The 144,179-nt window shown below is 44.3% G+C and overlaps 1 protein-coding gene across 3 annotated transcripts; it reads left to right on the top strand.

The window, feature by feature from the left end:
* Window positions 1–62,586: 62,586 nt before the first annotated feature.
* Window positions 62,587–143,814, top strand: SMIM14 (small integral membrane protein 14). 3 transcript variants are annotated; one of them, XM_051842486.3, is made up of 5 exons: window positions 62,587–62,952; window positions 92,810–92,919; window positions 119,887–119,935; window positions 137,935–138,077; window positions 140,725–143,814. In XM_051842486.3, exons 2-5 carry the CDS (start codon window positions 92,845–92,847, stop codon window positions 140,755–140,757), a joined length of 300 nt encoding a protein of 99 aa, XP_051698446.1. In that variant the 5' UTR covers window positions 62,587–62,952; window positions 92,810–92,844; the 3' UTR covers window positions 140,758–143,814. The 3 variants fall into 3 exon arrangements, with proteins under 3 accessions (XP_051698446.1, XP_089181476.1, XP_069924225.1); XM_089325350.1 differs by having other exon boundaries at window positions 62,694–64,201; XM_070068124.2 differs by lacking the exon at window positions 62,587–62,952 and adding an exon at window positions 63,316–63,753.
* The last annotated feature ends 365 nt before the right edge of the window (window positions 143,815–144,179 follow it).

Here is a 144,179-nt window from a genome sequence, read left to right as displayed (position 1 = left end):
TCATGATCTAGTTCTGATTATTTTCATTAACTAATTAGTGTATATTTATTGAATGCCCTGGAGGCATGTCTGAACAAGAGATTAAGAATCCTAGGAATTGTACAACTTACATTCTAACAGGGATAAAGAAAATTAATGTCCAACTATAATCGTAGGCACCTGGGGAATCCCTGAGATGTTTTTAAGGGGGTTATCTGCTATGCCTAAACTATTATAATACTAAGACATTATTTGCCTTTCTTCTGTTTGACATTTGCACCAATGGTGCAAAACCATAGTGGGTAAGACTGTGGTACAATTACTGTTTTAGTAGCAAATTAATTCCATATGCAGTTAAAAATACCTATTTCACTTTAGAATGTCTTTGAAGAAGTAGTAATACTAATTTTATTAAGCCTCAACTTTTGAGTACATGTTGTTAATATTCTGTGTGATAAAATGGGAAGTATACATAAAGCACTCCCACTGCATAACGAAGTAGGTGTGCTGCATAAATACTTCAGCAGTTGGTTCAGCTGCAAACTGAGCTAGCCACTTTACTCCTGGAACACCATATTTACTTGAAATAATGATTGAGGCAAATTGTTTATTCAGACTCAAGTATTTGTCAGATATTTCATCAAAAATAAAGGTAAACCTGTCATTTCTAGAAAAACAACTGATGGAATGTGTTGCCATTGGCAAAATTCAGCTTTCAACTGAAAAATCAGAATTTTAGAAAATGTATCTGCCACCATGACTTAAAGTAATCATTAAATTAACAAATGTGATTGAGAATTGTACAATGAAATGTGTCAGCATTTGAAAGATTTGCATAAATCAGTGAACCAATATTTTTAAAATAACAAATGTGTGATGTTAAATAACCATGCATTGTAAAAATCCATTCAAGGCTCAGGAATGGAATTTTATGTTCAGTGATAAAATGGAGGATTCCAGATTGCAACTAATCTTTAAGAATTACTACTCTACTACTTGTCTAATTTAGTGTAGTACCAAACAATATCCACAATGATCTGAAAAATTATTTAAAATTCCTCTTTTTTTAACTACATATCTGTGTGTAGATTTTCTTCATGTACTTCAATCCACTCAACATATGGAATATGTTGAATGCAAAATAATAGGAAAATTCTGCTGTGTGTATTAAACCAAGCATTAAAGACTTATAGTTTTGAAAAATATAGTTATTTTTCACTAAAGATGTTATTTACATAAGCACGTCATGGATTTATGAGTTATTTATTTATTTTTTAAAGATTTATTTATTTGAAAGGCAGAGTTACAGAGAGGCAGAGGCAGAGGCAGAGAGAGAGAGAGAAGAGAGAGAGAGATCTTCCAACCTCTGATTCACTCCCCAATTGGCCACCAACAGCCAAAGCTGGGCCAATCCGAAGCCAAGACTTCTTCCAGGTCTCCCAGGCAGGTGCAGGGGCCCAAGCACTTGGGCTATCCTCTACTGCTTCCTAGGCCATAGCAGAGAGTTGGATTATAAGTAGAGCAGCCAGGTCTCGAACCAGTGTCCATTTGGGATGCTGGCACTGCAGGCAGCAGCTTTATCCACTATGCCACAGTGCTGGCCCCTATGAGTAATTTATTTATGAATGTTTTAATACTTTCTCAGTTTTAATTTATAATACAGTGTTGACAGGTATAAGCCACCTAAACAAAAGCTATTTGGAATTGTCCACATTTTTGAGGAGTACATTTGAGTATTCTGTGTTAAGACTTGAGGCTTAGGGGCTGGCGCTGTGGCATAGCAGGTAAAGCCACCACCCTCAGTGCCGGCATCCCATATGGGTGCCAGTCCCAGTCCCAGCTGCTCCACTTCCAATCTAGCTGTCTGCTATGGCCTGGGAAAGCAGTAGAAGATGTTCCAAGTGCTTGGGCCCATGCACCTGCGTGGGAGACCCATAAGAAGCTCCTGACTCCTGGCTTCAGTCAGCGCAGCTATGGCCATGCAGTCCTCTGGGGAGTGAACCAATGGATGGAAGACCTCTCTCTCTCTCTCTCTCTCTCTCTCTCTCTCTGCCTCTCTGTAACTCTGCCTTTCAAATAAATAAATACATCTTAAAAAGACTTAGACCTAAAAATCACAAACTTTCAGAATATATAATTTATGGAAATAATGTGAAGCTTGTGAAATTGCTTTTAGGTTGAGCAGAGGAAAGTTTATCAAGTGACTTCAGCTGTTTCTAAATATTCTGATGTATTCATTCAAGTAAAAAAAAATGCAACAAGGCATCGTAGTACTTTGCCATTCTTTAGAATAATAGGCCTAATATATGAAATGCAAGTCTTTCTTTCTGTAGATCCTGCTAGTTACCATTGCTGTTGTTGAGATTCAAATTTTCTTTTCTTCTAAATGTAGATGAATTTTTTACAGCCTTTTTCTGAGCTTGTATCTTGCCAGCTTTTTAAGACTTTTTCTTGTGTTTCTTGCCTGCTGGTTATTCTACCAAAACCTCTCATTTAACTCTCTTTTTGAAATACACAACCCAAATTCTGAGATCATTCCAATTTTTTGTTTTCTCTGAGCTCTGCCCTCCCCATGGTGTTTGTTCAGCTCCTCTCCCCTACCACTGACCTCCCCAGTTAGAATGAGGAGCTTGAGCAGCAAGAGTAGCAAGCAGCATTTAGAGCCACAGTCTAACTTCTAAACTTAGCTCCAAGCCAGTGGGGACCACAGTATCGATTGTAATGCAGTCTCTATTATTTCAAACTTGGAAAATAGATCAGAACCTCCACCACTGTGACTTTCAGAACATCTGCAGCACAGTGTGGAAAGTTGGTGTCTATAATAAAATATGCTTTATGTCTTAAATTATGTAGATCCCTATTAGCCACAGAGGCCCTTTAGGTAGATGCTTTTTTAGAAAGGGGCCTCATATTTCTACTCTCTCTAAGGAAAATACAACTGCAAGTGAGTCAGGACCAGTAGGGCCTTCACACTCCACACTCGAGACATAAGTCATCGTTCCAATAGACTGCCCTCTGCTGACCATCCCAGTTATTGCTGAGTTCTGTACTGTAAACCAGAATCCTTTATTTTAGAGCTTAGAATCGCTGAGGCCCCAATGCAATGACCTTAAACCCACCAGAAACCACTTTTTAAAATCTACTTCTTCTGCTTCTCTCAATGGTCATGACCTGACCAACATGAGAACTTCCTGTTAACTAAAGTCCACACACAGCTAACTTCCACCATTTCAACCTCTCAGGTAGAGTGTGGCCAGTAGGAGGCTCTGACAAAGGTGAAAACAAGGGTTTATGATGTTACTTTTTTTTTTTTTAACCAAAAGCCACAGTTCCTACCCAGTTGCCCTCCCCTTCAGCTTCAGCTACTGCTACTGCTCTAGCTCTTTCTTTCTTTCTTTCTTAAAATTTTTATTTATTTGAGAGGTTGAATTACAGAAAGAGAGGAGGAGAGACAGAAAGGTCTTCCATCTGCTGGTTCACTCCCCAGATGGCTGCAATGGCCAAAGCTGAACTGAACCAGTCCGATGCCAGGACTAGGAGCTTCTACTAGGTTTCCCACACGACTGCAGGGGCCAAAGTACTTGGGCCATCTTCTACTGCTTCCCAGGCCATAGCAGAGAACTGGATCAGAAGAGGAGCAGGCAGGACACAAACCAGTGCCTAAATGAGATGTTGGCGCCACAGGCGGAAGCTTAGCCCCTTACAGCACAGAGCCAGCCCCTCCAACTCTTTTAGGAATCTGTTAATCTTGCTCCCCTTACCTCTTCAAGCCTGGAAACAACATGGGCTCCCTGCTATCATTAGACTTTGTTGTCTTCCTTTAACTTTTGTGAATAGTCAATTCATCAGATTTTTCTCATTTACTCCCTACTTCCTGCTGCCAAAGGACAAGATTACAGCAATTTGGTTTAATTTTAATTAGTTTTACTTTTTATTTTGGGACAAAATAAGTGATCTAATATACAGAGCTGAAGAGGTGGATTTTGTACACTGAAAAAGGCTGAAAAAGCAGAAATGAAAAGCAAATAATGGATTGGTCATTTTAAAGACAATTTTCTTGTAAGGCAGGGACAAGGAGACAGAAAGATAGAAAAACAACTACTCAATTAACATCAGGTTACTTCCTTAGCATTTCTTATGTGTAAGGATTAAGGCATGCTAATTGAAATTGCACTGTTTGAGAAATTTAACTGTCTCTCCAAAACTGATTTCTTACAAGGTCATTTCCCCCCTGAAAACAGCTTAGTTTCAGCTTGGTGATGTGGAAATTTAGTATGAGTGACCCCATTTTGATTTCAGTCTGGTCTGTTGGGGCTTGGCACAGGAGCTTAGTCCAAAACAATGGCCTTCTATAATTTTTATTGACTATTGCTAAGACCCTGTCTAATATACCAAGGTATAACTATAATTTCTGCCTGTCTCGGATGTTACTATTATTGAGGAAAATTGCCACTCTGTCTCTACTGTTCTGCAGGTGCAGCATCAGGATTTCCTAGAGGAGCTCAGTGTTAGACCTTTCCCCCTAGGAGTAAGATGTCATCTGAAGGGCCAAGAGAAAGTGACCACCACAGGTACTGCCCAAGAATACAGACAGATCTGTCTCTTTCTTGGTGCTCAGTGGACAGGGAACTCATACTCACTTTCACCTCTCTATAGCTCAGCCTTCCGCTGTGCCATCTCAGGAATGGCTTCTTTCTAGAGTGAGCAATCCAGCTTTAAGTCCCTCTTCTCAAAAGCTTAAGGGTATAAAATGCAAAAGAATTACCCCTGTGCCCTCTGAAGTTGGCAAGCACATGACTGAGGCGGCATCAGGAGGACTTACACAGACCGGGCTTCTCTGTGTGAGAGAGCTGTAACTACAATCCAATCCAAACGAGCAGGAGACATGCTTGTCATATACACATCACAGGAAGAAACTCTGGGCTAAGAATTTGATATAAATACATTTTATTCTCCTTTTTATGGTTTTTATGTTTTAAAAAGAAGGTGCATACTTACACATCTTAGCCTATTAGCACAATTTTTGTTATATTAACATCAGGAATGATGTTAGCTTTAAAGAAAAATAAAATAACATTTGGTAATCTGTTATTTCACAATTCTGTATGTTTGATTAAGGAAGACACAGTCTCTCAATTTAAAAACATAGGAAAGCACTGAGATGTAACATTTACAGCTTCACATATATTTAGACAAATATGTACAACAAGCAAACTTTGAGCTAAATATATATGTTTTTAAAAACTTCAAGGGGGCCGGTGCTGTGGCGTAGTGGGTAAAGCTGTCACCTGTGGGGAGCAAACCGGACTAGACTGAGTTACTGGAATTAAGACTTATTCTATGCATCTGCTCTCCCACAATATGGCGCTGGGAGAGAAGCAAACAGCTTCCGCACAGCTGCCTCCAGTTCAACCAATAAACTGTAGGACTTGCTACTGATTGGAGGAGAGCAGCGTACTCGGCGTGTGGGCAGCCGAGTTGGGATTGGCGGAGGAGGACTATAAAGGAGGAGAGAGACGGCATGCACCGGGAACATCTAAGGGGAACATCTAGCTGAAGGAACACCTGTGCAGCCCCCGAGAGAACCGGCCGGCGGTGTGCCACTCCCCTGCGGAAGTGGGGAATGTGGCCAGGGGGAACTGCCCTTCCACGGAGGTGGAAGGGACAGTAGCCAACCCGGGAAGAACCAGCAGCAAACCCGGGGAGGGCCGAGCAGACGAAAGAACAGCGCAGGGTCCTGTGTCGTTCCTCCACGAAGAGGGGGAGCGACATGATGGTGCCGTGACTCGGATATGAAGCCTAGGCAGGGCTTAGTGTCGTTCCTCCACGAAGAGGGGGAGCGACATAATGGTGCCGTGACTCGGATAGGAAACCTAGGACGGATATGAAACTTAGGAGGGAAGAAACAGGAAGAACTGGGAAAATATCGGAGAGAGAGACTAGCAAACAGCCTAGGGAAAAGCCGGACGAAAAAGGTGCCGGAAGGAGCTATTGAAAGCCTAGGCATAGACTCGGATACGGACTACGGGGGGAAGCTGGGAGAAATCTCTAAGGTCGAAAGCGAAAGTGAAAGCTAGAACAAACAGACTCGGATGTGGACTGTGGGGAGAGGCCAGGAGAAATGAGGGAGGAGTATTGTTGGAGGAAAGCTTGGGGAAACATACCGGGTAGAGAAAAATGTTAGGGAAATTGAAGCCGCGGGGGGCAGGCCGAGGCGGAAACGAAAGCCACTTTGGGGTTCTCAAGTTAGCCCGGGAATGGGGGGCGAAAAGTTGAAACCAGAAGCGGAAACGTAAGCCTGATTGGGATCCGTCTGATTAGCCCGGGGAGCAAAGGACGGGAAGCCAAATCGTGGGGCGGAGACGTAAGCTGGGTTGAATTCGCCAGGCTAGCCCGGGGAACTTAGATTGAATGCTAGTGGCGGACACGTAAGCTACGCTGTGTGACTCGCGGAGGCTGCCGCGCGCAGACAGAGCGTGCAGGCCTCAAGTACATAGGGAACGCGGGGCTAGCGCGGAGACCGCGGAGTGTGCGCACAAAGCCGAGCCGCGCAGATGAGAGAGGCGCGGGCTGAAGCGGCTCAGAGCCGGCGAGGCGCCGAGAAGCAGCCTCGGGGCGGAGCCCGCTGGCGGGGCGAGGCGCCGGGAAGCTGCAGGGATAAGAGAAATAGAAGTTTAGAAGTAAAGTGAGAGAAATAGGAATGCTGGAAGATAGAAGTAAAATGGGAGAAATAGGAATGCCCGGAGATAGAGAAATAGAGAAATAGAAAGGCCTTCCCTCAACATGGCAATGAGAGAGCTTGGATTCGGTCTGCCTGATTAAGTGAGGCGATGAGCACCTGCGGGCGGCTAGCAGCTTATGCACCGCAGGTCACCGAAGACAGGCACGAATTAACATCAGTAAGGCCTCCCCACAATACAACAATTAGGAGGCTTGGATTCGGTCTGCCTGATTAAGGCGGTAAGCACCAGCAAGCGGCTCGACCAGAGTGTGAGCCGCAGGTCACCGAACACAGGCACGCATCAGCGCCTAAAAACCTCCTCACAACATGGCAAAGAGAGGACCCGGATTCGGTTTGCCTGATTGATAGGACTTGTAAGAACCTGTGGCAACTCTAGCAAGTAGAGCAGAGTGTGTGCCGCGGGACACCGAAGACAGGCGCGTATCAACGCCAAAAATAAAAAGAAAGGGGGATCTGCAGCGACAGTCACCTGCATGCCAGCATCCCATATGGGTGCTGGTTTGAGTCCTGGCTGCTCCATTTTCAATCCAGCTTTCTTGCTATGTCTTGGGAAAGCAGTAGAAGATGGCCCAAGTGCTTGAGCCCCTGGATCCTCATGGGAAACCTGGAAGAAACTCCTGGCTCCAGATTGGCGCAGCTCTGGCCATTGCAGCCATTTGGGGAGTGAACCAGCAGATTTATGATCTCTCTGTCTCTCTCTCTGCCTCTGCCTCTGCATCTCTGTAACTCTGCTTTTCAAATAAATAAATCTTTAAAAAAATTAGTACCCACACTAGACATTTAGATTTTCAGATTTTTGTTTTTAGATACAATTAAGACCAAAACCTTTCTATACGAACTCTCGAGAACCAGACATCCTTTAAATGTTCCACTTTGAGCTTTGTATTTTCAAAAATGATGGTAAAATGTACTCAACATAAAATACACCATTTTGAGTCTTTTTTAAAGATTTATTTATTTATTTGAAAGGCAGAATTACAGAGAAGGAGAGGAAGAGAGAGGGAGAGGGGGATACAGAGAGACAGATCTTCTATCTACTGGTTCATTCCCCCCAAATGGCTGCAACAGCCAGAGCTGATCTGATCTGAAACAGGAGCTTCCTGCAGGTGTCCCACATGGGTGCCGGGGCCCAAGCACCTGGGCCATTTTGCGTTGCTTTCCCAGACACATCAGCAGGGAGCTGGATGGGAAGGGGAGCAGCCAGAACTCCAACCGGCACCCATATGGGATGCCACTGCCACAAGCAGTGGCACTTTACACACTGCACCATAACACTGGCCCCAATTTTGACTATTTTTAGGTGTACAATTCAGTAGCCTTATGTATGTTCACCTTGTTCTACACCTGTCACCACCATCCATTTCCAGAACTCTTTCATCTTCCCAAACTGAAACTATATACCATTAAATAATAACTCGACACTCCTTCCTGCCTTTGTTTTCTGGGAGCCACTTTTCTACTTTCTTTCTATGAATTTGACTTTTCAAGGTACCTCATATAAGTGGAGTCAAACAATATTTATCCTTTTGTGTCTGGCTTATGTATAGTATCTTTAGTGTTCATTGATGTTGCATGCATAAAAATCTTCAAAATTTCATGGAAAATTAGTATTATGAAAAATTTTAATTTCCTTGAATTTTTGATGTACTCTTGTATTAGAATTTCCTGTGGTGAGTGTTGTAGCCCAATCGGTTAAGCTGCCACTTGCATCACCACATCCCATATCAGAGTGCTAGTTCAAGTCCTGTCCTGGTTCCTCTGTTTTCAATCCAGCTTCCTGTTAATGCACGTGAGAAGGCAGTGGATGATGGCCCAAATGCTTGAGTCCCTGCCACCCACATAAGAACACACACGGAATTCCTGGCTACTGCCTGCCACCTGACCCAGCCTTGCCTTTTTGTTGTTGAGGGCATTTGGGAAGTAAACCAGTGGATAGCAATTCTCTCTTTCTCTCTCCCTCCCTCCCTTCTTCCCTCTCTCCCTCTCTCCCTCTTTCTATGTTTCTCTTTCAAATAAATACGTAAATACATTTTCTAAAAAGAATTTCCTTTCTGGGATTGGTGTTCAGCCTAGTGGTTAAGATACCAGCTAGGATACCCACTTCCCATATCAGATTGCCTGGACTCAGTGCCTGGCCCTGGACCCTGATTCTGGCTTCATGCCCACATAGATCCTAGGAGGCATCAGGTGATAGCTCAAATGATTGGCTCCTTGCTAGCTGCATGGAAGACCTGGAATGAGTGTAGTCTCCTGGTTCTGGCCCCTGCCCAGCTCCCACTGCTGCAAGCATTTGGGAAGTGAACTAGCAGATTTGAGCTCTCACTCTTAAGAAAAAAAAAGGGGGGGGGGAATATTGTGACATAGCAGGTTAGGATGCCACTTGGAATGCCACATCCCATATCAGGATGTCAGCTGATCCACTTCCAATCTGGCTCCTTGCTAATTAATGTACCTTGGAAGGCAGCAAAAGATGGCTTAAGTACTCGAACCACTGCCACCCACATAAGAGACCCCATTGGAGTTCCTGGCTCCTGGCTTCTTCCTGGCCCAGCCCCAGTCATTGCAGCCATTTGGGGAATGAGCCAGTGGCTGGATGATCTTTCTCTTGATGTCTCTCACTCTTTCTCTGTCATTCTACCTTTAAAATAAATGAAACTTTTTTAAAAAAAATATTTTATTTATTTGAAAGGTAGAGTTACAGGCCATTGGAGGGTGAACCAACGGCAAAGGAAGACCTTTCTCTCTGTCTCTCTCTCTCACTGTCCACTCTGCCTGTCAAAAAAAAAAAAAAAAAGGTAGAGTTACAGAGAGAGGTAGAGACACAGAGAGAGAGGTCTTCCAGCCATTGGTATACTCCCCAAATGGCCACAATGACTGGGGTTGGGCCAGGTCAAAGCCAGGAGCTTCTTCCAGATATCCCACATGGGTGCAGGAGCCAAAGGACTTGGGCCATCTTCTGCTGTTTCCCAGGTGCATTAGCAGGGAGCTGGATAAGAAGTAGAGCAGCTGGGACTTGAACTGGTGCCCACATGGGATTCAGGCGCTGCAGGCTGAGGTTTAACCCTCTGAGCCACAGCATTGGCCCCAGTAAAGCTTTCTTTTAAAAAAAAATTTATTTATTTGAAAAGCAGAGTTACAAAGAGGCAGAGGAGGCAGAGCAAGAGAGACATCTTCCATCTGCTGGTTCATTCTCCAAATGGCCACAATGGCTGAACTGAACTGAATCGGTCTGAAGTTGGGAGCCAGGGGCCTCTTCCAGGTCTCCCATGCAGGTGCAGGGGTCCAAGAACTTGGGCCGTCTTCTGCTGCTTTCTCAGGCCATAGCAGAGAGCTGGATGGAAAGTGGAGGAGCCGTGTCTCAAACCGGCGCCCATATGGGATGCCAGCACTGCAGGCGGCGGCTTTACCTGTGATGCCACAGTGCCAGCCCCTTTTCTTCCTTCTTAAGGCTGAGCAATATTCCACTAAATAAATAAATATATATATGTGTATATATATACACACATATATATATTTAACTCACATATTCAACTAGTCATGGTACTTGGGTTGTTAATGCTGTTATGAACATTGATATACAAATATGTATTTGAATCTGTGCTTTCAGTTCTTTGGTATCACATCCAGAAGTCCAATTGCTAAATCATTTTGATAACTCTTTTTTTTTTATTTGAAAGAGTTACACAGAGAGAAAAAAGGATAGGTAGAGAGAGAGAGGTCTTCCATCTGCTGGTTCACTCCCCAATTGGTCGCAACTGCTGGGCTGTGCTGATCTGAAGCCAGGAGCCAGGAGCTTCTTCTGGGTCTCCCACACAGGTGCAGGGGCCCAAAGACTTGGGCCATCTTCCACTGCTTTCCCAGGCCACAGCAGAGAGCTGGATCGGAAGTGGAGCAGCCGGGACTAGAACTGGCGCCCATATAGGATGCTGGGACTGCAGATGGTGGCTTTACCCTCTATGCCACAGCGCTGGCCCTGGTAATTCTTTTTAAAAAATTTTTAATTGATAAATTATATATATGTATATATGTACATTTATATATGACATTAAGATGTTTTGTTTCATTATATTTATTTATAAGGCAGAGACAGACCAGCAGACAGACATCTCTAGAAGACAGTTATGAGGACCTGAAGGAGAGTGACAGTAATGCGAATGGAGGAGAACTTATGCTGTGTAGGCAAATTATTCCAGTATGTCTTGCCAACTATGTGGATTTGAAGGGCAAAGGAGATGCTAAACTAAAACTCTCTTTTTTAAAGATTTATTTATTTATTTGAAAGTCAGAGTTACACAGAGAGAGAAGGAGAGGCAGAGATAGAGAGAGACAGGTCTTCTACCCGCTGGTTCACTCCCCAGTTGGTCGCAACAGCCAGAGCTACACCCATCCGAAGCCAGGAGCCAGGAGCTTCTTCTAGGTCCCACACGGGTGCAGAGGCCCACAGACTTGGGTCATCTTCCACTGCTTTCCCAGGCCATTGCAGAGAGCTGGATGGGAAGTGGAGCAGCCAGGACTAGAACCGGCGCTTATATGGGATGCCGGTACTGCAGACGGCAGCTTTACCTGCTACGCCATGGTGCCCGGCCCCTAAACTAAAACTCTTGAGACCAAGGGATCTCTGAAATAAAAGAGTTTATTGAGCCATTACAGATGCTAACCAGAAAAGGACCAGGTGCTGGGACAAGTTCCTACAGCTGTCAGCCACAGGGTTAGATGTCAGTTGGAAATATGTCTACTGGATCACTAAGCCAAGAACATTTTTATAATAAAAACTTGGGGGAAAAGAAAACATAACTTTTTTACATTGAATAAACTATAAATAAGAGGGGCAGGATAGGGACAGATGTAATGGTTCAGGGGGTTAAGCCACTGCTTAAGGTGTGCATGTCCATACCAGAATGCCTAGATTCAAGTGCCAGTGCTGTTTCCAATCCCGCTTCCTGCTAATGAGTACCTTGGAAGGCAGCAGGTTTTGGTCTTGGAAGAGAGCAGGTCTTGGAAGAGAGCAGGTTTTGAGTACCTGCCATCAGTGTGGGTGACCTGGATTGGGTTTCTGGCTCCTGGCTCTGGCCTGGCTCATCCCTTGGCTGCTGTTGTGGGCAATTAGGAGTGAACCAATTGGTGGTAGCATGCTCTCTCTCTTCCTTTCAAATAATATATATTATTAAATATTAATTATATTATATATAATATATATTTTATTATAGATTATACTTAAGTACAACTTGTTGTTTTTGGATTAGTTGAGGTTGTAAGCAGGACTCCATGTTTCCTGGGGGTTAGAATCAAGGTTTTATTTTTTAAAGATTTATTTATTTATTTATTTGAAAGAATTAGAGAGAGAGAGAGAGAGAGGAGAGAGAGATCTTGCATCTGTTGGTTCACTCCTCAGATCTCTGCAACACCAGCCCAGACTGAAGCCAGGAGTTTCACCTGGGTCTCCCACATGGGTTACAGGGATCCAAACACTTGGGCCATCTTCCGCTGCTTTCCCAGGGCATTAGCAGGGAGCTGGATTGGAAGTGAAATAATCAGGACACAATGGCACCCGTGTGGTTTGCAGACATCTTTACCACTAGAGCACAACACTGGCACCTAGAGTTAAGATTTTAGCATACATTCAGGAAGTGGAACTGTCCTTTGTCAATTCCACTTGCAGCTATTAATTGAATAACTTCCCTTATGTTTCCTCCTAGCCATCCTCCAGCCATTAGAACTAAATTTAGACTGGGGCCAGCGCTGAGTCCCAGCTACTCCAGTTCAGATCCAGCTCTCTGCTATGGCCTGGGAAAGCAATAGAAGATGGCCCCACTCCTTGGGCCCCTGCACCCACATGGGAGAAATGAAAGAAGCTCCTGGCTCCTGGCTTCAAATCAGTGCAGTTCCAGCTGTTGAGTCCATCTGGGGAATGAACCAGCAGATGGAAGACCCCTCTCTCTCTGTCTGCCTCTCCTCTCTCTGTGTAACTCTGACTTTCAAATAAATAAATAAATCTTTAAAAAAGTGAACTGAATTTAGGCTATCTTAGAATTTTTATCTCATCAGGAAGGAAGGAAGCAAAGAAAACTCACAGACTTCCTTGGTGTCATTAACAGAAGTAGGAAAAATAGGAAGAAGGGCAGGTAGAGGAGGAAAGAAACCAAGCTCACTGAGTTCAAATTTGTACATTCTAGGGGCCAGCACTGTGGTGCAGCGGGTTGACACCCTGGCCTGAGGCGCCGGCATCCCATATGGGCGCAGGTTCAAGACCCAGCTACTCCTTTTCCAATCCAGCTCTCTGCTGTGGCCTGGGAAAGCAGTAGAGGATGGCCCGAGTCCTTCGTCCCCTGAACCCTAGACCCAGAAGAGGCTCCTGGCTCCTGGCTTTGGATCTGCACAGCTCTGGCCATTGCAGCCAATTGGGGAGTGGACCAGTGGATGGAAGACCTCTCTCTCTGGCTCTCCTTCTCTCTCTGTGTAACTCTGACTTTCAAGTAAATAAATAAACCTTAAAAAAAAAAAAAGTTTGTGCCTTCTGAGCTGATGCATGAAGCAGTCAGTTGCCCACCTAAATCCATTTCTCGCCTACCCCAACCTCCTTTTCAGATCCCCTGTTTGTTCAGATGTTCACTCTCCCCGTGGCCTCCTCCCAACATCCAAAGGTAAATCTTCCTCAGCCTGATTAAGTGGCTTAAGTATTTCTATGGGTGATTATGTTAGGCATGAACATGTGCCATGACATATGTGGTCAACTAATTATTAAATTGTAAGTTCGTAAACGTTATTAGTATGTTATTAAAATGTAAACTAACTCATGAAACCTCAGAATGTTGTTGAAACCCAAAAAAATGGGTCCAGTCACCTGATAGGCAGCAAGCCAATCTCTGACACTTGGGGAGGCAGAACAAAGTCCAAGTTTTATTTGCAAAGTGCAGAATAAAGAATCAGGCAGCTTTGGCTCAATTTCCAAATTTCCCAAAGCATTAAGGGGAGGTGAATGTAATAAAGTTGGGCTTGAGCAGTGAAAGGTCAGTTTTAGTGTGGGGGTCTGGTTTGGTCCACTGCGCTTGCGGACCTCCTATGAGTGGTAATTCTTAGGCCAGTGTATGCTGTGTGATGGCAAAATGGGTTCCAGTCTGTCTAGATCCTCTGGGTAGATTGTGTATTACTTTTTTTTTTTTTTTTTTTTTTTTTTTTTTTTTTGACAGGCAGAGTGGACAGTGAGAGAGAGAGACAGAGAGAAAGGTCTTCCTTTTGCCGTTGGTTCACCCTCCAATGGCCGCCGCGGCCGGCGCGCTGCGGCCGGCACACTGCGCTGATCCGATGGCAGGAGCCAGGAGCCACGTGCATTTCCTGGTCTCCCATGGGGTGCAGGGCCCAAGCACCTGGGCCATCCTCCACTGCACTCCCTGGCCACAGCAGAGAGCTGGCCTGGAAGAGGGGCAACCGGGACAGAATCCGGCGCCCCAACCGGGACTAGAACCCGGTGTGCTGGCGCCGAAAGGCGGAGGATTAGCCTAGTGAGCCGTGGCGCCGGCGTGTGTTACTTTGTTTGATCAGGGCCTGGAATCCCTGTGAAACATTTCAGAGCAGAGGCTAACATTGGGATGTTATCTGTAGAACTGATCATTGAATTCTGAGTGTTTGTGATTCAGGGTTTTTTGTTTTTTGTTTTCCCTAGCCTTACTCTTGTGCCACTCCCTTAATTTATGAGCTAATCTTTAGCAAGGGGTTGACTTGTAGTCTTTCATGATAAAGACAGAGGAGCTGCAAACTGGGGGAGAGAAACGGGAGCCTAATAAAGTTTCCATCAAAAGCATTAGGAGTAGGAGCTCGGTTCCAATAAGAATTTATCTTGGGGCAGGTGCTGTGGTGCAGCAGGTTAAGCCACTGCCTGCAGCGCCACCATCCCATATGGGCACCAGTTCATGTCCTGGATGCCCCACTTCCAATCCAGTTCCCTGATAATGCACCTGGGAAAGCAACTTAAGATGGTTCAAGTGCTTGGGCCCCCACACCCACGTGGGAGACACGGATGAATCTCCTGGCTCCTGGCTTTGACCTGGCTCAGCTCCAGGTGTTGCAGCCATTTGCGGAGTGAACCAGTGGATCAAAGATTCTCTCTCTCTCTCCCTCTCTCTGTAACTGCCTTTGAAATATATAAATATCTCTTTAAAAACAAAACAAAACAAAAGAACTTTGTCTTGCAGGTGAAGAAACTGAAATGAGGCAAGTGGAGTAACTTGTCCATCCCAAAGTTCAACCCTGGGAACTGAAAAGACAGTTCTTTTCACTGAGAGCCTACACCCTGAAGTGTTCTAAATTACAATGACCAGGAACATGGGGACAGAATTATAATTATTTATAGGTGTTATGACTATTCACAGAAGACAGAAAAAAAAAATCACCCAAGAAGGTTTGGAAATATTCAGTTCAGTAAGGTAGCTGACTGTAAGATAATTATGCAAAATCATTTTCCCTTCACAAAAAGCTATTCAATTAGTATGTATAGTAGGTTAAAAAAAAAAAGTCTGGGCCGGCGCCGCGGCTCACTAGGGTAATCCTCCGCCTAGCGGCGCCGGCACACCGGGTTCTAGTCCCGGTCGGGGCGCCGGATTCTGTCCCGGTTGCCCCTCTTCCAGGCCAGCTCTCTGCTGTGGCCAGGGAGTGCAGTGGAGGATGGCCCAGGTGCTTGGGCCCTGCACCCCATGGGAGACCAGGAAAAGCACCTGGCTCCTGGCTCCTGCCATCGGATCAGCGCGGTGCGCCGTCCGCAGCGTGCTGGCCGCGGCGGCCATTGGAGGGTGAACCAACGACAAAAGGAAGACCTTTCTCTCTGTCTCTCTCTCTCACTGTCCACTCTGCCTGTCAAAAAAAAAAAAAAAGTCTATTCACAGTAGCAGTCTGTTCTGTAAAATTTCCCCAAAACCTGGAAATAGAGCAAAAGGATGATTATAAGACCTTTTAATAAACTAGAACATTTAAAAAGTAATGGGTTTTCTTTATAGAGCAGCTTTAGGTTTACATAAAATTGAGCCAATCCTGCAGGGAGTTCCCACACACTGCCTTCCCATGTCCTCCATTCCCTCACCGTTTCTCCTGTTGTTAACATGTCCCTTGAGTGTGACACATTGATTACCATTGAGGAACCAATGTTGGCACACTATTGATAACTGAAGTCCACAGTGCACCTTAGAGTTCACTTTTGATATTTAGTTCTGTGGGTTTGTGACAAATGCATGATGTTGTGTATCCATAACTACAGTAAGGTGTCATATAGAATAATTCCACTGGCCTAAAAAAAATCCCTTGTGCTCATCCTATTCATCCCTCCTTCCCTCCCTTGCATTAACCACGAATTTTTTTTTTACTATCTCCTTTTTTGTACTTTATTATTATATGGGTAGAAGCATACAATATGTAGCCTTTTCAAACTGACCTTTTTCACTGAACAATATGCATTTATTGTTTTTCTTATATTTCTCTCTGACTTGATATCTGTTTTTTTTATTGCTCAATAATATCCCACTATATAGTTATCACAGTGTGTTTATCATTCACCATCTGAAGAATATCTTGATTGGTTCCAGTTTTTGATAATTATGAATAAAACCTTGTAAACATTCATGTACAAGCTTTTGTGTAGATATGTTTTCTTTTTTTTTTTTAACATTTATTTATTTGAGAGACAGAGTTACAGACAGAGAGAGGGAGAGACAGAGAGAGAGGTCTTCCATCTGCTGGTTTACTCCCCAAATGGCTCCAACAGCCAGAGCTTGGCTGATCTGAAGCTAGGAGCTTCTTCTGGGTCTCCCATGTGAGTGCAGAGGCCCAAGCACTTGGACCATCCTCCCCTGCTTTCCCAGGCCAATAGCAGGGAGCTAGATTGGAAGTGGAGCAGCCGGGACTCAACTGGCACCCACATAGGATGACAGTGCCCCAGGCAGAGGCTTAACCTACTATCCCAAAGGGCCAGCCCCGCATTGGTGGTATAGTGGTGAGCATAGCTGCCTTCCAAAGGGCCAGCCCCAAGTAGATTAAAATTTTCAAGTACTTTGGGAAATATGTGGGAGTGAATATTGGTTTGTATGGCAAGACTATATTTTGTCATGTAAGAAAGTCCCAAGCTATTTTTCCAAAATAGCTGTATCATTTTCATTGCCACCAGCAATGAAAAAGAATTCCTGTTGCTCTACATCCTTGCCAGCATTTGATATTTTTGGTGTTTTATGATTTAGATTTTAGCCATTCTAACAAGTGCATTGACATCTTCTTTTAGTATACGATTCCTTAATGACATAGATGTTGAACATCTTACTTATTCCCATTTGCCATCTGGTTTTTTTTTTTTTTTTTTTTTTTTTGGTGAAGCATCTGTTTGGATCTCTAGCCTATTTTTAAAATGGGTTGTTTCTTTTCTTATTTTTGGGTCTTAAGAGTTCTTTGTATGATTTGTGTATCATTGCCGTATCAGATTTTTGCTTTCCAAATATTTTCTCCTAGTTTATGGCTATTCTTTTCATTCCCTTAAGAGTGTCTTCTAGGGGCTGGTGCTGTGGCGTAGTGGATATGGTCACCACCTGCAGTGCCAACATCCCATGTGCACATTAGTTCAAGTCCTGGCTGCTCTACTTCTGATCCAGCTTTCTGTTATGTCCAAGGAAAGGGAAAGCAGTAGAAGATGGCCCAAGCGCTTGGGTCCCTGCACCTGCGTGAGAGACCCAGAAGAAGCTCTTGGCTCCTGGCTTCGGATCGGCACAGCTCTGGCTGTTGCAGCCAATTGGGGAGTGAACCAGTGGGTGGAAGACCTCTGTCTCTCCTCTCTCTGTGTAACTCTGACTTTCAAATAATTTAAAAAAAAAAAAGAAGGAAAAACTCAGAATTGAGTTTTAAAAAAATACAATGATCAAGACAATGTGGATTGGAAGAGGAGCAACCAGGACTCAAACTGGCACCCATATGGGATGCTGGTGCCACAGGTGAAAGCTTAGCTTACTGTGCCACAGCTTTGGCCCTATAGTAAATCATTAAGTTGGCAATTTTCAGTCCTCTGACTTTGTCTTAAATACTGTGTTGATTATTCTAAGCTAGAGCATTTTTAAGAGTATTTTAAAATAAGTCTAACCTAGGATCGATCATCTGACTCTGAAAATGTAATCCTGACCAATAATTGACTAGGAGATAAGGCAGACATTGTGGCTCAGTGGGTTAAGCTGTCAGTTGGAACACCCACATCCTACATCAGAGAGTGAGTCCCAGCTACTCTACTTTTGATCCAGCTTCCTGCTAATGCATCCTGGGAGGCAGCAAATGACAGCTTGAGTGCTTGGACTCCTGCCACTTACTTGTGAGACTTGGGTAGAGTTCCTTTCTGCTGGCTTCAGTCTTGCCCATCTCTGGTTGTTGCAGGCATTTGAGGAATGAAACAGTGGTTGGTAGATTTCTCTCTCTCTCTCTCTGTCACTCTACTTTTCAAGGATATAAAAATAAATAAACATTTTTTGAAAGATTTATTTATTTGAAAGAGTTACAGAGAAAGATTGAGACTGGAAGAGAGAGAGAGAAAGATAGAGAGAGACAGAGTCAGAGAGAGAGACAGCTTCTGTCCTCTGATTCACTCTCCAAATGGCCACAACCACTGGAGTTGAGCTGATCCAAAGCCAGGAAATAGGAGTTTCTTCTGGGTCTCCCACTTGGTTGCAGAGGCCCAAGGATTTAGGCCATCCTCCACTGCTTTCCCAGGCGTATCAGCAGGGAGCTTATCGGAAGTGGATGAGGGGCTGGCACTGCAGGCCGGGGCTTTAACCTGCTGCGCCGTAGTGCAGGACCCAAATATTTTTCAAAAGACAAAATTACAATAAGTGCAGAGTATACCTAATTGACCTTAAAATTGATTAGGAGTCAGGTGTTTTCTAATCCTGAAACAATAGAGTTTAATTTGTAGAAATGAACAGGAATGCAATCATTTTCTTCTTTCTGTTGGTAGTGAGATGATTCTGAAAGTTATGTTTTAGGACACCAACAGCTTTCTGTGTAATTTAGCAATCTTATTTCAGCATTCTTTTACCCACTAATTATATGTTCTTAGTTCCCCTCTCCTAAAGGAGTTCAAACATTTTACTGTTTTTTTCACATTAGTGTATTGTATAACACCTTGGCAAGAATTCACTATCTGTGTGAAATTTTTAAAAATTAAAGAATTATGTTTTCACAAAATAAAACTAACATAATTATCTAGAAATAAACATTATAATTATAGAGTGAATATATTTTATAAAAAACATGAAGCTTTCCTGAGAAGACTTGAGTAAATAAAGACATTTTCTTTATTGGAAGACTCAAAATTTTAAATATTTTCATGTCTCCTCAGACTAATTTATAAATTGAATGCTATTCCAACTAAAATTCCAGATTTCTTTTTTTTTTTTTTTGGCAACTGAACCATGTCATTTTAATCTAAGAATACTTTGTAAAAGCAACACACTATTATATATTGAAGCTGCAAAGAAGCAAGTTATTTCTTGAACAGCCAGGATAGCCAGAAAGGACAGACTCAACACCATTTATAAAGATTAGTATGTGACATTTCAAATTGGTAGAGAAATAATAGATTATTTAATAAGCAGTTTATGTTGGTCTGAGAAAACTAATTTCATTTTCTGCCTCACAACATATACCCTGTAAAACAGTTATATCATTCTTTTATTTTTTAAAAAAAGATTTATTTCATTCATTCAAAAGACAGAGTTACAGAGAGAGGTAGAGACAGAGAACTCCCCAGATGGCTGTGACGGCCAGAGCTGTGCCAATCCGAAGCCAAGAGCCAGGGGCTTTCTCCCAGTCTCCCACATGGGTGCAGGGGCCCAAGGACTTGGGCCATCTTCTGCTGCTTTCCTAGGCCATATCAGAGAGCTGGATAGGAAGAGGAACAGCCAGGACTAGAACCGGCGCCCATAGGGGTGCCTGCACTTCAGGCCAGGGCGTTAACCTGCTGTGCCACAGCGCTGTCATTCTTTTTTACTGCTTCCCAGAGAAGTGATGCTATTTTTATTTTCCAGGCCTTTGCATATGCTGTTCCCTCAGCTGGGAATTCCTTCTCACTTTCATCCAGTTGCTTGAATCTTATTCTTTCAAGATCCAAATCAATAATCTGTAGGGGGGCTGGCGCCGTGGCTCACTAGGCTAATCCTCTGCCTGCTGCCCCAGCATCCCATATGGGCACCGGGTTCTAGTCCCAGCTGCTCCTCTTCCAGTCCATCTCTCTGCTGTGGCCCGGGAAGGCAGTGGAGGATGGCCCAAGTGCTTGGGCGCCTGCACCCGCATGGGAGACCAGGAGAAAGCTCCTGGCTTCGGATTGGTGCAGCACCGGCCGTAGCGGCCATTTGGGGGGTGAACCAACGGAAGGAAGACCTTTGTCTCTGTCTCTCTCTCACACTGTCTAACTCTACCTGTCAAATAAATTAAAAAAAATCTTCTGTGGGAATATCATACCTTCTCCAAACAAACGTACATCTTCTTTTGTGCAAGCTGCTATTTGTGTCACATGTCTCCACTGTCATCCTTAGCATGTTCTATTGTAGGTATTTTCATTTCTGTACCCTTTACTAGACTGTGAGCACCTTTTTTTTTTAACAAAAAAGATTTATTTATTTATTTATTTGAAAAGCAGAGTCACAGAGGGCAAAGGAGAGGCAGAGATTGATCTTCCATCTGCTGGGTCACTCCCCAAATTGCCGAAACAACCAGAGCTGGGCCCTGTGGAAGCCAGGAGCAAAGAGCTTCATTGAAGTCTCCCACCTGGGTGGCAGGGACCTAAGTACTTGAGCCATCTTCTGCTGCTTTCCCAGGCACAATACAAGGAGCTGGATCAGAAGAGGAGCAGCCAAGACTCAAACCAGCACCCATTATGGGATTGCAGGCAGGGGCTTAACTCACTGCATCAAATCACCTGCTCCCATCAATTTCATCTTGATACCTAGTATAAAGGCTTTATAATAGGTGTGCATTCAGTTTTTTTGACTTATTGGATGAAATTAAATGCAATAATACTTTGAGAGTATGAATTGATGAATAAATGATTGGCTGTCATAAACCTGTGTGGTGGTCATGACGTGGGCTGTCACAACAGATTGCCTTATTTTGAATCTCATCTCTCTATTTCCTAGCTGTGTGATTTTTTTTTTTTGACAGGCAGAGTGGACAGTGAGAGAGAGAGACAGAGAGGAAGGGTCTTCCTTTTTGCCGTTGGTTTACCCTCCAATGGCTGCTGCAGCTGGTGTGCTGCGGCCGGCGCACCACGCTGATCCGATGGCAGGAGCCAGGTACTTATCCTGGTCTCCCATGGGGTGCAGGGCCCAAGCACTTGGGCCATCCTCCACTGCACTCCCTGGCCACAGCAGAGAGCTGGCCTGGAAGAGCTGTGTGATCTTAAGCAAATGACTTACCCTCTCTGTACTTCAGCTTCCCCAAATGAACTGGACATACTCCTGGTACCTCACAGAATTGTTATGAGGATTTAAAAAGTTAACTTAGACTTCTGCTTCCAGGAAGAAATGGAATAGATGTACTTTTCCCAATTTCATTCACTAAAAGCAACTAATATCCCTGAAAATTCTGTATCAAACAAAATATAGGGAGCTGGTGCTGTGGTGCAGTGAGTTAAAGCCCCAGCCTGCAGCTCCTGCATCCCATATGGGCACACATTCGAGTCCCAGCTGCTTTACTTCTGATCCAGCTCTCTGGCCTGGGAAAGCAGTGGAAGATGGCCCAACTCTTTGGGCCCCTGCACCATGAAGGAGACCTGGAAGAATCTCCTGGCTTCTGGCTTCTGATTGGCTCAGCTCCGGCTGTTGCAGCCATTTGGGGAGTGAACCAATGGATGGAAGACTACTCTCTCTCTCTGTCTCTGCCTTTTAAATAAATAAATAAATCTTTGGAGGGGAAGGAAGCAAAATATAAGAAGACTCTTAAAAGTTGAGAGGAGAAAGACTAGCGAGAGACCTTGGGACACAAGAAACAACATGGTGGTGAATTCGCTAATTTTTCTTTTTACCACTATATATTCCAGGCTAGATACTGGTAAAGCCACATCTTGGAAAAACCAATGGATACAGACAAAAATGAAACAGAACAAAAACTCATCCTCCCCAAAAGTCTCCTCTCTTTGGTTGAAGGACCAGGAAAAAGAGAGCCTAATAAGACAGAAAACCTTTGGACAATAACTGCTGTACTGTACTTTTTTTTTTTCTATCAAGCATCACAGAGGAAGATAACAAAAAAAAAAGGAAAAGAAATATGAACCAGAAGTATACTGTGAATAGCAAAAAGCTCAGTGGGGAGCCTAGATTCCACTCTTTCCGTGCTGTAATGAGTTGTCCCAACCACCTTGCCAGGGTAGTGTCAGAGAAAGCCACATGGAAAAGCCACATGGAAAGCCTGAACTTTCATGTTTGCCTGGTGATAAAAAAGGATAAGATCCCGTGTGGTGTCAGTGGAGACCACGGGGGGAGCTTGAACTTCCATCCTGACCCGAGGTACCCTTCTTCCTCCTTGCTGAGTAATGTCAGAGGATAAGTGGAGTCAGGATTCTTTCCAGCTCTCAGAGGTAGCAAGCCACACACAGACCCTCATGGCCACAGTGGGGCCACGTAGGGAGCCAGAACTCTGACCTTCCCACTCAGTAGCAGAGCAATGTCCCTTCCTCCACCCAGAGAATGGATACAGGAGAACCTGAACTTCTGCCTGAATCTGGCAATAATGAGGCAGCACCCTTCATCCACCAGAACAGTAAAACACAAGATTTAAATAAGATCTTGAGTCTTGTAATGCCCCAAATTCCCAGATCTTTTTTTTTTTTTAAGATTTATTTTAAAGAGTTACAGAGAAAGAGAGGCAAAGGCAGAGAGAGAGAAAAGAGAGAGAGATGTTCCATCTGCTGGTTCACTCCCCAAATGGCTGCAATGGTCAGGGCTGGACCAGGCAAACCCAGGATTCTGGAGTTCCATCTGGGTCTCCCACATGGGTGCAGGGGCCCAAGGATTTGGCCCATCTTCTACTGCCTTCTCAGGCTCATTAGGAGGGAGCTGGATCGGAGGAAGAACAGCCGGAACTTGAACCAGTACCCATATGGGATACCAGTGTTATAGACTGGCTTTACCCACTATGCAGCAGTGCTGTTCCCTCCCAGGTCTTAATAAAAAAAACCACGTCATATAAAAAAATTGGAATGTCTCAAAGTGAATGAGAAAAAGATAATAGATGCTAACAGCAAGATAACACAGATGTTGGCACTGTTTGACAAAGATTTTATTTTAAAAATTTAGTTATTTATTTGAAAGGCAGAGTTACAGAAAGAGGTAGAGACACACAGAGAGAGACATCTTCCATCCTCTAGTTTACTCCCCAAATGGCCAATCTGAAACCAGGAGCCAGGAGCTTCTTCTGAGTCTCCCACATGGGTGAAGGGGGTTAAGGACTTGGGCTTTTCCAGGCCATAGCAGGGAGCTGGATCAGAAGTAGAGCAACCAGGAGTCGAACTGGCACCCAAATGGGATGCCAGCACTGCAAGTGGTGGCTTTATTCACTACATCACAGTGCCAGCCCCCAAAGATTTTATTTGAAAAAATTCTTAATTTTTTTTATTTGAAAAGCAGAAAAACACACACACACAGAGAAAGAGAGAGATCTGTGTACTGGCTCTCTCTCTAAATGCCTACAACTCAATCCAGGTCTCCCACCTGGGAAGCAGGGACCCAGCTACTTAAGCCATCACCTGCTGCCTCTCAGGGAACATGCTAACAGAAAGCTGGACTGGAAATAGAGCTGGGAATTGAACCCAGGAATTCTGATATGAAATGCATGTATCCCTAGCAGCAAATTAACTGCTGCACCAAATGTTCACCCCACAAGGAGAATTTTTAAGCAAACATCATAAAAATGCTCCAAAAATCACTTATTAGAATTCTTGGGGCCGGCGTTGTGGCATAGCGGGTAAAGCCGCTGCCTGTGGTGCCAGCATTCTGTATGGGTGCCGGTTTGAGACCTGGCTGCCCCACTTCTGATCCAGCTCTCTGCTATAGCCTGGGAAAGCAGTGGAAGATGGCCCAGGTCCTTGGGCCCCTGCACCTGCATGGGAGACCTGGAGGAAGCTCCTGGCTCCTGACCTTGGATGAGCAGAGCTCCGTCTGCTGTGGCCATCTGGGGAGTGAACCAGCAGATGGAAGACCTCACTCTCTCTGCCTTTGCCTCTCTGTAACTCTGCCTTTCAAGTAAATAAATAAACCTTAAAAAATAATTCTTGAAGCAAGTGAAAAATAGAAAATTTCAACAAAGAAATGGAAAATCTTAGGAAAAAATAGAATGTATAAGAGAACCAATTTATTTTTAAAGATTTATTTATTTGAAAGACTTACACCGAGAAAGAAGGAGAGGCAGAGAGAAAGATGTCTTCCATCTGCTGCTTCACTCCCCAGTTAGCTGCAATCACTGGAGCTGCACCAATCCACAGCCAGGAGCTTCCTCTGGGTCTTCCCATGTGGGTGCAGGGGCCCAAGGACTTGGACCATCTTCTGCTGCTTTCCCAGGCCATAACAGAGAGCTGGATCGGAAGTGGAGCAGCCTGAACTCAAACCCATGCCCATATGGGATGCCAGCATTGAAGGCAGCAGCTTTACCTGCTATCCCACAGTGCTGACCCCGAGAACCAATTTTGATATGGGTCATTTCAATAAATTTTCACACCAATAGAATAAAAAAAGAACCAAGTGGAAATTTAGAACTAAAAGTGCAATAAAAAAATTAAAATCTATATTTTATTATTTATTTATTTATTTATTTATTTATTTATTTTGACAGGCAGAGTTAGACAGTGAGAGAGACATAGAGAAAGGTCTTCCTTCTGTTGGTTCACCTCCCAAATGGCCGCTACGGCTGGTGCTGTGCCGATCCGAAGCCAGGAGCCAGGTGCTTCTCCTGGGCTCCCATGCAGGTGCAGGACCCAAGCACTTGGACCATCCTCCACTGCACTCCTGAGCCACAGCAAAGAGCTGGACTGGAAGAGGGGCAACCGGGACAGAACTGGTGCCCCAACCGGGACTAGAACCTGGGGTGCCGGTGCCGCATGCAGAGGATTAGCCTAGTGAGCCGCGGCGCCGGCCAAAAAAATTCTATATTTTTAAAAATATGTATTTATTTATTTATTTTATTTGAAAGGAAGAATTACAGAGGGAGACAGACAGACAGACAGACAAAGAGAAACAGATCTTCCATCTGCTGGTTCACTCCCTAAACGGCCACAACAGCTGGGACTGGGCCTGGCTGAAGCCAGGAACCAGGAGTTCTTCCAGGTCTCCCACGTGAGTTCTTGAGCCATTGTCTACTGCTTTCCTAGGCACATTAGCAGGGAGCTGGATTGGAAGTGGAGCTGCTGGGACTTGAACATATGCAATTCACTCATTGCACGTGATGACTTAACCCTCTATACCACAATGCCGACCCCCAACAAGAAAAATCTTAACTGATGGGTGTGATAGAAGATTGAAGAGGACAAAATAATCGGTGAATTTAAGAAAAAACAGGGGCTGGCGCTGTGGTGTAGTAGGTAAAGCTGCCGCCTGCAGTGCCAGCATCCCATAAGGGTGCCGGTTCAAGTCCCAGCATCTCATATGGGTGCTGGTTCAAGTTCTGGCATCCCAGATGGGTGCTGGTTTGAGTCTCAGCTGCTCCACTTCCAATCCAGCTCTCTGCTATGGCCTGGGAAAGCAGTGGAAGATGGCCCAGGTCCTTTGGCCCCTGTACCCACGTGGGAGACCCGGAAGAAACTCCTGGCTTCAGATGGGTGCAGCTCCGGCCGTTGTTGCAGCCAGTTGGGGAGTGGATAGAAGCCCTTTCTCTCTCTCTCTCTCTCTCTCTCTCTCTCTCTCTCTCTGTGTGTGTGTGTGTGTGACTTTCTGCCTATGCCTCTCTGTAACTCTGTCTTTCAAATAAATAAATAAATCTTAAAAAGAAAAAACAATAGAAATGACCCAATCTGAACAACAAGGAAAAAAGGTGTGTGTGTGTTTAATCAACAGAATCTTAAGGACTTGTGGGCCTATAGCAAAATGTAACATTTACATCAGAAGAATCTCAGAAGGAAAGAGTAAAAGAGCAGGGATAAAAAAGGAATTGAAATAGTAACTGAAATTTTCCGAATTTGGACAAACAATATAAACCTACAGATTAAGGCAACTGAACTGAAAATAATTTAGACACGAAGTCCACACCACAGTGTATCATAAACTTTTGAAAACTAAAGACAAAAATCCTGAAAGCAGTCAGAGAGAAATGAAATTTTACCTCTAGGGAGAAAATAATTGAAGTAACAGCAGATTGTTGATCAGAAACCACAGGAGCCAGAAGCAATGACACATTTTGAAGTGCTAAAGGAAAAGAACTGTGAATCCAGAATTCTATATCCAGCGATGATATTGTCAAGACATTCTCAGTTGAAGGATAACAAAGTTTGTCACTAGTAGATGTACCCCAAGAGAATGACCAAAAGAAGTTTTCTGAAACAGAAAGGAACTCATAGAAGAAAGAACCTTGGACCATCAAAAGAAGGAAGAATACAGAAAGAACAAGAATAGAGGTAAATATTTATAGACTTCCTTCTCTCAGATTTTATTTTGTATTTGGTGTTTCAAGGAAAATTATAACACTGTCTAATGTGGTTCTCAATGTAGTTAGAGAAGGTATTTAAGACCATTATGTCATAAATATAGTGATACACAGAGAAGGGTAGAGAGATGTAAAGGGAGGTAAGGTAAAATATCAATGCCAGTGAATATGACTGTAGCATTGATTACATCAACCTATATATGTGATAAAATGATAGAACTATATATTTACATAGTGCCAATGCCAAATTGCTATTTTTCATACTGTACTATAATTATGTAAGAGGTAACTGTTGGGGGAATGGAATGATGGGTGCACAGGATTCTGCAATATCTGTGCAACTTCCTATGAATCCATAATTATTTCAAAATTAAAAATTGCTGAAAAGTTAACATATATAAGATACTTATAATGCTCCTGTCACACAGTGAATATGATATATGTGTTAGTTATATTGTGAAGCAATATTTGCAATATTATTGATTGAGCATCTTTTTTTTAAAGCAAGTGTTTTTAATCACATCTTTATATATTTGAGAAGCAGAGAGAGAGAGAGATGGAGGAATCTATCCATTTCTTCTAGGTTTCCCAGTTTGTTGGCATGCGGCTCTTTGTAGTAATTTCTCTTTTTTAAAAGATTTATTTATTTATTTGAAAGTCAGAGTTACACAGAGAGAGGAGAGGCAGAGAGAGAGAGAGAGAGAGAGAGAGAGGTCTTCCATACGATGGTTCACTCCCCAGATGGCCGCAACAGTCAGAACTGCGCCGATCTGAAGCCAGAAGCTAGGAGCTTCTTCTCGGTCTCCCACATGGGTGCAGGGGCCCAAAGATTTGGGCCATTTTCCACTGCTTTCCCGAGCCATAGCAGAGAGCTGGATAGGAAGTGGAGCAGCCAGGTCTCGAACTGGCGCCCATATGGGATGCTGGCATTTCAGGCCAGGGCATTAACCCACTGTGTCACAGCACCGGCCCCTGTAGTAATTTCTAATGAATCTTTTTATTTCTGTGGGAAGAGCATGGCACAGGTGCAGTTTGGAGCTCTGTGGGGGACCTTGTACCTACCATCCAAGGTATTGGCTGGCACCGCGGCTCACTAGGCTAATCCTCCGCCTTGCGGCACCGGCACACCGGGTTCTAGTCCCAGTCGGGGCGCCGGATTCTGTCCCGGTTGCCCCTCTTCCAGGCCAGCTCTCTGCTGTGGCCAGGGAGTGCAGTGGAGGATGGCCCAGGTGCTTGGGCTCTGCACCCCATGGGAGACCAGGATAAGTACCTGGCTCCTGCCATCGGATCAGCGCGGTGCGCTGGCCGCGGTGGCCATTGGCGGGTGAACCAACGGCAAAGGAAGACCTTTCTCTCTGTCTCTCTCTCTCACTGTCCACTCTGCCTGTTAAAAAAAAAAATTAGCTTCCAAAAAAAACCAAAAAAACAAAAAAAACACTGTACTATCATCAGCCCTCCTTGTCCACGAAGGTTTGTCAAATACATCTAAAAATTAAGGATATACAGGCCTACACCATTTTCTTGATCTACCACTGTGGTAAGAGTAATAATGAATAATAATGATGACCACTTATTGAGTGTCTAGGCCAACCCTTTTTCATATGTTGTTTTTAATTTAGTTCCTTGGAAAATTTTATGAGGCAGGATTATCATTTTAATTTTTTTGTTGGAGAATTCAAACTCCGTAGAATATACAAGAGTGTAGTCTGGTTGTAGCTAACCACATGTTCATTTTTCTAAATATTTCTGGCTACCTTTTGTTTCACTGACTGGTGGGAAGCAGCAGGACAAGCCTTCTTGGAGAAGCTGTAGAAAGTGATGGCTTCTTGGTTTCTGTAGTTTTTGTCAGGGAGTCTGAGTTGAAGGAGATGAGATAGATCCCCTAGGGAAGGAATTTTTGGGAGTCAAGTTGTTGACATTGATTTTATCAAAGTTTTTAATCCCTGTTATTTAACAGTGCCTTCAAAGTTGGAATTTATGTCGTTGTTGGTTTGTAGTAAAACTGTGAAATTGGTCTCAAGGAAGGCAAAGGGTGTGGCAGAGAAGAGCCTACTTTGGATCAGATGAGAGGCTTGAAGAAGTTGAATGTCCAAGTCTCGCTTTTGTACTTGCCCACAGCTTTCCCTCCCACTATGCTGCAGAGATTGGATCAGGGAGAACAAGAACTCTATCAGAAAGGGGAAAAAAAAAAAAAAAAGAAAAGAAAAGAAAAGCAAAAGCTTCGTTTATGTTAATTTATCTTGGAGCCAGCATTGTGGTGCCGCCTGTAATGCTGGCATCCCATATGAGCTGCCTATTAGAGTCCCCTGGCTATTCCACTTCCAATCTCCCTGCTAATGCACCTGGGAAAGCAGAGGAAGATGGCCCAATGTTGTGAGCCCCTGCCACCCCTGTAGGAGACCTGTGTGAAGCTCCTGGCTCCTGGCTTCAGCCTGGCCCAGCCCTGGCTGGTGTGGTCATTTGGGGAGTGAACTAGCAAATGGAAGATCTTTCTTTCTATCTCTCTCTCTCTCTCTCTCTCTAACTCTACCATTCAAATAAATAAATCTTTTAAAAAAGAGAGATCTTTATCTTTAGCACATTTATGCTGTACCTTTTTTCTTCTTTTTTAACCATTTTTCTAAAGATTCACAAAAAAATTTATCTAATTATCCATCCCAGAACTTTGCCAAGGAAAATATGTGCTCACAAATTCAAGTTTTTCTTTAAGAAAATGAGATGACAGAGCCAACACTGCGGCATAGTAGGCTAAGCCTCTGCCTGCAGTGCTGGCATCCCATATGGGTGCTGGTTCATGTTCCAGCTATTCCTCTTCCAATCCAGCTCTCTGCTATGGCCTGGGATAGCAGCAGAAAATGGCCCAAGTGTTTGGGCCCCTGCACCCACGTGGGAGACCTGGAAGAAGCTCCTGGCTCCTGGTTTCGGATCAGCTCGGTTCTGGCCTTTGTGTCCATTTGGGGAGTGAACCAGCAGATGGAAGACCTTTCTCTCTCTCTGTCTCTCTCTCTGTGTCTCTCTGTAACGCTGCCTCTCAAATTAATAAAACTTAAAAAAAAAAATGGGGATTTTTGTCCATCTCCTGTTCTGGCACCTCTTCTTTTCTCAATAAAGTTACTGCCACATTTCATTTCTTTGACTCAACCAGAGAGTTCAAGCTGTGTTAAGAGATGGATGCTTTCTTAACTCCTCCTCTGCCTCAGACTTAAATTCCCTCTTTACCATATAGGTCATAACCCTTCTAATTTGAGGAAAATTCTCTGTGATGGAAAATGGAAGCAAAGTAGGAGCTGATTAATTCTGCCCTTTTCTCTGTTGTCTGTCATCATTACACCTTGTGTTCCTTGTTCTTCTTGCTCAGAACATCAATTTTCCTGACATTGCTTTTACATATTAGTGCTAGTAAACACTATCATTACAAGTTAGTATTTTTGGACTAACCCATTAAAATACATCACAGACAGTTTGATACAAAACCTTGCTTTTAAAAAGACTTTATTCCAAAGCATTTTTATAGCTGTTCTCTTATGTAACAAGTAATAACTACAATTCACAAAATATCCTATTTACGGTATTTCATCTAAAATATAGAGTTTCAGATGGTAATTCAACTACTTTATTGTTCAAATGGAAGCCTTTTCAAATGGTAGGAACAGAAAGTGTGTTCCATCTCCCAGAAAGTACAAAATGATAATGCAGGAAAAAAGAAGTACTATATTAAAAATAGAAAATTTATTTAGATTTCTTTCCCCTTCCAAGTTACTCAATTTTCTCTGAAGAGATAAACTAGCCTTATGTCTTAATATTTTATTTGAAATTCCTTATATTTTCTGTTTAAAAAATTATATTTGTTTCATTTCATGTTTTACTGAATGGCTATCAAGAAACTCTCTCTAGGCCGGCGCTGCGGTTCAATAGGCTAATCCTCCGCCTTGCGGCGCTGGCACACCAGGTTCTAGTCCCGGTCGGGGTGCCGGATTCTGTTCCCATTGCCCCTCTTCCAGGCCAGCTCTCTGCTGTGGCCCGGGAGTGCAGTGGAGGATGGCCCAAGTGCTTGGGCCCTGCACCCCATGGGAGACCAGGATAAGTACTTGGCTCCTGCCGTCGGATCAGTGCAGTGTGCCGGCCACAGCGGCCATTGGGGGTGAATCAACGGCAAAGGAAGACCTTTCTGTCTCTGTCTCTCTCTCTCACTGTCCACTCTGCCTGTCAAAAAAAAAAAAAAAAAAACCCTCTGTAAATGGGGAAAACCGTGCATACAATGGGTCTTCATAAAGTTCAGAAAGCTCATGGGCAATGCATTTCAGGAGAAAACTATGCATGCATATAAAAATATTTTGAACCAAGATAAACTTATTTTTTAATTCTATTTTCCATGAACTTTTTTTAAAAAATATTTATTTATTTATTTCATAGTCCGAGTTACACACAGAGAGAAGGAAAAGCAGAGAGAGTGAGGTCATCCATCCACTGGTTCACTCCCCAGTTGGCCGCAATGGCCAGAGTTGTGCCAATTTGAAGCTAGGAGCCAGGAGCTTCCTCCGGGTCTCCCCTTGTGGGTGCAGGGGCTCAAGGACTTGGGCCATCTTCTACTGCTTTCCCAGGCCATAGCAGAGAGCTGAATTGGAAGTGGAGCAGCTGGGTCTCGAACTGGTGCCCCTATGGGATGCTGGCACTGCAGGCAGTGGCTTTACCCACTGTGCCACAGCGCCGGCCCCTCCATGAACTTTTAAAAGTACTCTTACAAGTGGTTAGATTCTACATTCATTTGCTTCCTTTATATGACTTCAAACTTCAAAAGCAGTGACTCAGAGCTCTCTGGGTGAACACTTTAGAATTCAGTCACCCTAGAGGTTTTGCCTCACATTTTCAGCATCTCATTTCTTCTCTGCTCTCCCTCATTTCTATTAATGTGGCATGATTTTCAGTTCAGCTCAATAAACTGTTACAGAACAGCCGTCACATACTGGTCCCCGTCCTGTGCATTGGCTTGCAACTGCCAGTCAGTTCCTGACTTTAAGGCATTCACAGCCTAGCTGAGCCATGTTAATAAATAATTGTGTGTGGTGTATAGAAAAGCTGAAGTGTGTACAAGGAGTGAAATGGTGCAGAGGAAGATACTGTCCCTGTGAAGTTCAGGAAAGGGTCACAGAGCACCAGTGAGTCTCGCAGTCACTACAACCAGAGTGGAAAGGATGAATAGGTACATGACAGGAAGCCAAGGTAGAAAGGACATTCCCGGCACCCAAAGCACCATGTGTGCAGGAAAACAAAGAGCTAACATAATGTGTGATGCGCTGGATAGAGTGTGGCATCCAGATGTAAAGGAATTAGAGTTTTGTCCTGCACTGCAGAGAGTTTTGAATGGACAAATGATATGGTCTGAGAAAGATCTTAGTAAGGTTACCTTGTTCATAATACAGAAGGTGATGTGTGGAGGCCTTGATTCCAGCTGGAGTGACCAATTACTGTGTTGGTCTAGACCATGATCTAGACAAGGAGAAAATGCCAGTATTCAATGACTCCATTGCATTAGCAGCACTTGGTGATGGGGAGCTGGTGAGGTGATATAACAGGGTGGGTGTGGGCATAGCAGTGAGACACCACCTGGGACACCTGCATCGCATATTCAAATGGACAGATTTGAGTTTTGGCTCCACTTTTGATTCCATCTTCCTGCTAGTGCACACCTTAGGAGGCAGCAGGTGATGGCTCAAGTAGCTGGACCCCTGCTACTCTTGTGGGAGACCTGGACTGAGTTCTCAGTTCTTGGCTTTGACCTGACCCAGCACAGCTGTTGTGAGCATTTGAGGAATGAACCAGTAGATGGGAGATCTCTGTCTGTCTCTGTCTCTCTCTCTTATTCTGTTTTTCTACCTTTCAAATACATAAATAAGAAATTTTTAAAATATAGTATAATAATTAATTTCATGTGTCAACAAAGGGATGCCGAGATCGCTGGTAAAACCCCATTCCTGAGTGTATCTCTGAGGCCTAAGAAACTGTGAATCAGGAGACTGCATAATGAAGGTCAATTCTAGGAAAAATAGAGGCAACTCAGGAGCCGGAGAACCAAAGAAGACAGATCTCCAAGTCACTCCTCCAAAGGTTTACCTTGAGGGATGGGAAGCTTGAGCAACTCTTTGGTAACACTTCTTCTTCATGATGGTGTCCTCCAGCAGTCAGATTTTGCAATTCTTTATCTTTGACATAAGCTTAGTAGGCTTGGCAATACCATGAGTCATAATTGTGAGAGATTGGTTTTCTCACCAGTTGGTGACTGATGGCAACTGGGTGAGGAACGTTTTAAGCGAAATACAGTTTGGTCTAAGTGCTAATGTCAACCATAACTGAATAAATATTTTATGATTCTGGCTTTTAAAAAAAGACTTATTACTTTATTTATTTGAAAGACCGAGTTACAGGAGAGAGATATTCCATCTGTGAGCCTAGAACTCCATCCAGGTCTCCCACATGGGTGGTAGGGGCTGAAGCACTTGGGCCGTCTTTCGCTGTTTTCCTAGGTGCATTAAGCAGGGAGCTGGATCAGAAGTAGAGCAGCTGGAATTTGAACTGGTGCTCTGATATGGGATGCCCAGAATCACAGCTGGTAGCTCAATATGCTGCGCCATAACACTAGCCCCTGATTCTGACTTTTATATCTAAAACAGGGATAACAATGCTATGCATATATTTAATAAAAATGGTAGAAGAACTGTTAAAAGTATAAACTGTATGGTTTTCTAAAATATTTATTATTTTGCTTTTCAGATGAATGAAAATGGTACAACATAGAATTATTGCATACACTAGAAGGTACTATTTCTCTGCAGAGATGTAAAATGAATGTAACACAAAGTTGTATGACCAATTTCTATTTTTTAAGATTTATTTATTTATTTATTTGATAAGGTAGAGTTACTGAGAGAGAAGAGGGAGAGACAGAGAGAGAGGTGTTACATCCTTCACTCTCCTAAATGGCTGCAACAGCTAGAGCTGGGCCAGGCTGAAACCAGGAGCCAAGAGTTTCATCTGGGTCTCCCACATGGATGCAGAGGCCCAAGCACTTGGGATATCCTCCACTGCTGTCCTAGGTGCATTAGCAGGGAGCTGGATAGGAAGTGGAGCAGCCGGGACTCAAACTAGCACCCATATGGGAAGCCAGTGCTTCAGGTAGAGGCTTAACCTTTTATACCACAGCATCAGCCCCTGACCAATTTCTGTTTTAAGGCACTGAACAAAAATTACAATATGACAAAATTGAAATGCACATTTCTATCATGTACTAAGTAGCATAAAGAAAAAGGAATAGGAGGACTATTGAGATAAAGGATATATTGAAAAATGCAACTCCAGTAAAAAGAAGGGAGAAGCAAAAAAGCTGAAAAAAGCAATAAAGAAGGAAAGGGATAATGAAAATGAGGTCCAAGCAAATTTATTTTATACAATGTAATATATAGGACCTGTTTTCATGTTACATTAAAAATGCCAATTATAGTTAACAAGTAATTTATAAATTTATAATTTAGCTTCGTACCCTACTCTTCTCATCCATCCTGCTCCTCTCAACTGGAGTTACCATGGAAATGCAGAGCAGTTTTATTTTAATTTTTTTAAAGATTTATTTTATTTATTTGAAAGGCAGAATTAGAGAGAGGTCTTCTATCTGCTGAGAGAAAGAGAGAGAGAGAAAAAGGTCTTCTCTCTGCTGGTTCACTCCTCAAATAGGTACAACAACCAGAGCTGGGCCAGACTGAAGCCAGGAACCAGGAGCTTCATCCAGTTGCCCGTGTGAGTGCAGAGACCCAAGGACTGGGGCCATCCTCTGCTGCTTTTCCAGGTACTTTAGCAAGGAGCTGGATTGGAAGTGGAACAGCTGGGACTCCGGCGCCCATATGGGAAGCCCAGCACTGCAGGCAGCAGTTTAACCTGTTACACCACAAGGTCAGCCCCAGAGCAGTTTCTATAGTACTGGCTAGTAGGAAGGAAGAATGACAAATGACCTCCTTAAATGATGAGACTATGACAGTATTGAAGAGTTTCTGAATATGGAGAGCTAGAGTGGATTGGACTATTTGGTTAGTCTTGAAAAAGAAAAAGAAACAACTTTATGGGAGTTTGGTTCCACTGGTGTTCTCTCCCTCCCTCGAGGGATGCCTTCTGCAACTTTTAATTCTTGACGATCAAAGGCTACCAGGGGGAGCCAGAGAGCCAGCTGTTTAGGATTTGATGTAGGTTTGAGGAGGGATCCCCAGGTTGACTTCTACAATTAGTCCATTTTTGTTAATCTGCCTAGAAGAGAAAACAGGACTTGAAAGTCGTAGTTGTGTCCAAATCAAGTGTTGCACATATGGCTTATAGCTGTACTTCAGAATACTGAAAATTTGGTTTGAGATTCTGAGGAAATTTTGCTAACTGCTTTAAAGACAAGGAAATTGAAGTGGCTCATCTAGTGAGCTGAACAGTAGATGGGAGGTTAAAACATCTGGGCCAATTTCTTAATGATCAATCTCCTATTTATCAACTTATGAACTTTGAGAGAATCACATCTTTTATATATTACTCATCCTTCTATCCCTAAGGCATGGCATACAGAAAACATTCAATAATAGTGAACATTTGGCACAGTGGTTAAGACAGTACTTGGCACACCCCACATCCCATATTAATGTGCCAGGGTTCAGGTCCCAGCTCTACTTCCTGCTAATGCACATCCTGGAAAGGCAGTAGATGATGGGCTCAAGTGGTTGGGTCACTGTCACCCATGTGGGAGATCCAGCCTGAATTCGCGGCTCCTGGTTTTGACCTGGTCCATTCCAGGCTATTGGGGCATTTAGGGAGTCAACCAGTAGATGTGAAATCTCTCTCTTTTTGCCCTTCAAATAAAATTAAATAAATAAACTAATTAATTAAAACAAGTGGTCTTTGAGTGAACATGAAAACATTCTACTAGAATTAGGCATTCAAGCTACCAATTTTTTTTTCTGATCTTTTTGAGTCCTTGCTATCATTGGATGAAAAGTATTGGATGAAAAATCACTTTCTCACCTCTTATCAGGAGGAGTGTCTGAGCCCAGAGTGCACAAATGAGGTTGGTGCCAATCTCTGAGTTAGAGGGGGAACATTTACATCCAGTTGATAATTTTGTGTCCTCAAGCTCCTTTGTGGAGTAGGAAAGAAACCACTGGCAATTGATTAACTCACTGGAAAATCTGCATGACAGAGACCATATTTTTCAGTATGAGTAAAGACTCCAGTGTCTTCAAGAAAAATCATTAATGTAAGTCCTCGGGCGACAGAGTTATCTGATATACAAGTATAACCAAGGAACTGGTGGTGTTGCTGCCCAGATGGCAGAAGTTCTGGATGTTACTTGACACCAAACCAACTTGAAATCAGACCATTGCAGGTGGGCATCCTGTTGGCAGAAAATTTCTTGAGGTCAGTTGTGTTATGCAGCAGATTAGTTTTTTTAAAAAAAGATTTATTTATTTAAAAGAGTTACACAGAGAGAGGAGAGGCAGAGAGAGACAGAGAGAGGTCTTCCATCTGCTGGTTTATTCCCCAGCTGGCCGCAAGGGCCAGAGCTGCGCTGATGCGAAGCCAGGAGCTTTTTCCAGGTCTCCCCTGTGGGTGCAGGGGCCCAAGGAGTTGGGCCATCTCTTACTGCTTTCCCAGGCCATAGCAGAGAGCAGGATTGGAAGAGGAGCAGCTGAGTCTTGAACCAGCACCCATATGGGATGCCGGCACTGCAGGTAGCGGCTTTCCCCATTATGCCACAGTGCAAGCCCCAGCTTATGCAGCCAGCAGTAAGCCCTCTTACAGTGATTTGTGCTGACCTCCTTCTCCTGTGGTCTCTGTTTGAAAGCCCAGAGTCTACACCAGGGCAGATCCAAGAAGGACCCAAGAGAAGAAATCTCTTTATATGGAAAGAGCAGAAGTTTTGTTTATTTCCTAGGGAAGGGGTGGACTTACAGAACTGAGTGTCTTGAGCAGAAAGGGTTTGAGCAGGGCAGAAAAATGGACTAGAGTCTACAGTTTCAGGTTAGGAAAACAGGGAGGGTGCAGAGGGGACTCCCTCCTAATGCAGTTTTGGGTGCTATCCCTTCTGGATTGCAAGAGACAGTTCAAGTTAGTTTGTATAAGTTAACTGACCAGCTAGAAAGTTCAAGTTAGCTGGTAGGTTAGCTTCCCTCTTCTCTGACTCTGTTTTGTAAATACAGTCATGTTCAGCATATGACATTTCAGTCAACAGCTGGCCACATATACAGTGGTAGTCTCATAAGATCAAAAGTCCTGACATCTAGTGCTGTAGCCATCATAAAGTCACAGTGCAGTGCAGTATTCACATTTGTGGGGATGCTGGTGTACACAGACTTGTGTTGGCAGTTATGTAACATCGTAACATGTACAATTCAGTACATAATACCAATACCTGACAAGGATAATAAAGGACTATGCTACTGGCTTGTGTGTTTACTACACTATGCTTTTATTTATCATTTTAAAATTTTTAATTTACATTTAATTTAAAAGGCAGAAAGAGAGAGGAGAGAATCTTCCATCTGCTGGTTCACTCCCCAAATGCCGGTACTATCTGGGGTTGGGCCAGTCTGAAGATAGGAGCCTGGAACTCAATCCAGGTCTCCCAAGGGGATGGCAGAGACCCCAATATTTGAGCCATCATCTGCCTCCCACTAGCAGAGGTAGTGGTATAGCGGGAAATTGCCAACCAGGCATTCTTACATGGAATGAAGACAAGCCAAGTGGTGACTTAACCACTGTACCAAAAGCACAGGCCTTTTTGTCATTTTTGGAGTATACTCCTCCTACTTACAAGAAAATCGTTCAATGTAAAACAGTATGTCATGTTATACCAGCAGCTGTCTCAAGTGTCTTGTGTTGATGGATCCCTGGGTTGCATCAGGAGGCCATATTGAATGATTGACCTGTACCATATAGGTTTGTGTAATTACACTTGGTGATGTTTATACAACAATGAAAATGCCTAAGGATGAAAATTTTAGGATGTGTCTCCACATGACTGTAATTATTTTTTTTAAAAAAGATTTATTTATTTTTATTTGAAAGGGAGAGTTACAGAGAGGCAGAGGCAGAGGGAGGGCGAGAGGGCGAGAGAGAGAGAGAGTGAGAGAGAGGGAGAGAGGTCTTCAATCCTCTGGTTCACTCCCCAGATGGCTGCAATGGCTGGAGCTGTGCAGATCTGAAGTCAGGAGCCAGGCGTTTCTTCCAGGTCTCCCACACAGTGCAGGGGCCCAAGGATTTGGGCCGTCTTCTACTGCTTTCCCAGGCCACAGCAGAGAGCTGGATTGGAAGTGGAGCAGCCAGGACTCAAACCGTCACCCGTATGGGATGCTGGCACTACAGGCAATGGCTTTACCTGCTACGCCACAGTGCCAGCCCCAACTGTAAATATTTTCTACTACAGAAGAGTCTGTTATGTTAATCTTGTGGAGACTGAAGAGAGAGGATGGTGAGGAAAGGACTCTTCCAGTCTTTTAAACCACACAATGGAGAATGCTGTGACTGTCGCCAGGGATTCAGTTCCTTGCCACATGGACCTCTTCTGACAGCTGGTGTCCCCAGAATGTATGATCCAAGCAATAAAGAAGCTAGCCTTTCTGACTTGGTCTTGGTCAGGAAGAAAATTGTCCTATTCACCAACCAACCCTGATATAGCATAAAAAAGCAGAAAGAGTGGGCTAAACACTAGGGAATAGAGATCATTAAAGGCGGTCTTGGAATTTGGCAGCCACAGATGAAATGCCTCAATTTATTTGATCACAAACCCCTTTTTGTGCTAATTTCCTGTAACAGCTCAATGGAACACATTTTGGGAAATGCTATTATAGATGATATAAGTCAACTGAGGTTTCCACAGGCTTATGGCATGGATCTAACTATGTCTTGGAAGGTTACTGAGAGAAACAAGTTGGCTGATTGAAAGAAGGAAGAGGAGGGGGGCGGCGCTGTGGCGTAGTGGGTGAAGCCACCACCTGCAGCATCAGCATCCTGTATAGGCACCGGTTTGAGTCCCGGCTTGCTCCTCCTCTGGCTGCTCCGCTTCTGATCCAGCTCTCTGCTATGGCCTGGGAAAGCAGTGGAGGATGCTTTTGACTACAAGCAACAAAATCCCTACTCAAGTTGGCTGAAACATTCAGGAAAATATTTGGTTCAAAAATTGAAACCTGGAGGTAGGGTGGGCTTTAGGGCTGACCTGGAGTGTTTCTGGTTCAATTTCCCAGTAATTCTCTTGGTTCTCCTTTCTTCCCCTCATCAGCTTATTCTTTAGGCCGCTTTTAAGAACATTGAACTAGGCTCCAGTGTTGGGGCACAGTGGGTTAAGCCACCACCTGTGACACTAGCATACCAAAGGAGTGCTGGTTCTATTCCCTAAAGTGCCTGGGAAAGCAGTGGATGCCACCCACATGGGAGACCCAGGTGGAGTTCCTGGCTCCTGGCCTCAGCCTGGCCCAGCCCTGGCCATTGCAGCCTTTTGGGGAATGAACTAGAAGATGAAAGATATCTCTCTTTGTCTCCCTCTCTCTGTAACTTTATCTTTCAGATAAATAAGTCAATCTTTAAACAATAGAAAGGGATTTTGAACTATTCTGGCCTCACACCTGCGTGCGACTATACTAAGAGGTGAGGGAGAAGACACCTCTCCCTATAGATCTTTATCCTGCACTATCAATGCCTAGATTGCATCTCAAGGATGGCACTAAACCAGTCCCTAAGGCCTATCATTTAAACCAATCCCTAGCAAAGATCCATACACCAGAAGTCTACCTCCTAGAATCAGGGTGTAATGGAAATAGAGAGGATAATCACAAAGTCCACCAGAGTGAGCTCAGCAGCTGTTGGAAATGTGATTCCAGAGCAAAAAGAGATACAGATTTGGGAATCATTTGCATTCACATTAATTTGAAAGATTTGGGAGAATTTGAGATTACTTAGCATGACAGTGTATTGTAGAAGAAAAACAGAGCACTTGAAGAACAGTTCCTTTAAAGAGCTAATGTTGAGTGATGGGAGCCAGCCTGAGAGAGTGAGCTGGGCCCAGGGAGGCCATATTTGTGGATCCAGGATAATAACAGCTTTTCTGAGACCGTGGCATGAGTCTTTCAAAATGATTTTTTTTTTTCGTTTTTTTTTTCTTACCTCAGTGTAGTTCTTCATGGGCAAATTCCCTGCCATTTATTTCCTTCTCACTCTCTCTCATGTTGTTCATAGAAGTTTCATTTTTAAAAAACATTTATTTATTTGAGAGGTAGAGTTATAGAGAGATGGAGAAATAGAGAGAAGGATCTTCTATCCACTGGTTCACTCCTCAAATGGTCACAATGGCCAGAGCTGGGCTGATCTGAAGCCAGGAGTCAGGAGCTTCTTCTAGGTCTCCTATGCAAGTGCAGGAGCCCAAGGACTTGGGCCATCTTCTACTATTTTGCCAGGCTATAGCAAAGAGCTGGATCAGAAGTGGAGTAGCCGAGATAGGAACCAGTAACCATACGGGATGCCAGTGCCGCAGGAGGAGGCTTAGCCTACCATACCACAGTGCCAGCCCCCAAAATTTCATTTTTTTTTAACTTTTATTTAATGAATATAAATTTCCAAAGTACGATTTATGGATTACAATGGCTTCCCCCACATACCGTCCCTCCCACCCACAACCCTCCCCTTTCCCACTCCCTCTCCCCTTCCATTCACATCAAGATTCATTTTCGATTATCTTAATATACAGAAGATCAGCTTAGTATACATTAAGTAAGGATTTCAACAGTTTGCTCCCACACAGAAACATAAAGTGAAAAATAATAGATGATTTTTTTTAAATGATGATGAAATCAGATCAGACCTATTGTCATGTTTAATCCCAGTGACAGTCAAGTTGGGAGTTGATAATTTCTTTTTTTTTTTTTTTTTTTTTTTTACAGAGGATCAGTTTAGTATGCATTAAGTAAAGATTTCAACAGTTTTCACCCCCATAGAAACACAAAGTGAAATATATTGTTTGAGTACTCGTTATAGCATTAAATCTCAATGCACAGCACATTAAGGACAGAGATCCTACATGAGGAGTAAGTGCACAGTGACTCCTGTTGTTGACTTTACCAATTGACACTCCTGTCTATGGCATCAGTAATCTCCCTATGCTCCAGTCATGAGTTTCCAAGGCTATGGAAGCCCTCTGAGTTCTCCGATTCTTATCTTGTTTAGACAAGGTCATAGTCAAAGTGGAGGTTCTCTCCTCCCTTCAGAGAAAGGTACCTCCTTCTTTGAAGACCTGTTCTTTCCACTGAGATCTCACTCACAGAGATCTTTTGCCAGAGTGTCTTGGCTTTCCATGCCTGAAATACTCTCATGGGCTTTTCAGCCAGATCCGAATGCCTTTAGGGCTGATTCTGAGGTCAGAGTGCTATTTAGGACATCTGCCATTCTATGAGTCTGCTGAGTATCTCACTTCCCATGTTGGATCACTCTCCCCTTTATTTATTCTATCGGTTAGTGTTAGCAGGTACTAGACTCGTTTATGTGCTCCCTTTGACTCTTAGTCCTTTCATTATGATCAATTGTGAACTGAAATTGATCACTTGGAATAGTGAGATGGCATTGGTACATGCCACCTTGATGTTGAAATTTAACTGAAATGTGATCCCTGTTAAACATAAGAGTAGGAATAAGAGAGGGAAGAGATATATAATTTGGGACATGCTCAAGCTGACTTGTCCCAAATGGTAGAGTTAGAAACATACCAGGGTACTCCAAAATTTCATTTTTTAAAAAATTTATTTGAAAGGCAGGCTGACAGAGAGGGAGAAACAGAGAGAAAGAGAGAGCGCTTTCACCTACTAGTTTATTCCCCAAATTTTTGCAATCGCCAGGTCTGGGCTCTGAAACGCCATCCATATCTCCCATTTGGGTGGCAGGCGCCCAAGTACTTGCGCCATCTTTGCTGACTTTCCAGGTGCATAGCAGGAAGCTAGATCAGAAGCGGAGTGGCTGAGACTCAAACCAGTGCTCTGATATGAGATGTGGGCATCCCAGGCTGCTGCTTAACTCACTGCACCCAACTCTCACCCCCAGAGTTTTTTTTGTAAATGGCAAATGTTCAGTAATTATCTGTTGGTTGATTTTCTGATCAGGGTGGGAAATTTGACCAAGAAAAATACATTGTACAAATGTATAAGGAGAAGTGTCACTGAAAGCAAGAGCACTTGAAGAACTCTGCATCTTAAAGTACTGATATCATATTTAATGCATTTTTTAAAAAAATTTTAGGGCTGGCGCTGTGGCACAGCAGGTTAATGCCCTGGCCTGAAGCTCCAGCATCCCATATGGGTACCGGTTCGAGTCCCAGCTGCTCCTCTTCCGATCCAGCTCTCTGCTATGGCCTGGGAAAGCAGTAGAAGATGGCTCTCGTCTTTGGGCCCCTGCACCCATGAGGGAGACCGAGAAGAACCTCCTGGCTCCTGGCTTCAGATCGGCGCAGCTCTGGCTGTTGCGGCCATTTGTGGAGTGAACCAACAGATGGAAGACCTCTCTCTCTCTCTGCCTTTCCTCTCTCTGTGTAACTCTGACTTTCAAATAAATAAGTAAATCTTTAAAAAAATTTTAGTCATTTGAAAGTTAGATTGACACACACAGAGACAAGAGATCTTCCATCTGCTGGCCCATTCCTCAAATGGCTGCAACAGTCCAGGCTGAGCCAGGCTGAAGCCAGGAGCCAGGATCTCCATCTGAATCTTCCCACCTGGATGGTGTCGCTCCCCCTCTTCGTGGAGGAACGACACAGGACCCTGCGCTGTTCTTTCGTCTGCTCGGCCCTCCCCGGGTTTTCTGCTGGTTCTTCCCGGGTTGGCTACTATCCCTTCCACCTCCGTGGAAGGGCGGTTCCCCCTGGCCGCTTTCCCCACTTCCGCAGGGGAGCGGCACACCGCCGGCCGGCTCTCTCGGGGGCTGCACAGGTGTTCCCCTTAGATGTTCCTGGTGCATGCCGTCTCTCTCCTCCTTTATAGTCCTCCTCTGCCAATCCCAACTCGGCTGCCCACACGCCGAGCACGCTGCTCTCCTCCAATCAGGAGCAAGTCCTACAGTTTATTGGTTGAACTGGAGGCAGCTGTGTAGAAGCTGTTTTCTTCTCTCCCAGCGCCATATTGTGGGAGAGCAGATGCATAGAATAAGTCTTAATTCCAGTAACTTAGTCTAGTCCGAATTGCTCCCCACAGATGGCAAGGACCCAATTACTTGGGCCACCATCCACTGCCTTACCAGGTGCACTAGCAGGAAGCTGGGTCAGAAGCAGAGCATCTGGGACTCAAACCTGCACTGTGACATGGGATGCCAGCATCAGAAGTAGCTGCCTAATCCACTACACCACAATGCCAGCATTGGATTTTTTTTTAAAGATTTATTTGAAAGTTCAAGTTATACAGAGAGAGAGAGAGAGAGAGAGAGAGACAGAGACAGAGACAGAGAAAGACAGATCTTATGTCTTCTGGTTCATTCCCCAGATGGCCACAATGACTAGGGCTGAGCCAGGCCAAAGCCAGGAGCCTGGAGTTTCTTCCAGGTCTCCCATGTGGGCAGCAGGGGCCCAAGCAGTTGGGCCATCTTTCAGTGCTTTTCTAGGCCATTTGCAGGGAGCTGGGTTTGAAGTGGAGCAGCTGGGACACAAACCAGTCCCTGTATGAGATGCTGGCTTCTCAGGTGGTGGTTCTACCTGCTACACCGGTGCTCTGGCCTCTAGCATTGCATTTCTAAGCTAAAAGTTATCTGTGGGCTAGTAAAACTACTGGAAGCATCTCCTGGTGCCTTTAAAAATGCTGTTTGAAGTATATTAAACAATAACAAATAAAATTAAGATGTAAAATTTTGATTTCAAATGTTAGATACCTATCTCTTGCATTTGAAAAAAGTCTACATTACATAATGTCACTTTAGTGATTCTTTTTTTTTTTCTTTTAAATATTTATTTATTTATTTATTTGAGAGGCAAAATTACAGAGAGAGGGAGAGACAGAGGGAAAGGTCTTCAATTCACTGATTCACTCCCCAAACGGCCCCAACTGCCAGAACTGAGCTGATACAAAGCCAGGAGCCAGATGCTTCTTCCAGGTCTTCCACGTGGGTGCGGGGGACTATTTTCCACTGCTTTCCCATGCAATAAGCAAAGAGCTGAATTGGAAGAGGAGTAGCTAGGACTTGAACCAGTGCCCATCTGGGATGCCAGCACCATAGGGAGAGGCTTAACCCACTACGCCACAGCGCCAACCCCTTGTTACTTTTCTAAACAACTCACAATATGGATTTAAATGTATTTTGGGGGTAGGTGTTTGGCACAGAAGATGCTACTTGGGACACTTGCATCCACTGTCAGAGTACTAGGTTTGAGTCTCAACTCCATTTCCAATTCCAGCTTCTTGCTAATGCACATTCTGGGAGGCAGCAGGTGGTATCTAAAGTTCTTAGTCCCCTGCTACCCACATAGGAGACCTGGATGTAGTTCCAGGCTCCTGGCTTCACCTTTTCTAGTCCTGGCTGTAATGGGTATTTGGAAAGTGAACCAGGGGATAGAAGATTCCCTCTCTCTCTGCCTTTCAAATAAATTAAAACAAACATTTTAATGTTTTGAATTTTTTTAAAAGATTTATTTATTTGCAAGAGATAGTCAGAGGGGTGGGGGAGAGAGAGAGAGAGAGAGAGAGAGAGAGAAACAGAGAGAGAGAGGTCTTCCATCCGATGGTTCACTCCCCAGATGGCTGCAACGGCCGGAGCAGTGCCGATCCAAAGCCAGGAGCCAGGAGCTTCTCCCAGGTCTTCCACGCGGGTGCAGGGGCCCAAGGACTTGGGCCATCTTCCACTGCTATCCCAGGTCATAGCAGAGAGCTGGATTGGAAGAGGAGCAGCCGGCGCCCATATGGGATGCCGGCGCTTCAGGTGAGGGCATTAACCTGCTGTGCCACAGTGCCGGCCCCAGTGTTTTTAATTTTTAAAATCAATTTATCTATTTGAATGGCAGAGTTACAGAGAGGCAGAGGCAGAGGCAGAGGGAGAGAGAGAAAAAGAGAGAGAGAGAGAAAGAGAGAGGTCTTCCATCTCTTGGTTCACTCATCCACTCATCAGTGGCCGCAATGGCTGAAGCTGTGTCAGTCAGAAGCCAGGAGCCAGGAGCTTCTTCCGGGTCTCCCACATGGGTACAGGGGTCCAAGAACTTGGGCCATCTTCTATTGCTTTCCCATACCATAGCAAAGAGCTGGATCAGAAGTGGAGCAGTCGGGACTCAAACTGGTGTCGCTATGGGATACTGGCACTGCAAGTGGTGGCTTTACCTGCTACGCTACAGCCCTGTCCCCTAATGTTTTGAATATAAAAAAAAAAAGGCAAAGAATCTGTCACTCTGACTTTCATAATAGGCAGCTTAGTTCCTGTTTAAACATAAATTCTTGCACAATTTTAATCATGCAATGCAACATCTTCTCAAAATTTGTGTAGGGGGACCGTCTTGCTTTATGGAAGGGTATTAAAATACCCAGCACCCCAGGAAGCATAAGGTAAGACTTTGTTGGATTGATTCTTTGATTAAGATTCTAGCATCTGGGGCCAGCGCTGAGGTGTAGCGGGTAAAGCCACCGCCTGCAATGCCAGCATCTTATACAGGCATTGGTTCGAGTCCCAGCTGCTCCACTTCTGATCCAGCTCTCTGCTACGGCCTGAGAAAGCAGCAGAAGATGACCCAAGTACTTGGGCCCCTGCACCCATGTGGGAGAACCAGAAGAAGCTCCTGGCTCCTGGCTGCAGATTGGTGCTGCTGCGGCCATTGCAGCCAACTGGGGAGTGAACCAGTAGGTTGGAAGATATCTCTCTCTCTCTCTGCCTCTTCTTCTCTCTGTGTGTAACTCTGACTTTCAAATAAATAAATAAATCTTAAAAAAAAAAAAAGATTCTAGCACTGAGTTAGCACTGTGCTAAGCTTATGATGAGGAGGAAAATATGGTATAAGAGTGGAAATTTAATTGATGCTTTGGGGGCCAGTGTTGTAGTGTAGCAGGAAAAGCCACCACCTGTGACACTGGCATCCCATGTGGGCACTGGTTCATGTCCCAGTTGCTCCACTTCTGATGCAGCTCCCTGCTAATGGCCTGGGAAGAGCAGCAAAAGATGGCTCCCGCCACCCCTGTGGAAGACCTCGAAGAAGCTGCTGGCTCCTGGCTTTGGCCTGGCCCAGTCTGGACGTTGTGACCATCTGGGGAGTGAAAGAGCAGATGGAAGGTCTCTCTCTCTCTCTTTCCCTCTCTCTGTAACTCTTTCAAATAAATATTTTTTTTAAAAAATGGATGCTATGATTCATATAAATTATGCATAACTTAAAAGAGATATTGTTTATTTTTAATTCTTCATTTGAAGTCATCTATTTTGGTGATTCATGGTCTGCTTTTCTACTTTTCAGAAATTCTTTCTGCATTCCCAACACTAGCCACCCTGCACACATCATCAAACATTGGCCTAGAAAGTCTAGAGTTTTAGAGGACAGTGATTGAAAGCTCTGGCTCAGATCAGAAAGCTTGGGTAACCTTAATGTTCCTCAATTTCCTCATCTGCAAAAAGGTAACGATAATCTTATATACAGAATTTTTAGAAAAATTACATACTACACCTAATGCACGATGTAGGCTTAGCACACCAAAAAGCCTCAACTACTACTGGCTAATGACTATCACATTTCACCTTAGCCTGTCCCTGATGGTCTTCTTTGCTTGCAAGTAAGTGCTGGACAGTCATTCATAATTTAATGGCAGTTGTTGCTTAATGTAATTTATGGTATTTGGGTGGAGAACTACTTATCAAAGCCAAAGATTATGCATTCTGTTTATGTCATATTGATTCAATCACTAAATAACCAGAATGTGTGTCTTTGGCCCTATGTTACTCAGTAGTTGAGTGATTTAATTGTTGGAACTGATATCTGGTCTTAAATTATATTTTTACGTAGGATCAGTCTTCTGGTAGGGAAAGCAGGCCTCCACCCATACAGATCATTCTGCCCAGATACTTTTGTCCTAGATTTTGCCACAAGTTCAAATAAAAATACTTTGGTTTCTATAATCTTGGGATAATATTTCTTTGATTTTTATGCTGTGCTGTTGAAATACTGCCAAATATCCTGTCTTTCCTATTCTTATCTGCTGTATCCAGCTGATCATATGCTCTGCGAACTTTTGCCCTGGCTCTAGTTAGCTTACCCTCAAAGACTGAAAATCTTGCATGGGAGGTTTCTGTTTGCTACTTCTTCCCATTTCAATTCATGTTGGATGCTTCAAAATACTTCACAAAACAAATTGACTTACCCATGAACACCTCCCTTAAATTTTCTTACAGTATCATTTTATATATGAACCACGATGCCTTTAGCTTGGAGTAAGGGGAGATGTGACACAATATATTTAAATATTATAACACCATTTGTTGGGATGTGCCCATGCTCTTAGGCAACCACACCCTGATAGCATAGCAACTGCAAATTTAACTAACTATCTTAATTTCAAATAAATCACTGTGTGTCACAAATGTTTGTAACTAGAATTAGAGCAGCCAGTTTTGGATACCACCCCCCTACTCACTCCCGCTGCGCCCAGTAAGTAGTCGGGTCCTGGAGTTGAAATATCCTGCTTACTATTTTCCTCCCATTTTTCTCCTAAATTATGCCATATTGCATCCTTTTGCCATACTTTACTTCCCTTTCTTACTTTTTTTTTAAAGACTTATTTATTTATTTGGCAGCCAGAGTTACAGAGAAGCAGAGGCAGAGAAAGAGGTCTTCCATCTGCTGGTTCACTCCCCAGATGGCTGCAACAGTTTCCATCCACTGGTTTGCTCCCTACACAAAGTAGAAACAGCCAGATCTGAGCTGACCCGAAACCAGGAGCCAGGAGTTTCTGGGTCTCCCACGTGGGTGCAGGGGCCCAAGTATTTGGGCCATCTTCCACTGTTTTCCCAGGCCATAGCAGAGAGCTGGATTGGAAGGGGAGCGTCCGGGACTCAAACCAGTGCCCATGTGGGATGCCAGCAATGCAAGTGGAGGCTTAACCCACTATGCCACAGCACCAGCTCCTCCTTTACCATTTAAACAGAGCCCCAGATGATAGCCTAACCTATAGCTAATCTCTATACGTGCACTAATGGTAGTAAGAATTTTTTTTGCTAAAGAAGACTCAAAACAACAGTGCTTACGAATCAAGAGTTTATTAAAAGAAAAGGATGTATCAATGTCTTTAGAGTAAGAATATACATCACAGTAAAGATTGCCTCACAGCAAGGGGTCCCCAGAGACTGGGGCAGGCTCCTTTGAGTGCTCAACATAAAGGCTGAGGCTGCATGGAGTTTCTCTTTCAGATCAGGGGCCACTGATGTAGACACAGAGTACCATGGAAGCAGAAAGCCCAGAATGGAGTGTTGGCTGCAGAATATATTTCGCTGGTCACATAGGCATATTCTGCCAAGTAAACAGTCTCAACAGCAAAACTGGAAGGAGATGTAAAACATCAATCTCACAGATACTAATAGTCAGTGTTGAAAAGTGCTACAAACTTCTTGGACCCAGGGTTACAAAGCAATTCTATGATCAAGATGTTTCATGTCTTGACCAGGAGTCAACACCATGCAAGAACTCTAACAAAATAGTTCAGGCCAATTCCCACCAACCTGCTGGAATTCACTGTCACAGTATAATCTACTGCTCTAGGCTGAGATCAAGGCCTTATTATGACAAAACAATTCTCTTTAGTTTGACAGAAGTTACTTGACTTATGTTAGACATGCACACACAGATTCTAAACATTTGCAATAACTGGTGAAGAATGGATATGGATTTAAACAGAAACTGAGTCATTGAACAATACCAGTGTAATTTTTCTCCTGTTTTTACACTGTACAATTTGTTTGCCTCACTGAGATACAGCTATCTGAACTTTGAGGTATACACCTGCTAAATGATTAAGAATCACATTAGGGGCAGGCACTTAGGCTAGCAGTTAAGACACCAGTTGAGACACCTGCATCCTACATCAGAGTGCCTGGTTTCGATTCACTCTGGCTCCTGCTTCCTGCTAATACAGACCCTGGGAAGCAGCAGTATGACTCAAGAAATTGGGTTTCTGCCATCTTGTGGGAGACACAGATTACATTCCCAGATGCTGCCTTTGGCCCCAGCCCAGCCACGACCATTAGCAAGCATTTGGAAAGTGAATCAGAGGATAGGAGTGTTGTCTCTCTCTCTGTCTCCCACAAATTAACAAATCTAAAAGAATTATAATCACTCTATCATTAGCAGAATCTGTATTTTCCTAAGGTAAATTCTCCTCAATAAGGATATTTTCCTGCAAAACAAAAACCAGAAGATAGCCATATTAGCGTTTTTCTATCTATCATAGTTAGAGCTCCCCTTTCCCATTCTTTTTTGAGAATTTTCTTGGCATTCAGCTCACTTTTTGGCTCTTCAAATAAGTAGTTTTGAGTTCTTCTCCCTGCAGATATGAGTGAGTCCAAGCTAAAATATCGCTTTCTTTTTCTAAGCCTCTTTCTGAATCTCACCAAAACTGTTCTATTTTCCCTTTTATAAACCTTTTCATTGACTCCTTTCCCTTCAGCAACAGTTTAACTTGTGTTTCATTAATCATTAATTTTAATTCTAACCTTTCTCCCTGAAGCAGGTCACTCTTCATACAGACTAGCCTGTATGGCTGGGAGTATGATGAGAACATGGCCAGACTTCCCTTCTGGTCAAGTCTCAACTGTAGGGGTCAGATTGTGTAAGGAGAGAAAGTGGGGTTATCCTGTCTACGAGGCAACAAAACATCTGCCAGTTAGGCTCAACTTGGCAAGATGGGGAAAGGGATAGTCAATCTTATCAGTCCCTTCTGGAATTTTGCAATAAGGTTTAAATTAATATACATAGTGTCTTATTTTAGAATGCTATTAAATTAAACCTCTGGAAAACTTAATTATAGACAGTCTAGGAACAGTTGAGTTGACACTGGAAAAAATTTTGGTGAACTAGGGAAGACTTGTATTCAAGTTCCTGTTATCACTCCCTCCCCATTCTCTTTTCCCTACTTCCACTGTATAAACCTAACAATTTATGTACCCAACTTAGACCTTGAATATAATAAGGAAAACCAAACTTTTATCTTACTTTTCTTTCAATACAACACAACACAGAATACTTTTGTGTGGATTTCCCCCAACAAACAATTCTGACACCAGCTGGGTGTTCTATAATTCAATTCAGTTCTCACGCTATCTACTGGAGATAGCATGAGAACCTACAGCTTAAGGACTCAGTCACAGAGGACTACCCTTTCTTCAGATGTCAGTTGCAAGTTCCAGGTTTTGAAGTGTGCTTTCAACATATAGGATAAAAATAGAAGTTCCCATGAGTACTTCTCAGGGTCGATAACTAGCTAAGACAGTTCACAGAACTCAGGAAAACACTTTACTTATATATACTCAGTTATTATAAAGAATATTACAATGCAGGTAAAAGCCAGATGAAGAGGTATGAAGAGGTACATAGAGCAAGACATGTGGAAAGGGGAATAGATATTCTATCCCTTTCTGGGCTCATCTGCCTCCAGGTACCTCCATTCCCATTCTTTTGGATTTTTATGGATGGTTCCTTATATATGCATACTTGATTAAATCATTGGCCACTGGTGATCGGCTCAGTCTTCATCCACTCTCTTCTCCCCCTGGAATGAGGTAATGATAGGGTTGAAAGTTCCAACTCTCACATGGTTGGTTCCCCTGGCAACTGGCCCCTTTCCTGAAGCCATCCAGGAGTCCCCAGCCACCAGTTACCTCATTAGCATGCAAAAATATGCTTAACATTTTAGAGATCCCAGGAGTTTTAGGAGCTGTGTGCCAGGAAAGGGGGTATGTGTCAGAAAGAAAAATAGTCTATATATTTATTATTGTTTTACAGTCTGCCTCACATTAAATTGCAAAACACAAACTAGAGGTTTGTAGACTAATCCTGTAATCCTTTGTCACTCCTGCATATTTCAAAGCAGTTGTAATTGTTTATTAACCTACTACTTTGAGGGTGATGAGGAATATGATATCTAATACATTACATATGAGTTTGCTTTTTGCCCGTTATTGCACCATATGGGAAAGGAAAAGAATTCCTGATCTGAGGAAATGTAATTTGGGGGACCAAAGTACAATATTTTTGTTGCAGCTTTTTGACAGCATTTGCTGTGGTCACTAAATAAGCAAAACCAAATCCAGGATATATATTGTATGGGAGAGACAGATCTCACCTACACCTCTCCCCTCCCCCATCTTTAATTCTTCTGTGGGCTCTTTGCCTGGGTTAGAAACAAATTAACACCAAGCAGATTAATAGAAGAACATACAAGTTAGATTAATTTTACACTTACATAGGGATCTCAACAAGGCAGTAAAGTCTAAAGAAATGACCAAAGTATGATGCATTTATACGTTAAAGAAAATTTATTTATTTATTTGAAAGGCAGAGTGACAGAGAGGGAGAGGCAGAGGCAGAGAGAGAGGTCTCCCATCTGCTGGTTCACTTCCCAAATGGCTGCAACGGAAGGAGCCACGCCAATCCAAAGCCAGGAGCCAGGAGCCAGGAGCTTTTTCCGGGTCTCCAACATGGGTGCAAGGGCCCAAGGACTTGAGCCATCTTCTACTGCTTTCCCAGGGAATAGCAGAGAGCTGGATCAGAAGTGGAGCAGCCAGGACTCGAACCAGCACCCATATGGGATGCTGGCACTGCAGGCAACAGGCTTTTCCCTCTGCACCACAGCAGCAGCCCCACTCCTTCAGTATTGAGGTCTGACAACATCTACTTAAGTAGTAGAAAACATATCAATATAATCTATCCACCAGTTATGGGCTGAACCTTCTCCTTTTGGAATACTTCCCAATTAAATATTGCCTTCAAAACAAATTGTCATTTCACTTGAAAGGCAGAGAGACACAAACACAGAGAAAGAGTGAGAGAGATTTTCCATGTGTTGCTTCATTTCCCAAATGCCCACAATAGCCAGGAATGTGCCAGGCTAATGCCAGGAGCCAAGAACTCCATCCTAGTATCCCTTGTGGATGGCAGGGAACCAAGTACTTGAGCCATCATCTACTGCCTTCCCAGGGTATGCAGTAGCAGGAAGCTGTATTGGAAGTAGAGCTAGGACTCAAACCAGAAAATCTTATATGGGTATCAGCAAATAGAACATTATTAATGATTTGAGCTTCCATCTGGGCCACTGGGGTATGTTGTCTCCTGGTCCACTGCTGCATGATTTGAATTTTCTCATGTTAACTTATCTGAAACTAAGGCATCAACTTGTTGATTGCAATCACCTTTGGACCTTGCATAGAGGTTCTTCAGTGAGCATCAATATTTCTTCTCTTTGGTTTGCCCTTGGGATTCCCATAAAAATTTCCAAAGAGCAGTATCTCACATGAGGGTTCCATTTATCATCCAATTATCTATGGCTCACTTGATGATCAAATTGCAAATCCACTGGTACTCAAAGAGTAGGGCTTGTATTTGTTTTTATTTCTATCATTGCTAGTAATACAACCTGTAATTCAGCCCATTGAACCAACTTGTTCTGATCTGCTTTCATGAGAGTTTTACCACCTACTGGACACAGGAAAGCTGCTTTCCATTCTGAGCCATGGTGTTTTTTTTTTGTTTTTTTTTTTTGTTTTTTTTTTTGTTTTGTTTTTTTTTTTTGACAGGCACAGTGGACAGTGAGAGAGAGATACAGAGAGAAAGGTCTTCTTTTGCTGTTGGTTCACCCTCCAATGGCCGCCGCGGCCAGCGCGCTGCAGACGGCGCACCGTGCTGATCCAATGGCAGGAGCCAGGTACTTCTCCTGGTCTCCCATGGGGTGCAGGGCCCAAGGACTTGGGCCATCCTCCACTGCACTCCCTGGTCACAGCAGAGAGCTGGCCTGGAAGAGGGGCAACCGGGACAGAATCCGGCGCTCTGACTGGGACTAGAACCTGGTGTGTCAGCGCCGCAAGGCGGAGGATTAGCCTATTGAGCCTCGGCGCCGGCCCGCCATGGCTCTTTATATAGGAATTGTTATCAGTGAACCAGGCCAATTACCTGACATCCTTGAGTAATTGGTTAAAATGAGGAGCCCAATTCAGCAACAGCAGTAGGTACGGCCTGGCTTAGGCAAATGTAAAGGCTTTCATTTCCAACTATGAGTGGCTGAAGGGTAGGTGGATATATTATTCTTTTTCCTGTTTTACCTAGGAGGGGAGAAATTTCCATTCAGATATGATACCAATTATACATATAGTTAATGAGATGCCTCTATAATGTGCATTTTTAAAATCATACAGTCTAAATTTTAACCATATTTTAATTTTTACTACTCCTATGGTAACATCCTATAGCTCTCCAGTTAATTCCGCCACCCTAAAGTGCTCATTAGCAAGCCTAATATTGCAATTAGCAAACCTAATATTGTACATTACACTCATGTATTCAATAGAACCACAAGTTTATTCTTTATCTCCAGGCCATTTCATCCAGTCTTGGATGAACTATCCTTCAGACAAACATTCTTGAATTAAGGGTGAAAGTTCTATTAACTTCCCATTAATAATTTTCTCAGGTATGGGTTGATAGGAAATATTCTAAAGGATTCAAAAATGTGTAATGGGGTACAGTCAGGACTTGATCAAAGAAATGGTATCACTAGGAATGATATAAGATTTACTATAGAAATTTGACTTTACACAATATTTGGAGTTGGTAAGATGTTTATATGTGGCTTTTCTCTCTGTGTCTTGTCAGCATGGCAAGCAGCTAAGCAGTTGAGAAGGAGAGATGTACGTGAAGTGGGGGAGAACAAGGACAAACTAGAACCCATGAGACAAGCTGGAACCTGTCTTTGTCTCTTACCACCTCTAAGCCTCTAATTTCAATTATGCAGGTAATGGGAAAAGAGAAGCTAGCAACTTTCATTATGAAGCTAAACATCCACCTAGCCCAGGCGTCACAGAGAAGCTGAAGGAGGAGATCCAGCAGCATTGCCTGTGGACTCAGCTGGTGTGGACCAGGCTGCTGCCTCGTACCTCCAACGTGAGCCAGCAAGTTGGTGACAGCATGTGGGAGCTGAAACAGTGCTTGGTGCCTTGCACTGACCTTTAAAGTATAAAAAGAGGATGGCAATGGGTGATTTAGGGAAGGGAATTTCTGGGAATCATGATTTCTGCTTAACTAAGTTAGCACAAGACAGATCCACCACAAGGGGTGGATGTTGTGGCACAATGCATTAAGCCACCATTTGGGATCTTAATTTATTTCATATGGAAGGCAGACACAGAGAGAGAGACAGAGAGAGAGAAAAAGAGAGAGCAGTATCTTCCATCCACTGGTTTACTTCCCAAATGCCCACAAGATCCATAGCTAGGCTAGGTCAAAGCCAGGTGCCTGAATTCTGTCTGAGTCTCCAGTGTGGTTGGCAGGAACCCTATCATTTGGGCCATCACTGCTGCTTTCTACCACCATTAGCAGGAAGCTAGAGTCAGGAGAGAAAGCTGAGCATCAAACCCAGGCACTTTGATATGGGACACAGGTGTCCCAACAAGTATCTCAAACAATAGGCCTAATGTCTGCTCCTTGACATGATTTTGATAGCTTTGATAGCCTCATGTTATAATAAAATATATCAGGCCCATCTTGTACACTTCCTGCTCCAAACTTGCAAGAAGTACTAGTTTATTTAGTGGGAAAAGGTTTTCAAAGACATAAGCTGTGTGTTTGGGTACTCACCGCCACTAAGTGGACATTGTTTTTAAGCCTTTTCAGTGGGCCATATTTATTCATTTATTGGAAAGAGTTAGAAGAGAGAGAGATTTTCTATCTGCCTGTTCAACCCCCAAATGGCCAGGGCTAGGCTAGGCTAAAGCCAGGAGCCAGGAGCTCCATCTGGATTTCCCACATGGGTACAGGGACTAAAGTACTTGGGCTATCTTCTGCTGCTTTCCCAGACACAGTAGCAGAGAATTGGATAAAAAATGGAGCAGCTGGGACTTGAACTGCTGCCCAGATGGGATGCCAGTGCTGTAGACAGCAGTGTAATCTGCTGCACCACAGCACTGGCCTCCTCACATGTATTTTTAGAATGTTTTGTTTATTTTAATCTACTTGAAAGGGAGAGCAATGGTGGCGGGGAGAGAGAGAGAGAGAAGTATCTCTCATCTGCTGGTTCACTCTCCAAATGCCTGCAAGAGCAGGGCCTGTTCCAGGCCAAAACCAGGATGCCAGAACTCAATATGGTGCTTCCATAGGGGTGGCAGGGGCCCAAACTCTTGAACCGTTGGATTGGAAACAGTACAGCCAGAACTCAAATTGGCATCCCAATATAGGAAGCAGGTGTTCCAAGCAGTAGCTTAACCTTCTGCCTGCCTCAGTCCAGATATTTTTTCAATATGCAATGAAGGAATCTGAGCATTAAGATTTAGTCTTAATAAAAGCAGTAGAAATTGGGGCCAGTGCTATGGCATAGCGGGTAAAGCTGCCGCCTGCAGTGCTGGCATCCCATATGGGCGCCGGTTCGATTACTGGCTGCTCCACTTCTGATCCAGCTCTCTTTCTTAGCCTAGGAAAGCAGTAGAAGATGGCCCAAGTCCTTGGTCCCCTGTACCCGTGTGGGAGGCCCGGAAGAAGCTCCTGGCTCCAGATGGGTGCAGCTCTGGCCATTGCAGCCAGTTGGGGAGTGAAACAGCAGATGGAAGACCTCTCTCTCTCTCTCTCTCTGCCTCTCCTTCTCTATGTGTGTAACTCTGACTTTCAAATAAATAAATAAATAAATCTTTAAAAAAATTTAAAAGCAGTAGAAATTAAGAGATATGGCTGTAAGTGGCAAAAAATTGAACATGTTATCTTGCCACCCTGTGTGGTCACTTTATGTATCTGTCCCTTTAAAGGTGCATGAAGTTTCAACAACATCATCATTAACATCTCAGATTTATCTGGATTTTAGGAATGAATTGGAAACAATGAAATTTCTTAGCGGACTTTTTAAATATTTTAAACCACTTAGAAAAAACTTCAGGGCTAGCAATTTTTCTATTAAGATATTATGATGCTGTTAGGGAAACAAGTTGTCCTATTGTTAAGCCTCAGGCCACCTGTTAATCTCAAACTAGCTAACTGTGTTCTGCTTTTCTTTTTTGCATTCCCCAGAGAATCATTCATCCCTAGGTTCCTCTTCAAAGGTATCCCTCCAGGTATTGAAGGAGAAAGAGAACCAAAGAGTCTTTGGGAAATATTTTATATCTTGGCCTAGGTGGTAGATAAATTAGTGTACACATATGTAAAAATTCAAGTTGTATACTAAGATTTTTTAATACAGTTTCCTGATTGTCTCAGCACCAACCCTCTACACATTGATTTGCTTAAAGAATACACTAAGTTTAATTGAACTCAACCATGACTGCAGCAGGATTTGACCTTTTAAAGAGCTCAACAAGTATTTGTTATCATTGCTGGTGATGACTATTTATAGACTGAACTTTCTCCAAGGTCCAAAACACATTTTTCCTAGAAATCAGATACATGATTATCTAAAACTACATTTAGTCGAAATGAGCACTTTTTCATTTTCTCCTTAAGACTTAAAATATTTGACAGAATTTTTTAGGCTATCACATCCTAGTATTTCTGTCAAGCTTCAAAATGAGTATTAGGGTGTGGAATATTCCAGATGTGTTTTCTTTCTACGATGAGTCTGATTCACAATTTTGGTATTATCACCAAAATACTGGTTACAGACAATTGTGCTATAAAGCCTCTTATTTCCTTTCCATCACTTAAGAAAAGAAAAGATTTATTTATTTGAAGGGTAGAATTACAGAGACAGAGATCTTCCATCTGCTGGCTCACCCCTAAAATGGTTGCAATGGCCGGGGCTGGTTCAGGCTGGAACCAGGAGCCAGGAACGCCATCTGGGCCTCCCATGTGGGTGGCAGGGGCCCAAGTACTTGGGCCATCTTCCACTGCTTTCCTAGGTGAATTAGAAAGGAGCAGGATTGGAAATGGAGCAGCAAACTGCTCTCAAATGGGCTGCCAGTGTCCCAGGCAGCAGCCTAATCCACTGTGCTGGCCTCCTTCCATTGCTTTAAGTGAGCTCGCTCGTGCCTCCTTCTCCAAGACTTTGCCCACACATATTTGCCCCTATCCCTGAGCCCCTAGCCAATAGGACCGGAAGTGGACTAAACTGGGCCAATTGGCTACTCTCTCTCTCCCCCTAATCTGTAATCGGGATTTCAGAAATGCAAAAAGTCTCTTTTGATGAAGTAGAGATCATACACAGCCAGCATGGATATGCATGCGTATTCACACACAAGTATGATGATAGGGAGGGCAGTTGTCTTGGGCCCTGCTATACCACGTAGGATCAGTTGGCTGTTGGGAAATTTACCATTCCACCAACACTGAGAATGCATACTATAAACTGCCACCTGGGACACCTGCATCCCATAGCTGAATTCCTGGGATCAAGTCCTGCCTCTGCCTCTGCCCCATGTTCCTGCTAATGCACCTGGGAGGCGGTGTTTGATTGTTCAAGTACTGAGGCCCTGCCACCCAAGTGGGAGACCTGGATGGAGCTCCTGGCTCCTGGCTTCTGCTTGGCCTAACCCCAGCTGGTGTGGGCATCTGGGGGAGTGAATCAGTAGATGGAAGATCTTGATCTTTCTCTCTCTTTCAAATAAAGAAACACTAAAAAAAGAAGAGGAAAAGATACCAGGAACTGGAAACCTGAAACTCAATCCAGGTCTCATGTGGATGGCAGGGACCTAATTACTTCAGGCTATCACCCGCTGCCTCCCAGGGTCTGCATTTGCAGGAAGCTATAGCTGGGACTTTGTGGGGAGCAATTGGGAGCAACTCGGACTAGACTAAGTTACTGGAATTAAGACTTATTCTATGCATCTGCTCTCCCACAATATGGCGCTGGGAGAGGAGGAAACAGCTTCTACACAGCTGCCTCCAGTTCAACCAATAAACTGTAGGATCTGCTCCTGATTGGAGGAGAGCAGCGTACTCGGCGTGTGGGTAGCAGAGTTGGGATTGGTGGAAGAGGACTATAAAGGAGGAGAGAGACAACATGCACCAGGAACATCTGAAGGGATACCTGTGCAGCCCCCGAGAGAGCCGGCCGGTGGTGTGCAGCTCCCCCACGGAAGTGGGGAAAGTGGCTGGGGGAACCACCCTTCCACGGAGGTGGAAGGGACGGTAGCCAACCCAGGAAGAACCAGCAGCAAACCCGGGGAGGGCCGAGCAGACAAAAGAACAGCGCAGGGTCCTGTGTCGTTCCTCCACGAAGAGGGGGAGCGACAGGACTTGAACTTGGGTATTCTGATATGGGATGCAGGCATCTAACTGCTGGGCCAAATGCCTGCTCCTGTGTTATTTTTAAAATTACTTGACATGTAGAAAAACACACACATTGTAGTTTTTTCACTGTTAGAATTTTGAAAGGTTGAATTCAAAGATATGACAAGTAACTAGTAAGATGCTATACCACCGGTGCCGTGGCTCAATAGGCTAATCCTCCGCCTTGCAGCGCCAGCACACTGGGTTCTAGTCCGTCGGGGCGCCGGATTCTGTCCCGGTTGCCCCTCTTCCAGGCCAGCTCTCTGCTGTGGCCCAGGAGTGCAGTGGAGGATGGCCCAAGTGCACCCACATGGGAGACCAGGAGAAGCACCTGGCTTCTTGCTTTGGATCAGCGCGATGCGGCCATTGGAGGGTGAACCAACGGCAAAAAGGAAGACCTTTCTTTCTGTCTCTCTCTCTCTGTCTACTCTGCCTGTCAAAAGAAAAAAAAAAAGATGCTATACCACAGTATCTGTGGGTCAGAGCTAGTCCTTTCTAACTTCCTTGAGATTGCAATCTCAAGGGATGCAGTAATCCAAATGCTTTATTAGGATTGCAGGATCAGTCAAGGCGGTTTACTCACATGGCTGGCAAGTTGAAGCTGTCTGTTGGTGGAGACTCATGTTCCTCTACACATAGACCACTTCATAGGGCTGTTTGAGTGTAGTGGCATGGCAACTGGCTTCTCCCAGGGCAATAATCCAAGAGAATGAGGTGGAATCCAGTAACCAGTCCCTTTATGACCTATCCAAGGAGTCACACAGCTTCTGCTGTATTCTGTTGGTCAAACATAGGAGCCCTGATTCAAAGGCCTTATAAAGACTAAACTTTCAGAGGTGAGAGTCACTGGAGGACATCTGGAGGCTAGCTACCAAGCATCCTAACATCTTGATTTCCTGTCATTTACTTTATAAAGCCAGTACTGAGATACAACAACCATACAATTCTAGCTTTGCATCATACTGTTTTCTCAAACACAGCTGTGTTCTCAAACACATTTGTGCACATGGGTGCACCCAAGTGCACAAGATTTTGTTTAGAGTTCCATAAACTGAAGCTCCTCTGCTACAGGTCAGCTCACAAACTTCATCAGGGCACCTGATTCCACCTCAAATTCTCTGAATTTGAGTTGAAGACTGAGATTAAGGGCCCAAAAGCTTGCTTTGTGCTTACTTATAATCACTGTAAATTAACTAGGAAATACTTTGTTTCACAAGAGACCTTTAATTTTCTAGAAACTTTTACCTATGTTCAGTATCCACTTTAACTTGAAAAAAATTCTTGCAGATTATACTAATTTGCTAAAGGTGACTCAGCTTTCTAAATAGCAATTAAGCAAACAGCTGAGTTGGCAGTTGGGTAGAAGATGAAAAGACCATCAAGGTAAGGAAGATGATTTCTTTTTTTGAGGGGAGGTTATAATGTTAAATTTATCAAGAATGATCTTTTTATTCTGGTTATATGAAAGTATGTTCTTGGCCGGCACTGCAGCTCACTTGGCTAATCCTCTGCCTGTGGCGGCAGTGCCCTGGGTTCTAGTCCCGGTTGGGACGCCGGTTCTGTCCTGGTTGCTCCTCTTCCAGTCCAGCTCTCTGCTGTGGCCAGGGAGTGCAGTGGAGGATGGCCCAAGTCCTTGGGCCCTGCACCCCATGGGAGACCAGGAGGAAGCACCTGGCTCCTGGCTTTGGATCGACGCAGTGTGCCCGCCAGCCATAGTGGCCATTTGGGGGGTGAACCAACAGAAGACTTTTCTAACTCTGCCTGTCCAAAAAAAAAAAAAAAAAAAAAGTGCTTAATCTTTTTTCCCCCAAAGAAACCTTTTATTTAAGGAATAAAAATTTCATAAGCACAACTTTAGGAATATAGTGATTCTTCTCACTATACCTGCACTCCCGTCCACACACCCACACCCCTCCCATTCCCAGTCCCATTCTCCATTAAGATTCATTTTCAATTAACTTTATATGCAGATCAACAATATACAAAGTAAAGCTTTCAATAATTTGCACACACACACACACACACACAAATTGAGAACAAGTTTTACAGTTAATTCTCATAGTACAACTCCTTGGTGACAGAGGTCCTGCAAGGGAAGTGCACAGTGCCTCCTGTTGTTAATTAAACAATTAACACTCTTATGTATGAGGTCAGTGATCACCCAAGGCTCTTGACATGAGCTACTGAGGCTATGGAAGTCTTCTGAGTCCACAAGGGAGATGGCTTCTTTTTTAAATTTTTTTTTTTTTATTTAGCAGGCAGAATTGGATAGAGAGCGAGAGCGAGCGAGCGAGCAAGCAAGAAAGGTCTTCTTTCCGTTGGTTCACCCCCAAATGGCCGCCACGGCCAGCGCGCTGCGCCAATCCAAAGCCAGGAGCCAGGTGCTTCTTCCTGGTCTCCCATGCGGGTGCAGGGCCCAAGGACTTGGGCCATCCTCCACTGCCTTCCTGGGTCACAGCAGAGAGCTGGACTGGAAGAGGGGCAACCGGGACTAGAACCCGGCACCCATATGGGATGCCAGCACCGCAGGTGGAGGATTAACTAAGTGAGCCACAGTGCCAGCCCCCAGGGAGATGGCTTCTTAACAGCTTCCATCTATCCTAGAAGATAGGCAAAGAGGTACCCTAACTGTGAGCAATAAAGTCTCCTCCTTCTTTGCTCCTTTAGGTACCTTATATTGAAGAGTTAAAATTGTATATGTGTGGGTGTAAAAAGTTAAGCTTAAGCTTACAGGTTTAAACCTTCCTGGTGCAGCTGTGAAAATAAAACAGAGTGAAGTAGCACCTTGACAGTAGGGACTCCATTTTGGAGCACTTGAGACTCCATTCTGGGAAAGCACCCCCCACCGTGAGACTCTGGTCTGAAACTATGATCTCAAATAGTCGGACAATAGCAGTGCACTACATCACCCTTGGCAACACACAAAAACCCCCTAGCATGATTGCTCAAGCTTAAAAGTAGAAAGGTTGCACCTGGGTTACCTGGGCTAATAATGAAGATGTGATTTGTCTATGTCTTAAGATCATAATTGCTGATTGTAAGATTTTAGCAACCACTTAGCAACCGTGTATTCTCTCCCCCCTCCCGATTTTGTGGTTTTTGCCTTTATAAACCCTATGCTGTAGTTCCTCGCTGCTCCTCTGTCCTTGTATGTTCAGAGGGCCCCAGCATGTTGGATGAATAAATTTAACCCTTTGCTGGTTGCATTAGAGAAAGGTCTCTTGGAGTTGTTCTTCGGGCGGTGGGCTTTTTCGGACCCTAACAATATACCAACAGTCCATAATAGTCATTTGCCTGCCCATTACTTTGTTAGGTTGCTAACCCATAATAGTTGTCTTTGCTAAGAATCTGGTGAGCCTTCTTTTCAGGGTCCTTGATGTAACTGGATGGAATCAGCCGAGTCAAAATTGTGACTGGAGCCTGCGCAGAGCACCTGGGACTGACTGGAGAGTTACCTTACAGTTCACTATAATGACAGGTGCCACACCTCTGATGACGTTTCAGCAGCCCTCCTCAAAACATGTGATGTCTCTCAGTGTGCTTGCCCAAAGGACTTTCCATATCATGTTCCCTCACTTAGTTTCACCCCCATTTACCCTAACTCCATAAATTCCCAAACTCCTTTCTGAACCGGATCGGGTCTTTCCGATTTCCTTCCTCTCTCCTCACAGGCCTCACAGTAATAAAGCTTTTCCTCATAAAGCGCATCTGGTGTTTGTCTAACAGGAGTACATACAGGTGGGGCAGGCCTGTTGTTCAGTAACAGCACCTCGTTGAAATCTTGGGGACTTAGGCTTTCATTTTACCACTGCTCTTATTTTTTTAATTTGACAGGCAGAGTTAGTGAGTGAGAGAGAGAGAGAGAGAGTTATAGACAGTGAGAGAGAGACCAAAAGGTCTTCCTTTTCTGTTGGTTCACCCCCCAAATGGCCGCTATGGCTGGTGCTGCGCTGCTCCGAAGCCAGGAGCCAAGTGCTTCCTCCTGGTCTCCCATGGGGTGCAGGGCCCAAGCACTTGGGCCATCCTCCACTGCACTCCCGGGCCACAGCAGAGAGCTGGACTGGAAGAGGAGCAACCAGGACAGAATCCGGCGCCCATATGGGATGCCGGCGCCGCAGGCGGAGGATTAACCAAGTGAGCCAGGGCACTGTCTGTCCACTCACGGACCTAAGAACACAATAGAGTAGCCCTACCTTTCGCCAAGTTACGAAATTCCCCGGACCCCAAAGGTTTAGCGAGGACACCAGCAGGCTACAATTGGAGTACAAACCTGGTCTAACAAGAAGCAGGATCCTCCACTCAGGCCCTCAAGACCCACGCAACAAAAGCACGGGCAGGCTTCTTACCAACAGCGCTGCCTCCCCTTCCCCTCCCTCTCCTGGCCAGCAGGTCATCTTCGGTCACATATCCCCTTTCATGTTCCTGTTGAACTTAATATTGGTCAGTTTTCTGGTGCAAAACAGCGACAAAAACAATAGGGAAAGCAACGAGGGGTGAGAGGAGGGATGTCATTAACTGCCACATCTGACAGTTTTGTGATCAAAGACACAAGCCCTACAGGTGCGCTAGGTCTCAGCGGGCGTCAGTATGTGTCCACCTCCACCCCCACCCCGGTATTCTAGAGGCAAAGTCATCAGCTCAGCCCAAAGGAGACTACGTGAGAGGGCACTGCCCAGCAGACAAAACAAAGGCCACTGCGGGCCAGCTCAGCAGACAGGGGCCGGCGCCCTGCTTCCTTCACAGTCCTCGGCCCCACCCTTCCCAACCGGAACTACATCCCCCACCCTCCGTGCCCCCACGCACAGCGTGACGTGTGCACCCGTAGCGGCTCGCGCCCAGCCCGCCTTCCCCGGCACACAGGGCAGGCGCAGGGCGTGCGCATGCTCGGCTGCCGCGTCCGCTGGGGGCTCGAGCCGCTGCTATCTGTTGCGCCGCCGCCCGCGGGAGCCGGCAGATCCGGGTCTCGTGGCTCTGAGTGACGCGGTCAATCGAATCCAAACACGGGAGGGGGAGTCAGCCGGCGGCCCGGAGCAGCAGCGGCAGCGGCGTCCGGAGCAGCCGCAGCGTTCCGGAAGCTCCAGGCGGTCCTTCTGCCGAGACCTGGTCCCGGCTCCCACCCTCCCCGCCCCGTCGGTTGTTGTCTGGGCGGGTGAGTGTCTCCCCCTCTCCCACGGCCGCTTGCCGGCCCCCCTTCTTTCCCCTCACCCCAGTTTCTTCTGGGGGCTCCTCAGGCTCTCGGGGACTGCGGCGGGGACTCGGCGCTTCCCCGGCCGGACTGGCGATTCTGCAGCGGGAGAACCCCGCCGGCGCCGCCGGGCGTCCGTGCCCCGGCCGAGGGGAGCGAGGCGGGGAGCCCGTAGTTGGGGTCTCCCTGCAGGAAGCCAGAGTCGGGGCTTGGCAGCAGAGTGGACGGTAGCTACGGGTGGTTTTATTTTTGGGGGCCAGGTCGTCAACACGGGCGGAGGCGGACCCGTGGAGTTAAAAAGAAGAGTGTGTGTGTGTGTGTGTGTGTGTTAGCCGGAAGGAGCAATTCGACAACCCGAAATCCACACTGGATCCTTTACCCTGGTCCCTCAGCCCTCTCTGGGCACGATGAAGTCACTCAGAGGCGTCCTTTGTTGTGACTGCCGAGACGGGAGAGCTGCCATCCTGAAAGCGAGAGTCGCGAATCGAAAGGGTTCCCCTTTTTCTCTGTGCGTTGGGTGAGCGGGACCCGAGCTGACGGCGCAGCAGACACCTCGATAGGAACGCAGACCGTCTGCAGGCAGCAGCTGTGGGCGTCCCGAAGTTTCCCAGAGTGGCTGTTTTCATACGTGAGGGTTTTTTCGCCCAGGCGGTATTTGTAGCTGTAGGCAGTCGGGATGTTTTCAGTCGCCGGAGTTGGCAGCACCAGGAATGTGGCCTGGATACTAGAACGCGTAATTTTTCTATCAAGAGAAGCTCCACGCAGGTAATACTCGGCGTTTGTGGAAGAGAGCTTGCAGTCTGGGTGTTTCATTGTCAGAAACTGCGCGGGCAGCGGTACGGACGATCACTCGGCAAAGCCTTGCAGGTGTTTTGAGTCCTGAGCCCCTTAGGACGGTGCAGGGGGCTGCGTTCCCTCCCTGCCGCTTTTGAGGTGTCTGCTCGCGCGAATTCCTTTAGAGCTGGCTCTGAGCCTGCCGTCCTCACCCAGCGCTATGGAGACCGAAAACCAAGCCTTTTTGCCCTAACTTGGTTTTAAAAAACAGCCCCCCCACCCCACCCCGTCCCCGCCGCCGCGGCCACCGCCACCACACGGTCGTGGACGTGTTCCTGTGGTGTACAGCGAGCGAGGAGGAAGGACAGAAGTGTGTGCTGTTTGCCCCTTAGTCAACCCAGAAGGAATTCTTAATGAATTTCAATTACTTCTTTGAAGGGTATGTCCTTGTGGTATAACTTGGCCCTTTTAACTTTTTTCCTACTGTGCCTGCCATTGAGATCTTTTTCCCTTACTACCACAGCTGTAATCCCGATTTAGATAAATATTTTCTTGAAGTTCCTCTTTTTCAGTTGTTTCCCTTTTCTGTTACCCTATAACTGAATATTTTTGCTTATAGGAATGCTTAGTGGTAATAGGAGAAAATGTTGCTAAAAGCAGATAGACAAAAAGGCAGAAAATCATCAATAATGCTGCCACTCATACATCACCAAAGTGTTTGCAGTGGTTTCTATCCTTGCAGATTTATTTTTTGTGTTTATGTATGTTAGAAAATCCTGACACCATACCACATGAGCTTTTGTACAACCTGCTTTTTCACACACTGGTATTTCTTTCTTAAGAAAATTTAAATTTTACAAGTGAAAGACTTTTGGACCTTAACTTTTACGGAATATTCACAGTGTTGGGGAAATTGTAGTTCTTAAAATTATGGTGTTAAAAGCGTTCCTTCCAAATAGCTATGATGATAAATTCGATTTAAGAAATTAATGTGCATCTTTAGGCAAAGTTAGGCTTTGCTTGTTCAGATCCTGGGAGAGCAGGCCTGGCCTGCATTGAGGATCCGGAAGTCTGAAAAGTTCTTGCTGAGTTGGTGGTTTGATTGGAGTACAGGTTTAGTTCTATTCTGTGGTTAGGCCATGCTCCAAATGCTGACCAGCTGTCCAGGTCCCCAGCAATACGGTCCTGGAAGATTGACTTTACATATCCTCATATGTTTGATTAACACTGGATCTTGGGTGTGTGCCCATTTAGTCCACATCTTTACCAGTGGCACTTAAAGGGCCAACTGTGGAAGCAAATGTTGTCATCTTTATCTCAACTCTAAAGGATAAGTACCAAGAAATAGCCTAAATCTAAAATTTCTCAAACCTTTTCAACCTTTGTATCCCTTTCACTTTTCTCTCGAGTAATTGGTCCCCAGTGCTTACTACTCATTATGTGACTTAGTTCTTTTTCTTTGGTTTGCTTTGAGTTACAGCATTTAGTGTGTATTCTAGTCCACTTCTTCCTGTCTCTCTTGCCACCACCTTTGCCGAAATGTCACCACTGTCACCTAATCTGTAACGTTCTGGTCCCCCTGCTTCTACCTGGGCCTTGTATGGTGCATTCCTCTTACCACAGTGTAAAGAGCCTTTACAGTGTGTATCAGATCATCACCCCTTTGTTGAAAGTCTTCCACCTAAGGGCAGAATGAAAGCCAAACTCCTTACCTGGACCTGCCTGATACTGCCTGTCTCTCTTAGCCTTCCCTGTACCCCTCTGCCTAGCTCAGTATTCTGGAATTGGTCACATCTGTTTCTTCCCGTTGTTCAGCCCCAGTGGAATTGTTATCCCTGGAACTTGCTGGCTAGCTTTTACTTGAGGGCCTTTGAACTTCCTCTGTACTGTATGGCTTCAGAGCTCTTCTACCATGTCAGCTGTGGCTTGGTTGCATCATGTCATTCAGGTCTCTCCAGATATTACCTCTTCCAAGAGGTTGCCCTATATCGCCATTCTATTTTTTTTTTTTTTAAAGATTTATTTTCTTTGAAAAGCAGTTACAGAGGAGAGGGAGAGAGAGAAATCTTCCATCTCAGAGAGGGAAGGGTACAGAAATCTTCCATCTGCTGGTTCACTCCCTAAATGGCTACAGCTGCTGGCGCTAGGCCAGGCCAAAGCCAGGAACTTCGTCTGGGTCTCCCACTTGAGTGCAGGGGCCCAAGGACTTGATCCATCTTCTGCTGGTTTCCCAGGCGCAGTAGCAGGGAGCTGGAAGTGGAGCAGGTGTGACTCAAACCGGTACCCATATGGGATGCTGGCATTCCAGGCGGTGGCATAACCTGTTTTGCTACAACACTGGCCCCCATTCTTTTTTTTTTCCCCACAACATTTATCACTATTTGAAATTCCCCTATTTAATTTTTTTGTTGTTGTTTTTTACTTGAAAGGCAGAGAAAGATGGGGAGAGATCTTTCATCTGCTAGTTCACTTTCCAATTACTTAGAACAGCCAGAGCTGGGCCAGGTTGTAGCCTGGAGCCCAGAATCCAAACAGACTCTCCTATGTGGGTGGCAGAGACCCAGCTACTTGGGCCATCTGAAGCCTTCCAGGCCGTGCAGGAAGCTGGAATTGGAAACAGAGGCAGGACTTAGACCCATGAACTCTAATATGGGTGCTGGTGTCCCAAGCAGTGTCTTAATAGCTGTGCCAAATGCCTGCCCCTATTTTTAATATTCTGTCTCCTTCACTGGAAATGAAGCTCTTAGAAAATGGGGACCTTGTCTGTCCTTTTAAAGACTGATTTATTTGAAAGGCAGAGTGACACAGATGTCTTCTGTCTGCTGGTTCATACCCCAAATGTCCACAACAGCCAGGGCTAGACCAAGCTAAAGCCAGGGACCCTGAAAACAATCCGGGTCTCCCATGTAGGTGGCAGGGACCCAGGTACTTGGGGTTTCATCCACTGCCTCCCAGGTGTGTTAGCAGGGAGCTGGATTGGAAGCAGAGCAGCTGAGAGTGAAACACTCCAATATGGGATGTGGGCGTCCCAAGTGGAAGCCTAACCTGCTGCACCACGATGCTAGTCTTTTGTCTTGTTCACTGCATTGTAGGTACTCAGTATTGGTTAAATGAAAAACACTTGGTGAAAATGTATTCCCCTTGAACACATACTCTATTTTAGATCGGTTCATTCTGGGGAAGAGCCCTAATTTGCAGCTTTTTATAGGAGGGTAGTGCCTTAATTCTCTTAAGTAATTCTTCACATTTGGGCCAGAGAACACTCATATTGTACTTAAAACCTATGAAAGTAATCCCTGGGAGAAAGGAGTCCCCCGAATCTGCAGTTTCAACAACTCCCTAAGGTGATTTTAATGCACATTAAAGTTCGAGAATGTCTCGCAGTATTTTAATGGCTCTTCTCAGAGGTGGTTTCTTGTTTTTTACTAGTGATGATAACTGCCATTTTTGGGGAACATGCTTGATGTGGCAGTTACTGTGCTAAAAATCGCTCTTACGTATTTTTCATTTAACTGCAAAGCAACTCAGATACGGGTTTCCCCACTCTGATTTTACAAGTGGAGACACAGTGACAGAATCTTGGATTTGAACCCACGTCGATTGTCGAAACCACTTCCCTGCTGCTTTTATACTACAGCGTTTAGAATTGTATTCAGTACTTTGGTGAAAATGGGCCATGTTTTAGTTAAGGACAAGATAGTGTTTTCTGTCCCGTTTCCAATCCTGTCCTTACTGAAGTCTATTGTTGGTTGCTTTTTGTGTTTTTTTTTTTGTGTGTGTGTGTGTGTGTGTTTTGCTTTTTTGGCCTGAAGTTGGACAGTTGGTAAGTGACCTTAAGAAACATTCTATAAAGGCTTCTAGGTCTTCTTACTTTGTTGTATCCAGTGCTGAGAGTGCACCAGACTTAAATTTGGAGTGTTTTCTCCTTGTGTCTTCACATTCCCCACACCAAAACCCATCCTTCCCGTTCTACTTTGTTACAGTCAATTGAGTTCTTCCTACACTTTCTCTGTTGGTTTAGGTGTTTTGTAAACCTCAGGTTTCTCACTATATGGCTTTCTTCGAAATAAGTTTAAAAATGTTAAATTTGTGTTGACTGGGGGGAAGGGGCAGATTTCAAACCAGAGAAATGCTTGTTTCTCACGTTCCTGCCTTAGTGTTGCAGCCTGGCCATTTGCTTCTGTGGAGGCTTGTCATACAGAGCTGTAGTCTAACCCACTTTGGGCTTTTGTATAGAGCCATGTGTGTCTCCCATATTTCACCTGCTTGTTACAGAAAGAATTGCAATGAACAGTAATAGATAAAGCCAGCAGTAATAGAATCTCTCTCTTAGAAGTCATCTCTGTGTATTTCTGTCTAGTCTTATTTTTAAAAAACATGTATTTGGTGTAAATGAGATATTAACCCGTACATGCTTATATCCTAATTTTTGTTTTTGTTTAGCATAATGAGCTTTTTATTATGGCCTTACAAGCTTTTTAACTGGTTACAAATTTATGTAAGATATTTTGAGTAACGTGACTTGAAATTTTCTTTTAATGCTGGACGTGAATGTTTCAATTTTTCACCATAATACATAATATTGTAATGATCTCTAGCTTTAAATGGTTAACCCAAATTCTGAATAATTAACCGCAACCAGTCCAATTTTAAAAAGGAGCCATACTAAAGGCATTTTAATGATTGCAAAATTATTTTAATCAAAATTCAAATTCATTCAGCATGTATATACTGGCATATGCCTAGAAAATTTGCATGACTTTTTTTCCATAAAAATTCATTATGTTTACTTGAAAGAGTGACAGGGAGAGACAGAGGGAGAAAGCAGTCTTCACCTGCTGGTTCACTCCGCAAATGGCCACAGCAGCTAGGGCTGGGCCAGGAACTATACCCTGGTTTCCCACGTGGGTGGCAGGGGCCAAGCACTTGGGCCGTCTTCCACTGCTTTCCCAGGTGCATTAGCAGAGAACCAGATTGTGAGTGGAGTAGCCAGGATGTGAGTGGGTGCTCCGATATGGGATGTTGGCGTTACAGGCAGTGGCTTAACCCGCTGAGCCACAACACCAGCCCCTACTTGAAAGTTTTGAATAGAAGCTACCTTTGGGGAGAGGAGAGTACCTTTTACTTTTCTGAGTTGTTGGTTTTTTTTTTTTTTCTTTTTACTTTCAGTGTTTGAAATGTTTCACTATAAATGTGTATTGATTTTTAAAAACATCAACCTTTTGGAAAAATATATATTTTTCAGTGTATAGTATATATTGTAAACAACAGTTTAAATGATAGTGTTTTTATTTTGGAGAAAGAAGTTGCCTTGTTGCTTATTTTCATACTGAATTTTCATTTCCTTGTTTTCTTTTTTAAAATTTAGGTCAAAGCACAGATGTGAGTCTTAGCTTTGTGAAAGTACTGAGTGAAACTGATTTATGCTTGACTGCACTCATTGACAAGTGTTACAAGTGGGAAGCTTTCAAAATTTTAACAGCTAATAAAGATACTTCAGATCAGGTTAGGGATGCAGTGAGCATCTTTATGGTATATGCACTAGACTTAGAGGTCATTTTTCTGACTGCTACATGTTTTGCCTCACACCATTGTTTTTTTTTTTAAACAAGTTTAATTTTTAAAAAAATATTTATTAAAAGGCAGAGTTAGAGAATCTTCTACCTGATGGTAGAATAGAGAGAGAGATCTTCTACCCCAAATAGCTTCAATGGCTGGGGCTGGGCCAGGCCAGAACCAGGAGCCTGGAACTCTTATCTGGGTCTCTCACATGGGTGACAGGGGCCCAAGTACTTGAGCCATCTTCTGCTGCTTTCCCAGGTGCATTAACGGACCTGACCCAGCACCCATATGCATCACAGGCTGTTGCATAACTTGCTGTGCCACAACACCGACCCTAAACACGTTAAATTTTTACATAGTACAGTTGTACCTTGGTCTGTGTGGCATTGGTTCTATAACCCCCTTGCATGCCAAGATATAATATACACATCTTCATCTCTAAATCTTTAAATCATCTCAGGAATACTTATATTACCTAATGCAATGTTAATTCTCTGTTATTGTTTATGGAATAATGACAAGGCAAAAGTCTCTATATGTTCAATTACAGATGCAGTGTTTTTCCCCTGAGTGTTTTCCATCCATGGTTGATTGAGTCCATGGATGTGGAATCCAAAAATATAGAGGGCTGACTGTATGTATTTTAAAAGTTATAATCTTTATTTTGGCCAGCCCTGGCCAAAGCCAGGAGCTGGGAACACAATCCAGGTCTTCCACATAATTGGCATGGACCCAGCTGCTTGAACCATCAATGAGCCTCCCGGGGTGTTCATTAGCAGAAAGTTAGAATCAAGAGTGAAGCTGGGGGCCCGGCGCTGTGGCGTAGTAGGTAAAGTCGTCGCCTGTAGTACCACCATTGTTCAAGTCCCAGCTGTTCCACTTTCCATCTGGCTCTCTGCTATGGCCTGGGAAAGTGGTGGAGGATGCCTCAAGTCCTTGGGCCCCTGCACTTCGTGGGAGATCTGAAGGAAGCTCCTGGTTTTTGGCTACAGATCAACCTAGCTGTGGCTGTTGTGGCCATTTGGTGAGTGAACCAGCGGATGGAAGCCCTCTCTCTGTCTCTGCATTTCTGACTCTGCCTTTCAAATAAATAATTTTTTTTAAGATTTATTTATTTATTTGAAAGGCAGAGTTACAGAGAGGCAGCAGCAGAGAGAGAAGGAGAGACAGACGGACAGAGGTCTTCCGTCCGCTGATTCATTAGCCAGAACTGGGCCGATCTGAAGCCAGGAGCTTCTTCTAGGTGTCCCATGTGGGTGCAGGGGCCCAAGGACTTGGGCCATCTTTCACCGCTTTCCCAGGCCATAGCAGAAAGCTGGATCAGAAGTGGAGCAGCCAGGACTCAAACCAGCGCCCATGTGGGATGCTGACACTGCAGGTGGAGGATTAACCTGTGCCACAGTGCTGGCCCTATTTTGTTACTTTTAGCAAAGGTGAAGTAAAGGAAACAACCTTTCTTGGGATTTTAGACAGACTTTAAATTCTCTGATGTTTATTGAACATTTTCTTTTTAAAAAATTTTTACTTTTAAAATTTATTTGAAAGTGCAGAGACACAGAGAGCTCCCATTCACTGGTTCAATCCAGAAATAACTAACATCCAGAGAGGGGCTGGGGCCAGAGTCTGGAGCCTGAGTGCAGTTCAGGTCTCCTATGAGGGTGGCAGGAACCCAGCTACTTGAGCTATTACTGCTAACTCTGAGATCTGCATTGACAGGAAGCTGGAGTCAGGAACCAGAGCTGGGACTTGAACCCAGGCACTCCAGTGTGGAATGTGGGCATCTTCACTGCTAGGCTAAATGCTAGTCCAGCATTGCTTTCTTTAGCACAGAAGTCATCATCATGAATGACGTTTATTTTTACTTCTGTGCACTTATGTCATCATGGCGTGATCTGGATGAGAGAGGCTGGGAGTTGCATGATTCAGGAGAGCGGTAGCTGTAACTCTTGCTTTCTGCCCAGAAGAATCATAAAGGCAAGCAAGTCAATGAGAGTGATAACTGAGAAAATGTTTTTATTCTACTCTGATTGATTCAAATGATGTAATTTACAAACTAGTAGCACTGCTTGAGCTATACCTCACAGTTTCAGATCTTACCAGTGCCCTGGAAGACAGCTGTTGAAAACTGCTTAGCATTTATAAGTAGCTTGTAGCCGCTGTGATTTGGGATCAGATGGTATGGATTTTGTGAAGATTTCTTTGCTCGTCTGAGAGGCAGAATTACAGACAGGGAGAGACTGAGAGAGATCTTCCATCCACTAGTTCTCTCCCCAGATGGCTGCAACAGCCAAGATTGGGTCAAGGTTGAAGCCAGGAGCCTAGAACCCCATCTGGTATGTGTGTGGCAGGGACCCAAGGACTTGGGCCATCTTCTATTCTCTTCCCAGGTGCATTAACAGGAAGCTGGATTGGAAGTGGAATAGCCAGGATTTACACCAGTGCCCATAAAGAATGCTAGTGTCGCAATCAGTAGCTTAACCTGCTATGCCACAGCACCAGCCCCAGTATGAACTTTTTTTGTTCCATACTCTGTGCAGTGTTTCTGTTTTTAGCTTATGAGGAGCACAGCTATTTCCCTTAGTTTAAAATTTTTTACTTGAAATATGCCTAATATTGTTAGAGAAATTTTAGAAAATATCTTCAGCATTTAAAACATTTGGTTATGAGGTTGAAAATAAGATGATTCAGTTGAAGTTTTACTTGGTTTGAAAGTTTTATACCTTTTACTGGAGTTTGACGAGTGTGAAGAGAGTCTTAATGTATAAGAAATTAGCAGATGAGAGACGGAAAAACCAGAAATCTCTTTTCCCCTTTGTGCAGAAGGCAGACATTCAAAGTGGTAAAAGAGAGAGTTAAAGGTATCTTAGATTGGAATTGGCCCAGAGCAAGTTTAGGTTTACAAAGCCCTTTCAAATTCTCACTTGGTCCTGCCACAATTCTTTAAAAGAATAGTTTCAGTTACCACTCCTATTTTATAGATCAGCTGAAGTCACACAGAGGCTAAGTAATTTATCCATTTCTCAGTAGTTCCATAACTTGAAGCTTTTTTTGTATTCCCTTTCTTTGGTTTGCCTTGTTGGGAAGTCTCCAAGGACACTTAAATGTCAGTTGGCAACTTAAAAAAAAAAAAACAACACTATTTATCTGAAAGAGAGAGACAGAGATCTATTTTTTGGTTCACTTCTCCAATGCCTTCATAAGTTAGGGCTGAGCCAGGCTGAAGCTGGGAGCCTGGAAGTCCATCTGTGTCTCCTCTGTGGGTGGCGGGGACTCAGGTACCTGAACCATTATCTGCTGCCTTCCAGAAGCATTAGCAGGAAGCTGGATTGGAAGTGGAGTAGCCAGGCTCCTAACTGGATTGTCTGATGCGATGCAGGTATCCCAGGCAGCTGTCTATAACTGTCTATAACTTGCTGCTCTGTAACACCCATTCATTCATTCATTTATTTGAAAGATCTTCCTTCCTGTGCCTATTCACACAAATGCCTACAACAGCCTGGGATGGTCCAGGCCAAAGCCAAGAGTCTAGAACTCAATCTGGGTCTCCCATGTTGGTGGCAGGGATCCAACTACTTGAGCCATTGCCTCCTGCCTCCCAGGGTCTGCATTAGCAGGAAGCTAGATTGGAGGCAGAACCAGGACTTGAACCCAGGTACTTTGAATAAGGATGCAGGCGTCTTAAGTGGTAACTTATCAGCTGTACCAGTGCTCACCACCAATCACTCTGTAAAAATGTTTATTTTCATTTTATTTGAGAGACACAAATATATCTCCATTTTCTGGTTCATTCCCCAAATGAATGCCACAGCTGGATCTGGGCCAGGCTGAAGCCAGGACCTGGGAACTCAGTTTGGGTCTCTCAAGTGAATAGCAGGTACGCAAGTACTTGAGCCATCACACGTTGCCTTCCAGGAAGCTGGAATCAGAAGTGGGGCATCAGTGCTAGCACTGAGGCATTGTGGGCTAATCCTTTACCTGCAGTGCTGGCATCCCATATGGGCACCAGTTCCAGTCCCAGCTGCTCCACTTCCAATCCAGCTCTCTGCTTATAGCCTGGGAAGGCAGTGAAAGATGGCCCAAGTGCTTGGGCCCCTGCACCCGTGTGGGAGACCTGGAAGAAGCTCCAGGCTTTGGATTGGCCCAGCTCTGGCTGTGGTAGCCATTTTGGGAGTGAGCCAGCAGATGGAAGACCTTTCTTTCTCCCTCTCTCTGTCTATAACTCTACATCTCAAATAACCAAGTGGAGGCATTACTTGAACTACTATGTCAGGCACTCTGACACAGGACTCAGGTGTCCCAAACGGCATCCTAGCCACTGCCCCCTGAATCATTTACATAAGACATTATTCTGTTCCATGATGTCTTGGGCAAGTTTAATCAAAAGTGATTTCTAGAATATTCAAATACAGATAAGGGGGAAAAAGCATCATTGAGTGAAGAGAAGGTAATGTTTAAGACATCATGTTGGAGCTGGCACTGCAGCATAGCAGGTAAAGCTGCCACCTGCAGTGCTGGCATCACATATGCGCACTGGTTCAAGTCCTGGCTGCTCCACATCTGATCCAGTTCTCTGTTATGGCCTGGGAAAGCAGTGGAGGATGGTCCAGGTCCTTAGGCCCCTGCACCCATGTGGGAAGACCCAGAGGAAGCTCCTGGCTTCGGATTGGCACAGGTCTCAACATTGCAGCCAACTGGGGAGTGAACCAGTGGATGGAAGACCTCTCTCTGTAACTCTTTCAAATAAATAAATAAATCTTAATAATAAAAGAGAAAGATATGTTTTGGTCTGAATGCTTGTGGTCCTTCAAAATTCAAATTTGAAATTTTTACCCCTAGTGTTTTGGTATTAGGCAGTAGAAGTCTTTGGGAGGTAAATGGAACATTAGGGAAGAGCCTTCAAGAATAGGATTTATAAAATAAAACTGAGATGGCTCCACACCATAGGGAGGTCATGAGCCATGGGGGTATGGCCACTTTGTGCCTGGATTTCTTTTTTTTTCTTTTAAAAAGTTATTTATTTGAAAGAGATACAGAGGAAGAGAGACAGAGGCAGGGACAGAGATCTTCCAAATGGTCAGGGCTAGGCCAGGCCAAAGCCAGGGGCCAAAAGCTTCATCGGGGTCTCCCAAGTAAGTGCAGAAGCCCAACCGCTTGGGCCGTCTTCCACTGTTTTCCCAGGCGCATTAGCAGAGAACTGGATGGGAAGTGGAGCATCTGGGACTTGAACCATTGCCTATGTGGGATGTTAGCACTGCTGGTGGTGCCTATACCTGCTACACCACAGTGCTGACCCTGTGCCTGGATTTCTAAGGATGTAGCTGCACTGAGCCTTGGCGGGGGGGGGGGGGCACCAGCTGGGCAGATGACCATCATAGGCTCCCCACTAGAGTAATGCCTACTGGGGTTACAAGTATGATTTCAGCACACAAGAGCAGCAGTGGTCTGCATCCAGCAAAGCCAGGGGAACTGAGCTGCTTAGAGCCTTGAGGACTTAACACCTGCCCCAGTGTGCGTCTATGGCAAGACACTGAGTTAGGTATGATTCTTGAGCTGTAAGACTAACGTTTGTACTTCCTTGGGGCCTGCACCCCTCTCTCCTTTCTTGTTTCACCTTTTTGAAATGGGAATGTTTATCCTGGATCTGTCTTGTATTTGGGAACCAGTTTGTTTGACTTCATAGGTTCACAGTGGGAGAGCAAGTTGTCTCTGGATGAATTGTACCTTGAACTCACCATATTTGATTATATACTTAGATGAGCCTTTGGACTTCAAACTTTTGATACAGACAAGACTTTTGGAGCTGTTGAAATAAAATAAATGTATTTTACATTCAAGAAGGACATGAGTTTTTTTGGGGGGGGCATAGGCAGAATGCTATGGCCTGAATGTATCCCCCAAAATTCATATATTGAAAACGTGATCACCAGTTCAATGATATTAAAAGGTAGTGACAGGGCCGGCACTATGGCGTAGGGGGTAAAGCCGCCGCCTGCAGTACTAGAATCCCATGTGGGCGCCGATTTGAGTCCTGGCTGCTCCACTTCTGGTCCAGCTCTCTGCTATGGCCTGGGAAGCAGTAGAGGATAGCCCAAGTCCTTAGACCCCTGCACCTGTTTGGGAGGCCTGGAGGAGGCTCCTGGCTCCGGATCAGCTTAGCTCCGACCATTGTGGCTATCTGGGGAGTGAACCGGTGGATGGAAGACCTCTCTCTTTCTCTTTTTCTTTCTCTTTCTTTCTCTCTTTCTCTCTCTCTCTTTCTCTCCTTCTGCTTCTCTCTAACTCTACCTTAAAAATCAATCTTAAAAAAAAAAAAGGTAGTGGCCTGTGGGAAGTGATTAGATCATGAAGGCAGAGCATTCACAATTAGATTTATTTATTTATTTGAAAGGCAGATATAGGTCTTCCATCCGCTGGTTCACTCCCCAAATGGCCGCAACCACCAGAGCTGTGCTGATCAGGAGCCAGGAGCCAGGAGCTTCTTCCAGGTCTCCCACACGGGTGCAGGGCCCCAAGGACTTGTGCCATCTTCTGTTGCTATCCCAGGCCATAGCAGAGATCTGGATGGGAAGTGGAGCAGCCAGGACTTGAACTGGTGCCCATTTGGATGCTGGCACTGCAGGCGGTAGCTTTACCTGCTATACCACAGTGCAGCACTGGCCACCTGGTTTAGTGCCCTTAAAAAGAGGCCCCGGGGGTCCATTGCTGTGGTGTAGCGGGTAAAGCCAATGCCTGCAGTGCTGGCATCCCAAGTGGGCGCTGGTTCGAGTCCCAGATGCTCCACTTCTGATCCAGCTCTCTGCTATGGCCTGGGAAAGCAGTAGAAGATGCAACCAAATGTGAACAGTGTGAGAAGGCAGCGTCTGTGAACTAAAGAACAGGCTGTACCAGCCTGAATTTGCCTGTGCCTTGATCTTGGACTTCTTAACCTCCAAAAGTGTGAAAAATGAATTTCTGTTACGCTACCCTGCCTTTATTACATTTTTTTAGCAGCACAGTGGACTAAGGCACATAAGCAGAGAGACTCAGGCATATAAGCAGATGGGGTCATATTAAATGACAACCTCAGAAAAAGTGGGAGCATTGGGTGTGGATTTTAACAGAATCCTGTGCTGCTGAGAAATCGAAGAATTATCGAGATGAGGATATTGTTGATAGCTTTTTCAGAGTAAGGCCTAATAGCACGAGGATTGGAAGGCTGAAGAAAGAACTAGTCCTTTTGGTGAATTTTGAGCTTTTTTGCAGAGAGATGACAGTCTGTGACATTTATTGACTGTTAACTATATACTGGTATGTAATTATGGTAGATAACTTACTTAATTTGCTTGCAAGCCCTTGGAGGTCGTGGGCTGCTGCTGCATGCCCCTCTGAGCACTGTTAGCAGTCCCCTGAGGACTTGTGCAGTACATGCTTTACTGTTACTTAATCCCCAGCGGACTTCGGGTCAGCTACATCCTTTTCAGGAAAAGAGAAGTGAGAGAAGACTCAGAGTTGAATCCCACCTTGGTGTGTGGTATGACTTAGGGCAAGTTGCGGGCGCTCTCTAGGCCTCAGTTTTCAGTTTTCCCTGTAGAAATGAATGGCTGGGAAGCACTGCGTCTCAGAAGTCACAGTAGCACTGTTTGTACAATTGTAGTTTGCTGGATATGAAGAGATGAAGGCTGGGCAGCCCCTGTCTATACCTGGCGCTTACTGCAGTGGCTCGTGTGGGCCTCCTGGCTCTGCCGCCTTGCCGCTGCTGTCCCCTTTCCACGCTGAGGGAATTAGGCTGCTGTTGTCCCTTTCAGCCGTTCTGCTCTAGTCTCTTGAGGAGTATGCCCCCTGAAAGGCTTTTTAATAAAGTGCTTCATTTTCTTGAATTTTTTAAGATTTCAGAGGTAGGCTTTGCATCGTTTTTGCGTCTAAAGAATAGCTGTTTGCATGTAGAAGAGTATAGGTCATTGGGTTAATACAGAGAATATTATAACAAGTTTATAAGTATAATGACTTGACTATTTGAATTTTAAAAATTTGTCATGATAGGATTCAGGGAGTTTTAACTCCTAGGCATAAAGGATTGTGATTTTTAGGATATATAGCAGGGTTTATTCTGCATTTTCATTCTTAAACAGTCTTTAGCTCCTCCCAGGCATAGCTTTAGCATGATTTTTAACAATGATTGATCTGAATGTGAGCTTGCATCTTTCTTTTCCTTGCCTACTTCTCATCAGAGATGGAAATGTAATTTAAAAGTATGTCCTTAAGAATAATATGAGGCCGGTGCTGTGGCTCACTTGGCTAATCCTCCGCCTGCGGCACTGGCACCCTGGGTTCTAGTCCCGATTGGGGCACCGGATTCTGTCCCGGTTGCTCCTCTTCCAGTCCAGCTCTCTGCTGTGGCCCGGGAGTGCAGTGGAGGATGGCCCAAGTGCTTGGGTCTACACCCGCATGGGAGACCGGGAAGAAGCACCCGGCTCTTGGTTTTGGATCGGTGCAGCGCCGGCTGTAGCAGCCATTAGGGGAGTGAACCAACGGAAGGAAGACCTTTCTCTCTGTCTCTCTCTCTTACTGTCTATAATGCTACCTGTCAAATAATAATTTAAAAAAATATGAAGTCAGTTGATACTTTCCTAATTTCTGTACTGCTCCACAATGATATTTGTGAAAGGGAAACAAATGTAACTAGCTCATGATTAGTAATATCTGGCAGATGTGGATTGAGACTTGGTCAGGAAATCTTAAGGTGATTTCCTGGCCAGGATCTGTCGCATACTAGATGAGTGATCATGGTCAAAATGCTTCTTCAGTTTTAAAACAGGGATAGTTGGCCGGCACCATGGCTCACTAGGCTAATCCTCCACCTGTGGCGCCGGTACCCTGGGTTCTAGTCGCGGTTGGGGTGCCAGATTCTGTCCCAGTTGCCCCTCTTCCAGTCCAGCTCTCTGCTGTGGCCTGGGAGTGCAGTGGAGGATGACCCAAGTGCTTGGGCCCTGCACCCCATGGGAGATCAGGAGAAGCACCTGGCTCTTGGCTTCAGATCGGTGTAGTGCGCTGGCCGCAGCGCGCCGGCTGTGGCGGCCATTTGGGGAGTGAACCAACAGAAAAAGGAAGACCTTTCTGTCTGTCTCTCTCACTGTCCATGCTTAAATGCTGGCACAGCATTTAAGACACCATTTGGGACACCTGCATCCCATTTTGGACTGCCTGGGTTCCAGTCCCAGTTCTGCTTTCTAGTCTAGCTTCCAGCTGATGGGTACCTGAAAGGGAGCAGGTGATGGTCCAAGTGCCTGAGTCTCTGCCACTTATGTGGGAAACCCAGGTTGACTGGTCTTTAGCTGCTGTGGGCATTTCAAGAATAAACCAGTGGATGGAAGGAAGATCTCTCCTCTCCTCTCCTCTCCTCTCCTCTCCTCTCCTCTCCTCTCCTCTCCTCTCCTCCCCTCTCCTCCCCTCCCCTCCCCTCCCCTCCCCTCCCCTCCCCTCCCCTCCCCTCCCCTCCCCTCCCCTCCCCTCTCCTCCCCTCTCCTCCCCTCCCCTCCCCTCCCCTCCCCTCCCCTCTCCTCCCCTCTCCTCCCCTCTCCTCCCCTCTCCTCCCCTCTCTTCCTCTCTCTTCCTCTCCCCTCTTCTTTTCTTTTCCCCCTCCCCTCCCCTCCCCATGAATGCCTGCAACAGTGTGGCTAGGCCAGGCTGAAGCCAGGAGCCCAGACCTCCATCCTAGTCTGCCACAAGGGTGGTAGAGATGCAATAAATGAACTGTAATCTGCTGCCTCCCAGGGTGCACATGAGCAAGAAGCTGGATTGGAAGCAGTATAGCTGGGACTCAAACCGGCACACTGGATATGGGTTGGACATCCTGAGCAGCATCCTAACAGCTGCACCAAATGCCCGCCTGAGAGCGTCTATTTATATATGTAGTTTGTAATTTCTTCACTGATAATGGGATTTGATTCATTTTGCAACACATCTACTTACACTATTAGAATTGCTTTTATTATCTACAGTAGCTCCCCCTTACCTGAAAATCATGGTGGTCTGAAAATATTAGCTGGGAAATTCCAGATTTTAAGCGGAAGCTGTAAGTTGCGTGCCTTTCTGAGTCGCATGGATCGTCCTTTGTCCAGGGCATCCGCACCGGATGTGCTGCTGTCTAGGTTATCAGATGCACTCGCACAGTGCTGCCGTCTTCTCTCCAGGTGACCTTTATTTTACTGAACGATAGCTGCAAAGCACAGCATGGTGATACTGGCAATTTGGAAATGTCAGAGGGGAAAAAGTGCTACCTGCTACTTTGAGGTGAAAAGGTGACACACTGACTTAATCAGGAAAGGAAAACAGTTGTGTGTTATGTTTGCTGAGAACTAAAGTAAGAATGAACCTTTCATGAAATTGTGAAGAAGGAAATAGAAATTCATGCCAATCTTTTCCTCTTTTTAAGATTATTTATTATTTATTTGAAAAAAAAAAAAAGAGATCTATCCTTTGGTTTATTCCCTAATTGCTGCACTGCTGGGGATGGGCCAGGCTAAAACCAGGAGCCTGGAACTCCATCCAGGTCTCTTATGTGGGTTGCAGGGGCCCAGGTCCTTCGGCCATCTTCCATTGCCTTCCCAGGTGCACTAGCAGGGAGTTGGGTCAGAACTGAACAGCTGTGAGTCAAACTGAAGCTTGTATGGGATGCCAGGGTTGCAAGTAGTGGCTTTGTCTCAAACTGCATGGCACATAAAAGAAAACATTTTGAGAGAGATCACAGTCACATCATTTTCATTACAGTATGTTGTTACAGTTATACTTTATTATTATAAATCTCTTACTGTGTCTACTTGGTAAGTTAAACTATCATAGATGTGTATGTTTAGGAACAAACAGATGTATATATAGGGTTTGATAATCTCAGTTTCAGGCATTCCTCATGGTCTTGGAACATGACCCCTGCAGATGGCAGATTTTTAAGTCCAACCAGCAAATTCTGGGATGATGGAGGCTCAGGCAGAGTTTGGACAACTTAACATGTTCAATTGCAGACAGAATTGAAATATTATTTGTCCCAAGTGCTAGTATTTCTGGTTGATGGAAGAAAAAGCAGCTTATTGTAAGGTTATTATTTGAAAAGTTAATTCTTTCGAGTAGTTAAAATATTCACGTGAAGATACAGAATTCAGAAGACACAAAACCTATACAGTGAGAAGTCTTCTGTCCCTGGCAACCAATTATATAATTATTTCAAAATACTAAATTCTTAAAGTTTAGGACTATTTGTAAACATCTTTCCCTAGATAAATACCCTTAAGTTATTTATGTCTGGAAGTTTGGCTTTTTACTTTGGGTAATATCGTTTGTTTATAAATGTGTACATAAATGTAGGCATTTATGCTCTTATGTAAATACATAATTTGGTTCAAAAGAACAAAATGTATAGAAAAGCAGGAAAAACAAAAACCACCTTAGCAAAAACCACCTGATCCACCTTAGCAGGAACTGTGTAGTCATTTTAATGTTTAAATTCTGTGAATGTATTAGTTCTACTTTCTTTTTTAACCTTTAACCACAAGAATTTCACATTGAACATACTAGATTTCTGACTCATTTCTTGTGAGGGAAATGAATCTCAGTAATGTTGCTCTTGGAAGAAGCAGCAGAGAACTAACCTTTATTGAAGAAGAAAGGAAATTAAAGATTGGCTAAGAAGAGAGAGGTTAAATAAGGTGCAGCTTGGAAAAAAATTGAGGGAAAAAATTCAATTTGCAGTAATTCTTGGTCTTTAGAACTGATTGCTCTTATTTCTGTGTTTTTTTTTTTTTTTCTTTTTCTACACTCTAAGGAATGGATCTTAGATGTACAGAGGACAGTCACACTGTTCTGTTTTGATGTGGATAGCAGAGGATTTATTTTTTAAAGATTTAGTTACTTTATTTGAAAGGCAGAATTAGAGGCAGAGGCAGAGGGAGGTCTTCCATCCACTGGTTCACTTCCCAAAGGGCCACAATGGCCAGAGCTGAACTGATCTGAAGCCAGGAGCCAGGAGCTTCTTTCAGGTCTCCCAGGTGGGTGCAGGGGCCCAAGCACTTGGGCCATCTTCTGCTTTCCCAGGCCATAGCAGAGAGCTGGATCAGAGCATGGTCTCAAACTGGTGCCCATATGGGATGGCAGCACTGCGGGCGGCAGCTTTACCAGCTATGCCACAATACTTGCCCCAAGAGGATTTATTTAAAAAGGAAAGAAGGGCCGGCGCCACGGCTCACTAGGCTAATCCTCCACCTTGTGGCGCCGGCACACCAGGTTCTAATCCCAGTCGGGGAGCCAGCTTCTGTCCTGGTTGCCCCTCTTCCAGGCCAGCTCTCTGCTGTGGCCAGGGAGTGCAGTGGAGGATGGCCCAAGTCCTTGGGCCCTGCACCCCATGGGAGACCAGGATAAGTACCTGGCTCCTGTCCATCGGATCAGCGTGGTGTGCCGGCCGTAGCGCGCCGGCCGCGGCGGCCATTGGAGAGTGAACCAACGGTAAAGGAAGACCTTTCTTTCTCACTGTCCACTCTGCCTGTCAAAAACAAAACAAAACAAAAAACGAATTTCTCAAGTCATGCATTCAGTTTATATATGCTCCCTCAGTGGAAACTGAGTGGCAGGGTTCTGATACTCCAAGCCCTAAAATGTATAGGAATCGAATGCTGGGGAGAACAGAAATGCCTAATAGGCAGTACTGTGCCTCAAATCAAAATTAATATGTAAGCTTCTTGGTAGGCTACAGAAAGGATGTTTTCAAGAAATTTCTGGAGATCCACAGATAGCTGGGAAAATGTTATGCATTGTTAATTTAAGATAAAATGTCAGAAATAATCTGTATCTTTGTATTTCTACAAGAACTTTCTTGGGATCACCTGGAACTAATGTTCTAACTTTACTTTCCTGTGTATTTTCCAATTGCTCAACCCAGAGTTTCCTACTATGCTATTTTTCATGAGCCTAAACTTGCTAATACATGATTCTTTCCAGCCTTTTTTTCAAATGCTGTGTTTTCAGATTTATAATATGTGTGCCATTTTGTAGGATGGTTTAGTATGCTTTTTTCACGTAACAAGTAAACCCTTTTTCTTGCTATAATTTTTATTTTATTTTTTTAAGATTTTATTTGAGAGGCAGAGTCAGAGAGAAAGAGACAGATAGAAAGGTCTTCATCTGCTGGTTTGCTCCCCTAACTGCTGCGATGGTTGATCCAAAGCCAGGAGCCAAGAACTTCCTCTGGGTCTCCCACACAGGTGCAGGCTGGACCATCTTCCACTACTTTCCCAGGCTATAACAGAGAGCTGGATCAGAAGAGAAACAGCCGGACACAAACCAGTACTCATATGGGATGTGGGAACTGCTGGTGGAGGCTTAGCCTACTATGCCACCACGCTGGCCCCCATAGTTTTTATTCTAAAAGCAGTATACTAAACAAGAAAATTAAGTAAAGACATAGTGTATCAAAAAGGTAATGGTTCAGTTTAGTGGTCATGAAACAGTTCACATATAATTACAGATAAATAATAATAGCTTTGGGCAGGTGTTGATTATGAGAAAATTAGTATTTTGTATTTCATGAAAAGGTTTTCATTCTCAGAACTAGAGGAGCAACACATGTTTAGTCTTTGCTGGATTCTGCTTCCTAGTCGTCTGTTCATCTTTGCGTAGTTGTTTGCTTGTGAACAACTCATTGAAAAATGTCTAATTGGAACCACATCCAGATTTGCAGAGACCCTATCAGTTTCATTGCCATGCCAATTCATCCCAAAGTCTTAACTTTCAAGACCCCTTCCTGTAACTTCCACACCCAGTATCCTGGGTGTTGGAACTAGAAATATCCAACCCTCTTAGGAATATCCTGTCTCTGTTTTTAATGGAAGAGCGTATCAGAATAAGCCAGATTTATTCTAGAGGTACTGTTAGCAGGAGACTGATTTTGCTTGCTATACCATGGTACCACTTAGTATAATGTCCCATGAATTTAGTATACTGTAGCTATTTATATTAACATTTGAGTTCTTTATAGTTTTTTGAACTTTCAAAAAGGCACAGCGGGCTATTGCCCTGGCCTGAAGCTCCGGCATCCTATATGGGCACTGGTTCGAGTCCCGGCTGCTCCACTTCTGATCCAGCTCTCTGCTATGGCCTGGGAAAGCAGTAGAAAGTGGTCCAAGTCCTTGGGCCCATGCACCCGTGTGGGAGACCCGGAAAAATCTCCTGGCTCCTGGCTTCAGATCAGTTCAGCTCCGGCCATTGTAGCCAACTGGGGAGTGAACCATCGGATGGAAGACCTCTATCTCTCTCTCTCTCTCTCTGCCTCTCCTCTCTCTGTGTAACTCTATCAAATAAATAAATCTTTAAAAAAAAAAAAAAACTACTAGGCTGAGACAGAGATCCCATCAGCTGGTTCGTTCCCCAGATGCCCAGAATATCCAGGGCAAGGCCAGGCTGTATGAAATTGGGAGCCAGGAACTTAATCCTACTCTCCCATGTAGGTGGCAAAGCCCAGCTACCTGAACTATCACCTGCTGCCTCTCAGGGTCCATATTAGGAGGAAGCTGGAATTGGGAACAGAGCTGGCTTCTCTGATAGGAAAAGTGAGCATCTTAACCAGTAGGCCAAATGCCCACCCCTGAACCATTTTAAGTTTATTCCTGAGAAATCAAATCCTCTCTATAAGCATATAATTATTCAGCATACTTTTTAAAAAAGATTTATTTTATGTATTTGAAAGAGTCACAGGGTGGGTAAGGGAAGACAGAAATCTTCATCTCCTGGTTCATTTTCTAAATGGCTGCAATGGCTGGAGCTGGGTTGATCTGAATCCCAGGAGCTTCTTCCAAGTCTCCCACATGGTTGCATGGGCTATCTTCTGCTGTTTTCCCAGGCACATTAGCAGGGAAGTGGTCTGGAAGTGGAGCATCTGGGACTTGAACCGGTGCCCATATGTGATACCAGTGCTGCAGACAGTGGCTTTATCCACTATGCCACAGTGCCAGCCCCTTCAGCATACTTCTGAAAAGCACTTTGTAGTGAAATTACAGTAGCTCTTTTTCAAAAGTTACAAGAATGCTATTAAATTTGTCACACAAACCCCCTCTCCTTTGATAGTCAAATTAGGTAAATTAAACCCACCTAGCCTGAGCTGGAGTGTTTAAGGTTCAAATAGCAAATGATGAATTGGTTAACAGTACTGGAAAACTCTCTCACCACATAAAGAAGCAGGATGACTTACAGCTACCAAACTCCACCAGGGAAGATTGTGCTAGTTGTAAAAGAGAAAATTACCCAGATTTGTGGAATAAGAGGAATTACTATTTCTTTCTCAGTGTGCACAGAACATTATGTCACTGCTTTTCTGTGCTACAAATTATTTAGGAGTGCATAGGTTTGAGAACTTAAGATGTGTGAATTTATAATACATCGAGTGCCACATAAAAAGTCAGCTATGGGCCAGCGCCGTGGCTCACTAGGCTAATACTCTGCCTTGCAGCGCTGGCACACCGGGTTCTAGTCCCGGTCGGGGCGCTGGATTCTGTCCCTGTTGCCCCTCTTCCAGGCCAGCTCTCTGCTGTGGCCCGGGAAGGCAGTGGAGGATAGCCCAAGTGCTTGGGCCCTGCACCCCATGGGAGACCAGGAGAAGCACCTGGCTCCTGCCTTTGGATCAACGCAGTGCACCAGCCGCAGCGGCCATTAGGGGTGAACCAAACCAACGGCAAAGGAAGACCTTTCTCTCTGTCTCTCTCTCTCTGTCCACTCTGCCTGTCAAAAAAAAAAAAAAAAAAAAGCTATGAATTATTTTGCTTAATATGTTCAAACCCAGAGTTGGACTGTTATCATAAATATTACTTATACTAGGAAAAGGCTGAAAGCTAAATTAAGTTCCTTTTAATGGAGAATTTCAAAATATGAAAAAGAATATTGCTTGAATCATTACCCATTCATCCCGTGGCCCGTTTACTTCATTGATGCCCTTAAATATTTCCCTACTCCCCCTAGATCATTTTGAATTGTTTTAGTACACTGCTCATGGTTTTTTTTTTTTTTTTAGTCTTTCTGTGACCTGTCGCAAATTTTTGTCCTCATGGGTCAAGCCTTTGACTTTGGTAGCATTGTTCTTCAGGATCAGAGATGCATGTTGAGGAGGGAAAGAAAAATGGCGCAAGCTTTGGTTTAAATTACTTTCAACCAAAAGGCTCTGTGATACAGATTTACTAGAATCCTCATTTAGTCCCTGTACTGTGTGGCCCTCGCTGGACCAGCTTCTAACTGTCTTAGGAAACCAGGAAAACGTGGATGAGATTGGTTTAAGTTCTTTTGCTCTGGCGCTTAGCTGCTGGTACAAATTGATAGTTGTCCATTATTTGTGTGGGTGTGCATAAATATATATATATATAAAGGCATTTGGAATTTGCTGTGAGATAGGAAATTTTTAAATTTTCATTTATTTGAAAGGCAGAGAGAAGGAGAGACATCTTCCATCTATTGGTTCACTCCCCAAATGCTCATAACAGCTGGGGTCCTGCCAGGCTGAAGCAAGGAGCCTGGAACCAATACAGGTCTCATGTGGGTGGCAGGGACCCATGTGCTTTTCCTAGATTTCAAAGAGCCAGGATTTGAACCCAGGCACACTGGGAAGAGAGGTGGGCATCCCAGTTGTCATCCTAACCACTGTGCCACATGCCTGCTCTGTCACATTTTCATTCATACAACAAAGATGATTTTCAAATGGAAACTGTTAACCGAAAACTGAGTAGTACTTAGCTCAAATTTACACAAAGGAAGCTCCACAAAGCTTAGCACCATTGAGAAATGTCCTATTTATAAATAGACTCTCATTTTCCTGGAGGCTGCAACTCAAGAATAATGTAAAATTCTGGTTTATTTACATGTTCCTGACATATATGGAGGCAGAGAAAGTAAAAGTCATCAGGAATTCAGTAAAGATTGACAGTGCTGTGGCTGAGCACTGAGGAGACAGTGTGACTAAGATGGTTCCTGCCCTCAAGAAGTTGTGTATGTGGAGGGTGGTGATGGGATCTAATTTTGGTAATCAAGTGGATTTAAAAGAGACTTTAATATCGCAGTGCTTTATCACTCAGATTGATAACAAGTGATCAAAACAAGACTCCTTTTCTTTACAAAGTCTGTGCTAGTGTTGTTGTTGTTGTTGTTTAGTAATTCCCACGTTCAGAGGCTGCAGAACTGAATAGGTGTGGAGCATGTTGGTGTTTCAATTTCTTATTTAAAAGTCTTAGCACAGTCCTCTTTTCCTTTAACCAACACTTGATATGGGAAGATAAGAGAGGGAGGAAGGACGGACCAGTATTGTGTACTCCATCTGACATCTTTATTGCCTTTGAACAAACTGAAAGCAGAGTTGAGAAACAGCCTTCCAGGCTGAACTGTTGCTACATAAAAGGTAGATTGCATTTACCTTGAGCGTTTTCTGTGTTGGGTATGAATGATCAGTTCTCTTAACATGAAGGCTAATCAACTTAAGAGAGACAGACTGACAGACACTGGAGCCTCAGACAAAAATGTGCAGTGGTGAAAGTTTGTTTATGATGCCTCCTCCCTGCTGGGGAGTTTGGCTCTCTGCTTCTGTGGCCAGCACTCCCCATCTCTGGGCAACCATGGTGATTTTTTTAATTGTTTAATATGTGCAACATAAAATTTGCCATTTTGACCATGTTTTAGTGTACAGTTTCAGTGGCAGTAATTATTCACAATGGTAGACAGCCATCACCACTATTACCAAAACATTTGCACCATCCCAGAGCATACACATTAGGCAGTAGTTCCCTAAGCCCCTTACCCCCAGTCCCTGAAAACTACCATCCTATTTCTGCCTTTGATTTTACCTAGTGTAGATATTTCATATAAATGGAATCATATGGTATTTGTACTTTTATATCTGGCTCATTTCACATAACTTCACGTTTTCAAGGTGAACCGGTGCTATGTATATCAGAACTTCATTCCTTTGTATGGTTGAGTAGTATTCTGTTGTGTGTGTACTTGTGTGTGTGTGTGTGTGCATAAAATTATGTTAATTCATCAGTTGATGAACATTGGAGCTGCTTCCACCTTTTGGCTATTGCAAGTAATGCTACTGTGAACATTTAACACACAATTATCTGAGTCCATTTTCCAATCTTTTGAGTACATTCCTAGGAGTGGAAATTGTTAAGTCATGTGATAATTGTATGTTTAACTTAATAAAAAATTTTTATGTGAGAAGCAGAGACAAAAAGAGGACTCTCATTCACTTTTTCAATCCCCAAATGCCTGTGACTGCTGGTACTGAGCCAGGGCCAAAACCGGGCACTGGGAACTCAAAGCAGGTCTTCTACGTAGGCAGCTGGAATCTAGTTCTTTGAGCCATTACCCCTGCCTCCCAGGGTGTGCATTAGCAGGAAGCTGGAGTGAGGAGCTGGATCTTGAACCTGGATAACAATATGAGATACAAGAGTCTCAACTGCTAGAAAAAACGCCCACCTCTATGCTTAAATTTTTGATAAATTGGCAAACTCTTCACAGCAGCTACATGATTTTACATCTCCGCCAACTGTCTTTGAAGAGACTTCAAAAAGTTCATGAAAAATATGTTATGAAGAGACTATGGGGGCCGGCGCTGCGGCTCACTAGGCTAATCCTCCACCTAGCAGCGCCGGCACACGGGGTTCTAGTCCCGGTCGGGGTGCCGGATTCTGTCCCGGTTGCCCCTCTTCCAGGCCAGCTCTCTGCTGTGGCCCAGGAAGGCAGTGGAGGATGGCCCAAGTGCTTGAGACCTACACCCACATGGGAGACCAGGAGAAGCACCTGGCTCCTGCCATCGGATCGGCGCGGCGCGCCGGCCGCAGCACGCCAGCTGTGGCGGCCATTGGAGGGTGAACCAACGGCAAAAAGGAAGACCTTTCTCTCTGTCTCTCTCACTGTCCACTCTGCCTATAAAAAAAAAAAAGAGAGAGAGAGAGAGACTATGGAGGGAGGCATGCGGTCTAGCAGTTAGTATACCAGTCAAGATGCCCACATCCCATGTTGGAGTGCCTGGGTTTGATTCCTGGCTGTATTCCTGATTCCAGCTTTCTGCTCCTGCACACCCTGGAGGCAGCAGTGATGGCTCAAGTAGTTTGGTCCCTGCCACCCACAGGGTAGATCTAGATTGAGCTCATAGATCAGCCTGCAACCTCTAGAGATGGGCCAGGGCAAAGCTAGGGTCTATCTCCAGAGGTTGCAGGCTTTTGGAGAATGAGTCAGCAGTTGAGAGATCTCTCTGTGTGATTTATTTTATATATTTGAAAAACAAAGTTAGAGAGGTAGAGACAGAGAGAGAGGTCTTCTATCTGCTGGTTCACTCCCCAGATGGCCGCAACGGCCAGAGCTGCGCCATTCCGAAGCCAGGGGCCAAGAGCTTCTTCTGGGTCTCCCACACAGGTGCAGACGTCCAAGGACTTGGGCCGTCTTCTACTGCTTTCCCAGGCCATAGCAGAGAGCGGGATTGGAAGAGGAGCAGCCAAGTTAGAACTGGTGCCCATATGGGATGCCGGCACTGCAGGTGGTGGCTTTACCTGCTGTGCCACAGCTCTGGCCCCATCTCTCTCTGTCTTTGTTCCTCTTCTCAAAATATTTTTTTTCCTCAGAAACCTTTTATTTAAGGTATACCAACTTCATGCATTTCATAAATATAACTTTAGGAACATAGCAATTCTTTTTTTAAAAAAAAATTATTTATTTGAAAGAGCTACAGAGAGAGGTGGAGACAGAGAGAGAGAGGTCTTCCATCCACTGGCTCACTCCCCAGATGGCCACAGTGGCCAGAGCTACACGGATCTGAAGCCCGGAGACAGGAACTTCTTCCAGGTTTCCCACACAGGTGCAGGGGCCCAAGGACTTGGGCCATCTTCCACTGCCTTCCCAGGCCATAGCAGAGAGCTGGATTGGAAGAGGAGCAGCCAGGACTAGAACCGGTGACCGTATAGGATCTGGGCGCTTCAGGGCAGGGCTTTAACCTGCTGTGCCACAGCACCAGCCCCAGAACATAGTGATTCTTTCCACCCTACTCAAAAATAAGTTTTTAAAAGTTGTGCATGGATTTCAAGAATTTTTGGACCAGAATAAACTCATATAAATATGTAACATATCTGAACAAGATCTAATTTGAGGTGCTAAGAAGGGTATGCACCCAGATCAGTTGCAGTCAAGAGCAGAGCTTTTAATGAAAAATTTCAACAAAGGGGAACAAGATCCTGAAGCATTTCTTCCAAGAATTAGAATAGTGCATGAAACATGGCTTTACTGGTATGATTCAGTGATGGGGATGGGGATGGCTGATATACTGCTTGTAAAAAGTCACCATGGCATAGTAGGTTAAGCATACGCGTGCAGTGTTGGCATCCCATATGGGCACTGGTTCATGCTCTAGCTGCTCCTCTTCCAATCCAGCTCTCTGTTAATGACATGAGAAAGCAGTGGAGGATGGCCCAAGTGCTTGGGCCCCTGCACCCATGTGGGAGACCCAGAGGAAGCTCCTGGCTCCTGACTTCGGATGGGCCCAGCTCCAGCCGTTGCAGGCATTTGGGGAGTAAGCCAGCAGAAGGAAGACCTCTCTCTCTTCCTTTCTCTGCCTGTAACTCTGCCTCTCAAATACATAAATAAAATCTTAAAACGTATCCTGAACTTAAAGATGCTTATGTTGAACAAAAAAAAATTATGTTTTTACTTTTTTAAATTAATTTTTCTGGGGCCGACATTGTTGCACAGCAGGCTAGGCTGACGTTTACGATGCTGGCATCCCATATGAGTGGCAGTTCAAGTCCCAGCTACTCCACTTCCAATCCAGTTCCCTGCTGTGTGCCCAGGAAAGCAGCATCACTAGTTTCCCATTATGTTTTCATAGTAATCCTAGTAGAGCAAAGTGGTATCTCGGGGTGGTTTTGATTTTCATGTTCCTAATGATTGATTTCTGTATGCTCACCAGCCATTTTTATATCTTATTTGGAGAGATGTTCAAACCTTTTGCTAATTTTAAAGTCAGGTTGTCTCTTTTGTTACAGGAGTGCTTTATGTGTTCTGGATATGAAATCTGTATAAGATACATGATTTGCAAATATTTTCTCCCATTCTGTGGGTTTTCTTTTCACCCTTGACCCATTTATCTTTTATGGCATTTATCAGTTTGTATCTATAATTTAACAAAAATTTAGTGCCTGTTTGCACCATTGGAATATAAAAGCTGTTAGGGTAAGGATTCTATCAGTGTTTGCTCACTAAAAGGCCTAGCACAAGTGCTATTTTTTTTTTTTGAATGAGTGAAACTGTTCCATTTTTTAGCCAAAGTGTTTTGTTTCATTAGCATTTCTTTATATAAGCATTAATTTCACCACTTAAAAAAAAGATTCATTTTACTGGTGCTGGCGCTGTGGCACAGCGGGTTAAAGCTTCAGCCTGCAGTGTCAGCATCCTGTAGGGGCGCTGGTTCAAGTGCCAGTTGCTCCACTTCCAGTCCAGCTCCCTGCTAATGCACCTGGGAAAGCAGCAGAGGATTGCCCAAATCCTTGAGCCCCTGCACCCATGTGGGAGACTCAGAAGAAGCTCCTTAAAAAAAAAAAAAAAAGATTTATTTATTTGAAAGGCAGAATTGGGGGGAGGGTAAGGGAGGGAGTGGGGAGAGGGAGAGGGAGAGAAAGAATAAATATCTTCCATCCACTGGTTTACTCCCCAAATGGTCGCAAAGGCTTGACCTGGGCCAAGCTTCAGCCAGGAGTCAGGAGCAGGGAGTTGGATGGGAAATGGATGGAGCAGCCAGGACTTGAACCAGTGCCTATATGGCATTGCAGGTGGCCGCTTTACCCGGTATGCCACAGTGCTGGTCCCACGCATTACTATTTAAAAAAAAAAAAAAAAGATTCATTGATTTGAGAGGCAGAGAGAGAATCTGCTGGTTCACTCCCCAAATAGCTGCAGCAGCCAGAGCTGGGCTGGTCTGAAGCCAGGAGCATCTAACAGATCTTTCACTGCTTTCCTAGGCACTCTAGCAGAGAGATGGAAAATGGAGCAGCCAGGACATGAACCGGCATCCATATGGGATGCTGGCACTGTGGGCAAAGGCTTAACCTACTATGCCATAGCACCGGCCCCTCTCATTACTGTTTTTTAAAAACAGTTTTATCAAGGTGTAAGCAACAAACTGTATATTTTTAAATGTACAGTTTGTAAGTTTTGACAAATGTATACTTAATTCACGTATGTTAGGACACTCAAATTTACCACATTGTTCAAAAATGCCCTATTCTTGTTTCCATTCATCCTTTTTTACGGTTTCTATGTTGGTAATTCTGACATTCTGTCTTTTTAAGTTCAGTAATCTTTTCTTGTATAATGTCTAACATGCTGTTAAGTCCATCTAGTCTATCTGTCATCCTGGATACTGCCATGTTTTTATCTACAAATTGAGAGTTTCTTAGATCCTTCATCTAGCTGCTCCATGTGATCCTTTTTTAGCTGCTTCTCCCTGATGCCACTGGGCTTTGGCTTCGCTTTGCCCTCCCTGCAACTTGACCAAGAAAGTCCCCCAGGGAGTAAACTGGGCCAATCATGGTGCTCGGCTTGCTGGGTCCCCATCTCTCGGGGATCTCTCTTCTTGGTTGCCCAATGACTAGCGCCTTAAAAGCCCTTGTTTCTTGTATTTTGCCCACTTTTTAAAAAATTTATTTTATTTATTTGAAAGTCAGAGAGGAAGAAGGAGAGTTAGAAAGAGGTCTTCCATCTGCTGGTTCACTCTGCAGATGGCTGCAATGGCCAGGGGTGGGCCAGGCTGAAGCCAGAAGCCAGGAGCTTCTGTCAGGTCTCTCACATGGGTGGCAGAGGCTCAAGTACTTGGCCATCTTCTGCCTTCCCAGCTGCATTAGCAGGGATCTAGATCAGAAGTGGAGCAGCCGGGGCTTAACTGCCACGCGTGTGGGATGCCAGCATAGGGTAAATCTGGTTGTGAGTACACTGTCTTATTTCTTTGAATTCTATCTTGTTTCTCTTTAATCCTATCTTCTCTTTGATTTTTAGAACCCATATAGCTGTTTCCTGTCCGTTGTCATTAATTTCCCTCCATAACCCTTAAAATCATTTTAGATACCTCTTTTTTTTTTCCCCCAGACAGCTTCCTTGGTATAGGGTAAAGGCTGCCTTTAAAGGAGCTAATAAAATGAACTAATTTAGTGATTAGGCTGAGTGTAGCGTCAGCATCACAGGTGGTGACAGTTTATGGCATCCAAAGACATTTGTTCATATTTGTAGGAAATTGGTCTGATGGTAGAAGGGTGAGCACTTTTGTAAGTTCGTAATTCATATGATAAATGCATAACTCATTTAGGATCAGTAATTAATAGGCATAGATCATTAGTAAATGTGAACTATATGCAGTTTAGGAAAACATACAGTATATGCTTTTTCATAGCTCAAGAAAAAGAATAACTCTGAATGGCAGTCTTACACTATTTTTTCTTCTCCCTAGATTTAAACAGTCAAGTAAAACCAAGCTGGGTAATCATGGCAGAAGGTGGATTCGATCCCTGCGAATGCATTTGCTCCCATGAACATGCAATGAGAAGGCTGATCAATCTGGTGAGATGAGCGGGGCAGTCACGCAGACCTGATCCCTACCCTGTCCATCCTGTTTTTGTGAAAGCGTTGTTTGTTGGAGGATTCTCATCTGACGGTCTTTAAAAAGTTTAAGTTCAACAATGGTTTAAGTCATAATGATTAAAATATTTGCCAACAATTCTTTTACTACATGAAAACAGATTATGGTCTTTACGGGAGACTGGCGTTGATGAAATTTACCACCATAGGTAGATAACACTTCACGGACAGCATTTTCTACCCTGTGTTAATATAATATAAATGCATTGTTTTTAGCTATGTGGAGCTTCTTTGCTAAGCTGCTATGAAGTCTCAGTTTCTATTAGGATATGGTTCAAATCCTCCTCCATCCAACCTCTGATATGACAGAAAAAATTTCTGGGTAAGGCAGTTCCAAATCTAAATTGTTTGACAGAGGTAGATTTCTGAACAACAAATTTTGGATTGTCTCATTGAATCTATTGTAATGAAGTTAGAACTGGAAGGTTTTTGAATGTGTTTTTTTTAAAAAGATTTTTATTTATTGGAGCCAGCACTGTGGTGTAGCGGGTAAAGCTGCCACCTTCAGTGCCAGCATCCCACGTGGGCACCAGTTCAAGACCTGGCTGCTCCACTTCCGAACCTGCTCTCTGCTATGGCCTGGGAAAGCAGTGGGAGATGACCCAAGTCAAGTCATTGGGCTCCTGAACGCACGTGGGAGACCCAGAAGAAGAAGCTCCTGGCTTCAGATCAGCACAGCTCTGGCCATTACAGCCATCTGGGGAGTGAACCAGCTGATGGCAGACTGACACTCTCTCTCTCTCTCTCTCTCTGCCTCTGCCTCTGCCTCTGCCTCTGCCTCTGCCCCTCTATAACTTAAAAGATTTATTTACTTATTTGGCTGGCACCACGGCTCACTTGGCTAATCCTCCGCCTGTGGCGCCGGCACCCCAGGTTCTAGTCCCGGTTGGGGCACCAGTTCTGTCCCGGTTGCTCCTCTACCAGTCCAGCTCTCTGCTGTGGCCCGGGAGTGAAGTGGAGGATGGCCCAAGTGCTTGGGCCCTGCACCTGCATGGGAGACCAGGAGGAAGCACCTGGCTCCTGGCTTCGGATCGGTGCAGCGCGCCAGCCGTAGTGGCCATTTGGGAGGTGAACCAACGGAAAAAGGAAGACCTTTCTCTCTGTCTCTGTCTCTCTCTCTCACTGTCTAACTCTGCATGTCAAAAAAAATTTTATTTACTTATTTGAGAGGCAGAGTTACAGACAGAGGGAGAGACAGAGAGAAAGTTCTTTCATCTGCTGGTTCACTCCCCAAATGGCCACAAATGGCTGGAGCCAGCTGTGTCAGAAAAGGAGAAGCCGGGACTAGAACCGATGCCCATATGGGATGCCAGCAGGTGGAGGATTAACATACTGCGCCACAGTACCGGCCCTAAATGGAAGGTTTTTATGACATTCATAGCTTATGAGCTTAAACACAGTACTGTTTAGATTATACTATATACTTTTTAATGCAAAAGCAGAAATTAGATTATTAATAAAATGCATTTTTTGAGGTTTAATTATTTATTTGAAAGGCAAAACAACAGAGAGGAAGGGACAGAAAGATCTTCCTCCTGCACTTGTTCATTCCCCAAATGGGTGCAGCAGCCAGGTCTGGGCCAGGCTGAAACTAGGAGCTTCATCCTGGTCTCTCATATGGGTGGCAAGGACTCATGTACTTGGAGCATCTTCCACTGCCTTCCCAGGAGCTTTAGCAGGAAGCTGGAAATAGCCAGGACTTGACCTGGCTCTCCAGTAAGAGATGCCAGCATCACAAATGGCAGCTTCACCCTCTGCGCCACAATGCCAGCCACAATAAAGTACATCTTTATTATACCTTATAATAGCCTTTTATTGTTGTTTTAAAACATTCTTGAACCAAGATGTATTCTTGTGAGCTGGTTAATAAAGGCAGATACAAACCTTTTCTCAAATATTCTAATTGGTGTTACTTAATTAGTAGGTTTTCTGCTGACTCAGTATCTCCATAAGTAATGATCAGAAGTGTATTTTTTATAAATACACTTTCTTTTTGAGAGTCAGCATATACTAAGAATTAGGATTCTTCAGAATTACTTAAAAGGAAAGGAATAAAATAAGGACTTGTAAATTAAACCAGACTCTTGAGGACATAGAAATATAATAATAATGTCATATTTCTGAGCACTTGATGTAAAAATAGAGGAGTTCCAGGAGGGAATGTTCTTAAAATATTTTCTGTTTATTGCCGGCGCCGTGGCTCAATAGGCTAATCCTCCACCTTGCGGCGCCGGCACACCGGGTTCTAGTCCCGGTTGGGGCGCCGGATTCTGTCCCGGTTGCCCCTCTTCCAGGCCAGCTCTCTGCTATGGCCAGGGAGTGCAGTGGAGGATGGCCCAGGTGCTTGGGCCCTGCACCCCATGGGAGACCAGGAAAAGCACCTGGCTCCTGGCTCCTGCCAGGATCAGCGCGGTGCGCCGGCTGCAGCGGCGGCCATTGGAGGGTGAACCAACGGCAAAAAGGAAGACCTTTCTCTCTCTGTCTCTCTCTCTCACTGTCCACTCTGCCTGTCAAAAAAAAAAAAAAAAAAAAAAAAAAAAAAATTTCTGTTTATTAAGTAAAGAAATGATCAGTTTTGGGTATAAATTTAACCAAAATGAAAACATTTTCAAATGACTGTACTGTTAGTAACAAAATATAGCCTTATAATTTTTTAATGATTTATTTATTTGAAAGGCAGAGCTACAAAGAGGCAGAGGAAGGGGGGTGGAGAGAGAGGTCTTCATCTGCTGGTTCACTCTCCAAATGGCTGCAACAGCTGGAACTGCACAAATCTGAAGCCAGGAGCTTCTTCCAGGTCTCCCATGCAGGTGTAGGGGCCCAAGGACTTGGACTGTTATCTACTGCTTTCCCAGGCCACAGCAGAGAGCTGGATTGAAAGTGGAGCAGCTGGGTCTTGAACAAGCACCCATATGGGATGTCAGTCTCCCATGCAGGTGCAGGAGCCCAAGGGCTAAGACTGTTATTTACTTCTTTCCCAGGCCACAGCAGAGAGCTGGATTGGAAGTGGAGCAGCTGGGTCTCGAACCCTTACCCATATGTGATGCTGCCACTGCAGGCAGTAGCTTTACCCACTACACCACAGTGCTAGCCCCTAGCTTTGTAATTTTTTTCAGCTTTTTTTTTTTTAAAAAAAAGATTTATTTATTTATTTGAAAGTCAGAACTACACAAAGAGAGAGGAGAGGCAGAAGGAGAGGTCTTCCATCCGATTCACACCCCAATTTGCTGCAATGGCTGGAGAAGCGCCGATCTGAAGCCAGGAGCTTCTTCCGGGTCTCCCATGTGGGTGCAGGGATCCAAGGACTTGGGCCATCTTCTACTGCTATCCCAGGCTATAGCAGAGAGCTGGATCAGAAGAGGAGCAGACGAAACTAGAACTGGCGCCCATATGGCATGTTGCTGTCTCAGGCCAGGGCGTTAACCCGCTGAGCCACAGCACCGGCCTTAGCCTTGTAATTTAACTATGAGAAATGTCCCCAGGGATCAATTTTTAGTAAGGGTTATTATCTATCTTTAATCTTTAGTATTTTGAATTTAGTAGTGTGCTTTTTTCTATTAGCGCTGCTACTTTTCAGAAATAGTTGAAACTAAGCCCTGTGTTTGGTCATCCCCTGTGTTTTTCTCTTTACTGTGCTTTGGTAGACTGTCAGGGAAGCCGTGTTTAACTGTGTGCATGCCCTGCAGTTTACGCTAATCTGTGCTACACAGGACCTTGTTGATGACAGTACTGGTGTGAAGTGATTTGTAATTACATCACAACAGGTTTTAGAGTTTACAAATCCTTTACAAGTTCAAATTTTTATACTGCATATAGTCACAGTCTGAATTACTGATGGGTGATCCTGTCATTAGTAACACACTGCTAGCAATATTGAAGATTCTATAACAAAAACTCAATTGCTTCTGTACGGGAACGTGCTGATTAGGTTTGTTAAACATTTCTTTGAATTGTGCTTTGAAGCTTTAATTCCATGCATTTTTCTTCTTGTTTTATTTAAATTCACAGTCCAGTGGTATTACTGAGCCAAACCTTCTCTGTTGATACCTAACTGCTTTCTTTTTATTTTTTTAAGATTTATTTATTTATTTATTTGAAAGAGTTACACAGAGAAAGAAGGAGGGGCAGAGAGAGAACCCTGGACGAGGAGCTTCTTCTGGGGCTCCCATGTGGGTGCAGGGACCCAAGGACTTGGGCCATCTTCTGCTGCTTTCCCAGGCCATAGCAGAGAGCTGGCTCAGAAGTGGAGCAGCTGGGACACGAACTGGCATCTATATGGGATGCCAGCACTGCAGACAGAGGCTTTACCCACTACACCACAGCGTGGGTCCCCATACTTACCTTTTAATTCTGTTTTCCACAAACTTTTTGAAGTACCCTCATGTGCATTAGAAAAAAAACTAGATGAAAATGTTAATAATGATTATCTCTGGATGGCAAAATTCAGGGCTGAGAATTCTCTTATACTTTGTTATTCATTCATTCATTCATTCAAGAAGCAGAGACAGGGGAAGAGAGAAGAAAGAGTGCTATCCCATCCATTAATTCACTCCCCAAATTCTCAAAGGATAGGAGATCATGCTGGGAGCTGAGAACGCAATCCAGGTCTCCAACGTGTGTGACAGGGACCCAGCCACTTGAGTCATTACTGCTGCTGCCCAGGGTATGTGTTAGCAGGAAGCTGGAGTCAGGAGCAGAGCTGTGACTTGGACCCAAGCACTCCGATAAAGCATGCAGGCATCCTAAGCAGCATCTTAACCACTAGGCCAAATTCCTAGTCTTCCTGTATCGGTTAGGATTATATATCTAAAACCAGGAGAAAGTTATTTTAATGCAAACCATCCGTTTTCCATTTAATATTATCAGTATTCTTTTATAATATACTAAGCCTTTATATCTCATATATTTGTTTTCTCCTCCTGCTATACTTCAAAGAACCTTTTTGTCATACTTGTAATTTTATGCCTCTGTAGAATTCTCAGCTAGCTCCCAGCCTATATTTTAAAAGCAGTTTATATGGGGATGTAATTTTTCACTGTTGGTTCCAGCTACTAGAATTTACCTCCCTGTGCTCAGGAAAATAATAAATGTAATAGTGATAGGTTATAGAAATTCTAGAAATAATCATTCTTTTTTAATGAATTTATTTTACTGGATTTTTATTTAAAAAAAAAGATTTATTTATTTGAAAGAGTTAGAGGGAGAGGGAGAGACAGATCTTCCATTTGCTGGTTCACTCCCCAGATGGCCACAGTGGCCAGGGCTGGGCCAGGCCAATGCCAGAAACCAGGAGCTTCTAAGTCTCCCAGATGGGTACAGGGTCCTGCGCACTTCAGCCATCTGCTGCTTTCCCAGGTGCGTTAGCAGAGAGTTGGATCAGAAGTGGAGCAGCCTAGACTCAAACTGGCACTCTTGTGGGATGTTAGCATCACAGGTAACAGCTTACCCACAGTACCGCAATGCCGGCCCTAAACATAGAATTTATTCTTGTAATATACTAACGTCAATTTCACATACTAAACTGGAACTTTTTTAATTTTTAAAAAATGTATTTGGGAAGGTAAAGAGGCAGAAACTGAGTAAGCTGGCTAACTCTTGATCTTTTGCTAGCTCTTCCATCTAGTGATTTATTCTCCAGATGCCTGCAATGGCCATGGCTGGGCTGCGCCAAAGCCAGGAGCCAGGAACTCAATCCAGACCTCTTAGTGGGTAATAGGAACCCGTTTACTTGAGCCATCATTGCTGCCTGTCTCAGTCTGTGTTAGCAGCAAGCTGGAATCAATGATGGAGCTGGGAATTGAACCCAGGTACTCTGACATGGGACATAGTTATCTTAATTGCCAGATTAAATACTTGCCCCCTGGGACCACCACACCAGCATCCCATATGGGCACCAGGTTCTATTCCCAGCTGCTCCTCTTCCAGGCCAGCTCTCTGCTGTGGCCGGGGAGTGCAGTGGACGATGGTCCAAGTCCTTGGGCCCTGCACCCGCATGGGAGACCAGGAAGAAGCACCTGGCTCCTGGCTTCAGATTGGCGCAGCGCCAGCCGTGGCGGCCATTTGGGGAGTGAACCAACGGAAGGAAGACCTTTCTCTCTGTCTCTCTCTCTCTCACTGACTGTAACTCTACCTGTCAAATAATAAATAAATAAATACTTGCCCCTCTTAGGTTTTTTTTTAGGTTTTTGAAAATGAATTTTACAAGCAACAGAAATTCTGGCTGATGTAAGCAGAAAAGAACTTTCAAAAAGGATATTATGTGGTTCACATTGCTCAACCTGGCACGAAAAATAAATAGGATGAAAGGCAGGATGGAGCTGGCGTTGTAGCACAGTGAGTTAAGCCACTGTATGCAGTGCCTACACCCCAGACGAGTGCCAGTTTGAGTCCCAGCTGCTCCACTTCTGATCTGGTTCCCTGCTAATGTGCCTGGGACAGCAGTAAAGGATGGCCCAAGTGGTTGGGCCCCTGCCACCCATATGGGAGACCGTATGAATTTCCAGGCCCCTGGCTTCAGCCCAGGCATTTGGCCATGTGGGGCGTGAACCAGAGGACTGAAGATCTCTCTGTGTTTCATTCTGCTTTCGAAAAAAATAAATAAATAAATAAATCTTAAGGCAGGAAGGGATGGAGGGTTGGAGGGAGGGGAGGGTAAGTGATCAAAACAAGAGCCAAAGTCATGCCCCAAATTAGTCAGGCCAAGATGTTGCTGTTTCTGGATTGCATACTTTTGTGCATACTTTTGTTGATGTATCATCTCCATTTGGGTAACTAAGAGACATCTTAAATTTGATGTTTGTGTAATCAAACTGCTTGCCCCCAAGCTTAACGTTTCTCCGAGTCTTCCCTATTCACTTCATTACTCAGGTTAGTTGGGCAGCAATTTTTGGGTCATCTTATACTCTGTTCTTTTGGCCCCACATCTGATGCAGGAAGAAATCCTTTCAGCTCAGCCTTAAAAATATATTCAATATCCAGCCATTTATCACAGTTCCCATGCAGTGTCCTGTTCCAGTCTGTTATCTGTTACTACGGTTAGACTGCCTTTGGTCTCCTTGCTTCTGTCCTCTTAACTATGACCCTCCCTTTCATGTTTCGTTTCACCATAGCTGCTGAAGTGACCTATTTTAGATAAGTCAAATAATGTTCCTTCTTATTCAAAGTCTGGCAGTAGCTCCCGTGATACTCAGAATGACAAAATCTGCATGCCTCTTCATGATCCGTCCCCTTCCACCTGAGTCTTCTCCTTTGCTCACTTTGTTCTAGCAACTCTGGCCACCTTGCTGTTCCTGGAAAACAGCTCACATCCTAAGGATCATGAGTCAGAATGACCTTAAACTTTTCAGTAGCAAAACTGGAAACTAGAAGACACTGACGCAGTAACTTCAGGATTCCAGCAGAAATTTATTACCAGCCCAGCATTCTGTATCCAACCAAACTGTTCATCAAGTGTGTTGGAGGGAGGCCTCAGAAATTTCACCTTAAGTACCCTTTTCTGGGAAGTAACTAGAAGATGAACTATTTTTCACCAAAATAAAGGCATAAACCTTGGGGCCAGTGCTATGATGCAGCAGCTTAAGACACGGCAGGGCCAGCATCCCATATGGGTGCCGGTTTGAGTCCCGACTGCTCCACTTCTGATCCAGCTCCTTGCTAATGTGCCTGGGAAAGCAGCAGAAGATGGCCCAAGTGCTTGAGCCCCTGCACCCATGTGAGAAACCTGGATGAAGCTCCTGGCTTCTAGATGCAGTTTGGCCCAGCCTTGGCCATTGCGGCCCTTTGGGGAAATGAATAAGCAGCTGGAAGATCTTTCTTTCTGTCTCTCCCTCTGTAACTCTGACTTTGAAATAAATAAATAAATCTTTTTTTAAAAAAGGCGTTAACCAAGAAAGAAGACTGCCTTATAATATAGAGAGCAGGAGATCCAGCACATGAGTGAAATCAAGCTCCTTCCAAGATAATGTTGAAGGGAGATCATAGGGTGGTAGCTGTGCACTAGGATTGCAGGGAAGTTGGCTTAATTGGGGGTGAGGGGGTGATATAACTTTTTCAGAAGTACAGATTAGAACACCTAATGTGTTTAAACATTTGTGATCTAGCTAACTGAAAACAAGTTGTTAAAGTCATAGGTTTGGGGCCAGCATTGTGGTGCAATGGGTTAAGCCTCCACCTGCAGCCCTGGCATACCATGTAGGTGCCAGTTCGAGTCCCGGTTGCTCCACTTCTGATCTAGCTCCCTGCTAATGGCCTGGGAAGGCAGTGGAAGCTGGTCCAACTGCTTGGGCCCCATACCCACGTGGGAGACCCAGAGGAAGCTCCTGGCTTTGGATCACTGGGGGAGTGAACCAGCAGATGGAAGACTTCTCCTGTGTCTCTCCCTCTCTCTTTCTCTCTGTAACTCTGCCTCTCCAATGAATAAGTTTTTTTAAAAAGATATATTTATTTATTTGAAAGTCAGAGTTAGAGAGAAGGAGAAGCAAAGAGAGAGAGAAAGGTCTTCCATCTGCTGGTTCACTCCCCAATTGGCCATAACGGCCAGAGCCAGCTGATCCAAAGCCAGGAGCTTCCTCCAAGTCTCCCACACGGGTGCAGGGGCCCAAAGACCTGTGTAACTGTTTCACTCTATTGTGAACATAAATAATAACAGTTAAGACTGACAGGGGCCAACATTCTGGCACAGTGAGTTAAGCTGCAGCTTGCAATGTCAGCATCACATATCAGAGCACTGATTCCAATCCCAGCTGCTCCACTTCCGATCCAGCTCCCTGCTAATGCACCTAGGAAGGCAGCAGAGGATGACTCAAGCGCTTGGGGGCTACCACCCATGTGGGAAACCAGATGGAGTGTGAGCTCCTGGCTTCAGCCTGGTCCAGCCCCAGTTGTTGGGGTCTTTTGGAGAGTGAACCTGCATATGGAAAATATCTCTGTCACTCTGCCTTTCAAATAAATAATAAAATATTAAATAAGATTAACAAAACCAAAAAGATGAACTTTCCAAGTTTTAGTACAAAGAGGAAGTAAGGGTCTGTGGAGTAGCTGGATCTGTTGTGCATCTTTTCCCCTCTGTGTGTTGTGAAGTGACTGGCCTTTGCTACCAGGCTAAAACTGGAACTGCTGTCTAAGGCAAGTGGAAGATAAATGCATGTGGAAGGCTCGAGTGGGATGTTAAGGACCAAGAAGGAAGCTAAGGTCACCTATAACCTTTACATCGGTTTTATTATTGAAGGAAAAGAACAGGCACTTAATTAATGAGAGATACTATAAAGCCTTAGGATGAAGCCTTTCCTACTTTGAGAGTTGAGAGAATCTTTGGGGCTGGCACTGTGGCATAGTGGGTAAAACTACCACCTGCAGTGCCAGCATCCCATATGGGCACTGGTTCAAGACCCAGCTGCTCCACTTCCAATCCAGCTCTCTGCTATGGCCTGGGAAAGTAGTAAGAAATAGCCCAACCATCAAAGAAGAATGTACCTTTCTCTGAGGGGAGGAGAGGACATCCACTTTGCTTTTGGCCGTGTCCAAATACTGCTGGAGTCTATGGTCACAAAAAGCTTCCATAGCCTTGGCAGCCCATGACAAGAGCCTCAGGAGATCACTGATGTCATAAATAGGAGTGTTAATTGTTAAAGGAACAACAGAAGTCACTTTGCACTTACTCCCCATATAGGACCTTCATCCTTAATGAGTTGTACTATGAGAATCAACTGCAAATCTTGTTCTCAAACTATACTCTATATGTTGTATGTGTGTGTGGATGCAAACTGTTGAAATCTGTGCTTGACATGGAATTGGTCCTCTATATATAAAATCAAACTAAAAATGAACCATAATGAAGAAGGAAATGGGAGAGGGAGAGGGAGGTGGGATGGGAGTTGGTGTGGGAGGGTGGGTATGGGCAAAAGAACCACTATATTCCTAAAGTTGTACCTATTAAAATGCATTCATTAAATAAAAACTTTTTTTAAAAAAAGAAAACTTACGTAGTGTTTATTGCAAAAAAAAAAAAAAAAAAAATGGCCGAAGTGCTTGGGCCCCTGCACCCACATAGGAGACCCAGAAGAAGCTCCTGGCTTCAGATTGGCACAGTTCCAGCCATTGCTGCCATCTGGGGAGTGAACCAGTGGTTGGAAGACCTCTCCCTCTGTCTCTCTTTCTCTCTGCCTTTCAAATAAAAATATTTTTTTAAAAGAATCTTTAGGGGCTGGCACTTTGGTGCAGTGGGTTAAGCAGCTGTATGTGGCAGCAGCATCCCATATGAGTGCGGGTTCAAACCCTGGCCATTTCACTTCCAAACCAGTTCCCTGCTTAATGCGCCTGGGAAGACAGTGGAAGATGGCTCAAGTCCTTGGGCTCCTGCATCCATGAGGGAGACCCAGAAGAAGCTCCTGACTTCTGCCTGGCCCAGCCCTGGCCACTGCAGCCATTTGGGGAGTGAACCAACAGGTGGAAGGTTGATCTCTTCCTCTCCCTGCCACAATAATTCTGACTTTCAAATAAATAAATAAATCTTAAAAGAATCTTTATGCTGCCTGCATACTTCCTTGGTAGGGAAGCTATTTTTTGTAATCTAGCTCCCTAGTGTTTAGCCTTTTTTTTTTTAAAATTTTTATTTATTTGAGAGGTAGAGTGACAGAGAATGTGAGAGACAGAGAGAAAGGTCTTCCATCTTTTGGATCACTCTCCACATGGCTGCAATGGCCAGAGCTGAGCCAATCTGAAGCCAGGAGCCAGAAGCTTCTTCTGGGTCTCCCACATGGGTGCTGGAGCCCAAGCACTTGAGCCATCTTCTACTGCTTTCCCAGGACATTACAGAGAGCTGGATTGGAAGAGGTGCACCTGGGAAGGTAGCAGATGATGAGCCCATGTATTTGGGTTTCTGCCACCCACATGAGAGACTAGGATGGAGTTCTTTGCTTCTGGCGTTGGCCAGGTCCAGTTCCAGCTGTTGGAGGCATTTAGTGGGGGTCTACCAGTGGATGGAAGGTCTCTCTGTCTCTGTCACTTTGCCCTTCAGATTAGTAAATCTTTAATTAAAAAAAAAATGTTGTGGAGTAGTTATTCAGCACAATGGTTAAATCAATGCTTGAGATGCCAGTATCCAGTATCTGGGTGTTTGGTTCAAGCTCCAGCTGCTCTACTTCTCATCCAGCTTTCTACTAGTGCATACCCTTGGGAGACAGTAGACGATGACCGTGGTACTTGGGTCCCCTGGCACCCATGTGGGAGCCCCTTAAAGAGTTCCAGGCTCCAGGCTTTGGCCTGGCCCAGCCCCAGCCATTGCAGCCATTTAGGGAGTGAACCAGCAGATGGAAGATATTCTCATTCATTCATTCATTCTTTCTCTCTCTCTCTCTCTCAAAAATAAATGAAACCAATCATTTTAGGAAAAGAAAAGAAGACCCTTTATTGAAAGCCATAGAGATGCCTTTGCAGGTGTGTGGGGGTCAGTAACAGTATATTTATAAATGCGTGAGAGGGAGAGGCCACAGACAGTACAGTGAGTACAGTGGGGAGCACTTGAAGGGGGCCCTGCCATAGGAAGCTGACGTAAGCACTGAGATTCCTTTTATAGGTGAGGATCCTGAGGTGCAGAGATTGCTGTTTTCCTAGGTGTGGTTGGAGCTCGCCCGAGAGTGGCAGAGGCGCAGCCAAACCCTGGCGGCTTAGCTTCCAGTGCTGTGCTGTTCTTTAGTTACATTCTACTCCATGGCCTAGTGGTTGCCTTCTGGCACCTCAGAAAGTGCTACTCATACAACCAAAGGAGAAAAAGAGAGGAGGAAGACTTTTCACTGTATTTTTACATTAACCATGTGGCTGGGAAACCTATTCAAATAACCTAAAAGTGAAACTTTGTGAGCCTCTTCAGAAGCATTACAAAGAGTACAGTTATTAAAGAGTAGTAATTATGAAGAAATTACTAATTACTGGAGAAATTTTTTTAAAGATTTATTTTGTTTATTTGAAAGAAAAAGAGAGGTAGAGACAGCGAGAGAGAGGGATCTTCCATCTGCTGGTTCACTCTTTTTTTTTTTTTTTTTTTTTTTTGACAGGCAGAGTGGACAGTGAGAGAGACAGAGAGAAAGGTCTTCCTTTTTGCCGTTGGTTCACCCTCCAATGGCCGCCGTGGCCAGCGCGCTGTGGCCAGCGCACCGCGCTGATCTGATGGCAGGAGCCAGGTACTTCTCCTGGTCTCCCATGGGGTGCAGGGCCCAAGCACTTGGGCCATCCTCCACTGCACTCCCGGGCCACAGCAGAGAGCTGGCCTGGAAGAGGGGCAACCGGGATAGAATCCGGCGCCCTGACCGGGACTAGAACCTGGTGTGCCGGCGCCGCAAGGTGGAGGATTAGCCTAGTGAGCCACGGCACCGGCCCTTTTTTTGACAGGCAGAGTTAGACAGAAAGGTCTTCCTTTTCCGTTGGTTCACCCCCAAATGGCTGATACAACCAGCGCTCTGCACCGATCCGAAGCCAGGAGCCAGGTGCTTCCTCCTGGTCTCCCATAAGGGTGCAGGGCCCAAGCACTTGGGCCATCCTCCACTGCACTCCCGGGCCACAGCAGAGAGCTGGACTGGAAGAGGGGCAACCAGGACAGAACTGGTGCCCCAACCGGGACTAGAACCTGGGGTGCCGGTACCACAGGCGGAGGATTACCCAAGTGAGCCGCAGCGCCGGCCTGGTTCACTCTTCAAATGGTTGTGATGGCCGGGGCTGAGCTCATCTGAACCCAGGAGCCAAGAGCTTCTTCCGTGTCCCCCACATGGGTGCAGGGGCCCAAGGACCTGGGCCATCCTCCACTGCTTTCCTAGGTGCTTCAACAGGGAGCTGGATCAGAATAGCCGGGACTTGAACTGGCACCTCTATGGGATGCCTGCACTGCAGGCTAGGGCTTTAACCCATTGCACCACAGCACTGGCCCCTAAAGAAATTTTTTTTTTAAGATTTATTTTTTATTTACTTGAAAAGTGGAATTGCAGAGAATGAGGGAGAGACAGAGAGATCTTCCATCCACTAGTTCACCCCCTACATGGCCACAATGGCTGAGTTTTGCCCAGGCTGAAGCCAGGAGCCTGGAACTCCATTCAGGTCTCCCATTTAGGTGGTAGGGGCCCAAGCACTTGGGCCATCTTCCACTGCGTCTCCAGGCTTCTTGGCAGGGAGTTGGATTGGAAGTAGAACAGCCAGGACTTGAACTGGCACTCATAGGGATGCTGATGGTAGCTTAACCTACAGTACCTCAATGCCAGCCCCTGGAGAAAAATTTTAATTACCTTCTAGTTATATGTATGATTTGAAAAGAAAAATATATTCTACAATAAAAGTCTCAAAAGACTTTCTTATGTGAGATTTGTTCTCATTAGAATGTAGAAACTATAAAAGTAGAAAATATTTCCCCACTCCTAAGGCTATGTAGACACAGCAGGAGCTTAAACTTCTCTTAAGTATTGCTTCTTTGGGTTTTCTGTAAGTTTTACTACAAGAAATGTAAATCTGATTTTCACTCAGGTTTTTTTTTTTTTTTCCCCATCTACTGCAATATGGAATGGAAAGTGAATGACTGTCTCACTGACTATATTCTTAAGGGAGTGTTTTAAATTATATGTTATAAACTAAGTTCAAGGCTGATGTGACTGCAGTGCAAAGAATGCCCATTTTGGGGTGCTCGTGGCAAAGCTTTTCTTACTCTTGGCAAGTGTCTTTCCTTCTGATTTAATTACGTGATTCAGTTACAGGAGTGTTAGGTAATTCATAGTACAGGTGTATTTTGCCAGCTGTGGAAATGTTTATAGAATGTTCAGAAATGTTTCAAAGTAGTTGTTAGGCCGTATCACAGATATTTTTCTTTCTTGGTCTAATCCTATAATTAGAGGGTATTTATTTATTTATTTATTTTATTTTATTTTATTTTATTTTTGACAGGCAGAGTGGACAGTGAGAGAGAGAGACAGAGAGAAAGGTCTTCCTTTGCCGTTGGTTCACCCTCCAATGGCCGCCGCGGCATGCGCATCGCGCTGATCCGAAGCCAGGAGCCAGGTACTTATCATCCTGGTCTCCCATGGGTGCAGGGCCCAAGCACTTGGGCCATCCTCCACTGCACTCCCTGGCCACAGCAGAGAGCTGGCCTGGAAGGGGGGCAACCGGGACAGAATCCGGCGCCCTGACCGGGACTAGAACCCGGTGTGCCGGCGCCACAAGGCAGAGGATTAACCTAGTGAGCACTGGCACCGGCCCTGTTTTTTAAAGATTATTTATTAGCCGGCGCCGCGGCTCACTAGGCTAATCCTCCGCCTGCAGTGCGGGCACATCAGGTACAGAGAGGGAGGAAGAGACAGAAGGATAGAGAGAGAGAGAGACAGAAGGAGAGAGAGAGAGACAGAAGGAGAGAGAGAGAGAAGGAGAGATCTTCCATCTATTAGTTCAATCCCCAAATGGCTGCAATGGCCAGGCCTGAGCTGATCCAAAGCCAGGAACCAAGAGCCAGGAGCTCAAGCACTTGTACCATCCTTTGCTGCTTTCTCAGGCACATTAGCAGGGAGCTGGATTGGAAGTAGAGCAGCCAGGACTCAAACTAGTGGCCATATGGGATGCTGGCATTGTAGACGGCAGCTTATTCTGCACCAAAGTGCTGGCCCCTGTAATTAGAGTTTCAGTGCTTTACTGTTCAATGCTGTCTCTTGGGCTTGAAACAGTAGTAAAACTAGATATACAGTGCATCCCTTTTAACTGAAGTCAGACATCTTTACCATGTTACATCCAATTCTGTGTTTTATTTAACATGGGAATATGTGCAATACTAGAGGAGAGTTTGTTAGTTATACAGTAGAACACCACCACTAATATGTAGAAAGGTGCCAGTACCAAACCATGGGCTAATCATTTCATTCCTTTAAGTTGCCTAGTATTCTTTCAAAAAAGAAAGAAAAATTGGGTATTGGCCTAAGGCTACTTTGTCTGGTATTCTTTTTTAAAAAATTCTAAAAAAAAAAAAATAAATAAATAAATGCCACTCATTTCTTTACAGCCATGAAAACAGCATGGTGAAGGATCTTTTCTGTTTCCACTGAAATAATTTGCTGAACGATTCTGGTTCCACCCTCTTCTCCTTTTTACCTCCTTTCTCCTGCTGTTCTCTCTCACTGGCTTTCTCTTGGCATGTAGTTTCTTCTGTTAATGAACAGAGTTCCACAGACAACAGATAGCTTTAGAAACATGAACTTGGTACATACTCTGTGTGTTTTCTATTCTCTGTCGTAATTTAAGATTTGGAATGCAGATAATCCAATAATCCTCTTTTTTCTTTTTTAAATTGTTGAGCTCTGTATTTCAGCTCTTAATCTAAACAGTGTAACTGAAACTTCAACATCTTTAATTTACTGAAATGTCTTTTTGTGTTAAAATGCTCTAATAAGCATGTGACTTGGGAAACCCTTTGTCAGATTTGTCTTTATAGCCCTGATGGCATTCTAAATTGTGACTAATGTTTGCCGTACTTAAATTAGTCACCATAAGTCCTACTGGATCTTTGTGGAAGAGAAACATGTACCTGAAAATTTGAGAGATCTCTACCGTAAATATGTTCTTTCAAGATAAATCGACACAGTAAAAAGTTGAGACTAAACTTTCTCCTCGCTTCTCTAAACCTTGCCTGTTCTCTGCTTCCCTAGATGAGTTTGGTATGTGCCTTCCCAAATTTTTCTAATAAATATTTTAGATACTATGGTATATGTGTATTTCCCCCAATATAATAATATTCAACATTTTAGTCATGTAATTAACTTTTGGATTATAGTTAATATAGGAGATCTTACTGAGCTTTTCTCAATTTTTAAGAGTAGCATCCAGGTATTACACAACACTAGACAGTCCTAGTTAGTGTTACAATTGATTTTTACCAATTTGAAGCTGTTTTCTTAGGAAGTGGAGTTACATTTTGTTTAAAAGATGAAGTAACTGTTTCACATTGTTAGGGCACAAAATTCAAGCTAGTGCTAAATGTGAAAAGAGAAAAATCTCTCCACATTCCTCAGCTCCTCAGTGCCACTTGATCAAACACACAATTAGCAGTTCCTTATATATTGTTCCTGTTACTATGGCTGTATAACAAATTACCCCAAAACTCAGTGTTGTAAAGCAAACATTTATTAAGCTGATAAACTGTGTGTCTCAATTCACATGGCTTGTCTGCTGACAGTGTCTGTGTTCTTAGCTGTGGGCAGGAAGTTCCTGAAGGCTTGCTCACCGTCTTGTGGTCGATCTGGTAGGTAGCTGAAACCCTGGCACTGTCAGCCAGAACACCTGCTTATTGCCTTTTCCTGTGGCTGTTTCACTTCCTCACGGCATCATGACTTCGTCCCAGGGGCAAGTGTCTGTCCTGAGAGATGATGGAGAGCACCACATGGCAGCTGCATCCCTTTTATGGCCTCGCCTAAAAAGTCACATAATACACTTATGCTGTACTCATAGTTGTAGCCGTCCCAAGCCTGCCTGGGTTCAAGAGGAGAGCAAATAGATCGATTCCACCTCTTGTTGAGGAGTGGCAAGATTCTGGGAGAGCATGTGTGACTTGGAAATACTGCCACAGCTGTTTTTGGAAGATAGTGTCAGCCACATGTATCTTTCTAGAAATTTTTTTATGCATATACCTATGTGTATAATTTATCTTTTGTTGTACATACAGGGAATCATTTTATATGCTATGATATGAATGTTTGGGTCTCCCCAAATTTATGTTGTATTCCTAACCTTCATCATGTTGATAGGTGGAGGTAATTGGGTCATAAGGGTGGAGCCCTTGCAGTGAAATTAGTGCCATTACAAGAAGAAACATGAGGGAGATGATCTCTATACCTGTGAGACTACACCAAGAAGATGTGCATGTGCAAAGCAGGAAGAGGGCCCTCACCAGGGACCAGATTCACCAGCTAGAAACTAGACCTTCTAGCTTCCAGACTTAGAAGAAATAAATGCTTGTTTTTTTAAGCCACCTAATTGTGGTATTTGTGATTTCAACCTAAACTCAGAAATTTTGGTCCTGAGAAGTAAAGTGCTGCTGTAACAAATAACCAAAAATGTGATGAGAGATGTAGGCTAGAAGAGTGTGTTCAGCTGCATGCTGGAATCAGCTGATGTTGCCGCGAAGGGACAGTTGGTGGAAATTCGGACGTGAAAGGTAATGAGTGAGCTTGATCAGGAAGAAAAGAGACTAGCTGAAGAGAAAGCATGTACTTAGAGAATACACAAATAATCGTGTGTAGAACTTCCGGGGCGACTAGGACTGCTAGGCCATTTTGATATCATCTGGGACAGAAATGAAAAACATTGCAGTGAAGAAAAAGGGATCTTAGTTACAAAGTGGCAAAGAATTTGGTTGAATTCTGTTTGTGTTCTAGTGTTTCGTGGAAGGCAAAACTTGTGAGCCATGAAATTGGATATTTGAGGAGATTTCTAAGCAGAGTATTGAAGGAGTGGCTCAATTTCTCTTGATTGTTTATAGTAAAACTTAGAGAAATTAATGGAAAAACAGTTATTAAGTTAAAAGGAACCAGAACTTAAAGATTTAGAAAATTCCCAGCCTGTGCATATTACAGACTGTGAGAATGCATATTCAGAAGAGAATCCTAAGAGCGGCAGACTGGCTGGTAAAGAGATTCATGTGGGTATATACCACAGCACTCATCAGCAACTCCAGCAAGACACTGCCCATTTGAACTGAAGGGAAAGAAGAATGACTGAATGAAGGTTGGTTGTTCTTCAGCACAGAGGAAGAATGACCCCAGAGGTGACTAAAGGGTCATCATGGCTGCCTCCGTTTGGGAGGTGGGTGGGTGATGCACTGCAGAAACCACAATGCCTTCAGAAAAATGGGCCAGGGAGGGGCCAACGCTGCAGCATAGCAGGTAAAGCCGCTGCCTGCAGTGCTGGTTGATCCAGCTCTCTGTTATGGCCTGAAAAAGCAGTGGAAGATGGCCCAAGTGCTTGGGCCCTTGCATCCACATGGGAGACTGGAAGAAGCTCCTGGCTTCAGATCGGCACAGCTCCAGCTGTTGCAGCCATCTGGAAAGTGAATCAGCAGATGGAAGACCTCTCTCTTTTTCTCTGCCTCTGCCTCTCTGTAACTCTGCCTTTTGAATAAATAAATAAATCTTTTTTAAAAAGGCTGAGAGTCTATTGGTGACCAAAGTTCTGGGGTCACCAAAATAGGGTTGGGGCTGCCTTTCCTGGCTGCAGGAGTAGCCTAAAGTGACCAAGACATTTCTGCAACTTACCTTGGTTTTGTTTGTTTACTTCATATATCTTTCCTTTTTTTCTAAAGAGTTATTTTATTTTTATTTGAAAGAGTTGAGAGAGAGAAACAGAAGGAGAGAGGTCTTCCATCCACTGGTTCACCCCCCAGACGGCTACAGTGGCAGGAGCTGAGCTGATCTGAAGCCAGGAACAGGAGCTTCTGGGTCTCCCATGTGGGTGCAAGGGGCCATCCTCTGCTGCTTTCCCAGGTGCATTATCAGGGAGCTGGATCAGAAGTGAAACAGCCGGGACTCAAATTGGCACCCATGTGGGATGCCGATGCTACAGGCTGGCAAGGCTAACCCGCTGCACCACAGTGCCAACACCCATGTATCTTTTCGTATTAGCAAAACAAAGGCTGATATTTGATATGTCAGAATATTGGAATTTTGTCTTTCAATAGTGTAAATAATATGTGAGTAAGCTTGAAATAATGTAGAAATATGGAACAGAATATTAACACTGACGTTTCTATTGCCCCCTACTTACCATCTTACCTCTTGGCCACTGTTGCTTGCTTTGCCAGAGGTCACATCAAGTTTATGAACCTCCTAGTCACATTTCTGTGCACGTATATACCTTTACATATAATCAAAATAAATAAACTATGCCATAAGAATATGGCTTCAAATTATACTGTTTTCTTCAGTGGCAGTAAATTACATGATGATTTTTGGTTCAATAAAGTAATTAAGTTAAAGTTCACAAGGTTTTTTATAGGGTTGGAGAATGTGTGTGAGAAAATCAGGAGTGGTTGTTCTATTAGGATACCTTTTAGGCAAAGTAGTCCAACCTATCAATGTCAGACATTTTAAGAAGTATTTTTAAAGCAATAGGCTTACTTTATCCTGATTATAATCTTGAAGCTTAAATTTGCATGTGTTATTGTGATCCTCAAAATTATTCTTGCTATTTCATAGAAAAGTAGGTAGAGAAGCCACTTACTCCTTCAGAACCAAATGTCATTGGAAGTATTAGGTTCTGACTGGTTTTCCAGTTGAAACACTGGACTTCTGCTGGAGTATGGTTGTGCAGGAATACTTAAATGTGCTACATCTGTAGTTTATCATTTTTAAAAGTTCTTTCCTTATAGTTGGGCAATGTAGGTTAAAACTTAAAGTATGTGTATTTTTATTTTAGTAGTTCTACATCTTTTTTAAAAAGATTTATTTTTATTTATTTGAAAAGCAGAGTTACACAGAGAGAAGGAGAGAGATCTTCCATGTACTATTTCACTCCCCAAATGGCCACAACTGCTGGAGCTGGGCCAGGCTGAAGCCAGGATCCAGGAGCTTCTTCCAGGTCTCCCACGTGGGTGCAGGGGCTCATACACTTAGGCTACTTTCCACTGCTTTCCCAGGCCATTAGCAGGGAGCTGGATTGAAAGTGGAGTAGCCAGGACTCCAGTCGATACCCATATGGAATGCCGGTATCATAGTTGACGGCTTTACCTGCTGTACCACAGCACCAGCCCCATACTTCCTGTTTTTAAACATGCATTAGTAGTACTTCTTGATTTTCCAGTGTTAAGCAATATCTACAGACATTTACTAGTTAACAGTATAGAATATGAAGATCTAGTTCTCTTCCCCCCTCCCACTTGGCATGAACCTTCTATGCCACAGCACTGGCCCCATTCTTCTACCTCTTAAGATTTGTCATGTGTATAATAAGAATGTGTGTTTCAGGGGCCGGTGCCGCGGCTCACTAGGCTAATCCTCCGCCTAGCGGCGCCGGCACACCGGGTTCTAGTCCCGGTTGGGGCGCCGGATTCTGTCCCGGTTGCCCCTCTTCCAGGCCAGCCCTCTGCTGTGGCCCGGGAGTGCAGTGGAGGATGGCCCAGGTGCTTGGGCCCTGCACCCCATGGGAGACCAGGAAAAGCACCTGGCTCCTGGCTCCTGCCATCGGATCAGCGCGGTGCGCCGGCCACATCGCGCTGGCCGCGGCGGCCATTGGAGGGTGAACCAACGGCAAAGGAAGACCTTTCTCTCTGTCTCTCTCTCTCACTGTCCACTCTGCCTGTCAAAAAAATAAATAAATAAATAAATAAAATAAAATAAAAAAAGAATGTGTGTTTCAGGGCTGGCACTATGGCACAGTAGGTTAATCCTCTGCCTTTGGCACTGGCATCCTATATGGGTGCCAGTTCTAGTCCTGGCTGTTCCTCTTCCAATCCAGCGCTCTACTATGGCCTGGGACAGCAGTAGAAGCAAAAGATGGTCCAAGTGCTTGGGCCCCTGTACCTGCATGGGAGACCTGGAAGAAGCTTCTGGCTTAGAATCAGCAGAGCTCTAGCCATTGCAGCCATTTGGGGAGTGAACCAGCAGATGGAAGACCTTTCTCCCTGTCTCTCTCTGTCACTGTCTGTAACTCTGTCAATAAATCTAAAAAATAAAAGAAAGTGTTTGTATAAACACTATAGCAGTATATAAACCATTGTAGTATTGTTTTCATATACAAATTTGAAAATGATATAATTAAATGAGGGGTCATATAGCACTAAAAGTTATGAAGAATGGGACATGCATTATGGCACAGTGAGTAAAGCCACCACCTGGCATCCTATGTGGACGCTGGTTTGTGTCCCGGCTGCTCTACTTCCAGTTCAGTTTCCTGCTAATGGTTTGGGAAAAGCAGTGGAGGATGGTCCAAGTGCTTGGGCCCCCAGACCCACATGGGACACCAGAGTGAAGCCCCGAATTCTTGACTTTGGCTTGATTGAGTGCTGGCTGTTGTGGCCATCTGGGAAATGAACCAATAGATAGAAGATATATTCTCTCTCTCTCTCTCTCACACTTTCCAAATACATAATTTTGGAAAAGATTATGAAGTGCTATTTTTGGACATATTTGTTACTGATAGTTGAGTGCAGCAAAGAGACAACAAAATAACATACAGATATCCTGTTTATAAAATTATATGTATATAGGTACATATTAGAAAAATCCATGTGGGGAAGACACCAAAATGTATCAAAATGGTTATCATCAGATGGTTGGATTTGCCTATTTTGTTCATTACTCTATCCCTTAGAACACTACTGAGTGACATTGAAAACTAATAAATGTTTTCTTTCGTTTTTTTTTTTTTTTTTTTTTGACAGGCAGAGTTAGACAGTGAGAGAGAGACAGAGAGAAAGGTCTTCCTTCTGTTGGTTCACCCCCTAAATGGCCGCTACAGCCATTTAGCCAGGCGCTAGGTACTTCCTCCTGGTCTCCCATGCAGGTGCAGGGCCCAAGCACTTGGGCCATCCTCCACCGCACTCCCGGACCACAGCAGAGAGCTGGACTGGAAGAGGAGCAACCGGGACAGCGTGCGGCACCCCAGCCGGGACTAGAACCCGGGGTGCCAGCGCCGCAGGTGGAGGATTAGCCTAGTAAGCCGTGGCGCCAGCCTATGTTTGTTATTTTCACAGGACCTTTCTGTTTTTATTTTCCATGTTAAGCTCTTTTCTAGATCTTTAGATCTAATAAACAGTCACTAGTTATTAACTGTATTTCTAAACCCCAATTTAGAATGAGCTGAATCTGATGATCAGAATGTTTTAAAACCCAGTTAGAGTACTTTAAACTCTGCATAACTATGTCTCCCTTTTAAAATGTTTATTCATTCATTTATTTTACTTGAAAAATACAACGAGAGAGACAGACAGACAGACATGGACGGAGGATGGGGGGAAGGAGAGAGAGAGATCTTCAATCTGGTGGTTCACTTCCTAGATGCCCACAATAGCCATGGCTGAGCCAAGTTGAAACCAGGAGCCCAGAACTCCATCTGAGTCTCACATGTGGGTGGCAGGGGCCCACACGCTTATGCCTTATCTGCTGCCTCTCAGGATATGTTATCAGGAAGCTGATGGGGATCAGAGTAACTGGGGCTTGAACAGGCACTCTAATATGGGATGCAAAATTTCCAAGCAATGACTTAGCCTATTGTACACAATTCCTTGTCCCCACAACCATTTCTGAACTTCAGTTTGAAAGGCAGAGTTACAGAGAAAAAAGGGAGAGGGAGAGGGAGAGAGAGATCTTCCATCTGCTGGTTCACTCCCCAAGGCCACGTCTGGGCTAGGCCCCAGCAAGGAGCTTCATCCATGTCTCCACATGAGTGGGGGGGGGCATGCACTTGGGCCATCCTTTGCTGCTTTCCCAGGTAGATTAGCAGGGAACTGAATCAAAAGTGGAGCAGCTGGGGCTCAAACTGGCGCTCAAATGGGATGCTAGCATTGCAGGTTGCAGCTTAACCCAGTGTACCCAACACCAGTCCCTGAACTTGATTTTTTGACAATATCCTGCTTGAAAGCTGACAAGTAACTTTGTCGTTCCAAATGAAGTTGCTAGAAGTAATGCCTCTGAGAGGTTTAAAAAAGTCAGTAGCCTCTTAAAGTCTGATAAGCTGTTTTATATCAAATGTACATAGATGGCACTAGTTAAATATTTGTTAAATAAATGGGTGCTTTATGTTTTTAGGAGAATACAGGAATCTTACTGGTCTGAGCTTTTCAGCCCTTTCTGACCATGAACTGTGTGAGGTCTGCTTAGAGAGGACATGGACAACTGCTTAGCCGACAACTTGAAAGTGTGTTTTGTTGTTGGCTTTGCCATTTCATGGAGTAGTGATAAACCTGAACAGGTTTGTTTGTACAAACAGGCAGCCATGTTTAATATTAAAAAGGACTCTGTTCTCCCTTTCCTGTCTATTTGGGACTTAGTTTCAATTTTAAAAAAATGTTTCACATATGGATAAATGTAACCAATTAGATTTCCCCAAGCCATGAATTCATTATTTTGGTTTGTAAGATTTTTTTAAGTTAAGAAAAATTTGGGGGCCGGTGCTGTGGCTCACTAGGCTAATTCTCCGCCTGTGGCACCAGCACCCCGGGCTCCAGTCCCGGTTGCTCCTCTTCCAGTCCAGCTCTCTGCTGTGGCCCGGGAGGGCAGTGGAGGATGGCTCAAGTGCTTGGGCCCTGTACCCCATGGGAGACCAGGAGGAAGCACCTGGCTCCTGGCTTTGGATCGGCATAGTTCCAGCCATAACAGCCATTTGGGGGGGTGAACCAACAGAAGGAAGACCTTTTCTCTCTCTCTCACTGTCTAACTCTATCTGTAAAAAAAAAAAAAAAAAAAATTGAAGCATTTACATGAATGCTTTACATGAATTTACATGAATTCTGAAGTAGAATTCAGCCACAGGTGTTGGGGAGGTGCCAGCTTGTGGCCTAACAGTTATGGTACCCTTCGAGATGCCAGCCCTCCACATCAGAGTGCCAGGATTCAATACCTGGCTCGGCTCCTGACTTTACCCTGGAAGGCAGGGGTTGACAGCTCAAGTCACTGGCTCTGCCACTCACATGGAAGACCCAACTGCAGTGCCATCCATTACAGGCATCTGGGGAGTAAAACACTGGATGGGAGCTCTTGCTGTCGCTCAAGTTTAAAAAAAAAAAAAAAAGAAAAAAAACTGCAGTTTGTAGTTTGGTAACCCCTAACGTAGACCACAAACCCAACAACAAGGATATCAGGTAAAATCCAGACTTGTTGGTCTGAGGAGGAGAGAAAACACAGTGAGCATCCAGTAGATCTTGGGAAGGAGGCTAGGATTAACGGCATGACAGGGAGGTCCACGTGGGAGTCACTTGTGAGCAGATGCATATGGCAGACCTGGGAGCATTTCATGCAGAAAATCGTGCCAATTATAGATACCAGTGAGCCATAGCAAGTCAGACCTCAAGGCGAGAGCAGCACTTTGTACAAAGAACTGAACATTCAATGGTCATTTAGATTTAAGAATTCATTGGTCATGTAGATTTAAGAATATACTATATTGTTGCTGAACATTAAACATAACCAAGTAGGAAAATTACTTTCACTCCTTATTTTATATATAAGTGGTTAGATGCTTCTTGATTCACCCAAGAACCTTTTTTCCACATGGGTCTCTCTTTATCTTACACTCTCCACAATACTGCTTGGAGATGAGGAGTAACTGGGACACGGACACACACACACACACACACACACACACACACACACATACTGTAAGCTCATGGAAAATGCAACTAAATTATGAGTTTATTGTGGTGTAAAAAAATCAAATTCAGGATTTTTTAAATGATTTTATTTCTTTGAGAGGTAGAGTTACAGAGAAAGAGGGAGAGACAGAAAAGTCTTCCATTCGCTGGTTTACTTCCCGAATGATTGTAACAGAGCTGAGCCAGTCTGAAGCCAGGAGCTTCTTTGGCTCCCCCACGTGGGTGTAGGGGCCCAAGCACTTGGGCCATTTTCCACTGCCTTCCCAGGCGTAAGCAGAGAGCTGAATTGGCAGAGGAGCAGCCAGGACACAAACTGGTGCCCATGTGGGATGCTGGGGCCATGGGCGGAGGGTTAGCCTACTAAGCTGCAGCACTGGCCCCAGGTTTTTTTTTTTTAATGAATATGTATGTATTATGAATTTTGCATTGAGTATACATATGCACACACAGGGTCTTGGAAAAGTTTCTGCAAAATATACATTGTGTTTTAATTCCATTTTGCACAAATTTCTTGAGGTACCCTGTGTATGTTTGAAATATAAGGATATTGACTGGGGAGGCTGGCACGAGGACAGAATGGGAGAATTATCTGCCTACAATATCTTTTCTGTACTTTATAATTTTGTACCGTGTGTGTGTGTTTATATATTACTGGGAAAATATAAGCAAGAGTAAGAGGTTTGTTGGGTGTGTTTTGTAACCTAAGGATCTTAAAGTCTTTTTTTCTGTGTTTTTTTTTTAATTTATTTATTTTATTTGAAAGAGTGACAGAGAGGAAGAGAGAGAGAGAGAGAGGTAGGTCTTTGATCACTGGGTTGCTCCCCAGAGGGCTGCAGCTGCCAGAGCTGCGCCTATCCGAAGCAAGAAGCTTCTTCTGGGTCTCCCACACAGATGCAGGTGCCCAAGGACTTGAGCCATCTTTTACTGCTGTCCTTGGCCATAGCAGAGAGCTGGATGGGAAGTGGAGCAGCCGGAACTTGAACTGGTGCCCATATGGGATGCCAGCTCTTTAGGTGGCGGCTTTACCTTCTATGCCACAGCACCGGCCCCTCTTTCTTTCTGTTTAAAGATTTATTTATTTGAAAGAGTTACAGAGAGAGATCTTCCATCCGCTGACTCCCCAAATGCCAGCAACAGCCAGGGCTGGGCCAAACTGAAGCCAGGAACCAGAAGGGTGGAGGACCCGAAACACTTGGGCCATCTTCTGCTTTTCCCAGGTGCATTAACAGGGAGCTGGATCAGAAGTGAAGCAGCTGGGATTCAAACCAGTGCTCACATAGGATGTTGGCATTGCAGGTGGCGCCTTTATCTGCTATGCCACAACACTGACCCAGGCTTTTTCTCTTTATTTTTTAAAATTTGTAGTGCAGTTTATTAATCCACTGCCGGGCATGCACAGGTTCAAATCCCAGCTACTCTACTACCAATCTAACTTCTTGTTCATGTGCCTGGGAAAGCAGCTCAAGATGGTCCAAGTGCTTGAGTCCCTTCCCCCGATGTGGGAGATCCAGATAGAGTTCCAGGCTCCTGGCTATTGCAGCCATTTGGGAAGTGGACTCTCAGAAGATTCATTCTCTCTCTCACTCTCTCTCTCTCTCTGGCTTTCAAATAAATAAATCTTTAAAAAGAGATAATCACCTGATTTTAAAATCCAATTATATAAAAATATAGATGTTAAAACTTGAGTTCCTATCTCTGTCAAGAGTCTACTCTGTCATCTCCCTCTACCTGTTGTGGAGACAACTTGTATTGGTTTCTGATGTTTGCATGCACTGTTTCTTTATGCATATGAAAGGGGGATAAACTGTATTCCTCCCTTTCAGAGGTGAGCTGCTACAGATGGAATCTGTTGTTTGCTTCCAGTTTTCAATGAGAAGAAAAATTTCATAAATAAAAGTTTTCATTTTCCAGTAATTGCAGTGTAGAACTTTTCCATGGGAAGCCTAATTACGTGTGGCTGCAAGAATTTCTCTCACAGGTGATTTTTTAATGCTTTAAATTAAATAGATGTACCAGATGATGGTATATTTTAAAGTTATTCTGAGAGTCCGGCACCATGGCATAGTAGGTTAATCCTCCGCCTGCGGCGCCAGCATCCCACATGGACATCGGTTCTAGTCCCAGCTGCTCCTCTTCCAATCCAGCTCTCTGCTGTGGCCCAGGAGGGCAGTGGAGGATGTCCCAAGTGCTTGGGCTCCTGCACCTGCATGGGAGACCGGGAAGAAGCTCCTGGCTCTGGCCGTTGTGGCCATTTGGGGAGTGAACCAATGGAAGGAAGACCTTTCTCTCTGTCTCTCTCTCACTGTCTGTAACTCTACCTCTCAAATAAATAAATAAATAAAATCTTTAAAAAAAAAAAAAAAAGCCCCAGTTTTAAAAAAAAGTTATTCTGAGTAGAAAAAAACATCTGCCTGGACTGAATAGCCTGTCAGTATATTCCATGTTTGGATCTAACTTTGAAGGTATGATACATACTGTGGTAGCATTCATTGAAAAAGAAAACATGATCTTTTCTAATCACTGTTGCCCTCCTTCGGTTAAGTCTCCTAGGTAACTGTGCTCTCTTCTTCTTGCAGCTGCGGCAGTCCCAGTCCTACTGCACAGACACAGAGTGTCTCCAGGAATGTAAGTACCAGTGGGACAGGGAGAGCTGGCGCTGGGGGCAGAAGTGGAGGCTGTGTGACTGTCTGCTGGTCAGAAATGATTCTGACAGTTTGCTCTTTGAGGAAAGGAGTCTCAGGAATTATTTGCAACTCAAATCTTCATTTTTTTTTCACTTGCAAATTTATTTATTTTTAAATATTTATTTTAAAGTCAGAGTTACACAGAGAGAGAAGAGGCACAGAGAGAGAGAGTTGTAGGTCTTCCATCCATTGGTTCACTCCCCAGTTGGCCACAGAGGCTGGAGCTGCGCTGATTCAAAGCCAAGAGCCAGGAGCTTCTCTGGGTCTCCCCTGCGGGTGCAGGGGCCCAAGGACTTGGGCCATCTTCTACTGCTTTGCCAGGCCATAGCTGGCTCAGAAGTGGAGCAGCTGGATAGGAAGTGGATCAGCTGGGACTCAAACCAGCACCCATATGGGATGCTGGCACTGTGGGTGGCAGCTTTACCCGCTATGCCACAGCGCCAGCCTCAAGTTTATTTTTTCCTATTTCAAGACTAAACCCTTATCACATTGCAGAAAATTATGAAATCACAGATAAGATGAAAAGAAAGTGAAGAAAATCCAGAACATTAAAAAAGAAGCATTGTTGACAACTGTGTATATTCCTCATAGACCTTTCCCTTGGCAGATAAGCATCTACAAGGCCTTCATGCTGATGGACATAGAATATCAGGGCAGCCAGTACAAGTCCCTTACCCATTCCCTAGCATTATTGGCTGGCTTGGGAGCTTCTGAGTGAGGGCAGGGGGAGGCCATTGTCTTAAGTTTGGAAGTTTTGGAGTGCCTGTGGGGTTCATTCCTGTGACTGTGATGGTACCATACCTGTGAGGGCGTGGCGGTGGAGAGGTTTCGCTGTGTGGCTCCCTGAGCAGTGGTGATGGTAAAAGTGAGGGTCAGAGCAAGGCGGAACCTGCTTGGTAAGTGTGGTAGACAAATAAAATGTAGTGACCATTGTGGGTGACATCTTTTTTCAGGACACTCAGAAATAACTTGAGGGGTATTTGCAGGGAACTAGTAAGCTAGCATTGAAGCCAATTTTGTGCTGTGTAATCTGTGGCAAGGAAAGTGTGCCATTGTTAAGATGGAAAAGCCTGGCAGTCAGATCTCATCTATATCACTTTTTATCTATTGCTTTTCAGTTCTGTATTACGGTGCCGTAGTGCAGTAGGTTAATCCTCTACTTGAAGCGCTGGCATCCCATATAGGCACTGGTTCTAGTCCCAGCTGCTCCTCTTCCAATCCAGCTCTCTGCTGTGGCCTGAGAAAGCAGTAGAAGATGGCCCAAGTCCTTAGGCCCCTCACCAACATGGGAGACCAGGAAGAAGCTCCTTGCTCCTAGCTTCAGATCAGTGCAGCTCTAGCCATTGCTGCCATTTGGGGAGTGAACCAACGGAAGGGAGACCTTTTTCTGTCTCTCCCTCTCACTGTCTGTAACTCTACCTCTCAAATAAATAAAATCCTGAAAAATATATATATCTTAAAATATTTATTGATTAATAACCCATCACAGTGGATATACCAGTGTTTAAATGATTCCCACTTGTTGGAATTTTAGGATACTGATTTCTTTTTTGCTATTAGCAATATTTGTATAAAAATTCTTTGTATGTACATGTTAAGGAGGCAAAATAGGGCTGGTGCCATGGCTCACTTGGTTAATCCTCCGCCTGTGGCACTGGCATCCCATATGGGCGCTGGGTTCTAGTCCTGGTTGCTCCTCTTCCAGTCCAGCTCTCTGCTGTGGCCTGGGAAGGCAGCAGAGGATGGCCCAAGAGCTTCGGCCCTGCACCTGCATGGGAGACCAGGAAGAAGCACCTGGCTCCTGACTTCGGATCGGCACAGTGCCAGCCCATAGTGGTCATTTGGGGGGTGAACCAACGGAAGGAAGATCTTTCTCTCTCTCTCTTTCTCTCTCACTAACTCTACCTGTCAAAAAAAAAAAAAAAGGAAAAATAATTTTTCCCTTAGCCCCACATACCTCTTAGCTAGGACACCTTTAACAAAGGACAGATAATAAGAGAAAAACTAAGTAGATTATTAACATGTACAGCACACGTAACATGGAAGAAACTTCAATGAGAAGTAACTCAAAGCTGTGGCTTCCAACTCTGGCTCAGAAAGTATCCTCAACAAAAAGCAATACACTTTGGGAAAAGGAAGGAGAATTCATCAGCTTCTGCTAAGGCTGGCATATGGTTTGTCCTCTCCCAGGTCAGGTGCTAGAAGCGTGGTCTGCAGTCTGACGGTATTGAGAGGTAGTGGGTGTTTAAAAGATGGGGCTTAATGGAAAATGATCAGGTCCTGTTCACTGCTCATGGAACGGGTGAACACCTGCCTTGTGGGAGTGAGTGGGTGAGGTTTCCTGTGATGCAGTAGTTCTTACAAGAGCAAGTTGTTAGAAAGCAGACCCACCACCCCGTGCTTGGCTACTTCTGCACACAGCCTGCCTCCTGCCTGCTTCTCTGTCACTACTGATGCAGCCAGGGGGCCCTTGCCAGGACACCAGCACCATGCTGTTTGGACCCTCAGGCCACCAGAATTGTGAGCCAGATAAACTTCCTAAGTTACCAGGCTTGGGCATTTTGTAACAGCAACACGAAACAGAGTAAGAGCTTCCAAGATGGGAAGCTTGTGGGGGAAGGCATGTGCAATGAGAGGAAACTAATGAAGCAAGGCTTGTTTGCAGGTTCCTCTGGGGCTCTCACTGGGCTGGTGAGAGTCTAGAGTGGTCTCCAGTAAAACAGCGTTGATGCCCTGCCTTTAGGCAGAAAAGGGAGGGCAGTAGAGAGGGCTTTTCTTCATTTGCTACTTTTATTTTTTTTAATGATTTTATCTATTTGAGAGACAGAATTATAGATAGAGAAATGGTGAGACAGAGATAGAGGAGTCTTCCATCTGCTGATCCATTCCCCAAATGGCCACAGCAGCTGAAGCTGAGCTGATCCAAAACCAGGAGCCAGGAGCTTCTTCCAGGTCTGCCATGTGGATACCAGGGCCTAAGTACTTGGGCAATCCTCTGCTGCCTTCCCAGGTGCATTAGGAGGAGCTGGATCAGAAGTGGAGCAGTTGGGACTCAAACCAGGTATCCCATCTGGGATGCAGGATCTTAAACAGGGGTTTAATCTATTATGCCATAATACCAGCCCCTCAAAAATAATTTTTTTGTCAAAGAGGCATAGTTTGCAATAACATATTCTAGTTTCCCTCACACATTTTCAGACTTTTAGTGCCAAGTTGCATTTTTTTTAAAAGATGCATTTATTTGAAAGACAGAATGAGAGAGAAAAGTCTTCCACCTGCTGGTTCACTCCCCAAATGCCTAGAACAGCCAAGGCTGAGCCAGGCCAAAGCCAAGTCCCAGGAAGACCTTCCAGGTCTCCCTTGTGAGTGTCAAGAACCCCAGCACTTGAGCCATTCACTGTGGCCTCGCAGGTACATTAGCATGAAACTGCATGCGAAGCTGAGTTGGGAGTCCATCCCAGGTGCTCTCTTATGGGATGGGGGCCTTCCAGTTGGCAGCTCAGCCTACTATAACACAGTGCTCACTCCCACCAGTTTTTTCTATTTAACATCTTGAAGCCAAGCTCCACTTTATGATGTATATGAAACTGAAACTAAAACTAAAACCAAGCCACAGTAATGTAGCATTGTGAAGAGGCTTGTTCTGTTAATAATTACGATTTTATAAACTAGAAACCCCATTAACTTCTGTAAGTATCACAACTTAGGGAAGTAGGAGCCGGTACAGTGGCTAGCCCAAAGCAGAAATGTCAGAATGCAGGTGCAGGTGGTTAATGACATGCATGTTTGCAGTAGTAATGTGCACACACGTTAGGATGGATGCGGGTGGTTTCTGCACTCCACACTTACTCATGTTGCTTACCCACTGGCTTTCATTAATCTACGGTGTTTATCTCAAGTATTTGCCCCAGCAGGTAAAACTAAAAGCTGCTTTTCTAGTTGAAAATAGTCTTATTCATGGTGCTGGCACTCCGGGTTCTAGTCCCAGTTGGGGCGCCGGATTCTGTCCCGGTTGCTCCTCTTGCAGTCCAGCTCTCTGCTGTGGCCTGGGAAAGCAGTGGAGGATGTTGCCCTGCACCCACATGGGAGACCAGGAGGAAGCACCTGGCTCCTGGCTTCGGATCAGCACAGCGCGCTGACTGTAGCAGCCATTTGGGGGGTGAACCAATGGAAGGAAGACCTTTCTCTCTGTCTCTCTCTCTCTCACTAACTCTGCCTGTCAAGAAAAGAAAAATAGTCCTATTCAACTCCTCATGGGACAGGCAGTGCTTATTACGTGTATGCTGCTGTGATCCTTGTGCCAGTCTCAGCTGTAAATCAAATAGCCTCCCCTTCCTGCGGGTGAAATGTTGATTCCTTTCTCTGAGTAGAAAGACAAAGCTCTGGGGCCGGCGCCGTGGCTCAATAGGCTAATCCTCCACCTTGCGGCGCCGGCACACCGGGTTCTAGTCCCGGTTGGGGCGCCGGATTCTGTCCCGGTTGCCCCTCTTCCAGGCCAGCTCTCTGCTATGGCCAGGGAGTGCAGTGGAGGATGGCCCAGGTGCTTGGGCCCTGCACCCCATGGGAGACCAGGAAAAGCACCTGGCTCCTGGCTCCTGCCATCGGATCAGCGCGGTGCGCCGGCTGCAGCGGCGGCCATTGGAGGGTGAACCAACGGCAAAGGAAGACCTTTCTCTCTGTCTCTCTCTCTCACTGTCCACTCTGCCTGTCAAAAATAAAAAAAAATAAAAAAAATAAAAAAAAATAAAAAAAAAAAAAGAAAGACAAAGCTCTATAGCGCTTGAATATTTGTTTAGCCATGTTGGCAACTTGTTTTTCCTGCCCAGTTCCTTTAGCTTATGGTGAAAGTCTCTTCTGAGCACCTTGCTTTGAGATGGTATAAGCTGTGTCCCCTATGGTAATACCTTTCTGTGTATTCTCCAGGGAATTTATACTTTCTGCTTAAAAGGATGAAATACGTATTTTATAGCTCTCTTCATGTTTAGATAAATGTATTACAATTCAATTAGAAAATTTTTTTTACTTTTAAAAAAATTTAATTTTAATTTAATTTTTAAAAAATTAAGTGATACATGATGTAGGAATGTAGGAAACTGAGGCTTCATAATAGTTGAAATAAGCCTTAAATAAATGTGTTCGATTTTCCTCTCATGACTCGTGTTTTTAAACTATTTCCTTTTGTTCTTCCTTTCTTTTATAATTCCTATAGTTCTATTTTGTATGGTTTGTTGTTTCCAAATTCTGTTTAATTTTTGTCTTATGAGTAAGGTCATTTATTTGTGTAGTCATAGAACCAGCTGCTAGATTTAAAGTTATTAAAACATGGACCGAAGGGTAAATGATAGAGAAATATGTATGTTCTTAATTATATAACCTATTTGGGCTTTTTCATTTGGCCTTGGAAATTGCTTGTATTATTAAAATTGGATTTTTGTTTTGTTTGGTGACTGCTACAGGCACCCAGTGGTTATTCTCAAATGGTGGACGTTTGGCATAGTGGTTAAGCTCCTGGTTGGGATGTCTGCATCCCATAACCGAGTACCTGGGTTTGATTCCTGAATGTAACTCTTATTTGTTTTGTGTTAACTTAAAACACAGAGCAACAGAGAAAAGGGAGAGACAGAGATATCTTCCATCCCCTGCTTTACTCCCCAAGTGGCTTCAACCGTCAGGTCTGGGCCAGGCCAAAGCCAGGAGCCAGGAACTCCATCCTAGTCTCCCGCATGGGTGGCAGGGACCCAGAGACTTGGGCCATCTTCCACTACTTTCCCAGACACATTAGGGAGCTGGATTGGAAGCAGAGCAAAAGGGAAGTGGTGCTCCTTTGTGTTGATGTGTCACAAGTAGTGACTTAAGCCAATGCGCCGCAACTCTGGCTCCTGCCTCCAGCCTCCTGCCACTGCAAACCTTGGGGAGGCAGTGGTGGTAGGTCACGTAATTAGGTTCTTGCCATCCACGTGGGAAAACTAGAATGCTCCAAGCTTCCAGCTTTGATCCTGGCCCAGCCCCAGCCATTGTGGCCATTTGGAAAAAGAAGTAGCAGGTAGACTCTCTCTCTCTGTACTGGTCTCCTTGATCTCTAATAAATAAACAAATTTTAAAGCCTTCTACTCCTTACATTTCTAATGCAATTTTGAGAATTTATTTGTAACCTTTAACATCTCAATTTCATAAATACTTCCCAAATCTATGTTTATCGTTTCTCTTCCTGTCCCAGTTCCAGCTTCCAAACTATTTCCCATCTTCTTTCTGGAACCTAGCCTGTCCCTCTTGGACTGTTCCAGAACTCAGTCTCTAGACCTTTTCCCTTTCTACACTCACTCCGTTGGTGATCTCATGGCTCATTACGTGTGTGCGGATGATTGTCCTCTGGCATTGCCACCAGAGTCTCTCACAGATGTTTGTCATTCAACATCTTCATATTTGAGATCTTGATAGTATCCACCCAGCCTGCCCTTCTCACAATTCCGGGCAGCTCCCTCCTTCTGAGAGTCACTCCTGGCTCTTCCTTTTCTCACGCTCTGCGGCTACCTGTCAGCAAACACCACATTGAGTTCATGGAAGAGTGGAATTAAAATGTAACCTTATTTCCATGTGAAAAAAACTGAAACCCACACATAGTTTTTCATAATTCACATTCCCCATGAACATTTTGGAAGACTTCTCATATGCATGAATTTCAAAATGAGAGTCAGATACTGTCTCCTTTTTGCTCAAAACTCTTTTCAGATATTTTCTACTTAATGCCCAATAGAAACCCAGGGTCTTCTGACCTGGAAGGCCTACATGGGCTGGCTCTCGTTACTCTTAGGATTTAATTGTTTTAATATCTCATCCCACCCTCAATTCCCATTTTACTCTACTCCAACTCCACTGACTGTTTAAACACACCCCCAGGCTCCTGACTTGGGGGTACTTGCTGTTCCCTCTACCTGAGATGTTCTTTCAGATGGCCTCACAGCCTTTCTTTCACTTTTCTTTTCTTTTTTTTTTAGAATTTTTATTTATTTGAGAGGTAGCGTTACAGACAGAGAGGTCTCCCATCCACTTGGTTCACTTTCCAAATGCCGGTAACAGACAGAGTTGAGCCAATCTGAAGCCAGGAGCCTCCTCCTGGTCTCCCATGCTGGTGCAGAAGCCCAAGGACTTGGGCCATCTTCCTCTACTTTCCCAGGCCATAGCAGAGAGCATGATCAGAAGAGGAGCAGCCAGGACATGAACCAGAGCCCATGTGGGATGCTGGTGCCTCAGGTGGAGGCTTAGCCCACTGCACCACAGTGCCGGCCCCCTCCTCCACTTTTGTTGCATCTTTACTCCAGCATTACCTGCTCAAGGAGACCTCCAGAAGCTCCCTGTGTAGAATTTCATTTGTGGGATGGGTATTTGGGAAGTTATTGAGACACCTCTTGAGGCACTCACACACCGTATCAGAGTGCCTAGGGTTGAGTCCTGGCTCTCCTAATTCCAGCTTCCTGCTAATACACACCCTCAGAGGCAGCAGGTGACAGCTCATGTAGTTCAGTCCCTGCCACCTATGTAGGAGACCAGGATTGAATTCTTTGGTTCTAGCTTTGGCCTCGGTCAGCCCTGGCTCTTGCAGTTATTTGGGGTGTGAATACAAATGGAAGATTTCTGTCTGTATCTTTGTCTTTAAAATAAATAACAATAAATTTTTAAAAATATAAGGGGCAGGCATTGTGTTACAGTGTGTTGAGTCAACACTTGGAATGCCCAAATACAAGGAGAGTGCCTGGTTCGAGTCCTGGCTTCTATGCTTCCGAGCCAGCTTCCTGCTAATGTGCTGGGGAAAGGCAGCAGATTATGGTTCAATCCTTGGGTCCCTGCCATGCTTGTGAGAGACCTAGTTAGAGTTCTATTCTCCTGGCTTCAGCCTGGTTTAACCTTAGTTTCTGTGAGCATTTGAGGAGTGAACCAATGGATAGAAGATTCTCTCTGTCTTGTCATCTCTGTCACTCTGCCTTTCAAGTAAATAAACTTTTTTTAAAAATTCACTTATTTCTTATTCCCCTTTCTTACTGTTTCCCCCTTTAGCATTTATCTGTATCAACTATATATTTTAGTGACTTATTTTATGCAGCCACCACCATAAGCTCCTTGAGGGCCAGAGGTGGGTGGGGTATTGTTAATCTCTTCTTCATCCTTAGCACCAGGTCAGTCACTTCCCTAGTTTTGCTGTTAGCTTCCCATTCTCTAGGTCAGAAGCTTGCCATAGCTTAACATCATCTTTCAGCTCCTGTATCTTGTGATCACCAAAGTTTGTTATGATGCTTCCTCAGTATAGGAAGTGTACTATCTGAAGAACATTCTGTGCTTTTCATAGAACCACCCTGAAAGATATAGTTCATTTTATTTTTCTTTTTTAAAGATTTTATTTATTTGAGAGGCAGAGTTACAGACAGAGAGAGGGAGAGACAGGGAGAAAGGGCTTACATCCGTTGGTTCACTCCCCCCAAATGGCTGCAGTGACTAGAGCTGGGCCAATCTGAAGTCAGGAGCTTCTTCAAGGTCTCCCACATAGGTCTGTGGCATAGTGGGTAAAGCTGCCACCTGCAGTGCTGGCATTCCATATGGGTGCTGGTTTATGTCCTGGCTGCTCCACTTCCAATCCAGCTCTCTGCTATGGCCTGGGAAAGCAGTAAAAGATGGCCCAAGTCCTTGGACTCCTGCTTCCGAGAGAGAGACTCAGAGGAAGCAAAGCTTCTGTCTCCTGGCTTTGGATTGGCTCAGCTCTGACCACTGTGGCCATTTGGGGAGTGAACCAGCAGATGGAAGACTGCTCTCTCTGCCTCTTCTTCTAACTCTGCCTTTCAAATAAATAAGTAAATCTTGATTGATAGATAGATAGATAGAAGTAAATCTTGATTGATAGAAAGAAAGAAAGAAAGAAAGAAAGAAAGAAAGAAAGAAAGAAAGAAAGAAAGAAAAAATGAATATAGAAACAAATAAGAGATCAGTATTTGGAATATCTCATTTGGTAAATAGTACTTGAACCATACAAATTTCTACAGTGGTATAAATATAATAGACATCTTTAGGATTTCATAGAATCTTTTTCTTCTTAAGATTTATTTATTTATTTGAAAGGCAGAGTTACAGAGAGGCAGAGAGAAAGAGAGATCCTTCATCCACTGGTTCACTCCCCAAATGGCTGCAATCCAAAGCCAGGAGCCAGGAACTTCATCTGGATCTCCCACATGGATGCAGTGGCCCAAGGACTTGAGCCATCTTCCACTGCTTTCCCAGGCCATAGCGGAGGGCTAGATCAGAAGTGGAGCAGCCGGGCCTCAAACTGGCACCCATGTGGAATGCCGGCACATTTGGTGGTGGTTTTACCCACTGTACCACAGTGCCAGCTCCAGGCTTTCATAGAATCTTAAAGTTGGAAGAGACCTTGGTAATACTCAGAATCTTTTTTCCTTTTTTTGTTAAATGGGATCCTTCAAACAAATTATGCTTTTCAGTTCAGCTTGTATTTCTCTAAACAAAACGCTAAATTGAAATTAAACCCAGGAACACCTTCACAAAACACAATTTGAAGGTAGTACAGGTGTATATCTATATTAAGGAACCATGAAGATGACGCTTCATATCCTCATTCTTCAAATCCTCTATTATTTGTTCAATTTATTTATTTATTTGATAGGCAAAGGAGGATAGAGCTCTCGTGCACCAGTTCATTTCCAGATGCCCACAATGGCCAGGATTAGACCTGGCTGAAACTGAAGGTAGAAACTAAGTCCAGGTCTCCCACATCGGTGGCAGGAACCCGGTTATTTCAGCCATCCTGCTGCTGCTTTGGGTCTGCAGTAGCTGGAAGCTGAAGCTAAGAGCCTGGACTGGAGCATAGGAATTCTGATAATGGGATGCAGGCATTTTTTCAACTAAGCCAGAAGCTTGTCCCCTCACTGCTATTCTGCTGCTTCTTTTCCCACTGGAAACCTGTGTACATTTATAGTATTAATCCCTTGGGATCTGCCTGCTCCCAGAGCCTCCCTCTTGACCCCCTCACCCTCCTGAGGTTCAGCTAAGTTAACAGCTTCCCCGTGACTCTTCCATTTGACATCGTATTTGTAATACTTCTGCTATTGGCTCTCCTGTTTGCTTGTAACTGAAGACTTAATGCTTGAGCAGAACAGGGAATGTTGTATTTTGGTGTACAAAGACCCTCTTAACACTTTTATGCTTTTATATCTTTTCAAACCATAGAGTGGAAAGTACTTCTTAAAGCAAATAATTTATAGGGAGTTCCTAGTTAGGGAACAGCTTTTGCATCCCCTATGTGATTGTGCTCCTTAATGTTTACAAGCTGAGGAGTTGTCAGAATAAACACCGTGGTGGCCAGACCAGTGAGAGGCCCATTCACCTCTCTGTGCTGACTTGAAATTAGCTGCTTCTGGTATTTGTAGTCATTAGCTAGTGCGTACTTTCCCGGGTCACTCTCAAGTCTGGTTTTCTTCTGTTCTTGAGACTTCATGAAGTGGGTCTTGTAAGGAACTGCAAAGAATCACAGAAAACTTCCAGTGACTCCCATTCATCCTCTGTTCCATCTCTGTGCTTCAGAGAGACCGAGTCAGTTCAGAAACCCAGTATGTTCAATCCCAAAATATTTTAGGCCACTTTTAAATTCTATTTCGTTTTTTTCCTGTGGTTCAAAAATCAAGAAGGCAATTAGTATGTAGTGTAAAATTGTCCCTCTACTCAGTTTCTCCCTGTGGGGAGCAACTCGGACTAGACTGTTACTGAAATTAAGACTTATTCTATGCATCTGCTCTCCCACAATATGGCGCTGGGAGAGGAGTAAACAGCTTCTACGCAGCTGCCTCCAGTTCAACCAATAAGCAGCAGGACCTGCTCCTGATTGGAGGAGAGCAGCGTGCTCGGCGTGTGGGTAGCAGAGTTGGGATTGGTGGAAGAGGACTATAAAGGAGGAGAGAGCCAACATGCACCAGGAACATCTATCTGAAGGAACACCTGAGCAGCCCCCGAGAGAGCCGGCCGGCCGGCGGTGTGCCGCTCCCCCGCGGAAGTGGGGAAAGTGGCAGGGGGAACCGCCCTTCCACGGAGGTGGAAGGGTCGGTAGCCAACCCGGGAAGAACCAGCAGCACACCCGGGAAGGGCCGAGCAGACCAAAGAACAGCGCAGGGTCCTGTGTCGCTCCTCCACGAAGAGGGGGAGCGACATCTCCCACCTACTCAGGTCCTTTCTCTAGGTGCTGTTAGCCCTCTGAAGTCTTCCCAGAGTTTCTTTGTACATGTACATGCAAATGTAAATATGTATTATTTATCACCCCTTTGCTTTTTTATTTTTAAAGATTTTGTTTATTTATTTGAGAGGTAGAATTACAGAGAGTGAGAGGGAAAGACAGAAAGGTTTTCCATCCACTGGTTCACTCCCCAAATGGCTGCAATGCCCAGAGCTGTGCCTATCCGAAGCCAGGAGCTTCTTCCGGGTCTCCCACGTGGGTGAAGGAGCCAAGCACCTGGGCCATCTTCTACTGCTTTCCCAGGCCATAGCAGAGAGCTGGATCAGAAAAGGATCAGCCAGGGCTAGAACCAGGGTCCATATGGAGTGCTGGCACCGCAGGTGGAGGATGAACCTACTGTGCCACAGTGTGCCCCCACCTTTCCTTTTTAAAAGAACATTCATTTATTTATTTTTATTTCTTTCTTACACAAAAGGCAGGGTGACAGAGACAGAATCTTCATCTACTGGTCCCTAAATTCCTGAACAGCCAGGGCTGTGCCAGGCTGACGCCAGGGGCCAGGAACTCCATCCAGTTATCCCATGTGGGTAACAGGAACTCAAGTGTTTGAGCCTTAGGTCCAAGTCAAGTGAGGAAAAGTGAAGTTAAAGGGCTCAGAGTTGAAGCAGGAGGCAGTGGAGAGGGAGTCACTAGGTTGTTAAGAAGAGTGTGTTAAGCAGACTTTTCTGGCTATAACACACAGGAAGTAAGTAAGGCTGCAACCAGAAGCAAGCTAGGAGACATTTGCAGGGAACTAAGAGTCATATCGCTAGGAGAGTCTTGAAAAGGGATTTTTTATTTCAGTGTTACTTTTTCTAGAAATACAAACTTGCAATCTGAGGTTGAACTCTGAAGCTTCAGAATCTTTTCCTTGCAAAGCATGCAAAATAATAAGGTACTCACTCTTCAAACTGAATAACATAACAATTGGCATTGGGGTTAGATTTCCTTAAATAATCTAATTTGACCTAACTAGATTTATACTTGTTTATCAGAAATCTTTTTGAACCTGTGTTTTCTGTTTTTACTTTCCACATGACTAGTAATTTTCAGGAGTGTGTCTCACTGTGTGGTATTGTCAGAGATTATGCCACAGCCAAGAATTTAAGAACACAGACTCTGAAATGAGACTAAATTTATTTAAATTCCACCTTCACTATATGACATTGGCATTTAGTTTGCTCATCTACAAAATGAAGATATGATAGCACCTACCATGAAGTAATATTGTTACAAGAATTTCTTGTTAGAGACAAGGGCTGGGCATGTAGCCTAGCAGAGAAGATGCCCATGTCCCATGTTCGAGTACCTGGGTTTGACCCCTGGCCCTGCTTCTGACCGTGGCCCCCTGCTGATGCACATCCTAGGAGGTAGCAGTGATGGCTCAAGTATTTGAGCTCCTGCCACCAATTTGAGAAAACTGAACTGAATTTCCAGCTCCTGGCTTAAGCTCAGCCCAGCCTAGCCTTAGCCATTGCAGGTGTTTAGAAAGTAAAGTAATGGGGCCGGCGCCGTGGCTCACTAGGCTAATCCTCCGCATTGCGGCGCCGGCACACTGGGTTCTAGTCCCGGTCAGGGCACCGGATTCTGTCCCGGTTGCCCCTCTTCCAGGCCAGCTCTCTCCGGTGGCCAGGGAGTGCAGTGGAGGATGGCCCAAGTACTTGGGCCTTGCACCCCATGGGAGACCAGGATAAGTACCTGGCTCCTGCCATCGGATCAGCGCGGTGTGCTGGCTGCAGCGCGGCGGCCATTGGAGGGTGAACCAACGGCAAAGGAAGACCTTTCTTTCTGTCTGTCTCTCTCACTGTCCACTCTGCCTGTCAAAAAAAATTTAAAAATAAAATAAAAAATAAAAATAAAAGCCAGGAAGAGAGGGCAGGTGTCTACCCTAGCAGTTAAGATGCCCATATTCCCTTTGGAGTGTCTGGTTCCACTCTTTTCTCCAGCTTCCTGCTAGTGCAGACCCTAGGAGCCGCTGGTGGTAAGTATTTGGATTCCTGCCACCCACATAGGAGATCTGGATTAAGGACCCTGCTCCTGACTTTGGGCCCAGCCCAGCCTAGCCCTGGCCCTTGTGGACATTTGGGGAGTGAACCAGTAGATGGGAGCACTGTTACTCTCTTGCTTGCTCTGTCTCTCAAATAAGTAAATAATTATTTAAATTTCGAGGAAGAGGAAAATGATCATGTAAAGGAGCAGTCAGGTATTAAAAAGAAAACCAAGCAATGGTATTGACGTAGAAAACAACAGAAGAAAGTATTTTAAAGTGGAGAGAGTGGTCATGGAAAATGAAGACCATAACTTGCACGTTGGGCCTAGCAGCATGAAAGTGTTGGGGATGACCTTTCCAGCAGCGATTTGCATAATGGTGGAGGTGAACCCAACCTGAGGAGCGAATGAGGTCGACAAATGTGAACAGTAACGTGGGCAACATGGCGTTAGCTTCCATGAGGACAGGACAAGGCGATAACTGGACTGGGAAAGGGGTTAGGGAGGGGATTTTTGATTTTTCAAAGATCAGAGAAACTTGATTACACTCATTTAAATGATTATTCAGTGACTTCCATGGAGAAGAGGGTGTTGAGTAAACAGGATAATGGATAGATCTGTGCAAAACTGATGTGATCTGAAGCTCAAGCAGTAAAACTGGTCTTAGTTATGAAGACAGCCAAATTTAGTATAACAAGGAAACAAGGAAAACAGTGAATATATCAATATAGAGAGTATAGAGGGGCCGGCACTGTGATGTAGCGGGTTAAGCCGCTGCCTGCAATGCTGACATCCCATATGGGTGCCTGTTGAAGACCCGGCTGCTCCACTTCTGATCCAGCTCTCTGCTATGGCCTGGGAAAGCAATGGAAGATGGCCCAAGTCCTTGGGCCCCTGCACCCGTGTGGGAGACCTGGAAGAAGCTCCTGGCTTTGGATTGGCACAGCTCCGGCCATTGCGGCCAACTGGGGAGTGAACCATCAGATGGAAGACCTCTCTCTCTCTCTGCCTCTCCTCTCTCATAAATAAATCTTAAAAAAAAAAAAACTGGTATATATACACCATGGAGAGCTATTTTCTAATGAAGGAATTATTGAATATAAATGGAGTCCTAGAAGGGCTCTTTATCTTTTTTCTTTTTTCTTTTTTTTTTTTTTTTACAGGCAGAGTGGACAGTGAGAGAGAGAGAGAGACAGAGAAAGGTCTTCCTTTGCCGTTGGTTCACCCTCCAATGGCCGCTGTGGTGGGCGCACTGTGGTGGGCACACCACGCTGGCCCGAAGCCAGGAGCCAGGCGCTTCCTCCTGGTCTCCCATGCGGGTGCAAGGCCTCCACTGCCTTCCCGGGCCACAGCAGAGAGCTGGACTGGAAGAGGAGCAACCGGGACAGAATCCGGCACCCTGACCGGGACTAGAACCCGGGGTGCCGGTGCCACAGGCGGAGGATTAGCCTACTGAGCCGCAGCACCAGCCGGCTCCTGATCTTGAGGCTCATCACTAAAAATCAGTTTCTTTGAACCTCTTGCATTGTACACATAGGAGACGACCCATTTAAAAAAAAAAAAATGCTGATACATTGTGTGATAAGTAATGCAGATTTGATGAATCTGAGTACTTCATTAGTTCTTTGTATGGGATTATCTGGGGTTCAAACAGAAGATACATTCCTATTTGAACTAATTTTCGGCCAGCTTATCTCTTTTTATCTTTTTTTTATTTTTTATTTTTTTATTTTTGACAGGCAGAGTAGACAGTGAGAGAGAGAGACAGAGAGAAAGGTCTTCCTTTGCCGTTGGTTCACCCTCCAATGGCCACCGCGGCCGGCGCGCTGCGCTGATCCGAAGGCAGGAGCCAGGTGCTTATCCTGGGGTGCAGGGCCCAAGTACTTGGGCCATCCTCCACTGCACTCCCAGGCCATAGCAGAGAGCTGGCCTGGAAGAGGGGCAACCGGGACAGAATCCAGCGCCCTGACCGGGACTAGAACCCGGTGTGCCAGCGCCCCAAGGTGGAAGATTAGCCTATTGAGCCACGGTGCCGGCCCTCTTTTTATCTTATTTATTTATTTGAAAGCAGAGTTACAGAGAGGGAGAGATGGGGAAAAAGATACCTTCCATCCACTGGTTTACTCCCCAAATGGCTGCAATGGCCAAGGCCAAGGATGTGCCAGACCCAAGGTGCATGGAACTCCGTCCAGTTCTATCATGTGGTTATAGGGGCCCAAGGAGTTGGACCATCTTCCTCTGCTTTCCTAGTCACATTACCAGGGAGCTGGATCAGAAGTGATGCAGTGGTGGGGCCAGCGCTGTAGCATAGCAGGTTAACATCCTGGCCTGAGGCATGGCATCCCATAGGGGCACTGATTCTAGTCTCAGCTGCTCCTCTTCTGATCCAGCTCTCTGCTGTGGCCTGTGAAAGCAGTGAAGGATGGCCCAAGTCCTTGGGCCCCACCTGGGAGACCCAGAGGAGGCTCCTGGCTTCAGATCGGTGCACTTCTGGCCATGCGGCCAATTGGGGAGTGGGCCAACGGATGGACGACCTCCCTCTCTCTCTCTGCCTCTCCTCTCTCTGTGTAACTCTGATTTTCAAATAAATAAATCTTTAAAAAAAAAAAAAAGTGATGCAGTGGGGCCACCACTGTGGTGTAGCGGGTAAAGCCGCTGCCTGCAGTGCCAGCATCCCATATGGGCACTGGTTTGAGTCCTGGCTGCTGCACTTCTGATCCAGCTCTCTGCTATGGCCTAGGAAAGCAGTAGAAGACGGCCCAAGTCCTTGGGCCCCTGTGCCCATGTGGGAGACCTGGAAGAAGCTTCTGGCTTCGGATTGTTGCAGCTCCAGCTGTTGCAGCCATCTGGGGAGTGAACCAGCGGATGGAAGACCTCTCTCTTTCTCTCTCTGTGTAACTCTTTCCAGTAAATAAATAAATCATTAAAAAAAAAAAAGTAATGCAGCAAGGACTCAAACTGGCACCCATACGGGATTCTGGCATTACAGGTGGCAGTTTAACCAGCTATACCATAATACTGGCTCCTAAATTTAACTTTTAGTTATTTTCATTTTATTTGAAAAGGGAGAGAGGTCTTTTATCCACTGGTTCACTCTCCCCCAAATGCCTGCATGGACTCACTCCTAAGAAAGGAAGGGGTAGGTAGCATTGCTGAGACCAAAGGGGCAGTCAAGTTAAGAACTGAAGTGGGTGGCCGGTGTGTGGTGCAGCGGTTACATCACCAGTTGGGACACCCACATCCCATGTCAGAGTGCCTGATTCAAGTCCCAGATACTCTGCTTTGGATCCAGCTTCCTGTTAATATATACCTGGAAGGTAGGAGATGATGCTCATGTAACTGGGTCCCAGCCACCCATGTTGGAGATCTAGACTGAGTTCCTGGCTTCAACCTGACTGTTGTGGGCATTTGGGGAACAATCCAGCAGAGAGTAGATCTGTCACTTTGCCTTTCAAATAGATCAATAACTCTTTAAAATCTTTAAGAAGAAAACATACCCCATCTGACATTTTTCCCATGATAAATATATAGACTTTTAAAGTATCTAGATCTGAATTTAATTATTTTTGTGAAACAGACAAATCTCTCTTGTTGAGAATATATATCATTAAAGGCATTCTCTACTTTATGCGTAGGGGGTATCCCAGCATCGCGGCACCACTACTTGCAAACCTGGCATCCAAAAATGTGCTCATTTGATTCCCGGCTACTTCACTTCCCATCCAGCTTCCTGCTACTGCACCTGAGAAGGCAGTGGAAGATAACCCAAGTGCTTAGGTCTCTAACATCCACACGGGAGAGATGGAATTCTGGGCTCCTGGAAATGGCTTTTTCCGGCCCTGATGGTTGTGGCCATTTGGGGAGTGAACCAGCAGATGGAAGATCTCTTTCTCTTCCCCGCTCTCAGTCACTCTGCCTTTTAAATAAATAAATAAATCTTTAAAAAATAATAATTTGGGGCAGTGCTGTGGCATAGTGGGTTAAGCCACCATCTGCTCTGCCAGCATCCCATATAAGTGCTTGTTTGAGTCCTGGCTGCTTTCCTTCTGATCCAGCTCCCTGCTAATGCACCTGGGAAAGCCGTGGAAGATGGCTCAAGTCATTGGGCCCTCCACACACATGGGAGACCCGGGTGAAGCTCCTGGTCCTGGCTTCTGCTTGGCCCAGCCCTGGTCACTGCGGCCATTTGGGGAGTGAACCAGTGGGTGGAAGACCTCTCTCTCCCTCTCTCTCTGTAATTCTGCCTTTCAAATAAATAAATCTTTAAAAATAAATAATAATTATGTAGTAGGCAAGCCAGATGTTGCCTTTTCGTTAAAAAGTAACATTGTTGAATGTTTATGGTACATGGTTTTTTATAATGGAAAGCTTTTAATTTGTATCAAATTCTTAGAGGATTCTGTTACCTCAAAAATATTAAGAACTACTGCACTGTTGAAAACCTTCATTTATTAGAATTTGACTTATGACCATTTAATATCAATTACTATGTACATTTCCTCAGTGGAGGAAAGGGAAATGGAAGGTGCTTTACTTCAGAATTGTACTTCTACAAATTATTAATATAATTTTATATGAATACAATTTTTGAGGCTGACACTTTAAACATTAGACTTGGTTTTTACATTTATCAGTATTATAGTAGTGCTACAGTCTTTGTTACAAATAGATTTTGTGTTTGTCCTTAGTGCCGGGACCCTCTGGTGATAATGGCGTAAGTGTTACTATGATCTTGATGGCCTGGGTGCTTATTGCAGTGATCTTGTTCTTACTGAGACCTCCTAATCTAAGAGGATCCAGCCTACCCGGAAAGCCAACCAGTCCTCACAATGTAAGTGCTGTATGTTATACGTCCTTCTTAGGTGGGGGCGTGTGTGGTTGGGGAAGGGAATGAGTTTGGGATGAAAACCTACATTGGCAAAAGAGTCGCTCAACTCAGAGTAAGTTCTTCCTATGGAACCCTAGTAAGTCTTGTGGCCTCAAATGGCTTAATGTTTGTGGAGTTGAGTGTAGGAAGAAGCATAGTCCAGTCGCTCAAAAACAATTTTAAGATGAATTCCTGGCTTTTCACGCATGAGAAATATAAAAGATGATCCAACTTTTAACCCACAGCAACATTGCTCAACTGCTTCCCCTGCACTGCCCAGTTCCAGCATCTCACAGCTGATGCCTTGTCTCTCATGCTTCCAGAATCCCCACGCCTTGTTCCTAGCTTTAGTTCCAATGTTTGAGCCACTTCTGTCCTAGCTATTAAATACGGTAGACACACTGAGGCTGTCTGGCTAAATCCCTCCTGTTTTCTCATCAAGAGAGATCCTGTTTTCCAGGTCTGCATCACAATATAGCAAATGAGCTGGTTAAAGAAATGGTAGGAGTCACTCATGTGGATACATCTTGATAGTCATAATTAGAACTAGTTTAGAACCTTCTAAATGCAAAGTATGATAAGGTAACCCAACAAGGAGTTTTCAGTACTATCATTAAAGGAACTCCTCTATTAAATATTCTATTTTTCTTCTCTATTTGATTTGAAAATTTAAAAAACTTTCATGCATATGTTCACTACTTAAATTCAACTAGCCATTCTACATTGTATACACATTTCAAAATAGCATGTTGTACATAATAAGTATATGTAAATTTTACTTGTTTATTTAAATAGTAAGGGTTAAAACACTTGCGGGTGGATGTTTGTGTAGCATTTAAGATGCCACTTGGAGGATGGCATCTTGGTGCAGCAGGTTAAGCTGCCTCTTAAGATGCCAGCATCCCTGGTCAGCCTGCCAGTTCAAGTCTTGGCTGCTCCACTTCCGATCCAGCTCCCTGCTAGTGTGCCTAAGAAAGCAGTAGGAGATGGTCTGGATGCTTGGATCTTGGTACCCATGTGGAAGACAAAGATGGAGTTCCCAGCTCCTGCCTTCAGCCTGGTCCTGTCCCAGCATTGTGGCTGTTGGGAATTAGACCCAATGAATGGAAGATCATCTCCCTCCCTTTCCTCCTCCTCCTCTAGCTTTCCCTCCCCCTCCCCATCACTCTGCCTCTCGAGTAAATAAAAATAAATTTTCAAAGAAAAGATGTCACTTGGGACACATGCATCCCATATCTGAGTGTCTGGGTTCAAGACCTGACTCTGCTCCCAATTCTACCTTCCTGCTATTGGACTCCCTGGGAAGCAGAAGGTGATGGTTTAAGCAATGGGATTTCTGCTACCCAAGTGGGAGACCTGAATTCAGTTCCTAGCTCCCAGCTTTGGGCCATTCCAAGCTGTTGTAATTATTTGTGGAATAAACTAATGAATAATAGTTGGTTCTCTTTCTTCTCTCCCACCCACACCCCCCTCCCCTCCCCTCCCCTCTACTCTCCTCTCTCTCTTCCCTCTCTACCCCTCCCCCTCTCCTCTCCTCCCTTTCCTCTCTTCCCTCTTTCTCCCTCCCTTCTCCTCTCCTCTCCTCCCCTCCCCTTTCCTCTCCTCCCCCTCCCTCCCTCTCAGATAAATTAATTTTTCAAAAAAAAAAATGAGATGAGCATTCAGTAGTTAAGATTCCTGCATTCCATATCAGAGTACCTGAGTTCAATAACTGTCTCCAGCTCCTGACTCCAGCTTCCTGCTAGTGTGCAAACCCTAGGAGACAGCAATGTTACTCAAGTAATTGGGTTTGTGCAACCTACACAGAAGAGCTAGTTTTCAAGAAAGACCTGCTTTTCAAGAGACAGACATGCAGGATTTCAGACCCTAGAACTTAGTATGTTGTAGAGTAGAGGTTCCAAAAATAGCAGTCCTACTGCCCCAGGAATACCTGAGAAAATATACTGTCTGATTCCAGAGAGACATAACAATCACCCTGAATTAAGGCCTCATATAGCATGTCAGGGTAAACAAATAAAATCTTCCTGAAGATTCTAAAAGTTATGATCTCTGCCTTACTGTTCAGATGCTTTCAGTTGCAAATAATGAAAACCAATTCAAACAGATTTAATTAAGTGGTTTTATTGGTTTGCAGTGAACAAATCCAGAGAGAGTGTTTCCGATTAACAAATCCACAGAGCCATCAGAGACCTAGTTTGCCTCCGCTGTCAGCTTCATTCCAGGGTGGGCCCTCTTATGGCTGCCAGAAGCAAGAGGAGCCACTTGCTTGCTGCATCGTTGACATTCTGCGGTGACAGACAAAGTCTCTGGCTTCACTGTAGCGAGTGGGCTGAAGCTACCTTTCTTGGTTTGACTATCAGCCCTGGAGCTGGCAGGGAGAGTCACATCACTGCTGGGCCATTTCCCTTTCTTCCACGCCACAGGGAAGAGTGAGTGAAGCATTGATGGACCACCATGTTAATCTAGAGTTCCCTTGTGTGAAAACCTGAGAAGTCTAAATAAGTATAGCATTTGGGATGGAAGGTTTGGGGAGCTTTGTTGCTCTTGTATGTTAGATTGGATGCACTAGGACTTAAGAACTGTGTTAAATAGCATTTCTTTGTAAAACCAGGGACAAGATCCACCAGCTCCTCCTGTGGACTAACTTTGTGATATGGGAAGTGAAAATAGTCAACACCTTGCACGACCAAATGAACGAAGATGACCAGAGTACTCTTACCCCCATTAGAACTGTTTTTCCTTTCGCATCTGCAATATGGGATGGTATTGTTTTCATGAGCTTCTGAAATTTCACTTGCAAACTTATTTTTGCTTCCTGTATTATCACATTCCTATCTACAGTATATTTGAGTAAATGATTATATTAAAAGATACATGGGGCTTTTTGGTTGTCCTAAACTTAAACATTCCACTCATTCTGTTTGTAACTGTGATCATAATTTTTTGTGGTGATTTCTGGCCTGATTGAAGGAAATTTGAGATATCTGCACTTAAATATTTTAAATAATTTTGATAGGTTTTTAAATTTTTTTTCATAAGGTATTTATGAAGTTATTTGGGGTTATCTGGGATTGTATGAAAAAGAATTAGAACTACACCATATTTAAATTTACCTTGGTAGTTTATTTGTGGATGGCAGTTTTCTCTAGTATTTGGGACTGTGGTAGCTCTTGAAGTATTTTACAAACTACAGCTGAAATCTGTGGCACCCATTAGAGAACTGGCTTATGCCTAGAGTAGGAGAGGGAAAGAAATGAAATGGTTGTTTATTGGTCCCCCACCATTAAAAGTGTCTATTGTTAAAATTTAAATAAACACGATTCATCAATATATGGTGGGTGACTTATGGTCCATTATGTGACATTTGTAAGCCACTGTACACTAGCCTTACAAGGTTCCTGAAAGGAGGAGGAAGAAGTAATTCTGCCTTTGCCAGGGGTAATCTATATGATGATAATTTATAGTATAATTTATTTTTAAAATGAGTGCCTCTCAGGAAGCTTCTTTTCTGTCCTATCACATGTTAAATGAAATTATCTTCAGTTTGTATTGGGGCCTGGTAGGTTATTTGAATGCCTCTTTTCTTTGCCTTTTTCTTTTTGAAGAAAATTTTTGAGTCCTGTTATCCCTCTTAGAAAATGTGTAATCTTAATATACTCCAAGGGGAAACATGGACAGTGAGAAGCAATCAAGGGTATTTTTTTTCAGCTCTGATCTCATTCTCTTTGATTATGGGATGGATCAGCGTAGGAAGGAGCATTAATAGAAGTGAAAATTTGCAGTGTGTGTGAGAAGTAAAAGGTTACATTTTCTTGCTCGGTTTGAAAAAAAGTGAATACAAATGGCATTTAAAAATGTCTGTGTGACTGATGTGACTGATGTGACTGTGGGATTGTTTTCCTGGCACCTGATTGCAGATGATTTATGGGAGCTAGAAGACACTTGGTGATTAATGTAAGGATGCTTCCCATGCCCCACCCGCTGTAGCCGCTCTAACAATTCAGCGTATAGCTCTGAGAAATTATTTGTGTGACTTGAATTCTCTATATCACTGTAATATTTAATACTCTAAAGAATTATGTGACACTCACAGGCTATTTTCCCCTTCATTATCATTACATTCTAGACCATAAACATCGTAAGTGTTTCATCTCATTATATAGTCCTACACTGGCTACTTGCCTCCTCCTCGTGCATCCTGGCTTTGTGCATCCTGGCTTTGTGCCCCACTTCTTGAGATAATAGAACCAACTGTTAATTGCGCTAATAGAGGGGTAGTGTGACACAGGTAAGTTAAATTCTAGACAGCTGAGCACCACAGAGTGACGGGTTTTCCTCTTGCCGTGGGCACCTGGAAGCCTTCCCAGCTGTATCACTGATTCAGTATTTAAAGCAGAAAGGGCTGGAATAGATAAGTTATAAGATAGGGCAAAATCCTGCAGCTTTTGTTTTTCTGCTCTTGCCCCTGGAGTTCTGAAGGCTTGCGCATGTATCCCAACAGTCTGTTCTTTGACCTGCTAGAAAGCCGACTGCTGGCAGAGCAATGGATGTATTCACTGAACCTGAGACTCTCAAGTAATGGAAAATGGCTTTGGTTGAAGAAGTGGTCAAAACATGGATTCAGAATATCTAGTATTAGAGACCCGGAAGTGTGGATCCTTATTCCTAGTTCTTCATTTCTGTCACATTCACTTAATTGACATTACATCTAAATATATTAGCCTTTTCCACTATGCATCATCTGTTTGGTAGCAGAAGTTCTTAACGAAATGCTGAGTCTTGGTGTTTCTGCTTATGACATTTCTCTGCATTCTTCGAAAGGACGGTGTGCTGCACAGAAAGGGTCCTGTGAACCTAATGATTTATATACTTAACGCTACCAGCTTCTACAGGTGGCCTTTTTATTGAGCCCAAAATGATTACTTGGCTTAAAACATTCATCTGAATTGTGGCTCTAATTCTTGTTTTAAAAACACATGTTAATAAGAAAGATAAAAACTTACATTTTTTCGCTATTTGCTCTTTTAACATTTCACAAATGCCATTTAGAATTTTTGTTTTAGAGTCATTTAATATTCTTTTTTTGCAAAATAATGGTCTTTTTTTCCTTTCCATATGGAAAAGGTAAACATTGGAACTATCTACAGTAAAAGATTTTATGTATTTCTCCAAGCACTTCCCCATACCCCATGGTCAACAAGTCATATTTTATAACCTTAGAGATTTTCCAGAGTAACTATTGAGTACAGCTATTCCATAGCTACTTTTAGTGTCTTTGTGATATGCAAGGTGATAATGTTTATGGATTACCGATATCTTAAAAATTTTCAAAGGAACCATAGAAATTTGTCACTCTGTGTGCTTAAATTTGACCAGCTTAGTTTAAGACACAGAACAGCAATTTGAAGAAGGAAAAATAAACAGTTAATGAGTTAAATTTTGTTTGCAATAAGAGATTTAGTCTTATAATATTTCTAAATAAAAATCATGTGTTATATCTGATTACTTTGTTAAAAGCAAAAGTGGTCATGTGATAGGCTAAATGTTAATTGCTGTTTTATAAATGTTTAAATCATGCCAAACAAATCATATCTGTGCCATCCAGGGTTTATTGTTAATCTTTTACTGAGTACTTGGATTGGGATAAAGGGCTTGTACTATGCACTTTTTATTAATGAATAAATAGAAAATGTTAGTAACACTCTTTGTATTCGGTTTGCCTTTTGTGGGAAGAGAGGCAAGTATTGCTTGCTTAGTAAAATTAGCATCCCGAAACTTATCACTAACTAAAGACATTCCTAAAAGAATGTTAAATTGTAGGGAAAGTATTTATATTTTAGTAGTGTGGGGCCAGTATATGGAAGAGATTCTAAGAATTACATTCTGATTATATTATTTCTTCTTTCTCCTCCTCCTCTTCCTCTTCTTTGTGTTTATTTTATTTGAAAGAGCAACAGAGAGAAATTGATCTTTTTTTTTTAAATATTTATTATTTGAAAGAGTTATAGAGAGAGGAGAGGCAGAGAGAGAGAGCATCTTCTATCCCATGGTTCACTCCCCAAATGG

This window comes from Oryctolagus cuniculus, chromosome 2, assembly GCF_051225735.1.
Source record: "Oryctolagus cuniculus isolate XC-2025 breed Fujian yellow rabbit chromosome 2, ASM5122573v1, whole genome shotgun sequence".
Classification (NCBI taxonomy): Eukaryota; Metazoa; Chordata; class Mammalia; order Lagomorpha; family Leporidae; genus Oryctolagus; species Oryctolagus cuniculus.
The sequence above is the reverse complement of the archived record's forward strand: the minus strand, read 5'-3'. Positions and strand labels throughout refer to the sequence as shown.

Excerpts from the sequence above, each read along its gene's own strand:
- SMIM14 (XM_051842486.3), top strand. The coding sequence starts at position 92,845 with ATGGCAGAAGGTGGATTCGATCCCTGCGAATGCATTTGCTCCCATGAA. Across the intron at positions 119,936-137,934 it reads CACAGAGTGTCTCCAGGAAT|TGCCGGGACCCTCTGGTGAT; the intron begins GTAAGTACCAGT and ends GTTTGTCCTTAG. Across the intron at positions 138,078-140,724 it reads AGCCAACCAGTCCTCACAAT|GGACAAGATCCACCAGCTCC; the intron begins GTAAGTGCTGTA and ends TTGTAAAACCAG.